Source organism: Bactrocera tryoni, unplaced genomic scaffold (genome assembly GCF_016617805.1).
Source record: "Bactrocera tryoni isolate S06 unplaced genomic scaffold, CSIRO_BtryS06_freeze2 scaffold_25, whole genome shotgun sequence".
Classification (NCBI taxonomy): domain Eukaryota; kingdom Metazoa; phylum Arthropoda; class Insecta; order Diptera; family Tephritidae; genus Bactrocera; species Bactrocera tryoni.
Window position 1 is genome coordinate 8,570,512 of NW_024395977.1, and position 124,245 is coordinate 8,694,756.

Genomic DNA, 124,245 nt, shown 5'->3' on the forward strand with positions numbered 1-124,245 from the left:
CGTGTGTATGTTACTAAACTTCTCTTAAACGACTGAACCGATTTTGATGAAATTTTTTATGTGGTTCAAGCAGATTCAATTTGGTCCAACACGACATAACTGGCATCGTAAAGCCTGCTACATGAATATTTGTAAGAGGACATAACAATGGCCGGCATGTACACAAAACAACACAGCTGCTCATTTTGTAAAACCTTTCACTTCAATGAAATTTTAATATTTTGTTCAAAGTGAAAGTTTTTAAGCAAAAAATAAGTAATAGAAAAATTTATTTGTTTTAAATTATCAATTGTTATTACAAATGATATAACAGAACTATTTTATGCTTCTCTTTGTGAAATAACGTCAGGTTTGTTAGAGCTTTGAATAATTTTATATTTTACATATTAATGGCATCCTCTCCTCACTCATATCCTCTCTACTGTCGTCGGCAAATTTAAAAATATTTTTAAAATACCGGGAGGGACAAATGAGAGCCTGCTGTCGTGTAGTCGTGCAGCTGTCTAAATAACTGGGTCCATAAGAACGTGTGTATTTTAATATTTGAGAAATGTCGCTTGAAGTCTGTTGCTTTCTATGTGACATGAGTTGTTGGGAGCGAAAGTGACTCAAGAGAAATTTAGAAAAATATTTCGTAGTTTTGTGTTATAATCGTGTGCCAATTAAAATATATCAAAAATAATTAGTGTACGAAGAGTTTTGAAGTGTGCAGAAAAAACTATACATTTTGCGAATTTAGCGCGGAATCTAAGTGAGTATATTTCGTATTATAATATATATTTCTTATTATAAGTAACTCATATTCGTTGTGTATATTTAAGTTTCTTATTTTTACAGAAAAATGCCACGTGAAAAAGCAAGAAATATTGGTCGACGTTAATAGTTATTTAATAAATCAGTCGAAGAACAATCGGAGGATAATATAAATTTAATAAATCAAGTTGCACGTACACGTGCAAATGAAAATTCAGGGCAACGCACTCAACGTCTTTGTGCTAATACCATAAGGGGTAAGATTTTAAAGGCAAAAAAAGGATATATTTGTGTTTTTTTTGCGGCGACATCGTAACATATTTTTATTAAAATTAATGACATATTATTATAAAACTTTTGAAGTATATTAAAAAAAAGTTCAATGAAAAATATTCTTAAATAAGCCTGTGACGGTGAATCTTCAGATGCGCCTTGAAAAAAGTGGTTTCTTATAACTCGTTACCGGATCATCTGAAACAAAAAAATTGTATGCGTTTTAAATGTGATATATTTCTCGAAGTAATCTGAAAGAGTTTTTTTCTATTTTTTGCAGAAAAAAAGGAAGTAAAAAGCGCGATTTTAGCTCACAAAATCGCGGTTAATTTGTTAATTCAATTTCAATAGAAATTGTTTTTGCGGAAAATTCGTAAATTCAATTCATGCTTCCAAATGACGTCATTTGGAGCAACAAAAATTATTTATCATAACGATGGAGATTTTTACAAATTTATTTTATGGGAAAAGAGGAGCAACAATCACATACTCGGTGCGCTTACAACCATATAGAGTAGATGGAGGAACGAGAAATTTTGGACATTTTGGAAACGTTACAACTTATAGATTACTATTTTTTTAAGTCAATAATTTGTTTGTCTCATAAATATACTAATTTGAACTATGAACTTCTACGCATATTGGTTGATGATTCGTGCTAATGAAGGCAACAGCATTCTCCGATGCAGACATCAGTACATTGTGGATATGTATGTAAAAAGTGAGAGTGAGAGATTATGATATATAAAATTTAATCAAGCAAAAGTTCGTACTGAATAGTACATTAATTTGCGTGATGTCATAATCGGTAACGTAGATGCAAAAATGAGATCAACAACATCGGTACTGCATATATCCTCCCATCATCATACATATGTTGATAGTCCGCGTCATATGCAAGAATACATTCAAGGAAAAAATTTAAAAGGTCATAAAAAAAACTGACTCATAAAAACGCCAAACCCTTTGAGGGTTTAACTATACTGACCTAGTACCATCACCCTGACTTGGAATTTCTCACCCCCCAGATTAGCTGTTGTACTGTGAAATTTAAAAGGTCATAAAAAAAACTGACACATACGAACGCCAAACCCTTTGAGGGTTTTACTATACTGACCTAGTACCATCACCCTGACTTGGAATTTCTCACCCCCAGATTAGCTGTTGTACTGTGTAATGAGGTTAGATATTGCAATAACTTTTTAATAATAATGATTTCCGATCCTCTGGTTAACGTTTTCCATATCAACTCAATTTGTTAAATTTAGCCTCGTAGGTCGAGTTAGTGTCATATATCACTCATATCTCATATAAAGGTGTTATTAATATAACATAATTTTGCTGACGCGAACTAAAATGTAACAATAAAACTAAGTCTAGGTTTGTCGCATTCAATATAAGCCAACGATATACCAAATTTGAGTTCAATTTATTTATTACTAGCTGATCCGCCAGCCGTTGTCCTGCCTGAAATTATGTGTTTTGAAATGAAAAGAAAGTTGAATTTATATTGTGTTGAAAATCTTTTATTTTCGATTATTCCAAATATTTTCAATTTTAACGAAGCTTGATAAACAATATTTTTTGGTTTCTGTTTCGGTGCGTAAATCTACAGAGCAGATGGTTTTCCAACTCGTGAGCACGCCACGTATATCCGTCCTTGTTAAAAACATAGCATTTCCAAATTTATGCCACACACTTCTAGCGACTATCCTTGTGTCCTATTGATTCTCATCTCAAATGCAATTTTCACTTGAAACGGAATGCGTTGGAACTGATATGGAAAATTGTGGAACTCTTTGAAAACTGAAAAGGTTAGAATTGAAATGGCAAATCGTTGGAGCTCAGAGGAATTCGTAGAGTCAAGCATTCTGCCCCATTCTATAAGATGCTACGTTACAATCAGTCGGGTTGCATTACACAGTTTCGGTGCTTGAAGATTGCGAAACATAATAACGACAGATCCAACTTTGAGACGCAAATAATGCGGTGTCATACCAAGCCTCTCCAAAGCACTTAGAAATTCCACTTGATAATTCGCGGCTTCGTCTCATTGTCAAGACGATCGATCGATTTGTATGAGCGCAAGTCTCCCGGAATTTGACTTTAAATCTTCCAGTTTAAGTCAACAACATCGGTATTTTTGGCAGCTAACATTGCGCGTGCACTTAAGGAATCGTACTTACGATAATTTGGCCAATGTCCGAACATTCGTGATGAGTTCATCTTTCGTGAATTGATAAACGACAGATGGAATTGATATCGAACCACCGGAATTGATCCATTTCCAATTTTTAGACGCGGATTTGAAGCCTGATTTTTTATAGCGAAAAGTGTGCGTACTTCATTTTCATTCCAGTGATTAACATGTTCCAGCAATTGTAATTGCTGGCTTACTTCTCCAAAATTTGCACACACCGTACCAATCACAGTACGCAATGGCTCAAATAAAGTTGAACCGCGTAAATTAATCAATAGCAACCAAAGGTAGAAACAATCGTCGTAATGCATTAGTTGATAACAAACCTGGATGTTAATCTACTGGTTTGAATTGCTTTCTGCGCAACTATTTCTTTGACGATGGATTCCAGGTATAATATCAAGGTATTTCGGAATAGAGCAATGTTCACGCAAACGGCTCACTGACGAAAGTTGGGAAAAAACTCGTCAATGTTAATTTTGTTGCTGGCGGTGTTTCCACTGGCTGTACTGTATTCTCTGGGTTAAAAACACACTCTCCAAATTAACTGCGAGACGCACAACAGCCGGAAAACGTTCATGAATTGCAAAAGTAAATATCCTACAAAGCGCTTTATTGCAGTTCACGTATCGACCGTATCGTTCAATAACCGCCATGTTGCTTCCTTTGGTGACGTAATTTCAAACGTATTTTATCGATTACACCAAACTGCAATACTCAATATTGATATGAGTTTTGAATGTGAATTACACAATAATGGCGAATATGATACGATCCATGTGTTGTCAACTTCAATATTCATTCTTCTAAATTGAATGCTGAATGTTCTGCCATTGTCGTCTGGTGAGCCACGCATATACAGTGGATATTAATCATTTCAAGTTTGAGTTTCCGAAAGAAAAGCACTTGGATAGTGTTTCGTGCTTTTATTGTCAAACATACAACCCGAAGTGGGATTGTGGTGTCCGCAAAGTCCATGAACCATATTGGTTTTCATCATTTGGTATAATACTGTATCTTTCTCTGCATCAGGAATTTCCGCAGAAATGAGTTCATCAGTTTGATCTGGTGTAACCACCATCCAAAGAAGAATGTGTGCGTGCGGCTAACGCAAATATTTAAACCTACGGATATTATAATTGTGTTTTTTTAACTTTTGTGAATATTTTGTGTCTTCAAGATAATATTTGAAAAAAGGGTGAGTAAAACAAATACTAATTCAATATGAAAAAATATACATTTAGTGCATATATGTATGAGCCGGGAAAAAAAGGCTTTTAATCTTAGTGCATCTAAATTTATGAAAATTTGTGAAAAAGATGTAAATTATTGTAGCCCGGTCGTATTTTATTATATTATGTTAAGTTATTTAAAATGAATTTTGATGCTGCCAAATTTTTATTTCTTAATCAGATGGATTCACCGGCGCTTTTTGATGACACCTATTTGGAGGAATGCCCGGCAACTTCTTCGACTCCCGTAAAAGGTACATGTAAAATCGTCATTTTAGTTTTCAATTCATTTTTACGCATTTGTTATTGCAGAACAATTGACATTTAAACGGAAGAAATTCAACATTTCTGGTTGCTACAACCCAGAGGCAAGCTTCTCAAAACAATAAGGAAACAATTTGGCTGTGGAAGGAAATGGTAATCCAATATATTGTTAAAATGCATAGAATTATATTTATATATTATTTTTTGTATCTATATAAGAATTTATAGAAATAATTTTTATATTATTAAAAAAATGTCAAATGACGAAGGAAATGAATTTAATGTAAATTTAAATAAAATTATTTTATTATTAAAATTAATAAAAAATATATACATATTTTATTAAAAAAACTTTATAATTTTGAGTTTCGAACTTTAGGTTGAAGGAATGACAAGCGAGTGGTTTACCCACTAGGCTATTGTAGAATGCACCGTCACGCTTTCCTGAGAGCAGTTCTGATGAATTATCCCAAATTTAAAAAAAGTGGGAGAAAGAAGGATATAGTTTTATTACAGCAGAAAATATGTGAGCGAGAAGGTGATACAAGATCACATGTATACAAAAGTTTTGGGAGTTTTTTTGATTCGCCCTTAAGAACGTGATAGGAAAAAGGGACAATTAAACCGGCACGCGTTACCGTCATGTCACTAGGTAACGTGACCGTCACTGTTCTAACTGGGAAGCTCATATGCACATATATATATGTATATGTATGTATGTGCAATTTGACATATTTCATGATAAATTCCATTAAATCTGTTGGAATTTATAATAAAGTCATATTTCCATTATTACCTAAATAAATATACATACATACATATACTTATATTGGGCATTAGAGGTTTTGATAACGTTTTGAAAACCAAGCCGACGCACATAAGTATTCGCATATGGATGTAATTATGTGTACATATACTAAACAGATTTTTAAAAACCATACCCGTAATGATAACATTTTTTTTGATAAAATCCCGTTTTGATAAAATCTTAAAAGTCATATGCATATAATCATGTGTATATGTAAACAGATTTTAAAAACCGTACGCATAAAGTTCACATATTCACATACATATGTATGTATGTATGTAATTTTATGTTCATGTAAACAAATTTGAAAGAATCATTCGCATAATGTTTGTAAATTTGTCTACACACAACTTTATGTGTAAATATATATACCCATTGTTTCATACAAAAACTCCGTTGTCACGGACAACCAATGGCCGAACTTCACGTTTTGTCAAAAAGTCAATGTGCTGTTGGTAGAAAATCCGAGCTGTACCGAAAAAAATCAAACGATTGTCACCGCTTCCCTTGCCGCTGTACAGCTTCGCCCTCAAACCAGCGTAAATATGTATGTTTGTGTGTAAGCTTGCATACATAACGACGCAGCTGCGTAAAAATATTTCAGAATTACAGAATATTTTTCACATTCCTTGACAAATACAGTCAATCCCGGTTATGTGCCACAATCAAAGATACAGAATTTTGTGGTTTGTTAAAAATAAAAATATAATATAGTACATAAGCGACCGCGGATACTTAAACGAGTCGTACTTAAAACAATAATTTCTATGTATTTTAAAAAACAAACCGTGAGATGCAGCAAGATATAATATAGGCTGTTAAGAGTGATGAGGGAGAGATTTCATTTTCATTTAAGCGGAGTACTACTTAGCCGGGATGGACTGTACACATGAATCAGAGAAATATTGAATATTTTCTTTTAAACATTTCTTGAATTGAAAATCGAAAAATAAACTATGTTGTCTATTTTATTCTAATATATTTTAATACTTATTTTTACGGGGTTGTCACTTTTTCCTTCTCATACATTTCAGAAATATATTCAATTTATGATTTTTAGCTTTTGAAATCGTCGCGAAAAGACGCTTGTAGGCAAGGCATGCTAGGGGAGATGTAATGGCGTCTGCTTTTATGAATGAATCGAATATGCTTTTTGAAAGTACGTTTGCGTTCATGAATGAAAATTTTGTTGTAATTTACTATAAATTTTGACGTCGGCAATTTGGCTGCCATATTGGTTTCTGATGCTTTTTCAAACGATTGTTGCTTTTGTAGAACAATATTTGTAATTTTTGCAGGTGACATATCCACATGTGAACGCATGTAAGTACATATGTATGTATGTTTTGTATGCATTGTTTGTGTGGGAATGTCATACGCACATATTTACATGTGTACTCAAGAATGATAGAAACAAGATTGCGCAATGCGCATGTTTGCTTTCAGTCAGCTGTTCTTGCTGACGTCACGGTTGACTTATTATTCGGTCGCGCCTTTGAATGTGAAAGAAATTTGGAATTTGAAATGGGTAATTATAGCATTTTGATTACAATAATTTTACTTTTATAACCAAACACTCTTGCAGGTTTAAGTTCGCGGAGTCTAACGAAGTTGCTACCTAGGGCTTTTCTCACGTTAACCAGATTAACTCCTGCAGAGGCTAATGAACGGCAGAAAAGGATGGAGTCTCGTTTAAACCACTGTTTCTTATCCTAATTGTAATAATAATCTTAATTAACAATTTATTCCATTTATTTATACTCATGTATGTTTGTTATATTTTTGCAGGCAATATTTTTCAACGTGTGCCAGTTGATCTATTCTGACCCAATTGAAAGAAATGATGACTTGAAGATTCTCAACAACGACAAGCTTGAAAATTTGGCAAGGTACATCTGCCACAAACTTGGTAAAGACAACCCCGAAATTTGCGCCAATTCAGAAAATTGTTCGTCTTATACTTGGGTGGATCACCTATCTGAAGGAGGACTCTCAAAACCAACAGATATGTTGATGGAGCATATGAGAGGCTTGCAAGCAGTATTTGACGACTTAAATGGTACTGATTTGCATATGTACATATATGTACAAATTACGTCCAGAAGCACTTAGATTTAAGTAATTTTGTAAATTGTAGCACCAAAGTAAAATAATTGTTTTTCAGAGTTAGAATGTATTTTAGGATTCGTTCCTTAAATAAAAACTTAATTGAAAATATGTACAGCAAATAAAGAAAATTAAATAAGAAATAAATTGCTAGTTGGTCACAAAATATTCAATATTTTTATTTGCATAAATGTGTATAGTTGAAACCAACACAGCAAAGAGACAAAATTAAATAATATAACGAAAATACCATGAAATGAATATGGAGGTAAATGTTTATTTTAAAATATTCACTTATATTGATATCTTTTATTAATATTCACTTATATTTAAGTTAACTTTTGATAATATTCATGTTTTTGTATGCCTGCAATACAAAATTGATTCTTATTGCAAAGAAAAACAAGCAACTGAAAATCAGCTGATTGTACGTTGGTCAACCGTGACGTAGATGCGCAGAACGAACAAAATTTGAACTCGTCATTGCGCAATCTTGTTTCTATCATTCTTGATGTGTACTCATATTGTAAGTATGTGTGTATGATGGTTTTTGAGACTATTGTTGTTTTTCAGAAGAATGTTTGTATTTTTTGATTTACATGCGTACGCATACCTATATTATTTGTGTGAGAATGTCATACATATGTGAGAGAAGCGCGCGCTTTTTATATTACTGATAAATGACAATATCGTGATTTGAAATTGATTTGTACTTGCATACATACATACATACATATGTATGTATGTATCTGCAGGATAGATGCGTATGTTTTAAATGATAAGAGGTGTGATTTACATATATTCTTATTGTAATATATTATGTTTTTAGGATATAAAGATAATATTACATATATAGAGCATATATATGTACATGCATACGAAATCATATAATATTATCAAAGATAAGAAATATTTAAAAAGTAGCTTTTATTTGCACATTAACTACAAATATTACCATGAAAATATCATAATTTAATAATAGTGTTATCAATTTTGCATGAATTCACAAAAATTCGCAAAATGATATTCATATCAATTGATATGATTGCATGTAAACGTATAAAAATATAAGCAAAAGAGCAACATACGTCTGTAATAGCAATGTATAAGTATTTCTGAGCATAATTTTCATTCAATGCTCAGGTCTGTTTACTCATCTCTGTTAAAATTTCTCCTTCTCAGCCAAAAGTGGTGAAATCCACGAATAGGATTTTGTTAGCTCTTGACAGTTCACACGCCTGTCCGCAATTGAACCTTCTCTATATTAAACGTTCTCTGGTACATATCCCTCGCCATTCTGCTTTTGTTTTCTACATACTTAAATAATTTTCTAACACTGTAAACTCTGGAAATTGTAGATATAAGCTTAATATTTTTTGAATTTGTTTAAATATGAATTTTGTTAGGAGAAGTCATGAAAGCATATAGCAGAAGATACACTCTTATATAATGCAGTGATTATTTTTTCGTCTGAGAAAAAACCGTAATTTGACTAACATTATTTTAATCAATTGCCTTTTTATTCGATTTGAAATATTGTAAAACTGAGAACGTAAATTGTTTACTCCGTGCTATATCGTAAACAAGGAAACTAAAAGAAAAACTATTATGTTCTACACACTATGTTGTGAGAGCATGACAAAAAATGTTTGTAGACATTAACGAATGACAATTTAAAGGTTGATAATTTTGCTGCATCGCTCTCAGAATTTAACATATTAGGGGTATTCTCTTGCTCTTGCAAAACCCTTGCACGGCGCACGAATTGCAGATATTTCCTCTTGGTGCACCGGCACAACAACAAACACACGCAGAAAATTATTTGCAATGGCTGTGAAATATGTCAGACCAAAACCCATGTTTATTCTCGTGCAGTGACACGTAAAAAAATAATTGCAACCCTGTGCTAGCTGTAATTTTACTTAAATACATATTTTGACGTTAAATTGTTGAGGAAGGTAAATTTGAATTAGATTTTATAATTTCTTTTTAAATTATAAAGATTTGTTACAGTTTTTTGTTAAGAATGAATGCAGAAGGTGCGCCAATTCACAATAATCATGCACAATAGTCATATACAATAGACTGACCGAATTAGCCGTTCATATAACACTAGATTCTACAATTGGTGCTCTCGTGCCTTTGTATATTTCGGTATAGGATTTTTGCAATCTGCAATCTTGCAAGAGCAAGAGAATCCCCCTATTAAAGTTAGAGGGTTATGTCTTGCAGATGCAGATGTACCTATTGTAACCATATGCACCATACTATACAACCATACAAAGTGGTAACCATTCTTGCTTAGCCTCGCCTTTTTAATATTTGATTATTTATTTCTAATATACACATGTACATATCTTAACGTATTTCGCCGTCAACATATTACTCGTACTATGACCTTGCAAATTACATCGATTATCTTTAACGTAAACAAATAAGTATGCAACTTTTAGATCAAGTTGAATTTCTTGCTCTGCATGAGAACGATTTTAATACCATTCTGCGGCCGACGATGGCAAAGCAATGGATGGAAAGGAAGGCAGCCATTTCATCATTGGAGTATTTTAAGTATTTAAATCAGGTAAGCATAATATAATGGTTGTCAAAAAAGTCTTGCGGTATTTTCGCTAGTTGGCGCTGAAAGCGCGTAGTTCTAGTTTTATTCGTCGCATCGGGTCATGCTATACCTTTTTGGAAAGCTCATTTCACGCGCTAACACGTGTTCGATTGATTGTCGTTTCTCCTAAGTCGTTCGTCAGTTATATATTTTACAGTACTACTACGATAAAGGCAAAAATGCATCTCAAGCCATTTCCACCGCACAACGATGGTTTCAACGTTTTCGTTCTGGTGTAGAGGTGGTCGAAGATGAACCACGCTCCGGAAGGCCTGTCGTCGAAAATTGCGATAAAATCGCTGAATTGGTCGAAAGAGACCGGCATAGTAGCAGCCGTAGCATCGGTCAAGAGCTGGGCATGAGTCATCAAAAATTCATTTCTATTTCAATAAAAAAAAAATCAATAAAAATACCGCAAGATTTCTTTGACAACCCATTATAAAAAATTGTTATATAATATTACTATAACATATGTATAATATTACTTATTTGTTTTTTAAATTAAATAAAGAACATATCCATATGAATGGATAGAGTAATTTTTGGGAAAAAAGGAATTTCAGCGAATTTCCTTATTTGCATACATTTCGTCGTAATTTTTAGCAAATACACATGATGTTCACTACGAGTATGAAATGTAATTTTTAAAATAAAGATTTCTTCGGTAAAAAAGCTGTTAAAAGTGTAATATGTGGATTTATTTAAAAGTTTATAGTTTAATTTAATTAATTTGAAGTGAAAAATGCGAGTAATAAGTAAGTCGAATATCTCGAAAACTAAGCGTTTGCGGTACCCATAACTGCATATATTTTTTAATCAGGAGGACTTCCTGTTTCCAACGGTACCTTCAAATCGCGGCGCCAAAGAAATCGGAATTGTGCCGAAATAATACATAGGTGCCTATCACATGTTCAATATTTATTGTGATATTTGGATTGTGATCCATTTCGGTCATTGATGTATCGCAAGTGAATGCAATACATTCAGTACTTATGTATCTGATCAGTATTTATTTGAAAAGCTTCGTCTGTTTGGAAGAAATATGTCAAGAAACCTTTTGCTTCTTTATTTGTTAATTTCTTATACGGTTAAAATTTCGAAATAAAACTGAAAAAAAGTTTTTACGATTTTGGAGAAAAAGTAAAAAAAGCTTTGAAGGAAAATACTTATATTAACCATTATGACCAAATCTTAGAAAGGGCTAAGATTTTAACATAAAGAACAAATTTTTAATCAAAAGATTTTATCAGTACTTTGTTTCGTCGTGTCGATAATGTCCGAGCAAAATGTATCCGCCCTGCAAGACTGGTAGCTGTTAGCAAACTTGTAAGCGACTTGTTATTGTTCACTTTTGCATTCGTTAAAATATTTGTTACTTTTGTTCAGAGAGTGGGAAAAAAGTAACACATAGTTATTAAATGTTCAATGGTTATCTCGCTCTAACCAATGGCAAATATCGCATGCTGCCTTGTTCTAACAAAATACATACATTTGTTAGCAAATCTCTTCACAGTATGTTCCGGGTAACAAATTCACTTGTTAGCGCATAGCTTACCTATGTGTTATGGATAACAAAAAGTATTTGTTACCCGAATATCTGTTAGTGTTATTATTTTCTTTAGCAGGTTGTTACCTATAACATATAAACATGTTAGTAGGAATAAGCAGTAACAAGATTATTTTTTACCCATTTGTTACTTCTAGCAAATGCAATTCTTTTAAATAAAATTAAGTTTTTTTTATTATTTCGCTTTATTTAATAATAAAATCAAAATAATCAAATATTTACTTAAACTAATAGCGAGCTCCACGTAATGCTCGTCCTCCAAGTCACCGGTGATGCGGCTAATTGAATGGTGCGTCTTTGTTATACGCATCAAAATGCTCCAAATGATTTCTGTAATATTAAACATTTTAATTACACAAACGACATTCAATTCACAATGCTTACCTTTTCCTCCTTGTTAAGTTTTTTCGTTTACTCTATATAAAAGAAATTAATAACATACTAGCTGACCCGGCGAACTTCGCACCGCCTAATTATTGGAGGCATATTTAGTAAGTCACAAAAACACGACACAATACTTTTTTAATTTTATTGAAATTTGCTGCTTTCAGATTTTTAGGAATATTAAAGAATTATAGTATAGATGCACAGAAAAGAGACGTTAATATTTCAAGTGACATTTTACCATAGACAGTTTTTTTTGAGTGAATACTGACAAATATTTACACTATAACTATCAAACTACATCTGTCTTTTTTTTTTGACGATGGCCATGGTTAGGAAAAGAAGAAGAACTACATCTGTCATCGAGAAAATAAAGAATTCAAACAACTATAATATAGTGAAGCTATATATCCCTCAACTCCTTAAAATGCATTGTCCGTTTTGTAAAAAGTGGATGGAACGGCAGAAAAAAAATAATAACTGTCCAGATTGTATTAAATTATTATTAAGATGCGACGAATGCTACATCATAATCGCTGTTACCTTCAGATTTTGTACCAAGTGTGATAAGAATGTAGAACGAATAATACGCGTGAACAGGGCAAAAGTACAAAAAAATATATTAAAGCAAAAGCTGCTATCTAAACCAAAACACGTTTCTACAATGCCATCTTCATCATCTGAGGAGACATTCTGTGAATTAAATTTATCGGCCGAAGACATACAGGACATTCAAGTTATTGAAGACAGCCAAAAGCCCAACATCAAGAATGTTCTGGTAGATATTGATGTTACTGAAGACAGCCAGCAGCTCAACATTGATAATGTTCTGATCGAATCAGATTTGTCCGAGTCGCCTAGTACTTCCACCATATTATCATGTCCTGGCGAGCCAAGTGGTTCCCAAGTAGATGGGGCCAAGTTGATGGAAATAAAGAGTTACTAATACATATTACATATTATATACATATTAAATCATTTCTTTATATTTATACACTTCATATACAAAAATTTAAAATTTTCTTGGATGTGCTCGTTTCTGGACTGTGAACATGATAAACAAATCTTTGCTTAAATTAAATACAACACAGTTATGATCATATACAGTTAATTTATATGGTGCTTTCTGGTAGACAATATTTTTAGTTTTTTTTTGCGGTGCGTAAATAAATAAGGATGTTGGTTTTCCGACACGCGAACACGCAACGTATAATTGTCCATGTGCGAAACAGGGAAACTCTAAGTTTATTCCGCAAACTTGCAACGATTGGCCTTGCGATTTATTTATGGTCATCGCAAACGCCAGACGCACGGGAAATTGCAACATCTTAAAATCAAATGGCAAATCCGTTGGAATCATAGGTATTCGTGGGATTAAGACATCCTCTCCTTTGTATTTTCCTTTGATTATTTTAGCTTCGATGATGTTATTCATGAGTTTCTTCACAACCAATCTCGTTCCATTGCAAAGTCGAGGTTGATTAATATTACGCAGCATGATGACAACTGACCCCACTTTTAATTTCAAATTATATGGTGGTAGTCCAGGCAAGTCCAATGAATTTAAAAATTCTGTAGGATAGTTGACTACGTCATCGTGGTTTGTGGCCGTGTCAACTGATTTGTACGTAAACAACTCTCCTGGAAGGAAATTCTGAATGGTAGCATTGAGATCATCGACATCTTTGTTTTTTGCTGCCAGTATTGCTCGTTCACTTAGCCAATCGTGGTTATTATATTGTTGTTTAATGTCCGGAAAAACACGCTGAATAAGCTCCTTTTTCGATTCTGTGAAGTGACAGAGATCTGTGGGAAAAGTCATTAATCCGGTCGAGCTGTCAACAGCGACCTTACCATTGCCAATATCCAGCAACTGCTTCGAAAACACAGTCGCAGTTTGATCTTGTTGCAAAAACACTCGCATGTTAGTAGTTAATTGTAGTGTCTTTACGTGCCGCCACAAATTCGATGATTTTAGACATGCGTTTATTTCGTCAGCAACAGTCGATCGAGGAATTACTGGAAGAGTCTGACGAAAATCACCTGACAACAGTATCATAGCTCCACCAAAAATGTTTTGGTTATCCCGTAAATCTTTTAACGTCCTATCTAGTGCCTCCAGCGACCTCTTGTGGGCCATTGTGCATTCGTCCCATATTAGCAATTTGCATACTTGGAGAGTCTTCGCCATAGCGCTATTTTTGGCAATGTTGCAAACTGGCGTTTCGTTGATATGCATGTTTAATGGTAATTTTAAGGCCAGTTCGTCCGCCTTCTAATAAAGTTGCTGCTATTCCAGATGAAGCCAACACCTCATTTTGCGATCGGATCTTTGCTAATAGCAATGAAATTAGGAACGTTTTCCCAGTACCCCCAGGAGAATCAAGAAAGTAAATCCCCCCAGACCCACTGTTTACAGCTTGTGTTAAACGATCGTACGCAATCCTTTGTTCTTCGTTCAATTGCGGAACAGTTGTGCGAACTGCTTCGGTCATAGCTTGAGTATCGTACTGGAGTTCTCTTTGCAACTCATGGTTTAATGCATCTTGCATAGCACGATTGGGTGCTGTCAGGCCCAAACACGACAATACTTTATTTGCCATCAACAAACACATATCTTCTATTATGATCAATGTGTCATTGTAAATCTCTGCCGTTTTCCAATGTAGGATTCAAAGTTTCACAACGCACGCGATGCAACACATCCTCAGACATGTCATCCCTATATTTCATCCACAAATCATTCGGATTTGAGGGGAAACATGTCGATATTATAATCGCAAACAGTGTGCGAATTTGATGCGGCGATGAAGATATCACGGAATCCTTGAGCGTATCATCCCAATGCGAATCGTTTTCAAGCAACCGTAATAATTAACACGCCTCGCGGTAAGTTGTACACAGATGTCCATCAACTGTTCGCAATTGTTGAAAAGATGTCGGACCAGGAACATTCACCAATAACAATCTAAGATAATAACATTCATAGTTATTAGGATGCACTGTATATATACGGCCAATAGCATCTGTGGCAAATACATTTTCATATCCTTCAAGTGGTGTTCCGTGTTTACGACGCTGAGAAGACTTTGATGATGCGTTCCATGTGTAGTAGCGCGGCATATCAGCATACAGCAAAGTGTGAGCGAATTGATCAGTTGCACAAATTGAGAAGAAACCTGCCAATGTGGTCACAGGTGGACGTGCCGCTCTATCCACAGCGTTGTTTGGGTTGAAATACACTCGTTGTCCATTTTCTAAATGAACTGCCAAATTCAATACAATGGGATGTCTTTCATGAATTGCAAACGAAAATATGCGCCAAATAGCCTCATTGCTGCTTACATAACGACCCATCTGATAGTGAGACACTTCATCATTTGTGTTTGTTACTGCGAACATGGCCATGTCGCTACCTTTGTTAACATATTTACATATGTACTTTATGGATTTCACAGAGTTACAAAATTCCACGTTGATGTGAGCTTCAAAAGTTTTGGACAATGTGGGCGAGAACGGCACAATCCAACGATTGTCTACATGAAAATCTTGTCCTTTTATCTTGACATCTACAGATCGTGCACCGTCCTCAACTGATCGCCGACGATACAATGGGGAACCATCGATTCCCGAGATGGTTTCAGCAAGCAAGTTTCCCGGGTGCCGTTTGGAGCACTTGCCGTCGATCATACAGGGTGAGCTGTTGTTGAAAACTCCGCAAGGTCCATGTATCATGTGTTTAGTTACTATCGTATGCAATTTTGGGTCAACCGTTTCATCAGGAATTTCGGCTGAAATAATGGAATCAATTTCTTCTGGCTTTATTTTGTCAACCAACCAGGCTAATATATGAGCATGTGGCAAACCACGCTTTTGCCACTCAACAGAGTACATCCAACAACGTACTTGGCCATACACACGATGCTTTATAATGAAATTCATTAAAGATTTTAATTTTTGCTTGTAAACTCTGGCTGTGATGTCATGCCTATCAAGTGGTGTTTGGTTGTGTAGCAGTTCTTTTTTTATTTCAATCCATTGTGGGTTACAGGTGAATGTAATAAATAGGTCTGGACGGCCATACTTTCGAACATAAGACATCGCATCTTGAGCGTACTCGTGCATGTGGCGCGGGCTTCCGATGTAAGTGGCCGGTAAAATTGTCATTCTTCCTACATTATTTACATTGCCGTCAGCATTGATTGCATCGCGAAGATGAATGTACTCTTCAGATCGAAGCTCCTGGTGGTTAAGACGGATGTATGTCAATTTTGTGTGTAAATTTTGACGTACATGTCCACTGCATACTGATGAAAGAGCCGTTGACACATCAAAATGTGATTTACTTCACCTTCACGGATCATGAGTCTGTATGCATAATAATTCATGGCACTGACATTTATATATTGAACATATAAAATATTTTATTTTCTATAATCTAATTACCTGTTGTTGGATTAACCATTTTGATATTAAAATGGTACCCATCTTCTCCCTGCCAGAAAATTAATGGGTATTGTAAAGCATCATAAGTTCTATGCGTTTCATATACACGTTTCAATTCATTGTTCCGGCGACGAAGTACAATATCTCTTGATTGCAAATTCTCTCCAACAACGACAATAGCCACTTCATCTATTGTCGGTAAATTAAACCTCTTTGCATGCTCTCCAGCAGGTGTTTTGTCGGCTCTTATTACAATATTATGGCTGTCTGATGGCATCCGATCCAGTGCCATTTTGAACATCTTCACTAATTCATTATTCTTGTGAAGAAATGTTTGCAGTTGTTGGACAATGGTTCGCTTGACGGTTGGATTATGACCACAACTTGTATCAACTTCCACATCTTGATTGCCCATAAAATAAATTTGCAAAAATTTATGATCTGCATCTGGCACTGGCAGCATTGCCCCTAGTAGGTGATGAATTTGGCCTTGTATCTGTATTTGTTTAAGAACTGGTTAAATTAATTGTGATACAAATACAAATTAGAATTTCACTAAAACAATTATGTTATACTACCTTGAACCCGTCTTGTACTATTTGCGTTGCACCAAACGATGTCATTTGGAAGCAATTATTATATTTTTGGATATTAGCCAAGAAGTGTTTAGACTCACTTTCCATCCCATTAACTAATGAGTGTAACGGTTCAGGTGGTGGAACCAATTGAGGCAATTGTACATTGCCACCAGCACAACATAATCCTGCAGGTTCACTACTGTACTTTAATGCTTTACAATGTTGACAAATGATTGACATTTCTCCAATCGTCACAGATTTGTCGGCACTATAATCAAATTCCGGATCGTAGGAAAATGCTCCTCGTTCGAGGTTTACAGGAGCATTGCGTCTGCGGAATCGATTAAATTCGTTATCCCGTGCTCGCTGCTGTTGTGATCGATGTGCACGAACTTGTTCCATTCTCCCCCTATCCACTGATAGTTATTTACTTTTGAACGTAATTCTCCCATACTTGTACGACTGTTATCATTATCAGCATCTCGCTGGTCATTAATGCGGTTGGAGCGTAAAGTAGCTCGTTGCACATTTACACGACTTCGACGACCTATGTCAGGTCGTTTTCTTTTCCTCGGCATTGTAAGCAGCGAGAAGAAAATCACTTTTAGCAGTATTTCAATATTTCTCCAATTAAATGTTTCTTTTTTTTAACATGAGATGACAAAACCAAGGATGTTAAAGTAGGAGCGCAGCAAAAAGTCTCTAAATTTATGGACAAAACAATGTAACGTTCGGATACACGTGCTTTTTCCATGAGATGACAAAACAATGGAACGTTCGGATACACTTATTACTTACTTATTACTTTCTTATTTCTCCAATTAAATGTTTCTTTTTTTTTAACATGAGATGACAAAACCAAGGATGTTAAAGTAGGAGCGCGGCAAAAAGTCTCTAAATGTATGTACAAAACAATGGAACGTTCGGATACACTTATTACTTTCTTATTTCTCCAATTAAATGTTTCTTTTTTTTAACATGAGATGACAAAACCAAGGATGTTAAAGTAGGAGCGCAGCAAAAAGTCTCTAAATTTATGGACAAAACAATGTAACGTTCGGATACACGTGCTTTTTACATGAGATGACAAAACAATGGAACGTTCGGATACACTTATTACAGGGCATCTCGACAGGATAGAATTTATAGAATACTAACTCTTATTGCCATTGTCAAATCTGTATGTGGGCATTTGCTATCATGATATAATCATTTGCGCAAAAGCGTAGGGTAGGTAGGTTCGAGATGATGTAGCGTATGCTTTCAGCTCTTGAAAAATTTATTTTATCATTTGCGAAATGTCGTCGGTTGGTAGCTGATGTAGGGCACGTTTTGAGCTCTTGAACTCCTTAAATCTTTTGTGTGGAACATAAAAAAAGGATAAATATCCTTTTTTTACAAATGTATTTCTGGGAAAAATAAGAATTTATATTTTTGGACTACTATATAATAATTGTGGCATAACTTTTATATACCAATTAAAATAATAAATTTAAAATGAGAAATGATATTTTGATTTATGCTTGTATAAGTTTATTAAATTTAAGACTTCCTAACCCAATTTGCATAATATTTCTATAAATTAACAATATTATACTAAATATTAAATGTTATTTTGAAAATGTACTTTATTTTTATAATATAACACAACCGTCTTAACTCGCTCTTCTAATTTTCATATTACCGAAATTAAAATGCCGTCGGCATATGTGGAAATGGAATATGTTGCCTCTTCGAAATTTTCATATAAATGAAAACTGCGCTGTTAAACTGCTGAAGAGACAGCTTCTAGCTTACCATATATGGCAAACTATGTAGTATTCTATATCTAGTAAGCAATGAGCATTGTGGAGTCTGCACAGGCAGAGATGCCCCCGTTATTATAATAAAAGTATTTTTGAGAGTTGGTAACACTGTAAGGTTGGCACCATCAAACATGTCAACACATTAATTATATTTATATATTTTGAAATTTTAAATTGAAATTTAAATACACGATGTTATGAGCAAAGTTGATATTATGTTGTCGATTCAAAAGTCTTGTTTTAATGCGTTCTTCAATTCGAGTGGAACTGAGAGTACAAATACCGTCAAATGTTTGACAGCAAGTAAGTGGTCAACTTTTATATGGGAAAATTGTCGTTTTACTCTATCTTAATCGTAATTTTTCCTTATTTGCTCACCGTTTAGACCTACCCTGGACTACGACAAACATTTTAAAACCAAAGTCAGCTCAATCGGCCCAGCCGTTCTCGAGTTTTAATCAGACTAACGAACAACAATTCATTTTTATTTATATAGATAGATAAATAGATGTTTAGAATGTCGATAGTTTTTCTCTATCTTACTTACGTATTCTCCCATTCAATTGAAAATTCCAGAAAATCAAACAGTGTTAGTGAACAGCTGAAAATTTTTCAATGTGTTTATGCGATCTGTTACCTCCGTCTTGCAGGGCGTGAGCTGAGTTTCAAAATATTCGGATATTTTCTGATGTAGATCGCAATCCATCAATATCGCATAATGCACTTTCAATAAATATATCGCGGTCAGTGTACATACATATATTGAGCGTGAAGGAATCCCCACTAAGATAACCGATTTCAATAATTTTATACTTTATCTTGAAATGCCTGTTTGTTTGGTTAATATAGCGTTAAAACTTTATGAGAAATGTGAAATAAACCAGCGGTCACGGTCACTTTTTAATGTATGAATGATGTCAAAAAATCCTTAATTCATACGTTAACTACAACTGAACCTTACCAGAGACTTCTGTTTAAAGTTATGTGTGTTTCTAAGAAAAATGTAAAAAAAACAATAATTCTAAATTATCCATGAAATTCTATACAAAAAATCAGGATATCACAAACGAATCTCATGTAGTATTAATTGCATTGACCCTATAATTTATATACCATACAAAATAATTTATTTCCTTTGTCAAAAAAGTTTTTACTATAAAATAAAAAAAATATATACAGTGGCTCACAGCTTATTTGACCCACCTTACATTTTCAAAAATAAATTATTGAATTTATCCTTCGATTTGGGTTTCAAACTTATTATTGCGAGAGAAATACGGTACAAATTATAAAACAAAAATTATCAATTCCAATTTTTAGGTAAACAAAGTGGTTATAATCGAAAAGTCAACCATGTGCATGCATTAGATAGTGCCTCATTTTATTAAAAATTCAAACAGAAAAATCCTTTTACATTGCGTGTTCCATAACGCAAAACGATGACTGCCAAGTTTTGCGAATCTTTCGATGACTTCTTCGGCGGTGATTTCGATGTCATGATGCCTATGAAGCAACGCTTATCCAACTAGTCTTTCTTGAAGCATGGTCGTCCTAAGCCATGTTTTGATGGGGCGAAGATAAGAGAAAGAACGTTCAGAGCTCGCGTTTGTTACGGGAAGTGTGCAGAATACTCGGAGAAAGGTGTGGATTGTTGGGAATATGTCGACATCACATTTTCTTAATGTTTCCAGTGCAGAAGTCAGAATTTCGCTGCCTTCAATTTTTTGTTGCTGCTGCCAGTGACATTGCCAGTAGCTTAATTCACCTTTGAATTTCAATTTTTGGGACAGAGGTATGTAGACAGAGACCCTGTAGTAATCTTCGCAAGTTTTCACGTCGTAATTTTCGCGTTTCGTTTGTCGACCACATGTCCTCGGTTTCGCTTGGTCAACATCGAGTTTTTCCGTCATTTTCTTGGCTTCTGAATAAATCAATCGGAATATTTCATCAACTTTTCCCCTATTTTTTTCCAACGTGGCAAGAAACGTCCCAATCATTTTTGATGCCTTCGCCAAATAAATTTCTTCCTTTTGAAGAACTACGCTGAGCGAATGGGCGAGCGATAGAATGTCGCTGGGACAGAAGAGCCCGACGATAAATTCGAACTTGCACAAAGCCGATATGAGAATTGTTGCTTTGCCTGCTGTTTCTCTGTTCTTCCACTCACTGGTTTTTGACGGAGCTTCGATGATCAACGGTAACTTCGAAACAAATTGAATGGCAACATCGAGCTTCTCTACCCATCTTGTTTCACACAACTGGACAATTTTTTCACCAAGTATCTTTGCTAATACAGTCACACGTTTTGAAAATGAGTTCTTGAAGAATTTGTCGACTTCTCGTATGGCACTGGCAATGTTTTCGATTAATCGCACTTTCACTGACTTTGAAATACTGTCGTTGAGTTTGTGCAAGAAACACGGAGTCATGACAGCATTTTTTGCTTCTTTCTGAATTACGTTGTCTGCTCCGATATCTGACAGCATGGCCGCACATCCATCAGTCCCTATCGAAGCGCATTTCTCCATTCGGAGATTCATTTTCTTCATGTTTCTAAGAACAATCCCCTCGATGGCAGATCCACTTAGAGACAATTTTTCATCGGATCGGTCATTTTTTCCAGCAGTCCTGTAAGGCATTAATCCATCTTTATCCTCGTTTTCTTCTGATTCGGTGCCCTCCGCGAGAGTATTCTTCGAAAGTTGACCGAATGCGTCCAAAAAAGATACAAAGTCTTCTCGTATGCATGCTTCGCCGGAAGAAAATTCGACGTATCTGAGTACAACGCTAATCGTAACGAGAAACATTATTATTCTGTAAATTTCTGTTTATAGGTCGCTCTTGAAGATCTGCTCCCAAAGTGATGCTCCAGAGTTGTGTCACCTGAATCTAAGCAAAGCCCTGAAATTCCCTTCGTTTTGCACGGGTGTTTTATTTTTTCGAATATCTCCGTCATCCCTATGCCAACGAAGGGGGATGTTCTGCTTTCCGCAAAAAATTACCGTTTTCACAATGGGAATGAGTCGTTTTCTGTTCTCTTGCGTTTTTGTGAGAATGAATTTCTAACACACTCTTGATCCCAACCAAATTTTTGAAATCAGTCCAACGGCTGCCTGACAAGTACCCCAAGCGGAGTATTTCATCGATAACCTTCTTGATTTCGAGGCATAAACCATATACAATATTTGCAGAATAGCCCTTTTCCCACCACCTCTCGACGAAAATGGGAAAGTGTAATTTTTTGGAGGAGTCCAAGGATTTTCAAGCAAAATTTTTTGCACGTGATCGTCAATTTTTTGTCCCACCTAATTACCAACATCATTGGAAATGTTTACAGCAATGGTAGAAACTTGCGCAATGTCGGAGTTTTTAGACGAAGACGGTGTTTCGCTGCCCGAAGGCACGAGGAACCTCGTTTTCTTCTCGATGTACTGTCACAAAATCTTCATCTAGTTTTCTTTATTTCGCAGGTGCAAAGTAGGCCGAGATGGACTTTTGATGTCCTCATTTGAGTGAAGGCTGACATCACCGCCATCATAGAAATGCGATGGACGGGACAAGAACTGAGACGAGTAGGTCCTTGTGGCATTTACTACAGTGGCCATATAAAGAAGCGCAAGTTTGGTGTGGGATTCGTGGTGGGAGAGAGACTCCGTCGCCGAGTATGAACGTCTAGCCACAATCCGCATCAAAGCGAGGTTTTTCAACATATCGCTTATTTGCGCCCACGCCCCAATAGAAGAGAAGGACGATGTGACCAAAGATGCCTTTTATGAGTGCTTGGAGCGCACTTATGAGAGTTGCCCCCGCCACGATGACAAAATCGTGCTTGGCGACTTTAACGCCAGGGTGGGCAAAGAAGGTATCTTTGATACTACTTTCGGTGAATTCAGCCTTCACGAGGTAACATCCCCAAATGGGTGGAGGCTGATTGACTTCGCCGGGGCCCGAAATATGGTTATCTGTGGTACTAGATTCCAGCATAAGAAGATTCATGAAGCTATCTGGCTGTCTCCGGATCGAAAAACTACCAACCAGATCGATCATGTTGCGATAGATGGAAGACACGTCTCCAGTGTTGTAGATGTGCGTACGCTCCGAGGTCCTAACATCAACTCGGACCACTATCTTGTTGCAGCCAAGACTCGCACCCGCCTCTGTGCAGCAAAAAACGCACGCCAACAAACACAAGGAAGGTTCGACGTCGAGAAGCTGCAATCACAACAGACAGCAAAACGATTTTCTACTCGGCTTGCACTCCTGCTCTCTGAGAGCACTCGTCAACATCTCGGTATAAGAGAACTGTGGAACGGCATTTAAAACTCCTTACATACAAATGCAACCGAAACCATTCGGAAAGTGCAAAAGAACAGCTGGTACGACAAGGAGTGCCGTGTCGCAGCGGAGAGAAAACAGACCGCCTACCTCGCAACGTTACGATCGACCACAACACGAGCGGAATGGGATAGATACCGAGAGTTGAAGAGGGAAGCCAGACGCATTTGCAGACAGAAAAAGAAATAGGCCGAAACGCGTGAGTACGAAGAGCTTGATGAGCTGGCCGACAGGGGTAATGCTTCTATTCTAATTATACGAAAAAATGCGACGGCTTACAGAAGGTTTCACGACCGGAGCATACTCTTGTAGAACCCCAAAAGTGATCTAGTGGCCGATGCCCAGAGCATACTTAAATTATGGAGGGAACACTTCTCCACCCTGCTGAATGGCAACGAACACACAACGCCAGGAGAAGGCGAACCCGATTCCCTAATCGACGACGATGGAGAAGACGTTGCATTGCCCGACCATGAAGAAGTTCGAATAGCAATTACCCGCCTGAAGAACAACAAAGCGGCAAGGGCCGATGGATTGCTGGCCGAGGCATTCCAACACGGCGGCGAAAAACTGATAAGGAGCATGCATTCTTTGTAAAATATGGTCGGACGAAAGCATGCTCAACGATTGGAATTTAAGTGTGCTATGCCCAATCCATAAAGCAGGTGACCCCACAATCTGCGCCAACTGCCGTGGGATTAGCCTCCTCAACATCGCATATAAGGTTCTATCGAGCGTATTGTGTGAAAGATTAAAGTCCGCCATCAACAAACTGATTGGACCTTATCAGTATGGCTTTAGACCTGGAAAATCAACAACCGACCAGATTTTCACTACTCGCCAAATCTTGGAAAAGATCCGTGAAAGAAGAATCGACACACACCACCTCTTCGACGATTTCAAAGCTACTTTCGACATCACGAAAAGGAGCTGTCTTTATGCCGCGATGTCTGAATTTAGTATCCCCGCAAAACTAATACGGCAGTGTAAGCTGACGTTGAGCAACACCAAAAGCTCCGTCAGAATCGGGAAGGACTTCTCCGAGCCCTTCGATACCAAACGAGGTTTCAGACAAGGTATGATATTGATATCATCGGCCTCAACACCCGCGCCGTTAGTTCTGCTTTCTCCAGGCTGGACAAGGAAGCACAGAAAATGGGTGTGGCAGTGAACGAGGGCAAGACGAAATACCTCCTGTCATCAAACAAACAGTCGTCGGAGGTAACAGATTGCACAAGTACATTCAAACATTTTCAGCTGTTCTCTTTACAGTCGGAGGTAACAGCTGTTCACTAACACTTTTGCATTTTCTGGAATTTTCAATTGAATGAGAGAATACGCTAACAAAAGAATTTGTTACCCGTAACATACTGTGAAGAGATTTGCTAACAAATGTATGTATTCTGCTAGAACAAGGCAGGGGAAACGGTCAAAATTCTAAAATTAAAATTCTGAAGTCGAAATTCCGGAATCAAAATTCTGGGTCGACAAAATTCTGGAAATCGGAATTCCGCAATTCCTTCGCGTTTTTTGGCTGCATTTCAAAATTCTGGTTTTTCATAATTCCGGAATTTACGTTTTCCAGAATTAATTCTGGAAATTTTTTCCCCAAAATTTGAGCCAAATCGTGTATCTTATATAAATTTGCTTATACATACATAATAATATAACATAAACAAAACATAATCTCCAAAATAATTCCAAAATTCAAACATGTTTATCGGAAATACAAAAAACAACATTATTAACAAATAAAGATCAAATAGATACTACATTAATGGATCATGAGAATGTTCATTTTTTTTTTTTTCGTATAACATGTTCCCAGCCATCGAATTGTGTGACAATACGCACGGTACATTTGTTTTTAATTCGTTCAGAACAAGTCCAGTTAAATGTTTTCTTATTTTTTCGTTCTAAATACATAGAGGAAGTAGCCGTCGACGTTTAACATGTCTTTTCCTTTATTTTGACTTCACCACAGTTATATTTTCCATCATTTCACAAAAATATTTAGCACGTTTTTATTAATGAAATTGCAGTAACACATTGCTTAGTCAGTACATATATGTATATGTAGGTACATAGTAAACTAAATCATTATGGTAGTACAAAAAAGTAAATGAAGAACAACAAACAAAGCAATAACAATAACAAATACAATCATGCAATTGTAAAAAACTACTTACTAGGCAATAAAACATATGATTACAGAATGGCAAAATTCTGCGCACTTGTTTTGTTATCAACACGCATTTTTAATCATTAATTACAGAATTTTGCCATTCAGAATTTTGCAATTTAGAATTTCGTTATCCAGAATTTTCAGAATATTGACTTCCATAACTTTGATTTCCGGTGTTCCGACTTCCGGAATTATGAATGCAGAATTTCCAAAAAAAGCAGAATTTTGACCCCAACCCACAAGGCAGCATGCGATATTTGCTATTGGTTAGAGCGAGATAACCATTGAACATTAAATAACTATGTATGTGTTACTTTTTTCCCACTCTCTGAACAAAAGAATCAAATATTTTAACGAATGCAAAAGTGAAAAATAACAAGTCGCTTACACGTTTGCTAACAGCTACCCGTGTTGCAGGGTTGTAACTAAAATAAAGTAATTAAAATAAAGCTTTATTTACAACAAATATTAAAAAAATTAATATACAGAAACGGGTAATTGTTCAGCAGAGCGGCTTTTCCGAAAAAGTGCACCAATTTTCACGGGAAATGTCTTAAAAAATTCGTTGTTAATTCCGATTCACGAATATGTATGGCGCGTTATCTATTTTTATGTTTTTTTTTAATAAAAACAAAAAGATACATATAATATGATTTTGCGCGATATTTACGCTATAAATGGCATCACTGTCCGAAATTCAATTGGGTACTAGTGACAAGAATGATGGAATACAAGATTACGACACTAGTTTACAGTTAGTTTTTTTCGGTTTAGCTCTTGACAATTCTTACAAAAACAAATACATTGTTCAACAATTTTGTGACGTAACAGTTTTGCGTTGAGAAGAACAAGCATAGAAATGCATACAAATTGTAAACAGAAAAGTAAACACTTTTTGAAATTCCCAAAATAATATTAATTCATTCGTCTTTGCAGGAAAAATTTCAGTGGAATGTTTAGAATATTGTTGCAAGAAAATATGTATATAATTAGTTTTAGGCACATCCACAATAAATAGAGTAGCATGTGTGGAAATTGTTCAAATGAAGAAATGCAGTGTAAGTGTACTGTTGTATTTATTTAAATGGGTTGGGTGTACTTTAGTATATCATTTTCACTGCTTATTCCTCTTAAATGCGTACACGGTTTTTTTTTAATTTATATAGCAAGGATAGCCAATGAATTAAACTTTGGTTTAAATGTAAATTTATTGTTAAATGTTAATTTGTTTTTTAGATATAAGTAAGCAAAAAACGCACATTTTCACATTTGCTCAAACAATGACTCTCTTCTTTTGAAGTTTTTGTTGCACTGCTTGCAAAAAATTTAACCAATTTAACACACATACATTCTTTGAAATATATTTAATTGAACTAATGATAAATTATGAATTTTAAGTTGCAATTTTATGTACAATTTAATAAATAAAACAGCTTTCAATTACGTGTTATACTGTTCCTTGAAATGTAAGCAAAATTACTGAATATGAACTGTCAAACGACGAAGAAAATAAGCACAAAAGGAAGACAGTAATAACCCAACGAATCAAAATGGTAGGTCTTATATACATTTGGGTTACTTTACATAGGACTCGTTTCGGATCGAAGGTTGAAAGTATTAACAAAATACGTCCATATAACGAAAATTTGGAATAAAAAATCGCGCGATTTTTTATTCCAAATTTTCGCCTGCGCCGCTTGTTTCAATGTAATATATTATACTGAAAATATAATGAAAATTTTGAATAAAAAATCGCGCAAATTTTTATTCCAAATTTTCGTTATATGGACGTAATATATTGCCCACTTTTCAGGGTCTTGTATAAATGGTTGGTTGGGTAGGTATAGGTATTACCGATACATATACAATTTTTAATTTTCAGTGTTTTTATTATTTAAATAAAGTGGATTTCCACTTTAATTCATTGAAATAATAAAAATAATAAACATAGAGTCACTCTATGCGTAAAAATACATACATTTTATAATAATTACTGAAAATTGTATGGAAAAACTGCGATTTTACACCATTTTCAGGAGGCTGCCCTAGAGCCCCTCGTGGTCGTAGGGGGGGAGGGGTGCTATTATTCAAAAGCTCCATTCATTACCTTTCAAATGAGGGGGGTAGCAAGCCCCCAGCCCCCTCCCCCTTTGCGCAAAACCTCTTCAAAATGATATACTAAACTAAACATTCCCCATTTAAATTTCTAAGCATAAATATATTAATCTTTTAAAATGAAATGTGCAGTGGCTTGTTGTAATAATTATTATGCAATTAAAGGATCGAAAACGAGTTTTTTCAGTTTTCCGGCCGATTTAAAAGTTGCCAAAAAATGGATGTTATTTTGCAAAAGAAATGATATATTTAATACTAAATTAATAATTTCACAATTCTTTTATCATAATTTCATACATCTGATACATCTGAACTTATAATATATGTATATATTTATATACAACACAAGAAACGTCTTCTCCATTTGAATCACAACTTAATAGACAATTTTATTATCAATAGGCCGATATATTTCTTTAGAAATGATTCAAATCTTTTCACTCAACAATATTCAATCGCTTCACTAAAACTTTTCATTAAAATCGAAAGAATAAATAATATTTTGCGAATTTACAAAAGTGTTTACTTTTCTGTTTACAATTTGCAAGCCAATTGACAGTTTTTCACTCTTGTTCTTCTCAACACGGAATTATGACGTTTCGTAATGGCGGTCGTCTAAATCTTGTTTCTATCATTCTTGTACTAGTGTGGCGAATGTAACACCACATTTATTATAAAATTACTGATTATTTATTAAGATAACTCAAAAGACTTCTTCACTTGTTGGCGTCTGTACAAGAAGTGACGCTTCTTAAAACTAAAAGCTTAGAATTCAGTTGAAACTGTAAATTTCCAAGAAGAATATAAAGAGAATGAAATAATAGAATAACTGACAAACAGTGCTGCCAGATGTGGTACGACTTGTCTGTGTGCCCACAGTACTCCCCCTCAAATAAAGTCCTGCTGGACTTATTTAAGGTTAAGTTCTTTTACTAGATCCTAGTCCGGGTGCTTGGTGCAGTTAGGCTGGTTGATGTATGTAGCGAATTCATTTGCTTGGTGAGAGTACGGCTGTGCGGCGTACTGTTGTCACTGGCCAATTGGTATGGTTAAGTAGTTGTTGCGAATTTATTTGCTCGGTGAGAGTACGGCTGTGCGGCGTACTGTTGTCACTGGCCAATTGGTATGATTAAGTAGTAGTTGGGCAGTTCTCGGTTAGGGCTATGACGGTTGCATAGGAGCCTACACGTGCGAGACTGGGTTAGGGTCTACAAGCGACCGATTGGATATTTGTGCAGTTCTCGGTTAGGGCTATGACGGTTGCATAGGAGCCCAAACATGCGAGACTGAGTTGAGCGCCTTAACTCCGTAGGTTCCGACTTTGCTACCGTTTGCAGCTTGCAGTCGAAAAGAAGTTACTATTTTTAGTTTACGAGAAAGCGGAGTTGCCGAAATCCGTGCCATTGTCGACGAGGAAATTCGTACTCTATGTGCGGTCGTAAATGAATAGTTGGCGATGGGTTACCATTGTTGGTAGTGCGAAATGTAGGGTGCCGAAGCGTAACGTGGCGGCCGGTTGGCAACCTGGGCGGGGGCTGATTGTGGCGTTGTGCACTTGATAGTGTTGCATGTAGCGTGGAGGCGGCGACTGATGCAAAGTGCGTTGAGCCGGATTCACTGCAGATGAAGCGATACATTGTGGACTCTAAATGATGTCGATCATATGTACCGTTGACATGTGCTGCAGTGTTTGTAGCGTCATTTTTGGTTGTGCGTGTTGCATGATGACGGCTTGTAGTGCCTGCGACAATTGGTATGTGGTCGGAGGTTGTGATATTGGTTGATGATGAGGTCAGAAGTTGGGTAGTTCGTACATCAAGATATGGAGGAACTGTTGCTAGCAAGATGATGATGATGATTGCTGTTGGTAGATAAGCGGTACTGTACTTATGTGCGCTGCTCCAGCGACAGGTCCTGCGATTGAAGTTGCATTTGTACGAGCTGATTTTGCTGTTGTTGTTGTTGATGGTTGTGGCCATACAAATTGCTGGCGCTAACGTAGTAGGTTGTGGTACCATCGCCGGCGGCTGGCGCCTGGGTGATGGCAGGCGCTTCGATAATGGCTTGGGAGAGGCCCGTAAGATCGGTGCTGGACGCCCATTGGATATCTTGTCCGCTGCCGAGGCCGTAGACGTACAGGTGGCGTATTGCGTTGGTCGTTTGCGCCAGTTACAGTTGCGCGGCCTCGTAGGCGCAACTGGGCGGCTAGGTGATGTAGTGTTGTTACACTGTAGTTGTTCCAGTTACGGTGTGCTGTTCAATTGTAAGGGTCACCAATTATGTGGCGACTTATGCACCACATTTATTATAAAATTACTGATTATTTATTAAGATAACTCAAAAGACTTCTTCACTTGTTGGCGTCTGTACAAGAAGTGACGCTTCTTAAAACTAAAAGCTTAGAATTCAGTTGAAACTGTAAATTTCCAAGAAGAATATAAAGAGAATGAAATAATAGAATAACTGACAAACAGTGCTGCCAGATGTGGTACGACTTGTCTGTGTGCCCACACTAGTGATACACGCAGCGTTCGGTTTCGATATTAGAGACTAAACAAGAATAGATAAAAATGAGAGACACTTAATAGAAAAATAATAATAATTGGAAAAATAAAAAGAAATTGAAATTCGAGCGCTCGAAAAAAAATAACCCTGGTGGGTCCAACACCCCGGCGTTCATAATTCTTCTGTGTCCAACTTCTTCTTCTTTCTTTCTACTATGTATTTCTCATTTTTATCAATTCTCGTTCAGTCGCGAATATCGAGAGTATCGATAATTCGAAAACGATCAGTTCATAAACCCATTCGAATTTACAGCAGTGATGCCATAATTTCGAACATACCTTGCCATTTTTGTTGAAGTGAAGTGATCGTGAAATTTTTCATATTTTTATAAAAATAACATAAAAACCAATTTCTCTTGTTAAATTACTAAACAGCATCAATAATTACGTGTATATAATTGATAGAAAATATATTTTTTATATCTAAAGACGTGTAAAGTGCAAAAGTGAATTTTTGATTTCGGGAAATACGATATTTTTCTATTAAAACAAAGAAAAAATTGTTTTTAAAAGCACGCGCCTAACATATTCGTAAAGTAGAACTAAAAACGAGTATTCTAAGACGTTTCCCGTGAAAATTGGTGCACGTTTTCGGAAAAGCCGCTCTGCTGAACATTTACCCAGAAACGTTATAGTGAAGTGTTACTAAGTGAAAAAGCTATTCACAATATACAAATTATTAATGTCAAAGTTCTTAATTGTTCAACTTTAAATGCAAATATCGTTAAAACTTTAAGTCAGCGGCAACTATATATATATATTTTCGTGATCTGGAGCACGTCACCTTTCCAGTGACACCCCTTTTATCCCCAAAATCAAGGGATGCTATTCTAAATTTTACCCCCGCCTTTTTTACTAACTGCTGGTTGACGGGACCCTGATTGTTTTTTGTTGCCAACTCAGAAAAAAGATCTGGGTATGCTGCCAGCTGACAAGCGAGAGAGCAAGAAAAGAGATTTTGGTCAATTTATCTATTGCAAATTCTTGATCGTGTTACTCCAGCTTAAGGAAGGTTTTCTTTTCACTGCAGTTTTTTTTGTTTTTCCATTTTAAATTTAATTACACTATGCAGCTAGATAACAAGGTATTATTTTGAATATATAGTATTACTCGGTGTAAATAGAACTTCATTTAGGACAAGCAATCTGGCAATGAACCAAAATCGTCTAAGGATGTTCCAGTTCGGATAATCTTGGTGTTTCTTTTAATAACTACTGTTACTGCTGTGTTATTAGAATTTGGGATTCCGGATAACAGATTATGGAAAACTGAAAAAATCGTTGAAGTACAGCCCTCGGAAGCATCTGAAATTAATTATTACAAGTTTGCAATATATCCTCCTTTCAAGCCCTCAGAGAAACATCTTCATCATGTAATAGAAATATTAGGACAAATGGGATATAAACAAACCTCTATGAATAATGAAAATTGGAGTTTACTCTGGGCACATGAATACCCTTTTCTCAAAATGGGAACAAGGATAAGAAATATTTTATCACGTCAAATTGTTAATCATTTTCCTGGTATAGGATTCATTACAAGCAAGGTTGATCTATCCACTGCTGCATTTCCATTCATGCCTAAAGCTTTTCGTTTGCCAGAACAGCAAGCAGAATTTTTAAAATTTGCAATGGATAATCCCGATTCCATATTTGTGGAGAAAAACAATAAACACAGATCCATTAAAATTCGACCTTTGAATTCTATAAACTTGAACGCGTCTGACTGTTTCATACAAGAATATGTTCAAAAACCTTTTTTGGTAGATGGACACAAATTCGATGTAGGAGTTTATATAGTACTAACCTCGATTGAACCATTAATAGTATATATGTATGAAGGAGACATTTTGTTCCGTTACTGTCCGGAAAAATATTATCCATTCGATGCGGAAAATATTAATAAATACGTCATTGGAAATGACTATTTACCAACGTGGGAAGTTCCTTCTTTGATCAAATATTTTGAAAGATTTGGAGGAAGTATGCGCTCTTCTTTCGATGCATACGTACGAGATCAATTTTTAGACCCATCTGTAATTTGGGAGCAAGTTGAAGAAATTGTACGTCAGACCATATTATCAAAAAAAAACAACATTTTAAAAGCAATGCAACCCTTTAAAACTGGAAAGTATTTCGAACTCCTACGATTTGATTTAATTGTTGATGATAATTTACAAGTTTACCTCATGGAGGTTAACATGTCTCCTAATCTTTCATCGGCACATTTCAAACCTAATGCATTGTTATACCAACAAGTTTTATACAATGTTTTAAATTTAGTTGGTGTTGGATCACCTCTACGAATTGATAAAAGGTAATTTCTTTCTTAAAGTTTGTATGAATATTTACATTTAAAGATGAATGTATGTTGAAATGTTTATTTCTATCTATTTAGGATTTTTGATGATGAAAAAATAACATCGGATAAAAGTATTGCGGTAAATCTGAATGATTGTGCTAAATATGCCTGTCATAAGTCCTGTAATAAATCTGAATGTGATCTCTGTTTATCCTGCTTGAAAGCTTCGGAAGTTAATATATTAAAAAAGGCACATTATGAACATTTACATAAAATGGAAATGAAGAGAATATTTCCAAAAGCAATGGTAAGTTAAAGATGAATATGAACCGGTTCAAATGCAGAATGCTATGATTGGCCGGTACGCAATAGTATACATACTTGCATACATATGTAAATGTGTACGTAAATTATGGGCACGATTCCGATTACTTTGGCGATCGGGTAAAAAAGCGAATTTCGGTATAAATGCGGTATGTACGGATATGTGATCTTCGCCAGAGGAGGAATATGAAAATAATAATGTTGCTAACAAGTATATTTCTTTTTAAATTTCCTGATTAAAAAATCAAAAAATTTTATTATTAAGAGGGTATTCTGGTCTAGAAGGGCACGATTCCGATTACTTTGGCGGAGGGGTAAAAAAAACCGAATTTCCGTATAAATGGGTTATGTACGGATAGGGAAGCTTCTCCAGAGGAGGAATATCCAAAAATAATGTAAAAATTACTAATATTTTTTAAAATATTCACGATTAAAAGTTCAAAAATTTGCACTAAGAAAACATGCTATTTCTCTATGTTTCACAAAATTTTTTCACATTTTTTACTTTGTGTATTTAAATACACACTCCAAGCTTTAAAATAAGTTTACATTTCACTGGTATTTTGCTATATTTTACCTAAATTTATTAATTTAAAAATCACTTAGCACACTCATCGTTAAAAAGGTTAGATTGTTTACAATTATGAGGAAAACGAGCCTTACCACATCTGAAAAAGTAAATATGTAGGATTTTTAACAATTTTTCTTTGTTTGTTTTATCGCGTGATTCTTTTTTCTATATTAACTATACAAAAATACTTTCTACATATGTATATGTGTAATACGTAATTTATGTGACTGAAGTACTTTCGCGAAGTACTCCTTTCTGCGTTGGAGGCCGAGCGAATACCCGGGGTGACTGAAGTACTTTCGCGTAGTACTCCTTTCTGCGTTGGCGGCCTTCGGCCGCGCTCTAAAAAAATAACTCTGGCCGAGCGAATACCCGGGGTGACTGAAGTACTTTCGCGTAGTACTCCTTTCTGCGTTAAAAATAAAAAAAAATATATTGACTTTTTGTTATAAAGTGGTTATATTCTTTGGTTGTTATGCACTCATGTTCAAACAAAATTTAAGTTTGTAACCTTACACTTTATTACGTAACATTATTATATAATATTACTTATACATATGTATATATGATATTACTAATGCATGTATATAATATTACTTATTTGCTTAATAAATTTAAAAAAGAAAATATCCATATGCATGAATAGAGGAATTTTTGCGAAAAAGAGGAATTTCAGCGAATTGCCTTGTCATCACATGGCAGCGCTCCATTTCTTCGTAATTTTTGGTAAACAAATGAGGTTCAAACGAGTGTAAAATGTAATTTTTAAAATAAAGATTTTTTTAATAAAAAACCTGCTAAAAGTGTAAAATATGGATTTATTTAAAAGATTATAGTGTAATTTAATTAATATGAGAAAAATGTGAATAAAGTGGGTTTAACGTGGTGAAACAGCTTCTTGAATTGTTCGAATTTTGCGAATTTTTGAACTTTAGGGTCGAATATCTCGTAAACTAAGCGTTTGCGGTACCTATAACCCTGTATATTTTTTAATCAGGAGGACTTCCTCTTTCCAACGATACCTTCAAATCGCGGCGCCAAAGAAATCGGCATTGTGCCTCTAGAAGCATGAATTTCAGGTAATTTTTAAAGTGTCGGTAAAAAAAGGCAATTAATACTTTTACCATCCATTTTTTATTAGTTATTTGTTAATTTTGGAAGAGTACAGAAAAAAAAATAAAAACTAAAAAAAGTAAAAAATTTCAAAAATTATGAGCTGACGAAGTGGGGGGGTCTCTGAAAATTTCCACGTGACCATTAACATGATTTCAACCCTCCTAGTTATCTGAAACCAAAAAAAAAAAGATTATAATCTAAAATAATGTCGCAATGGCCGAAACTGCGGAAAAGTGGGAAAATTTTTTTTTCACAAAATGGCGACTGCCTAAAAAAAAAAATTTTTTGGATCACTCTTTCTGAATATTTCGAATTTTTTGAAAATAATAAAAATAAAAATTTGGGGATGGGGCTAGTTCCAACCATAGACAAGCCTATAAAGGAGACCCTAAAAATTTCAAGTAAATCGGTCCAGTAGAACCTGAGAAATCGTGGGTATCGTTCCGAAAAAGTCAGTTTTGAGAAAAACGAATTAAAGTTTAGGAGACAATTCTAGTGAACACGGACGCCACGTCACAAAATCGGCTGTATCTCCAAAAATAAGTCGAATTTTGAAAAATCCTTCCAAGGTCATATTTTTGAAAGTCTATACTTTCAAGATATGCAAAAAAAATCGATTTTTTCAAAATTCTAGACAAGAATACCCCCTTAACAAAGTATTTCACAATGTTTCACTAAATTTTTTCAAATTTTTAACTTTGTATATTTAATTATACACTCTAAACATTGAAATGAGTTCGCATTTCACTTTTATTTTGTTATATTTTATCTAAATTTATTAACTTGAAAATCACTTAGCACGCTCATTTTTGAAAAGGTTAGATTGTTTACAAATATGAGGAAAACGAGCGTTGCCACATCTTAAACACGAAATATGTAGGATTTTCAACGATTTTTCTTTGTTTGTATTTTCGCTTTTTTCTTTTGATTGATTGAAGATGAGGAATGCACCGTGACCTTTGGTCTATTGTGCCCTCTCCTAACTTACATAGACTCACCTAGCCCCAGCGCATTGATGAAGTTCAATAGACTTCCGGGCGCTAATGAGGCTATGCGATCCCTATCCGGAAACATTGATCCAAGGGCCTTTGTCCTGCGTCTACAGAGTTCTGTGCAGTCGATCAGCAGATGCTCCGGGGTTTCAGGCTCCAAGTCGCAGAACCGGCAGTTAACGCAAGAGGATAGGCCCATGTTTAACAGATGCCTATTCAACTTGCAGTGGCCGGTATACCATGCGACCAGTGGCCTGAGTTTGTTCCTGGGGAGGTTTATTACAACCTTGAACCTACTCAAGTTGTATCCTCCGTGTTTGCTGCTAATGCTCTTCCCTGCCCACTCCTTCTTCCTCGCGGAGTAGCTCCTTTATGGTATGTGGACCTACCTCAATAAAGGGTTCGAGTCCCACCATCTTGGTGGAAGCTGCGTAGCGGGCTAGCTCGTCCGCCAGTTCATTACCGGCTATACCTCTGTGACCAGGCACCCAAATTAGGTGTACCTGGTTACGTTCTGCAAGGCTGTTCAGCCTTTCCCTGCCCTCCTGCACTAATAGCGGTTTGATTTCGTAAGAGGAGATCGCTTTTAGCGCCGCTTGACTATCGCTAAGAATGGCTGTTCTCTCTTTGCGATAGTTGCGATGGAGGTTTATTTCTATACACCGACTTATGGCAAAAACTTCTGCCTGGAAAATACTGGGGAACTCGCCCATGGGTATGGAGAGCTTAGTGCGTGGGCCCGCGATCCCTGCATCGATTGCCTCCGACATTTTCGAGCCATCAGTGTACCACCTCAGCGTGCTATTCCTCAACATCAGCTCGAGATTGGAGTCATTCCACTCCTCTTTGCTGCCGAGGGTGACCTTAAACTTCTTGAAGTTAACTGTTTTGGTAGTGCTGTCCCTCGGAAGGAGGACTGATGGTACATCGCCACTTATCTTTTCCATCCTCTGGGACGAGATTACCCTGCCTTTGCCCCACCCCTCTGCCGTTATTTGCAGAATTGTGTGCTTGGCTACGTGACCAATAACCAAATGAAGCGGAGTAAGTTCCAGCAGAACCTCCAGTGTTGGCGTTGGACAAGTGCGCATTGCGCCCCTCATGCAGACACAGGCTAGCCGCTACAGCTTCGATAGTTGGTCTTTACCGAAGTCTGCGACGCTATTGAGGCCCAGGCCACCGCCCCGTATGTGATTATTGGTCGCACTATCATGGTGTACAACCACCTAACGATCCTTGGCTTACAGTCCCAGGACTTTCCCGCCAGCCGATTGCACACCATTAAAGCTTTTGTTGCTTTGACCAAGTTATATGCTGCTTCCACCGCAGAGTAGCATCAAACCTAGGTATTTGACACTGCTGGTCATCCCTATCTCTCTGCCCCCAAGTGTGAGATTCCTGAGGCCGGGTAGTAACCTGCGTCTCGTAAATGGGTCTACGGTCATCTGGGAGGAATTGATATTTAATTCAACCTCCGTGGACCACCTCTTCGTCAGGTTTAGACCTCGTTGTATTAGGTCACAGAGAGTGTCTTCGTATTTACCTTTTGCTATAATTACAATGTCGTCCGCATACCCTTGGCAGCGGATCCCATTGTTCGTTAGCAGTACTAACAGGTCGTCTACGACCAGACTCCATAGCAGGGGTGATAACACCCCTCCCTGTGGGCAGCCTCTTGTTGTGCCAAGACGAATCCTCCTATCACCTACTGTGGTCTCAGCAACTCTGGTGCGCAGTACGGCGTCAATCCATCTACGCACCGGTGCTGCCACATTCCTTTTCTCCAGTGCCTTGGCTACACTTTTATGAGACGTGTTATCAAAGGCACCTTCGAAGTCCAAGAACACGCAAAGCATCACCTCTCCATGCTCCAGTGAACTCTCTATCTCAGAGTTTTTTCTTTTTGAACTATACAAAATTCTGTAACATTTTTAAAGCTGTAATTGATTATGTAAAGTACTCGTTTAAAAGTTGGCAGCCTTTTGCCGCGCTCTAAAATATTACCCTAATAGAGCCAATACCCGCGGTGACTGAAGCTTATTATATTTACATAAGAAGATATTATATTATCAAATATAATTTATATACTCTTGTTTTAATTAGAACTAATAGCCCGGACAGACGACAGCGCTAATATGCATTAGCGGGTTTAATTTACATTTATTTGCTCATTTGACCCATGTTAATGCAAGTTTGTAATGTACAAGAATTTCGTGCATTTAGCTGAATTTACCAAATTTGAGTAGGCAACACTGCTCAAAAATGGCCGATTTTTGCTAATTTTTGACGGATGTCGCTTGAAGTCTGCTACCTCCTTTGCGTTTACAGCATCAGAGGTAAGCAGGTTTATATATTATAACTGATTTTACCAAATTTGAGTAGGCAACACTGCTCAAAAATGGCCGATTTTTGCTAATTTTTGACCGATGTCGCTTGAAGTCTGCTGCATCAGAGGTAAGAAGTTTTATATTGCTAATTAAATTATGTGCAAGTAACAAAAACAAATTTTAATATTTTTAGATGGCAGAAAAGAAACAACGCACAGTTTCTATTAATAATGTATCTTATTCATTTTTATTTCACTTTTTTTTTTAATAAATAAACAAATTTCACCATCAGCTGTCTAAATGCACAAGTCTGCCATCTGTCACCATAAAATTTCAAAACACATTAGCGTTGCTTAAGGCGCATTAATTTTGCTCGTCTGTCAGGGCTGTTAGATTGCTAAATAAGGAAAGAGGAATTGTAGCGAAAAAGAGAAATTTTAGCGATTTGCTCATATTTGCTTATTATCAGCGCAGCGCTCCATTTCCTCATAAGTGTTAGCACATAAATGATGCTCAGACGAGTGTAAAAAGTAAATTTTAAAATATAGATTTCTTTCTTATAAAACCTGCAAACTGAACTGCGAAATATTATTGAACTGTTATTTAACCAAAAACTTGGGCGTCTGCTGCTATATCCGGCAATCCGAATCAACATACGCCAACACAATCGCTTGCGACATAGGTAAGAGCCAGGTACCGCTGCTGGCCGCAGTGGCTGGGCAACGCACTTATGCGACAGCAGAATGTTGCAATGTAAACAAAGTGAATTGCATCGTTCTTCCATTCATAAACGAAAAGTGTATTCTTATGACATAAACGAAAAATGCAATTTTTATGTGTTAACTACTCCCCCAAGCTCCTGACTTGCTTAGCACTGGATCGTGGCTGATGATGTCGCCACTTCCCCTGGCAATATGATTAACACTCGCGTAGATTTACATATCTTGTACCGTTGATTGTGGCTGAAGAGAGGAAGGATACGACATGTGTCCCGTTTGTAGTAATCTCCGGACCTAACATTCGCAGTGCTCTCGTTGATAATAATAATGCCGTCATCGACTTGTGTTATATGCTTTAGGTGGTTTGGCTGAGTGCGGCATAGGGCTGTGTCCCCGGCGCGCAATGCTCATACGCAGGTGTCTTGCGCTGCCAATTTACAGATGGCGGTATAGGTTGTCGTTAAGCATTCATTTACCGCTAGTACGACATCGTTGCATTCAGTATGGTATCATCATGATTTCAAATCATTATGGTCAAAAATAGTGGGATCTATTATATCCGCCTTAGCTAGTGTAATTGTGAGTATCAAGTTCAATATTTGATTTATTAATATTATATTTCTTGCTAATAGTGTTTCATACAAATGCAGTGCGTCAACAAATTAATTTTTTAGCTTTAATTATTTCGTTTACCGTGTCCGTAAGTTTTTTAATTTCTGTCGGTGTTTGTTTATTAGAAAATACCTTATTATTGTTTGCATCAATTAAATTTGTTTCGGACCACCTTAATTTTTAAAATCAGAGGCATCAAGCGTGCCTGCTATTACCTTGAGTGTTGAGCCGAAGAAGTCTAAACTTCCTGCCATTCTGTGGTGCACTTTTAAGGTTGGTACGCAGCACGGTAGAGGAGGAGTAAGGTCACTATCAGCTGATGTTATGTAAACAAAGGCACAGCTGAGAGGTGCCACTGTAGAAACGTCAAGTGTAGTCCGGGGTTGAGTTTCTATTGGAATCCAAGATGGCCGACTTTTAACCGGAAAATGGTTGCATTGTGTTGTTTTCTTAAAATTTATGGATAAGTTGTCCCAAAAGTATTGGTTATATATAAAAGTTTAATATATTTTCAAAAGAAAATCGTTTTATTTTAATATATATTCCTAAGGATGAGAACAATATGAGCTATGATTATACTCATTCACAGCCATATTTACATTTTTGCAAGGCAATTTGTTTGAGTTTATTTCATGGTTAAATGCTTTACGATGGCTTATTTAGTTATTTGAATCTGGAAGAAGTGTGCAAATTTCCCTTGAGACGATAAATAACAGATCGGGTTGGGATTTTATTGCAATAAAAGTACGGAATAACTAAACATGGCCTCGTTAATACTGCTGCGTAATGGGTCAGGTGCTGTTCCAATTTTATGATTTAAGAGATGTAAAAGCGATACGCGATGCTGTAAAGTACTCAAATGTATTTATGAACTTAGTTGGTCGTGAATTCGAGACAAAATTTTAAATTCAATGTCGTGCTTGTGGAAGGTGCATGTCGCATTGCTAGGTAAGCTAAAATTAAACTTTATTTCAAAAGATTTACCATGTATTTTTTTTTTATAGAATCAGCAAAGAAGCTGGTGTAGAACGTTTGATTATTTGTCTGCTTTAAACGCTGGTCCCAAACCAATGAGCTTTGTGTTTGAGGGTGGAAGTAACTTTTTGAAGAGCAAATACTCCGGTGAGCACATTCGGATGTTGTACGAGCTATTGTCAATTGCGCTTAGGATACCGATACTGCTGGTCAGCTTTATCAAGTTGTTGTGTAGGTTTTGAGCAAAATTGAATTTACATACTTTCTAATATGCTAAACACCCACCTTGCAGACCAATGCGTTACCAGTTGAGCGAATTAATTGACTGGTTTCATCGTGTTATGCGCAAAAATGAAAAATGGTGGGATACCGTCGTTAAGACATGCGTTGCGATCCTACCTTCTTATTGAAAGCCAAGTTCACTGAGCGTATCTGTCCTGGACAACCTATTGGTGAGCTACATACGGAACGTATCGATCGCGAATGTATTACCGATGTCGTTCCCTCCGACATACCGTGGTTGAAGAATTTTGGTATACAATTGACCTCCATGGAAGAGCAAGTACCATGGGAATTGTGACCATATCGTGCTGCGCAATATTATGATGCCGAATTGGGAGAGTGGGGGGAACCAGCTCAACCAAAACCGATAGAACATCGGGAAGAACTACGCAAATAATAAACAACACTCATCAAATGAAAGTTGGCAGTGTTGGTGACCAAGCAGCGATTTGAAAAAGAAACATTTGCATCTACGCGAATTACAATTCGTCTTTACATCTAGTGAATTATGGTCGATTATGAATGGTGTGGAAGTTGATATTTAAACTTAAAAAAACAAATAAATGTAATTTGGCTAATAATGAACCGCTATTAAAAATTAAGGAATTTGAGTTGTGTTTTTAATTGGGCCAAACAAGTTATTATCGATTTGAATAATTTCAAACTGGATTATATTTCGAAAAATCATTTATTTTTTTAAATACTATGCCAGTATTGCTACTGAGCATGGCAAAATAGTGTTGCGTAAGCTAATTTAAACTACTTTTTACTACTATATAGATATTGCAAATTCAAAAAATAATTTCTTTAAGAATCCTTTTTATTTAAAAACTTAGCTTAGAACTAAAAAATAAAGTGGTAAATCTGTTAGGATAATCAAACACTCCATTTGGGAACGAGTAGGTTCCTGATCTGACATATAAAACGTGTATGTAGTGATTACAAAAATTTATACTTAAAATTCAGAAAACATGGCTATTATAATTATCTCTTGATTTATCTTACAGTAAAAAATTGTGTTTTACTGTTCAGACGAATTATTATGATATGTAATACCAAATTTTTCTACAATAGTTATCTCTTTTGGTACACTCATTATCAAAAATAATTTTCAATTTGTCCATGAATAAATTAACTACAACGCTTAAAAATATATATGTAGCATATTTATTTATATCAAGACATAATTAAATCTTTTGATAACAGCATTAAACTTCATTCTATAACAAAAATTTGAAAATAGTATTTATACATGTACAAATATAGTACTATAAATTTAAAATTTTATATTATAGCATTTTCGCTTTCTGCAACCCGTTTTGACCTCTCGCCACCCTTATTCACCAGAGGTGGCCATGATGTTTTATTTTGAACGTACACTTGAGGGGTAGGTTAAGGACTGTGAATGGCTCTTTTTTCTATTGTGAATGGGACTTTCCCTACTCCTCTATACCCTGGTACGCAGCTCTCAAGTAATTGCTCAAGAAAAAAAAATACATTATTTCTCAAGTAACTTTGACAGCTGGTTACGCATTGTGAATGATCTACATTAGAAGAACAAGAGAAAATAAACAAAGAAAACAAGCTTTGTGCGTAATATGTATGTGTGTATGTGTATGGTAACTTAAATATTTTCATTGAGATTTAAGAAATGTTGTTGATGATTGGTAGGTTTTATACAACATTTCAAAATGGAATATACTTCATAATAATGATTTCAACTAATTTAGGATGAATTTGACGATTACTTCGAATTTCCTTCAAGAAACAATTGTTGATTTGATGTTTCTTCGCAAAACCAGGTTTGCCATATTCACATTTTACTGAAAAAAAGCATTTCAAATTAGTACTAGATTTCTTAAGAGCTGCGTACTAGCACAAGTAAATTTATCGCAGGAAAGTTTCTTGACCGTTTCTTAAGCGTTTTTATAAGAAGTTTTTACGTTTCTTGAGAGCTGCGTACTAAGCTTTAGTACAGACAATAATTTCTAATATGTATGTATGTTCTGTTTCCATGTCTAGCAGTTTTTGCATGTGTGACTGAGGTTAATTTTACCGTTTCCACTGTTATGTTAACAAGGTCTGTTAAATTGGTTGAGTGTCTTTGGCCCCTATTATGAGTTGCATTCGATCTTCGACAACGATCGAAAATGCTGGTCGAACGAATTTGCATTTGGTATTACGACGCTCATTCGATGAAGATTGGCGTTATTGTGAATTGCAATCATTTTGAATGTTCACGATAGTATACATCTGTCAGATGGTGTAAAAACTAAAAGCGTTTTGTTTACGAAGTGTGGAAGTAAAACTAACTAATATTTTATAAATAAAGAAAATATAAATAAAAGTTAAAATAAAATATGACTACGACTGAGTTGTGGTTTGGCGATTCTTCAGAGGAGGATGAAAGCTTACTGGAATTGGCTAGAAATAGAAAGAAGCTAAGGGACGCTTCCAACCCTTTGGAATTAGATTCCGCTACGTAAGTACAATGCTATTTGTTAGCAGTTTCTACATGTTCAACATTTAGGAAATTTTATTTGTAGATTTATAGAAAACTTCCGTTTGTCGAAAGAGGCGTTTGTTGATTTGCTGTCCGCTACAGAGGAGATGCTGCAGCGATGCACACGAGCGAAATCTATTCCCAATATACTAAAATTGGCAACAACTTTACGATTTTGTGCTCAGGGATCGTATCAACTTAGTATAGGGAATGAAAACATGCTTGGACTTGCACAGCCCACGGTGTCTGTGGTACTATCTGAGGTACTCGATGCCCTGGAGAATTTCATTTGCCAAAGATGGATAAAATTCAATTATACCGAGGCTGAAATGCAACAAGCAAAATCTCATTTTTATAGCAATACCAGATTTCCTGGGGTAATCGGTTGTGTTGATGGTACACACATCAAAATTGTGGCTCCCAAAAAGGAGTTGCAGCATTTATATTACAACAGAAAAGGATTCTTTAGCATTAATGCTATGATTGTAAGTATGCAAACAAGTTTATCGTAAATTTGTTGTTGAGCATTTTTGGCTTTTATATTAATTACAGGTTTGTGATCATACAATGATCATACGGTATATAAATGCAAAGAATCCGGGGGCAACGCATGATTCGATGATTTTCAACATGTCAGCATTGAAAGCATATCTAGAACAGCAAGTCGAAAATGGTCTTCGCAATACTTGGCTACTTGGTACATATATGTTTGTCTAAAAAAGCAAAATGTTATATTTTTTAGAATAATTTTTTTTCTGTATAGGAGACGCTGGATACGCTCTAAAAACATATTTGATGACACCTTTTAGAAATTCTGAAGAAGGATCTCCAGAAAGCAGATACAATACACAACATTCGAGAGCAAGAAATATAGTAGAGCGCACTATTGAAGTGTTGAAAAATAGATTCAGATGTTTGTTACAAGCAAGAGCTCTCCACTATTCTCCAAAAAAGGCGACACAAATTATTAATGTTTGTGCAGCTTTACACAACATTTGCATATTTTATAAAGTCGAAATTTCTCCTGAAGAATTTCCTAATGAGGCAAACGACAGTCATGGTGGAGTCATTGAAGTTGAATCTGATAACGACTCGGAAGCAGCAGCAATTAGAAATCGTATATCAAGAACGTTTTAGATATAATTAAAAAAAATTAATTAGAAGGCTTATTTATTCAAAATATTTATTATGGAATTCATTGTTCATGTTTATCTACGTAATAAAAAATACTCTTTGACAAAAAATATCACATAATTCATTTACCTATTTTACTTAGAAGTATATACAGTCTTAAGATACTAATAAAAACCGAAAAATATCACATAATTCATTTACCTATTCTACTTAGAAGTATATACAGTCTTAAGATACTAATAAAAACCGAAAAATATCACATAATTCATTTACCTATTATACTTAGAAGTATATACAGTTTTGAAACATCAATATAAAAACAAAAAACATTAATTCAGTCTCTTTAAGGCACTTAAACTTAGATCTAAATATAAAAGTTAAGAATTATTTAAAGATTTTTTTTAGCTCTAAAATTGCAAGTTTTAACTGCAGTTTTGATTTGCGATCTTGCTGGATTTTTAAAACTTCTTCTTTGTAAACCCGCAATTTTTCCTTTTTCAGCTGTAGCATTACCTCTGTTGCGTTTTTATCCAGTTCATACTGTTTCTTTAGGTATTCCACTTTTTCTTCAGCACATTTTCGTATGACCCCTAAAGTGGGGACCATTTCTTTGTAGTACTGTTTCTGGGCATTTGTCTGGGAGTCCAGTAACCTCAGCCTCTCTGCCTTGTTGCATTTTTTAATTGGCCGCGTTTTGCGTGCTGGAGGCTCGTAAGCCTCAGAATGAAACTCCACTTCACTTTCTTCAGCCTGAGGATGTGGGGTGGGATTTGTTGGAGCTGGAAGTTGTGGTTCAACATCGCCACTTATATCCAGACCAAATTCGGCTCCCGGCGGGTTTATGCAGGCATCAAACTCAAGTAAGCCAATAATACTCTCTTCAGTATTAGAAAATCCCTGCAGCCTGTTAGTACCTCCGCCTGTTGCTCTGTACTCCGCTTTGTTTTGCGACAGTTTTTTCTTTGTCTTTGACTTCATATCAGCCCATACCTACAATGTCCAAATAAAAATGTATTTCCACAAAAAACACAGAACAACTTTATGTACCTTCATCCACTTTGCCGCTGGTCTAGTTGGTGGACCCAAACAGTTCAGCTCCAAAGCAAATCCCTCCCATTTTGTTGCCGCCTGAACTTTGGTGCAAATCCCTCTTGCAAATTGTGGATTTTCTTCCATTAAAGCTACCAGTTTTTCCAACTGCTGTTTAGTGCTCACGACTTTCGACCTGCATAAAATTAACAAAAATAGTATAAATTAATTATTTGTTACCATAAAGCAATAAATAAACGCAAAAAACCTACATTTTCACAAATTTCCATTCACTACGCTACGCTGTCGATAGGTAAATTCTGTTCGACAGCCATTTCGATGCTCAACGAAAATTTCGACAGAGTTGCATAGCTCATAATACGAATTTGACATTCGATTTTCGATAGCCAGCGAATAGCGAAGATCGAATGCAACTCATAATAGGGGCCTTTAATAATCTGCTTATTTCCATACCAATACCTTTCCGTCAATTACCGAGATATAGCTGGAGTGGGAGTAGTCAATAATCCGACCATGTACTACCCCTAATACTAATAGAATTAAATAAAAGAAACGAGGAATGAAAATCGTTGTGCGCTTAAACTATTAAAGTACTATTTTCAATCTCAAATTTTTACTTGAAAGCAACCACTATTTAAGGTTGTCCTTATGGACCACCCTCTCTCTAATGAAAACAGACGTTCCCAGGCCTGCTTGAATTGTTTCTTCTGTGCAGAGGCTAGTTAACTTATTTCTTAATCTATATTCTTTACAAAAACTGTTTCGCCTACCTCAAATACCCTGTTTTGACTATTCGGGTTGGATCTTTTAATGTTATCGTGCTGGGCTTTCGCAATTTTATTTTTGATGGCTTGCCTATGCTCGCTGGACGCTGCTTGCATTATGTTGATGGGTGTTTGGTGTGTGACCGAATAGTATCAACTCGACTGTATCGTCAGAAATTTTTTATAGGCAAAACGTTCTGGTTACGTCTGCGAGTGCGCTGTGAAAGCGTTCCACTTGGCCATTTGAGCAACTGTGTAGGGGTGGTGTGTTCATAATGTCGACGTCGTACCCTTTTTTATCAGGGCCCTAATAGTTTTGTAGCTGAACTAAAAGTAGCTTCGTTAAACGCAGTAAATTGTCTTGGTCTGTGGGAATAAATTCAACAGCTGAATAATGGGCGGTTTTACATCCGTTATTGTGCGAGATGCCAGTGGTTGTACTTTGGCGAATTTTGAGATTTGTCAATGCAAGTAAGAAAAATTTTTTTGTCAGTTAAAAGGATATCAATGTGCAGTATTTCTACAGCGTATGATGGAATTAATGTCTCCTCAAGCATTTGTTTTTCGGGGTGCCTATCGTAATAATTTTGCGTTTACTACGCCTGTGTTAATAGTGGTTTTTAGAACACTTGCGTTGTGTTTATCAATGAATGACTTCCATGGTTTGATTTTTGCATTCGTGTTTCTATGTGATACGGCAATTAAGGAGCTGGTAATCAGTGAAAAAATTTTTTTTTCTTGCTTCATTGAGGTAACAATAGCTAACAATCATTCGTGGCGTAGTGTGTCTCTCTTTTCTTTAGGGTGCGTGAAACCATGGAAATGGGTATGCCCCCTTGGGACAGAACTTCACCAATACCATCTGCGTCAGTAGTTAAATCAAAGGGCTGCCTTTGAATATTCCTCATTCTTTTGAAAGCATTACGTTGAGTTTCGTCAAACTCAATCGAGAACTTTTTGGAAATATGCTTGCTCACTGCATATTTTTCTCCTTTGAGAATGTTGGTTAAGGGTCTTGCTATTGTTGCGAAGTCCTTAATAAACACCTTATAGTAAATAGCTAAACCTAAAAACGACCGCAGGCTGAACAAATTTTTTGGCTAAGTTTATTCTTGTATCGCCCTGGTCATTTAGGGGTCAGTTTAAACGCAGTTTTTGGTCACTAAAAAGCCCAAGAATTCGATGCTTTCTTTAAAGAACTTAGTTTTATCATGTGCTACTCTCATGTTTGCATCGGCCAAGCATTTTAAAACTATCAATATGTTGCACATGGTCAGTGTAGTTTTTAGAAAAGATTATTACGTCAATACATAAACATAACATACATATTTCAGGATGTCATCGTTGGCTCTTTAAAACTTGCTTCCCGCGTTTTTCAAGCCAAAAGGCATACTCGTATTTCTCGCTGTTCACTGCGAATTGCGTTTTCTCGCGGTCTTGTTCCTTTAGATAAATTTGGTGATACCCGTAGTCGTAAAAAATTTTGCCTTTCCTAAGTTTGCTCGGACCATTGGATATGGGCCGGCTATAGTTCATTCATTTAGTTTCCGAAAGTCGATTACCAACTGTTTATTTCGGTTTCCATTGCTGTCAAGGCCTTTTTTGTCAACAACCCATACAGGGCTGTTGTATGAGGTCTTTGATGGTCTAAAATGATACCAACTTTAAGTAACTGTTTGATTTCGTTGTACCATGCTTTTGAATTCCTTTGTGATGGATGTCATCCACATCTGTGAAGTTTACACTGTCACAGTAATGATACTGTAATTGCTCGAATTTGTCATTGTAATTAATAGTGTTGTTACGTAAGTTCAATGTTATTTCTGCTTGTGTTAAGCATTCGATTTCTATAATTGCATCAAATAAGTTAAGTATGTCTAGCACGAAGATTGAGGAGATTTGGCCACGAATTTTCATAAGGCACTTACTAGTTACTTTGCTCGAACTGTGTATCGAGTTTACGGTGAAAGGGCTTTCGACGGGAATTACTTCTTGGGGCTCCTTTGTAGGATTAATGTAATTTTTTGCTGCCCCGGTGTCAGTTAATATTTTTATATTTTTCCCATCCAGCTGTAGCTTGATATACTTATGGCAGCCTTGAGCATTCTCTAGAAATGTAGTGAGCCATTGTTGTTGTTGTAACGGATTATCAATCCCCGTTAGGATGGTAAGGGTTATCCATGTTGTCGTCGACGTCTGTTGACTGCAATATTAAGCTCAAGTCTATACTCCTTCGTCCAGTTCGTAAATATGGTCGCTGTGGATTTGGTGGGGGAAAGTGTTAGGTTCCGTGCAGTGAGGAACCGAGAAAGGTCGGAGAGGTAGCCGTTTACCTTTGAACATATGCCATCGATTCCATTGCCCGACGTCAATATCGTGCAATCATCAGCGTACGAGGTTATGGAAACTCCCTCTGGTGGCTGTGGTAGTTTCGAGATGTAGACACCACCCTGCGGAACCCCCTATTTAATTCTTCTCAGTTTAGATGTTTCACCTAGAAATAGCACGGATGTTTGTCGACCGCTCAGGTAGTTCATGGTCCACCTCTTCAGTCCTGGAGGAAGCGTCGTTTTCTCGATGTCCAGCAGTAGCGTTGTGTGGTTGACTGTGTCAAAAGCTTTCGACAAGTCCAACGTGACGAAGATCGTTCTCTCACAGGGTGGACATGAACTATCTGAGCGTTTGTGACGCTAAGTGCTGTGGTGGTGGTGTGCACTTTTCGGAATCCGTACTGGTGGCGGGCTAGGTTAGGGTGGTGAGTGAAGATCGGGAGTAGCAAGGCCGCAAGTGTCTTCACTACTGGGGAGAGGAGAGTTTACGGACGATAGCGATAATCGCCTTTGTCGCTTGATTCACTATTGTCTTCGATTTCGATTACTGCAGCTTCCGCAGACTGTTCATATTCTTGCAAATCTCGGGCGCTCTGAACAACATTGTTCAAATAATTTTTTTTCTTCCAAAAATATTTAAATTTTCTTCAGTTTTAGTAAGGCAACATTGACATTGTTGTGTAAATCAGCAGTTTTCTATGTCGCTGTCGCCTTTAAAATGTTCAAGAGACTGGCTTCAAGACATTAACAGACAATGAAATTTCTCTATCGTCCAGTCGTGTCCTGCAATCAAGGATGAAATGATATAAGACTCACTGTTCTTTCATTCGCTTTCCATGATTATCAAGATAATGAACTATGAACGGCTGGTATCAAAAAGGGCGGAATGTCAAAAATAAACCTGTGAAAAGTAGCTGATTAAATCACAGCGGAATGACGGAAAGACACAAATAATTTGGAAAACGTGTAATTAATTTTTTTGGTACTAATTGTAATAAATGCGAAATATTTGCAACGTTAATCATAAAATCATGATATTTTATTATGAGTTGTATTGTTTCTTTGTTATAGTTTTATATACTCTTGCAACATGTTGCTATACAGTCTAAAAGTTTGGTCACCCAACGGTTGTACGTATCACCTAAGGCTAATCGACATATATATAGGGTTATCTATATATAAATGATCAGGATGAAGAGACGAGTTGAAATCTGGGTGACTGTCTGTTTGTAGGTCCGTCACTCATCGTATATTGACACTGTTAAGAACTACTAAACACGCAATAAATCAGTAACAAAATATGCCAGAAACACTAAATTTTACACTCGTTATTGTATGAGAGGGCTTTATGGGAATCGTTGTATAAATTTGACCACGAGCCTGGCATCTCCCGCTTTTTGTTGAAATTACATATCTCGGGATCCGTCCGACCGATTTCATCAAAATCTAGTTTGTGGCATTCTTCTCATATTCCTATGTCACAGTGTGTACACGGCCAAAATCGGACTACAACCACGTCTACTCATTTGATTATTTCACTTTCCAGTACACAAATCAGGAAGTAATTGATATAACGGGATAAAACTTTGCACTAATAATATACTGTATGTAGATTAGAATAGAATAGAATTTAATTGAGGTATGCACTGCGACCTTGGGTCTATTGTGCCCTCTCCTAACTCACAGGGACTCACCAAGCCCCAGCAAATCGATAAATTCTAGTATTTTGCTGGGAGCAAGTGAGTTGATGTGATCCCTATCCGGAAACATGGTTCCAAGGACCTTAGACCTTCGTCTGCAGACTGGGATACAGTCGATTAGTAGGTGCTCCGGGGTTTCAGGTTATTATCCCGTCAAGTCTCCATATAACTTAATTTCAAACTCCATCTGATTCTCACAGTTTCCAGTGTGTAAATCAAAAAGAAATCGGTGTTTTTGGATAAAACCTTGCCCGAATAGTGCACTTGAGATGTGCCACCTTATGACCAACAATTTTCAAAATCGGATCAAATAATGGGTTGTCAAAAAAGTCTTGCGGTATTTTTTATTGAATTTTTTTTTTTTATTATTGAAATAAAAATGAATTTTTGATGACTCATGCCCAGCTCTTGACCGATGCTACGGCTGCTACGGCTGCTACTATGCCGGTCTCTTTCAACCAATTCAGCGATTTTTACGCAATTTTCGACGACAGGCCTTCCGGAGCATGGCGCATCTTCGACCACCTCTACACCAGAACGAAAACGCTGATACCATCGTCGTGCGGTGGAAATGGAAACTGTATCGGGTCCATAAACTGCACAAATTTTACCTCTATCGTAGTAGTACTGTAAAATATGCCGCATTTTCTCTTTATTTTGCTCTATATTTGCGACGCTATAACTCAAGAACGCCTTAAAAGAAACGACAATCAATCAAACACGTGTTAGCGCGTGAAATGAGCTTTCCAAAAAGGTATAGCATGACCCGATGCGACGAATAAAACTAGAACTACGCGCTTTCAGCGCCAACTAGCGAAAATACCGAAAGACTTTTTTGACAACCTATTATTTTCAAACTCTCAAATAACGAATACTTGAACCCCTGTTCTTATTGGGAACGTTTTATCGAAAATAACGGCCAATCTGGATATTTGGAGACAACCCTTTTCTTATAAAAGTGGATGGATTTAATCGGATGTATACTTCCCTTAGCCCACAGTACCTATAGAAAAATTTTAGAAGTTCCAGTTTATTTTATATATGTACATATATCGGCATATATTTTAATTATCTTAATAAAATTCAGAGAGTTTTTTTAATAACGGTGCATCTTTGTGCCTAAAATAGAAAACTTGCTCTGGATCCCATGAAACTAATACCAGGATTTTAAAACATCTTTAATTTTAATCTTAAATATTCAAAACATTTCGTATTTTCTTCTGTTTATTTTTAGAATAAAGTACTTTTCTATGTAACATTATTTAGATATACAATTCTTTTTCTTCTTCTTATTCTTCTTCTTCTTAATTGGCGTAGAAACCGCTTACGCGATTATAGCCGAGTTAACAACAGCGCGCCAGTCGTTTCTTGTTTTCGCTACGTGGCGCCAATTGGATATTCCAAGCGAAGCCAGGTCCTTCTCCACTTTGTCCTTCCAACGGAGTGGAGGTCTTCCTCTTCCTCTGCTTCCCCCGGCGGGTACTGCGTCGAATACTTTCAGAGCTGGAGTGTTTTCACCCATCCGGACAACATGACCTAGCCAGCGTAGCCGCTGTCTTTTAATTCGCTGAACTATGTCAATGTCGTCGTATATCTCGTACAGCTTATCGTTCCATCGAATGCGATATTCGCCGTGGCTAATGCGCAAAGGACCATAAATTTCGCAGAATTTTTCTCTCGAAAATTCGTAACGTCGACTCATCGCTTATACTTAAATTATGGAGGAAACACTTCTCCAGCCTGCTGAATGGCAGTGAATGCACAACGCCAGGAGAAGGCGAACCCGATTCTCCAATCGATGACGATGGAGCAGACGTTCCATTGCCCGACCGTGAAGAAGTTCGAATAGCAATCGCCCGCCTGAAGAACAACAAAGCGGCAGGGGCCGACGGATTGCCGGCCGAGCTATTCAAACACGGCGGCGAAGAACTGATAAGGAGCATGCATCAGCTTCTTTGTAAAATATGGTCGGACGAAAGCATGCCCAACGATTGGAATTTAAGTGTGCTATGCCCAATCCATAAAAAAGGAGACCCCACAATCTGCGCCAGCTACCGTGGGATTAGTCTCCTCAACATCGCATATAAGGTTCTATCGAGCGTATTGTGTGAAAGATTAAAGCCCACCGTCAACAAACTGATTGGACCTTATTACTGTGGCTTCAGACCTGGAAAATCAACAACCGACCTGATATTCACCATGCGCCAAATCTTCGAAAAGACCCGTGAAAGAAGAATCGACACACACCACCTCTTCGTCGATTTCATAGCTGCTTTCGACAGCACGAAAAGGAGCTGCCTTTATGGCGCGATATCTGAATTTGGTATCCCCGCAAAACTAATACGGCTGTGTAAACTGACGTTGAGCAAACGAAAAGCTCCGTCAGGATCGGGAAGGACCTCTCCGAACCGTTCGATACCAAACGAGGTTTCAGACAAGGCGACTCCCTATCGTGCGACTTTTCAACCTGCTTCTGGAGAAAATAGTTCGAGCTGCAGAACTAAATAGAGAAGGTACCATCTTCTATAAGAGTGTACAGCTGCTGGCGTATGCCGATGATATTGAAATCCGCCGTTAGTTCTGCTTTCTTCAGGCTGGACAAGGAAGCACAGAAAATGGGTCTGGCAGTGAACGAGGGCAAAACGAAATATCTCCTGTGGTCAAACAAACAGTCGTCGCACTCGCGACTTGGCTCTCACGTCACTGTTGACAGTCATAACTTTGAAGTTGTAGATAATTTCGTCTATTTAGGAACCAGCATTAACACCACAAACAATGTCAGCCTGGAAATCCAACGCAGGATTGCTCTTGCCAACAGGTGCTACTTCGGACTGAGTAGGCAATTAAAAAGTAAAGTCCTCTCTCGACGAACAAAAGCTAAACTCTATAAGTCGCTCATAACACCCGTCCTGCTATATGGTGCAGAGGCTTGGGCGATGACAGCAACCGATACTTCTCCCTCCATAATTTAAGTATGCTCTGGGCATCGGTCACTAGATCACCTTTGGGGGTTCTACAAGAGTATGCTCCGGTCTTGAAACCTTCTGTAAGCCGCCGCATTTTTTCGTAGAATTTTCGAGCATTACCCCTGTATGGTTATACATTTCTGCTTGATTTACATTGGGTACATTCTGGCAACCCTTCTCGTGTTAAGCTATGAAATTTCCTGCTCTTGCAAGTTTGTTTAATTTAAAATATATGAATGAAGTGATCTGTTAAGATAAGTATCACTGTTATATTGTACTATTAAAGCAATTGAAATTTACTTTAATTGTGTGTTGGCTAATTTTAATTTATTCCGCCGAGTAATATTCAATTTGTGTTTGTTACTACATTTTTAAATAGTGCAATCGTTAGTGTTAATTTATATTGCTCTTTGTTCACAGCCGTTTTCGTGTGTCAGTGCATCTCAAACTGCTCGCTACAATGGTTGTTAACTTTGATAACCAATTATTTTTATTGCATTTGTTACAAATATTTTTGTCATTGCTCTTTTTACTTTTAATATTTACATTTTTTATATTATTATTTAATATTGCTTTTTATCATTATGACTTGTAATTTCGCTAACTGTTATGTGAAAGGCGAGTCAGAACGCTAGCTATGTGATGGGCTTGTCCATCTTAAATGTGCTGGACTGACAAGCAGGATATTGGATTATATTCTTGCTTAAAATGCAGACCAACAGAAATTGAATTATTTAAAGTTTTTAGGGAGGCGCGCAATAATTTAAAGGTGATTGGCCGTGAGCTTGAAACCCTTACCCAAAAATTTAGGCATTATGAAACGTGTTTCAATCATTTAAATGTCTAAATGATCAAGAAAAGAATCTAAAATCCTCCTCTAAACGTAAACGTTCGTCTGATGAAGAGACCACTGCATCTTCCTTAAAAAGAATGCCCTCACCCAAAATTGACTTCATTAATCTTTCTTCCCCTTCTTCTCAAGTAAAGAAGGTTTCGTCTGCTCAGAATACAGACAAAACTGTTACTAAACATGGTAAGCGAAGGATCCGCCTCCAACTAACTGTTAGTCAGGTAATAAAAATTTAGTTGTAATACCGCGGGAAAAGGCAATTTTTATCTTAAGTCTTGCTGCGGATACCTTCTTCTTCTTAATTGGCGAAGACACCGCTTACGCGATTATAGCCGAGTTAACAACAGCGCGCCAGTCGTTTCTTCTTTTCGCTACGTGGCGCCAATTGGATATTCCAAGCGTAGCCAGGTCCTTCTCCACCTGGTCCTTCCAACGGAGTGGAGGTCTTCCTCTATCTCTGTTCCCCCGGCGGGTACAGCGTCGAATACTTTCAGAGCTGGAGTGTTTTCGTCCATTTGGACAACATGACCTAGCCAGCGTAGCCGCTGTCTTTTAATTCGCTGAACTATGTCAATGTCATCGTATATCTCGTACAGCTCATCGTTCCATCGAATGCGATATTCACCGTGGCCAACGCGCAAAGGACCATAAATCTTTCGCAGAACTTTTCTCTCGAAAACTCGCAACGTCGACTCATCAGTTGTTGACATCGTCCAAGCCTCTGCACCATATCGCAGGACGGGAATTATGAGTGACTTATAGAGTGTGGTTTTTGTTTGTCGAGAGAGGACTTTGCTTCTCAATTGCCTACTCAGTCCGAAGTAGCACCTGTTGGCAAGAGTTATCCTGCGTTGGATTTCTAGGCTGACATTGTTGGTGGTGTTTACGCTGGTTCAAAGATAGACGAAATTATCTACAACTTCAATATTATGACTGTCAACAGTGACGTGAGTGCCAAGTCGCGAGTGCGACGACTGTTTGTTTGATGACAGGAGATATTTCGTCTTGCCCTCGTTCACTGCTCTGCTTCCTTGTCCAGTCTGGAAAAAGCAGAACTAACGGCGCGGGTGTTGAGGCCGATGATATCAATATCATCGGCATACGCCAGCAGCTGTACACTCTTATAAAAGATGGTACCTTCTCTATTTAGTTCTGCAGCTCGAACTATTTGCTCCAGAAGGAGGTTGAAGAAATCGCATGATAGGGAATCACCTTGTCTGAAACCTCGTTTGGTATCGAACGGCTCGGAGAGGTCCTTCCCGATTCTGACGGAGCTTTTCGTGTTACTCAACGTCAGTTTACACAGCCGTATTAGTTTTGCGGGGATACCAAATTCAGATATCGCGGCATAAAGGCAGCTCCTTTTCGTGCTGTCGAAAGCAGCTTTGAAATCGACGAAGAGGTGGTGTGTGTCGATTCTTCTTTCACGGGTCTTTTCCAAGATTTGGCGCATTGTGAATATCTGGTCGGTTGTTGATTTTCCAGGTCTGAAGCCACAGTAATAAGGTCCAATCAGTTTGTTGACGGTGGGCTTTAATCTTTCACACAATACGCTCGATAGAACCTTATATGCGATGTTGAGGAGACTAATCCCACGGTAGTTGGCGCAGATTGTGGGGTCTCCTTTTTTATGGATTGGGCATAGCACACTTAAATTCCAATCGTTGGGCATGCTTTCGTCCGACCATATTTTACAAAGAAGCTGATGCATGCTCCTTATCAGTTCTTCGCCGCCGTGTTTGAATAGCTCTTGTTGTTTTTCAGGCGGGCAATTGCTATTCGAACTTCTTCATGGTCGGGTAATGGAACGTCTGCTCCATCGTCATCGATTGGGGAATCGGGTTCGCCTTCTCCTGGTGTTGTGCATTCACTGCCATTCAGCAGGTTGGAGAAGTGTTCCCTCCATAATCTAAGTATGCTCTGGGCATCGGTGACTAGATCACCTTTGGGGGTTCCACAAGAGTATGCTCCGGTCTTGAAACCTTCTGTACCCCCGCGCCTTTTTTTTTGTAGAATTTTCGAACATTACCCCTGTCGGCCAGCTTATCAAGCTCTTCGTACTCACGCATTTCGGCCTCCTTCTTTTTCTGTCTACAAATGCGTCTCGCTTCCCTCTTCAACTCTCGGTATCTATCCCATCCCGCACGTGTTGTGGTCGATCGTAACATTGCGAGGTAGGCAACCTGTTTTCTCTCCGCTGCGAGACGACACTCCTCGTCATACCAGCTGTTCTTTTGCACTTTCCGAAAACCAATAGTTTCGGTTGCAGCTGTACGTAAGGAGTTTGAAATGCCGTCCCACAGTTCCTTTATACCGAGTTGTTGACGAGTGCTCTCAGAGAGCAGGAGTGCAAGCCGAGTAGAGAATCGTTCGGCTGTCTGTTATGATTGCAGCTTTTCGACGTCGAACCTTCCTTGTGTTTGTTGGCGTGCGTTTTTTGCTGCACAGAGGCGGGTGCGAATCTTAGCTGCAACAAGATAGTGGTCCGAGTCGATGTTAGGACCTCGGAGCGCACGCACATCTAAAACACTGGAGACGTGTCTTCCGTCTATCACAACATGATCGATCTGGTTGGTAGTTTTTCGATCCGGAGACAGCCAGGTAGCTTGATGAATCTTCGTATGCTGGAATCTAGTACTACAGATAACCATATTTCGAGCCCCGGCGAAGTCGATCAGCCTCAATACATTTGGGGATGTGTCATCGTGGAGGCTGAATTTACCGACCGTAGTGCCAAAGATACCTTCTTTACCCACCCTGGCGTTAAAATCGCCAAGCACGATTTTGACATCGTGGCGGGGGCAGCTCTCATAAGTGCGCTCCAAGCACTCATAAAAGACATCTTTGGTCACATCGTCCTTCTCTTCCGTTGGGGTGTGGGTGCAAATCAGCGATATGTTGAAGAACCTCGCTTTGATGCGGATTGTGGCTAGACGTTCATTCACCGGAGTGAATGATAGTACTCGGCGACGAAGTCTCTCTCCCACCACGAATCCCACACCAAGCTTGCGCTCCTTTATATGGCCACTGTAGTAAATGCCACAAGGATCTACTCGTCTTTGTCCTTGTCCCGTCCATCGCATTTCTTGGACGGCGGTGATGTCAGCCTTTATTTTCACGAGGACGTCAACCAGTTGGGCAGCGGCACCTTCCCATTTAAGGGACCGGACATTCCAGGTGCATGCCCTTAAATCGTAGTCCTTATTTCGTTTGCCGTGGTCGTCATCAAAAGGGGGGTCTCTCATCCGAGGCTGGTTGTTACTGTTCATTGGGGGTGTTTTTTTTACGTGGCGGGTCCCAAACCCAGCGCACAACCCTATGTAGGGGATATTTCGCCTTCTCACTTTAGCTCGCCTTCAAACGGATGTTCTTAGGCTACCCAGAGGATACTTGGTCAAAGACCGGAAGTAGTGAGCTGCTTGAGGCATATGTAAAAGAATCGTTTCTGGCCACTCCCAAGTGAATGGCGATCAGAGAACTTTCCTCACTTGCGTGAACTTCTACACATGACTCCATCCTGCGGATACCACAATCGAATATATAAAGAGTTATATTTCGTCGAAATTAAAAATGGACGATACATGTATCCAAAACTGTAATTTCAAATACGACAGGGATATTTCGTCTTTTAAGATCGACATATCCGCTGACAATTTTCCATTGCTATTTGACAACTTATTCTGGCCATCCGGGGTCTTTGTGCGCGAATTCGAGCGTAAACGTGATAAACCCCCTGTAGTTGTCCCTAAAATGCCAAGAAAACCCGTTGATACAAAAAACTGATTAACAATAATTCGCTGAGTATTTGTTATCAAAATGTTAGAGGTCTTAATACAAAACTTACTGTATTTAAATAGCATTATTTGTAATTTTAAAATCATTCCTTTCACAAAAACTTGGCTAAAGTCCCACATTTTTGATAATGAAATATTCAATAGCGAATTTGAAATCTGTGGATAAGACCGTCTGAGCAGAATAGGAGGTGGTGTCTTGTTTGCTGGTCAGTCTTCGATTCCATCTGATGAAGTCGATGATCCGCATCCTGGCTTAATAGAATTTAAGTGCATTTGAATTTACCCTAATAGTGGTCATATCTACTTAATTTTATCTTATATACCGCCTCAATCGTACTTATCTGTATATGTGCTGCATGCTTCTTAAACAAATAACGTTTTCTCCATTTTCTCCATCTACTGATTCCATGATTATTGTAGGAGATTTCAATTTACCGTGTGTATAACGAAAATCTATTGATTATGTCATTCCTGTTAGTGCTTGCTTATGTTTTAACGAGTTCTTAGATGTATTGTCGAAGTTGGGTCTTAACCAAATTAATTTAATTTTTGTTTGATAAGTTCTTAGATCTGGTTTACGTTGATAACATTTCAATATTCTTTGTGGTCCGATGTCTAAATCATAGCCAACTTAGTTCATAACAATACACAAAACCTTTGTTCTCGGTTCAACTTTGCGAAAACTAATTTTAAGAAGATTTATTATGAACTTTCTAAAGTAACTTGGCCATATTACAGTGAATTTAGTTCTTCCCATTTTAATGAAACTATTTTAAATTTATTTGAAAAATATTTTACGAAATGTGTTGTTACTCGAAGAATGAAAAATACAAAATAGAAAATGTGGTACTTTTAAACTTAAAAAAAAAAATGGTTTAGTTGTTGAATAATCAAAATATTCTAAATTGCGTCGACAATTTGCTGAACTTAACAAAATATGTTATAAAAATTATATAAACAAGGTAAAAAATAATATTATAATTACGTAATCCAAAATTGTTCTATGGTTTCGTCAACTCCAAACGCATGATTTCTAATTTTCCGTCCGCGATGAAATGTAAGTTTACTATATCTAATGACAATCACACAATTTCTAAAATGCTTGCTGAATTCTTTAGGTCCAATTACTCTACTACTATGTCAATGTCGTCTTATATCTCGTACAGCTTATCGTTCCATCGAATGCGATATTCGCCGTGGCCAACGCGCAAAGGACCATAAATCTTTCGCAGAACCTTTCTCTCGAAAACTCGCAACGTCGACTCATCAGTTGTTGTCATCGTCCAGTCCTCTGCACCATATGGTAGGACGGGAATTATGAGTGACTTATAGAGTTTAGTTTTTGTTCGTCGGGAGAGGACTTTGCTTCTCAATTGCCTACTCAGTTCGAAGTAGCACCTGTTGGCAAGAGTTATCCTGCGTTGGATTTCCAGGCTGACATTGTTGGTGGTGTTTACGCTGGTTCCCAAATATACGAAACTATCTACAACTTTAAAGTTATGACTGTCAACAGTGACGTGGGAGCCAAGTCGCGAGTGCGACAACTGTTTGTTTGATGACAGAAGATATTTCGTCTTGCCCTCCTTCACTGCTTTGCTTCCTTGTCCAGTCTGGAGAAAGCAGAACTAACGGTGCGGGTGTTGAGGCTGATGATGTCAATATCATCGACATACGCCAGCAGCTGTACACTCTTATAAAAGATGGTACCTTCTCTATTTAGTTCTGCAGCGCGAATTATTTTCTTCAGCAGCAGGTTGAAGAAGTCGCACGATAGGGAGTCGCCCTGTCTGAAACCTCGTTTGGTATCGAACGGCTCAGAGAGGTCCTTCGCGATCCTGACGGAGCTTTTGGTGTTACTCAACGTCAGTTTACACAGTCGTATTAGTTTTGCGGGGATACCAAATTCAGACATCGCGGCATAAAGGCAGCTCCTTTTCGTGCTGTCGAAAGCAGCTTTGAAATCGACGAAGAGGTGGTGTGTGTCGATTCTTCTTTCACGGGTCTTTTTCAAGATTTGTCGCATGGTGAATATCTGGTCGGTTGTTGTTTTGCCAGGTCTAAAGCCACACTGATACGGTCCAATCAGTTTGTTGACGGTGGGCTTTAATATTTCACACAATACGCTCGATAGAACCTTATATGCGATGTTGAGGAGGCTAATCCCACGGTAGTTGGCGCAGATTGTGGGGTCTCCCTTTATGTTGATTAGGCATAGCACACTTAAATTCCAATCGTTGGGCATGCTTTCGTCCGACCATATTTTGCAAAGAAGCCGATACATGCTCCTTATTAGTTTTTCGCCGCCGTGTCACAGCCATCGGCCCCCGCTCCTTTGTTGTTCTTCGGACGGGTAATTGCTATTCGAACTTCTTCATGGTCGGGCAATGGAACGTCTGCTCCATCGTCATCGATTGGGGAATCGGGTTCGCCTTCTCCTGGCGTTGTGCGTTCACTGCCATTCAGCAGGCTGGAGAAGTGTTCCCTCCATAATTTAAGTATGCTCTGGGCATCTGTCACTAGATCACCTTTGGGGGTTCTACATGAGTATGCGGCCTTGAAACCTTCAGTTAGCCGCCGCATCTTTTCGTAGAATTTTCGAGTATTTCCTCTGTCTTTCAGCTTATCAAGCTCTTCATACTCACGCATTTCGGTCTCTTTCTTTTTCTGTCTGCAAATGCGTCCCGATTTCCTCTTCAACGCTCGGTATCTATCCCATCCCGCACGTGTTGTATTCGATCGTAACGTTGCGAGGTAGGCAGCCTGTTTTCTCTCCGCTGCGACACGGCACTCCTCGTCGTACCAGTTGTTCTTTTGCATTTTTCGAAAACCAATGGTTTCGGTTGCAGCTGTACGTAAGTAGCTTGAAATGCCGTCCCACAGTTCCCTTATACCGAGTTGTTGACGAGTGCTCTCAGAGAGCAGGAGTGCAAGTCGAGTAGAAAATCGTTCGGCTATCTGTTGTGATTGCAGCTTCTCGACGTCGAACCTTCCTTGTGTTTGTTGGCGTGCGTTTTTTGCTACACAGAGGCGGGTGCGAATCTTGGCTGCAACAAGATAGTGGTCCGAGTTGATGTTAGGACCTCGGAGCGCACGCACATCTAAAACACTGGAGACGTGTCTTCCGTCTATCACAACATGACCGATCTGGTTGGTGGTTTTTCGATCCGGAGACAGCCAGGTGGCTTGATGAATCTTCTTATGTTGGAATCTAGTACTACAGATAACCATATTTCGGGACCCGGCGAAGTCGATCAGCCTCAATCCATTTGGGGATGTTTCATCGTGGAGGCTGAATTTACCGACCGTAGTGCCAAAGATACCTTCTTTGCCCACCATGGCGTTAAAATCGCCAAGCCCGATTTTGACATCGTGGCGGGGAAGCGCTCAGAAGTGTGCTCTAAGCGCTCATAGAAGGCATCTTTGAACACATCGTCCTTCTCTTCCGTCGGGGCGTGGGCGCAAATCAGCGATATGTTCAATAACCTCGCTTTGATGCGGATTGTGGCTAGACGTTAATTCACCGGAGTGAATGATAGTACTCGGCGACGGAGTCTCTCTCCCACCACGAATCCCACACCAAACATGCGCTCCTTTATATGGCCACTGTAGTAAATGTCACAAGGACCTACTCGTCGCACCTTCCCAACTAAGGGTCCGGACATTCCAGGTGCATGCCCTAATACGGTAGTCCTTATTTCGTTTGCCATGGTCGTCATCAAAGGGGGGTTTACTTATCCGAGGCTTGTTGCGTTTTTTCATTAGGGTTTTTTTCTTACGTGGTGGGTCCCAAACCCAGCGCACAACCCTATGTAGGGGATGTTGCGCTTTTTCACTTTAGCTCGCCTTTAAACGGATGTTTTTAGGCTACCCAGAGGATACGTGGTCAAAGACCGGAAGTCGTGAGCTGCTTGGGCCATATGTAAAAGAATCGTTTCTGATCACTTCTAAGTGAATGGTGATCAAAGAACTTTCCTCACTTGCGTGAACTTCTACACATGACCCCATCCTCCACGGTTTTTAAATTAAGAAGAAGAATTACTTTACAAAATCTCCAAAAAAATTTCCGCCAGCACAAGTTACGCCCGTTTTCTGTAATTAATGCACCCACCATTTCCGAAGCAGACGTTTTATATCAGTAAAAGAACAATCATTTAATTATGGCCCAGATATGTTTCCCTCATGCTTTCTTAAAAAATGTGCCAAATATATATACCAACCCTTAGCAAAACTATTTAATTCAACTCTTTCAGTCGTGGTGTTAGTGTCAATAACCACCTCTTTTCGCTTTTTTATATTAAAATCCACGCCATCTACCGACAGTCGCGTGAATTATCATGAATGTTTGTACCTTTTTTGACAAGGTGTGACCGGTTAGCGGCATATTCGATGAATAACAGTTCATTTGTTTTGATTTGAAAATTGCGCTAACGTACATTCTAGGCTTATTTCCTTCTATAGGGAAAAAGTCATTTATAATTCCTTTACATAAGAGTGGATTTAGATCATCTATTGAAAACGATAGGGGAACAGCAATACCTAAACTTTTTGAACCAATTATAACAGACGACATAACCTTTCGGATTTCTCCACAAATTTCTTGTTCTCAGCACGGTTTTCGTAAACCGAAATCTACAGAAACTAATTTGCTTGAATTTATATCACATGTATCAACGGGCTTTAGGGAGAATAAGCATACTGATGTTATATACACAGATTTTAGTAAAGCTTATGATAAAGTAAGCCATTCAGTTCTTTTGAATAAACTTCATCTTCTTGGTTTTCAGCCAATATTTTTTAAATGTGTTGCTTCTTATCTTAGTAATAGAATTCAACAAATCATATTTAACGATACTTTTTCTGACATAATCAATGTTCCTTCAGGCGTTCCTCAATTTTGGTTCAATTCTGTTCTTGTTATTCATTAATGACATATCTGCTATTAAGTATTCAAGAGTTTTATTATATGCTGACGATGTAAAACTTTTAAATCCTATACTTCAAAAAGCGAACGATGTCAGTTGCAAACAGACTTAAATAACCTAGTTTCTTCGGGTGTTAGAAATGACATGCCATTGAACCTTAAAAAATGTAAAACGATGTGCTTTTCACGCAGATCTGTAGACCCTACTTCATATGTAATACAAAAATTTAGGTTGGAGCAAGTATGCAGTTTTGTTAATCGGGGAGTAACTATGGACCCCAAGCTCAATTTTAATCTTGACGCATCTTCCACGGTTTTTAAAACTAAAGGCACTCTTAGTTTTGTTAAACGTTGGTCTAAAGAATTTAGAGATCCGCTTACCACAAAAATTCTTTTTACATCTCTGGTGAGGCCTATATTAGAGTATGCTTCTGTGGTTTGAATCCCTAGTTACCAAGTCCATTCGGATAAGTTAGAGTCCGTTCAAAAACAATTTTTACTTTTTGCCTTAAATCATTTGCATTGGGATTCCAGGTTAAATCTTCTCCCTTATACTAACCGTTTAAAACTTATAAATCTCCCTACATACACTCGCTTTACTTTTAAAATTTTCTAGAACCAATTTTGAGTTAAACGAACTTTAAAAATAATAAACTTATTTTAATCTAGTTTTTATGCTGAGCAGCTTAAGATCGCAACGCTTAAAACTCTTTTACCTTCTATGGCTCGGCTAATTCCGCTCGTTTGCGGATTGCGCACCTCGCGGCGGTTGGGCAGGAGGAGAGTAATCGTTGGGTACTATTATTATTACAGTGCGAATGTAAATAAACTATAAATTTTTATTAAAATTGTCATATTTTCATTTTGAGTGAACATTACAACTTTGATCTTATTAAAGTTTGAAAAGTTGTGTATCTGTACTTATGAGTATATTTGGGCTTGTCATAAGGATTTTTTTATTCTATATTAGTCTCAATATACAATTAATATCACACTGTGTGTTAACTTGGACTAACAGAACTAATCTATGCTAACTTCGTTAGTATTCCAATACTATGTAAATATAATTTAGATTATCACTAATAGCTTTAATTTGATAGTTAAATTGTTCGTTAATATTTTTCTGATCATCTATTTGTTCAATTGCAATATTGCCGTTAACTGTGTTTGCTTCTAATATCCACTCTATTTTGTGACGATCTTCGTCATCCATGATACCATAAATATATTTAGATCATGTCCCTAGAATTAATCTTCTTTTCTAAATTTTATAAAGTGAGGATTTGGATTCGAGCTGTCATCATTGAAATTGTACAAATTATGATGAGGTATAACATAGTGAACGTAAAATAAAAAAATTCTCGACGATAAATTGCCATGGAGTGTTGATTAGTAAAGAACTTCAAGAAATTGCTAATTCCGATAATAAGTAGTAAAAGTTTCACATAGTCTCATAATGTTCAGAGTTGTAATTGCGTAGACTTATTTTAGTATGCAATCCAATAACAAATTTTTTACACTAGCATAAAAATTTATGATTTTACGATGCTTTATGACACGTTAAGAGTTGACCAATTGTTGATATCACATAGTATAAAACAAAGTCGCTTTCTCTTACGCTATATCCCTATGTGTGCTTAAATCTTTAAAACGCAATGGATCTTGATGCGGTTATTTAATAGTTAGCGTGATTGAAGGGGAAGATTTATATGTATAATAACAATTAAATCGTGAAGAAATACTATTTTTTAGGTTTCTAATGTGATGTCGTAAATAATTAAATTTTCCCCGCTTACATTCCAAACGCAGGCTGAACCCTACGAGATTTATAAAATAATGTAGTAAGTATTGTACACAATGAATATCTGATAATCCGACCGTGTACTACCCCTAATATTAATAGAATTAAATAAAAGAAACGAGGAATGAAAATCGTTGTGCGCTTAAACTATTAAAGTACTATTTTCAATCTCAAATTTTTACTTGAAAGCAACCACTATTTAAGGTTGTCCTTATGGACCACCCTCTCTCTAATGAAAACAGACGTTCCCAGGCCTGCATGAATTGTTTCTTCTGTGCAGAGGCTAGTTAACTTATTTCTTAATCTATATTCTTTACAAAAACTGTTTCGCCTACCTCAAATACCCTGTTTTGACTATTCGGGTTGGATCTTTTAATGTTATCGTGCTGGGCTTTCGCAATTTTATTTTTGATGGCTTGCCTATGCTCGCTGGACGCTGCTTGCATTATGTTGATGGGTGTTTGGTCTGTGACCGAATAGTATCAACTCGACTGTATCGTCAGAAATTTTTATAGGCAAAACGTTCTGGTTACGTCTGCGAGTGCGCTGTGAAAGCGTTCCACTTGGCCATTTGAGCAACTGTGTAGGGGTGGTGTGTTCATAATGTCGACGTCGTACCCTTTTTATCAGGGCCCTAATAGTTTTGTAGCTGAACTAAAAGTAGCTTCGTTAAACGCAGTAAATTGTCTTGGTCTGTGGGAATAAATTCAACAGCTGAATAATGGGCGGTTTTACATCCGTTATTGTGCGAGATGCCAGTGGTTGTACTTTGGCGAATTTTGAGATTTGTCAATGCAAGTAAGACAAATTTTTTTGTCAGTTAAAAGGATATCAATGTGCAGTATTTCTACAGCGTATGATGGAATTAATGTCTCCTCAAGCATTTGTTTTTCGGTGTGCCTATCGGAATAATTTTACGTTTACTATGTCTGTGTTAATAGTGGCCTTATTGTTTCGAATAGGGTGTTTGTGTCTATGAAATTTATAAGGTGACGAATTTTCGGCCAAAGAGTATGATAACTCGTTTCAATGGGAATTTTGCTTTGCCTAGTTTTTAGAACACTTGCGTTGTCTTCATCAATGAATGACTTCCATGGTTTGATTTTTGCATTGGTGTTTCTATGCGAGACGGCAAAAGTAAGGAGCTGGTAATCAGTGAAAATATTTATTTCTCTTGCTTCATAGAGGTCACAATAGCTAACAATCATTCGTGGCGTAGTGTGTCTCTCTTTTCTTTTGGGTGCGTGAAACCATGGAAATGGGTATGCCTCCTTTGGACAGAACTTCACCAATGCCATCTATGTAGGCGACAGTAGTTAAATCAAAGGACTGCCTGAAATCTGGGTACATAAGTATGACAACTTCTGATGACAGGATATTCCTCAATCTTTTGAAAGCATTACGTTGAGTTTCGTCAAACTCAATCGAGAACTTTTTGGAAATAGAATTTTGAGAACGTTGGTTAAGGGTCTTGCTATTGTTGCGAAGTCCTTAATAAACACTTTATAGTAACTAGCTAAACCTAGAAACGACCGCAGGCTGAACAAATTTTTTGGCTAAGTTTATTCTTGTATCGCCCTGGTCATTTAGGGGTCAGTTTAAACGCAGTTTTTGGTCACTAAAAAGCCCAAGAATTCGATGCTTTCTTTAAATAACTTAGTTTTATCGTGTGCTACTCTCATGTTTGCATCGGCCAAGCATTTTAAAACTATCAATATGTTGCACATGGTCAGTGTCGTTTTTAGAAAAGATTAATTATTACGTCAATACATAAACATAACATACATATTTCAGGATGTCATCGTTGGCTCTTTAAATCTTGCTTCCACGTTTTTCAAGCCAAAAGGCATACTCGTATTTCTCGCTATTCACTGCGAATTGCGTTTTCTCGCGGTCTTGTTCCGTTAGATAAATTTGGTGATACCCGTAGTCGTAAAAAATGTTGCCTTTCCTAAGTTCGCTAGTACCATTGGATATGGGCCGGCTATAGTTCATTCATTTAGTTTCCTAAAGTCGATTATCAACTGTTTATTTCGGTTTCCATTGCTGTCAAGGCCTTTTTTGTCAACAACCCATACAGGGCTGTTGTATGGGGACTTTGATGGTCTAAAATGATACCAACTTTAAGTAACTGTTTGATTTCGTTGTACCATGCTTTTGAATTCCTTTGTGATGGATGTCATCCACATCTGTGAAGTTTACACTGTCACAGTAATGATACTGTAATTGCTCGGATTTGTCATTGTAATTAATAGTGTTGTTACGTAAGTTCAATGATATTTCTGCTTGTATTAACCAGTCGATTTCTATAATTGCATCAAATGAGTTAAGTATGTCTAGCACGAAGATTGGGGAGATTTGGCCACGAATTTTCATAAGGCACTTACTAGTTACTTTGCTCGAACTGTGTATCGAGTTTACGGTGAAAGGGCTTTCGACGGGAATTACTTCTTGGGGCTCCTTTGTAGGATTAATGTAATTTTTTGCCGCCCCGGTGTCAGTTAATAGTTTTATATTTTTCCCATCCAGCTGTAGCTTGATATATGTACATATGGCAGCCTTGAGCTTTCTCTAAAAATGCAGTGAGCAATTGTTGTTGTTGTTGTTGTTGTAACGGATTATCAAACCCCGTTAGGATGGTAAGGGTTATCCATGTGGTCGTAGACGTCATCTAGCAGGAGGCCCAGGAAACGTGCTGTTTCGACGGGGTCGGACCAAAGGGAAAGGGGTGTTAGATGAGTAGGGTTGGCAGGGCATGCAAAGAGGTGGCCAGTGACATACAGAGACTCGTTGCGTGCAGGACATATATTGGATATGTCGGGGTCTATTCTGGATAAGTAGGAGTTTAACCTGCTACAATATCCAGAACGAATGGGGAGTGAAGGAGCCTAGACTATCAAAAGTTATACCTAAAATCTTAGGATTATTGACAGTCGCAATTTTGACGCCATTGACTGCAATATTAAGCTCAAGTCAATACTCCTTCGTCCAGTTCGTAAATATGGTCGCTGTGGATTTGGTGGGGGAAAGTGTTAGGTTCCGTGCAGTGAGGAAACGAGAAAGGTCGGAGAGGTAGCCGTTTACCTTTGAATATATGCCATCGATTCCATTGCCCGACGTCAATATCGTGCAATCATCAGCGTACGAGGTTATGGAAACTCCCTCTGAAGGCTGTGGGAGTTTCGAGATGTAGACACCACTCTGCGGAACCCCCTGTTTAATTCTTCTCAGTTTAGATGTTTCACCTAGAAATAGTACGGATGCTTGTCGACCGCTCAGGTAGTTCATGGTCCACCTCTTCAGTCAGTTTAGTTTTCTCGATGTCCTGCAGTAGCGTTGTGTGGTTGACTGTGTCAAAAGCTTTCGACAAGTCCAACGTGACGAAGATCGTTCTCTCACAGGGTGGACATGAACTATCTGAGCGTTTGTGACGCTAAGTGCTGTGGTGGTGGTGTGCACTTTTCGGAATCCGTACTGGTGGCGGGCTAGGTTAGGGTGGTGAGTGAAGATCGGGAGTAGCAAGGCCGCAAGTGTCTTCACTACTGGGGAGAGGAGAGTTTACGGACGATAGCGATAATCGCCTTTGTCGCTTGATTCACTATTGTCTTCGATTTCGATTACAGCAGCTTCCGCAGACTGTTCATATTCTTGCAAATCTGGGGCGCTCTGAACAACATGGTTCAAATAATTTTTTTTTCTTCCAAAAATATTTAAATTTTCTTCAGTTTTAGTAAGGCAACATTGACATTGTTGTGTAAATCAGCAGTTTTCTATGTCGCTGTCGCCTTTAAAATGTTCAAGAGACTGGCTTCAAGACATTAACAGACAATGAAATTTCTCTATCGTCCAGTCGTGTCCTGCAATCAAGGATGAAATGATATAAGACTCACTGTTCTTTCATTCGCTTTCCATGATTATCAAGATAACGAACTATGAACGGCTGGTATCAAAAAGGGCGGAATGTCAAAAATAAACCTGTGAAAAGTAGCTGATTAAATCACAGCGGAATGACGGAAAGACACAAATAATTTGGAAAACGTGTAATTAATTTTTTTGGTACTAATTGTAATAAATGCGAAATATTTGCAACGTTAATCATAAAATCATGATATTTTATTATGTGTTGTATTGTTTCTTTGTTATAGTTTTATATACTATTGCAATATGTTGCTACAAAGTATAAAAGTTTTGTTCACCCAACGGTTGTACGTATCACCTAAGGCTAATCGACATATATATATGGTTATCTATATATAAATGATCAGGATGAAGAGACGAGTTGAAATCTGGGTGACTGTCTGTTTGTACGTCCGTCACTCATCGTATATTGACATTGTTAAGAACTACTAAAAGCGCAATAAATCAGTAACAAAATATGCCAGAAACACTGAATTTTACACTCGTTATTGTATGAGAGGGCTTTATGGGAACCGTTGTATAAATTGGACCATGAGCGTGGCATCTCCCGCTTTTTGTTGAAATTACATATCTCGGGATCCGTCCGACCGATTTCATCAAAATTTAGTTTGTGGCATTCTTCTCATATTCCTATGTCACATTGTGTACACGGCCAAAATCGGACTACAACCACGTCTACTCATTTGATTATTTCACTTTCCAGTACACAAATCAGGAAGTAATTGATATAACGGGATAAAACTTTGCACTAATAATATACTGTAGAATAGAATAGAATAGAATTTAATTGAGGTATGCACTGCGACCTTGGGTCTATTGTGCCCTCTCCTAACTCACAGGGACTCACCAAGCCCCAGCAAATTGATAAATTCTAGTATTTTGCTGGGAGCAAGTGAGTTGATGTGATCTCTATCCGGAAACATGGTTCCAAGGACCTTAGACCTTCGTCTGCAGACTGGGATACAGTCGATTAGTAGGTGCTCCGGGGTTTCAGGTTCCCTGTCGCAGAACCGGCAGTTAGGGCAAGGGGCAAGTCCTAGGTTGAATAGGTGCTTTTTCAACTTGCAGTGGCCGGTATAGAAAGCGACCAAGAGCCTGAGTTTAATCCTTGGGAGGTTGATTATCGATCTAAACCTTTTAAGGTTGTACCCCCTATTAGCAACTTGGCATGCCGCATACCATGCGCCCGTTGCCAATGACCTTCTCTACCCACCCTCTCTTCCTTACGGAGCAGCTCCTTTATAGTGTGGGGGCCCACCCCAGTGAAAGTATACAGTATGCTAACTTAGACCAAAAATTGCCCAAATCCAACCAAAACTGTCAGTCAGTTGTTTCAGTATCAATAGTTGACTTTTACCCGAAAATGTATGGGATATACAATCGAAATTCAGAGAGAATTCCTTCCTGTCAATAGTAACCATCTATATTAAAAATTGGTTGAGTCGGGTCAATACTTCCTTGCCAACTGTCACAACTGTAAATACTTTCGAACTTTCGGGTGACTTTTTACTGCATATATCGAAAAATATATGAGAATATCTCAATGAAAATGCAAGAGCGTGTTTTACATAATAGTTTATCTTTTTGCATAAAATAGATACAATTTGGCAAAAACTTAGCCTAGCCCCATATAAGATATATCAAGATTTTCGAACATCCATATGATTGGTGATTGTATGTGAGGTACCTTAGTGAAACTCAGGAAACATTTTTCAGTATGTGGCGTGATAAGATAGTTCTGTTGTATATTTTGAATCTTTTAGTTCTGGTTCAGTATTTATTTATGGAAAAAGAACATTATTGAAGTTTTGCACTGCGACTTATAGTATGTGCTCTCTTCTCTATCACATATGGTCACAAAGACCCAGCACTGATAAATTTCAGGAACTTGTTGGGCGCAATGAAGGTGATGTCGTCCCTGTCTTAGATGAAGCCAAGAGCCTTTAATCCTATTCTACAAATTCACTATCTCCCCACCAATTTTAAGCCAAATCGGTTCAGCCGTTCTTGAATTATAAATGGTGTAACTAATACGACTTTCTTTTATATACTATAAAAAGAAAAAAACAACAAACACATGCGGGGGCTGTAGCATATGAAAATTTTCATTAGCTCTGCTCTGCTACCGCTCCCAACTTTTTGCTACCGTAACGCCAGAGCATAGCGCAGCATTTTATTTTTTGCTCACGCTACAGCTATAGTTTTTTATCTAACAAAACTCGGAGCAGAGTAGAGCACATACTTTTACATTGTTATGCTAAGGTTCTGCTGTGGCTCCCGACAAAGTGAGAGCGGTAGCGATAGCATAGCAATAATTCCAGAAATTTTGCTGCTACGGAGTAGTAAATGAAAACCCTGGTTAAAACCTCTTCAAAATATCGTGTATTTGTACACTATTAATCTGTATTTAAAATTTGTCGCTGATATTGATCGAATAAAATATGTTTTCCTTCTATTTTTTTAGGTTAATCCAGACTACTTCAACCCACAAGTGGAAATACAGAATCTTTCAACACGAGATGGGTGGCTCACTCGATGGTTCTATAAAAAATGTAAAGATAACCGGAGTTGGTGTTAGTTAAGAGATTTCAGCTAGTCATTAGAAAATTTTATTCCGTTTTAAAATACTAAAGTTTAGCTAGAATACATTTGTCGAATATTTTGCAGTTATTTATTAGCATTTTTTACACAACTTATTAAACATGATTTACATGCCTCACAAAGTTTGATGTACATCAAGTATTATCTTCTTTATAAAAATGAAACGCTATTTTGTTATGTACTCGAAGAAATTAATCAATTACTCTTTGTAAGATAAATTTAAAAATTGAAAAAAATTAAGATATTATTTTTTGTCGAAACATTTCAAAAACTAACCAAATAAAAATGCATCTAAAGCGTAAATCAGATAAAACTTGGGTTACCATCCCCACCACAAAGATTATAATCGCAGTATAGTAATAGTGAAAATGCTTTGTGTTGGTATTATTAATAATCTCTGATATTTATTCAAGGGATTCAGCGTGCGAATCCGCAGAAAAAAATTAGTTTTATAATAATATTTTATTTTTTACAAATGTTAGTTTCTGCCCTTATTTTGATTTTATATTGCTACCCCGCTATTTCATCCAGCTAACGACAGATTGATACATATAAAACTAAATGACAGCTTCAGTACAAGGCCTTGATATTCTGTGAAGGTTGGTCTTGTATCTATATGGGCATTACTCTATCAACGTCACGTCAAAAGAGTTTTTCAGCCTTATTGTAAATGTCATGTAAATAAATTAATACAATAACATGTACATCATTTTCGAAAAATTCATATTAAGAATTTTTTGTGAATGAAACTTTCCCAATCTGTCAATCATGTTTTGATTTTGATTTGGTCACATTGAAAAACTTATTAATTTATTATGCTTTTATTTAGAAAATTTAAATTTTTCTTCATTTTCCAGCAAATACTTTTAAGTTTTGAGGTCGAAGTTTGTAACACCCAGAAAAAAACGTCGGAAGTCCTATAGAATAAATATATACATATAGTACACATATGTCGGAATCCCATTGTCTTCGGTAGACATGTTTGCAACGTAGCGAGTTTCGGTTTCACACTTACACTTCACAATATTTTCTCTCTTCACACTATTAACTCTTGAACACGACTTCACTAGATCAAGTCCTCAACTCGACTGACTCTACGTCGTTTTCTTCCTTTTGAATTTACCACCGAACCACGCTCGACGATAGCGACGCCACGCTGTCGTCCCGCTAAAACGGTACTCCTTGAAGAGACGACATGCAGACAACCACACTCGACGGTGGCGACGCCACGTTGTCGCCCCGCTAAAGCGGTACTTCCCAAAGCGACAACATGCAGACAACCAATCACAGTACAATCAACGGCTGATGCAATTATGAGGAACTTAGTCTTCTAATGAAATTTCCTAAACTGTATACACATACACTAACACACGCATACCAATATCCACACACTATTAGGGTCCCGATGAAGGGGGTGTCCAAAAAGGGTGCTGGTGTTTGAACCAGTATAGGGGACTGCGTTTTCTTGGACCGACCAGCGGTCGTAGTATCGAGTTTTTAAGCCCACGGAACGATTCGGTGCAGGGCCACATCAGTTGACTCACGGCCGTTACGGGGACATCGCTCCGTCCGGCGGCCAATAGAGTAACTTGTTCTAGTCAATTGGCTGGGGGTGTGGGCTGTACCACTGCGATAGCGCCTTAATCGACCGCTTGGGTGGTCGGTGCTACTGATCGGGTCGGCACTGGAGGCGCATCCTCCGGCGCGTACAAACGCACGCCCCCGAACTTTGGGCGCTCTAGCTAAGATCTAAGCTACCGGGGGGGGTCGGTAGGTCGCAGATAGCCGAACGGCCTGTAGTAGCAGGTTAGTTGCGAAATAAGTCAAAACGAATAAGCAATCCCCGACGAGGAGCGGCAGGAGTGAAGGATGCGACATAAAAGCTAGCAAATCCGCTGAAGCTCCTGTGACTGTGGCGAATCGTCACCGTCACACAGAAATATGTGTCCCCTCATCATGTTTGGGCATGATGACAGAAAAGTAAAATCCAGGCGCGACGGACCCATAATGGGCGGCTTCCTGGTCAGCGTCTGTTCACCATGTTAGGTGCGGCTGATATTACAACTTGACCGGTACACAGCGCGGCGCACTGGGAGTCCTTGGTTATCTTAACAGCGATGTCTTCCACTGGTAGGATGAAAAAGGTGATGTGAGCTTGCTCTGCCGAGGTGTCAGATGCGTGGTGTATCAGTAAACAGCCACTTCGGTCCCTGGTCAGGGAGTGTGCATTGGGCGCAGGGGTAGTATCCTGCGTTGCCCCGGGCGAGCGCCGGTCCGTCCGTGTTTTCCGGGACTGGTAAAGCGAAGGACAGGCCTCAGGGAACTGGGGTAGGAGCATGGTTTCCAAGGGTACACCCGTTCCTGTCTATTTCGGCCCGCCCCCCTACACACGATGCGCTGTAAAAAACAAACGAATGGAGAATTTTTTAAACAAAGATAACACAAACAAAAGCAGCAGTGTACAAGACTGCTTGACGAGCTACGGTATTCAAAGCCCTGTCGGTAAGATACCAGAAGCGGAACAATCTAGGATAACGCCGAGTAGTTCTTGCGTCGAAGCTGATCCCTTTAGACTAGCACCAAGATTGATGCGATCACCTAAACAGGGGCTCACCGTGGAAAGGCCTGAAAGAGCGAGATCGTCACCACCAGCGCTGCAAGACAGCATGCCTCGAGAGGAACTTACGCAATCAAAAGGGGACATTATGTCTCAGCTGGGAGGTGTGATCAAGAAGCTAACTGAAGCAATGAAACTGCCTCAACGCTTGATCAACAATCAGATACGTGATCTGTTAAATTCTGTGACGAAGCTCCACGAACGCGCCCAAAGCGAGTTCAACAACGCAATCAAGGCAACCAGACGAAATGTACTTTTAAGACACGCAGGAGTGGATTCAACGCCAAAAAGGCCCCGCGAGGATGAGCAACTAGCGCGCAAAACTCTACCGAAGAAAAGAGCAATTCAAGAAGGAATGCAAAAGAGGCCCACTACTAGCAAGAGGAATGAAGGCGACATTCCTACAAAAGAAAGGAGAGAGGATGGAAAAGAAAACGATTGGATTCAGGTGATGCGCAAAACGTCAAACACAAAGAAGAAGGCTGTTCATGTCCCACGTCCGAGACCGGACGCGATTATAATTTCACGCTCCGGAAACATGTCGTACAGCGACATACTTAGAGCTGTCAAGAAGGAGGATGCCCTTAAAGAACTTGGAGAGGACGTGTCGCGCATCAGAAATACGGCAAAAGGCGAGATACTCTTGGAAATGAAAAAAGCGCAAATGACAAACACGGGTACATATGAGAGGGAGATATGTAAGGTGTTAGGTGACCAGGCACAGATAAGAGCCTTAACCCATGAGGTATCGGTAGAGATCCGTGACCTAGATGAGGTAACAACAAAGGAAGACATCGTAATTGCAATTCGATCGCAAATTAATGAGCTAAGCTCCTTCAGGGAAAGCTCAATTAAAAGCATGAGACAGGCATACGCGGGTACGCAGACGGCGGTGATCAGCATTCCGGTGTCGGACGCAAAAAAATTAATTGATGCACGTAAAATTAAGATTGGATGGGTTATATGCAGAATAAGGGAGAAGCCGAACCTTAGAAAGTGTTTCAGATGCCTGGAATACGGACATCTGGCGAGGGCATGTACCAGGGAGGATGATAGAAGCAAGTGTTGTGCAAAATGTGGTGAAACGGGGCACTTCGCAAAAGAATGCGACAAAAAACCGTCCTGTGCGTCATGCAAATCAGAAGGAAAAAAGGATACGGATCACCGAATGGGAAGTTGGAAATGTCCCCTCTACCAAGCGGCATGTAAAAAGGCGACATGAGAGTTGTACAAATCAACCTAAATCATTGCGAAGCGGCCCAAGAGTTACTGAAACAGACAATCTACGAGAAGAAGATAGATGTGGCGATAGTCTGTTAGCAGTATAAAAACATAAGTGCTGGTACCTGGATTACCGACAAAGAAAGCAAAGCTGCCATATGGGCCTGTGGGGAAAACGCCTTCCAGGACAAGCCGCTCTTAGGGAAATCATACTACACGCGAGCAAAAATAGGCGGAATCTACTTACTACTACTACACCAAATGTGATAGCAGGCGACTTTAACGCGTGGGCAATCGAATGGGGTAGTAGCAAGACAAACAGGCGGGGTAATGCTCTGCTCAAAACGTTCGCCTTACTAGATGCTGTGCTGCTTAATACGGGAGGTAGAAATGCCTTCGAGAAGAATGGCCGCGGATCTATCATAGATATTACGTTCGCAAGCAACTCACTGGCTCGATCTGCACGTTGGAAAGTGTGCGACTTCTACACACATAGCGATCATCTTGCCATTATGCTTGAAATCGGCAAGAAGCCGCGAAACCAAAGCAGTGTAAAAAAGCCGCGGAAAAAAGGATAGAAGGTGGAAACGCTAGATGAGAACATCTTCGACCTCATGTTGGATGAAAAAATGGGTAGCTCGACCGACTTAGATCGACAAGCTGAAATGCTGGTAAGTCACGTAAATAAAGCTTGCGACGCGGCCATGTGTAGAAAAAGGCAAAACACACCCCGAAGGTCCGCATACTGGTGCAACGAGGAGATTAGTGCACTAAGAAGCGAGTGTCATAGAGCGAGACGCCTCTCCCAAAGAAGCTTAGGTACGCCAGAATACACAGGACTGCGCGAATATTTTAAAAGAAAGCGAAATGAGTTCAAAAAGGCTATCAAAAGAAGTAAGACCTTAAGCTTCAAAGAACTTTGCGAGAAGGTAGATGAAAATCCGTGGGGAGATGCCTATAAAATAGTAATGGCAAAGGTCAAGGGGGGTAAAAACCAGGCACCAACCTGTGCTACACTGCTAGAAAAGGTGGTGAAAACGCTTTTCCCATCGCAAGAGCAACATACGAGCAGAAGAATACCATCCGTAGTCGAAGTTTTGTCAATCGACGAGGAGGAGGTAGTAGAAGTGGCGGAAAGATTCGGCAATACAAAGGCGCCAGGACTTGATGGCATCCCAAACAAGGCGCTTAAGATTGGAGTTAAACACAGCAAGAAGGCCTTCGCTGAAATTTTTTCTAGGTGTCTAAACGAAGGCGTTTTTCCAAGAGTATGGAAGAAACAGCACCTGGTTCTCCTCCAGAAGCCATACAAACCGGCGGGTGAGCCGGGTGCATATAGACCACTTTGTATGATCGATACGATGGCCAAAATATTAGAGAAGCTGATCTGCAAACGTCTGGAACGTCACCTAGATGGAGAGCTGCCTGGCTTGTTTGAAAACCAATTTTGTTTCCGAAGACATCGATCCACCATGGACGCAGTCGGAAAATTGACGGACATTGCGGCCAAGGCCATAGAGGGAACCAGGTGGATGCATGGCGAAAAAAAATATTGCGCAGTTGTCTCACTTGACGTCAAAAATGCTTTTAATTCTGCATCATGGCCTCATATAATTAGGGCTTTGGAGGCAAGAAACACTCCGGGATATCTACTAAGGATAATCAGTAGCTATTTGTCTGATAGACTACTACTGTATGACACCGATGCCGGCCCAAAGAGCTACGTGGTGACAGGTGGAGTACCGCAGGGCTCCGTTTTGGGTCCGTTACTTTGGAATGTTCTATACGACGGGGTGCTACGCCTACCGCTGCCAAAAGAGGCTCAAATAATTGGCTATGCGGACGACATTGCTGTGACGATAGTTGCTAAGGAGCTCTCCCAAATCTAAAACCTCTGCAATGCGACCACAGCAAAAATTAAGGACTGGCGCACGGAAACTAAGCGCAGCTGGCCGGAGAAAAGACGGAAGCGGTGCTTATTACGAGCAGGAAAAAGCTAGAAACATCGATGGATACAACATTACAACTCAAAACTCCCTGAGATACCTTGGAGTCATAATTGATACGAGATTGAACTACAAAGCGCATGTTGAAAAAGCCTGTAGCAAGGCAGCTACTGTTACAGCGGCCCTGTCAAGAATAATGGCTAACACTGGTGGCCCTAGTCAAAGTAGGAGAGCCCTACTAGCTAAAGTAAGTCAGTCAACACTGATGTATGCGGCCCCTATTTGGGGGAATGCACTGCACCAAAAAACAAATGCCAACAAGGCAAAGGCAGTGACTAGGCTATGCGCCATGTGGCCAGTGCATTCAGAACGGTCTCACATGAAGCGGCCAGTATCATATCTGGTCTTATGCCTCCGGGCTTAATGGCCTCAGAATTACGTAGAGTCTACCTAAAATCTAAAGCTATGAATAGGCGTCTAACAGATGATGTAAGGTGGATAGAGGTGTATCTTCAGCGGGCAATATGAATCGTGCATGCTACCTGTCTAAGGCAGTATCTTTTAGATTCCTCCTCCGACACAAAAAAAAAAAAACACTATTAGGGTGCGCCGACACGGCCATCCTGACCAATACACGACCTCGTGCTATTTTACCAAAGATGCTTTGTTACCAATTAACCAACTTATAAAGTTTATTCAATTATAACTTCTAAACTATCATTATATTATCATTAAACATTCAGGTTTCACATTATGTTATCTGATGCGCCACACGCCATGATCAAAACAATTGTTTTGCACTTGTGCTTGCATTATAATTGCAGATTCCATTATTATTACAATTTTCATTATTAGCTCTGAAGTCACCTGTACTGTCTCTTTGAACTTTCAACTTTCTTTATTACTGTCTCTTTCAACAGTGTCTTTCTAAACTTCTTCATTACCGTCTCTTTCAACAGTGTCTTTTTCAATTTCTTCATTACTGTCTCTTTCAACAGTGTCTTTTTCAACTTCTTCATTACTGTCTCGTACCAATTCTCTTTCATTAGGGCTAAGCCTATATGGTCTTCTTTAAACAATTTTTCTTGGGTTTACTAATTTAATTTTCATTTCACCCGGAATAGCTCTACTAAAAGATTTTGAATATTTTTCCAATAAATTTTGTAATTTATCTCTATCTTTCCCAACAAGGTACGTATTTAATTCACAAAATTTCTCATCATTTGAACAATAAGCTTCCAGTTTTTGATATAATAATTTCCAATTTTCCTGGTGATATTATAACATTAAACCCAGGGGGCAGTACTTCTCAACCAATAATAATATCATTTTTCAAATATTCATTGTCCAAAACATGAAACAAAACTTCAATATGGTGTGGACTAAATTTTACGTTGCTAAGTATCTGTAATGTGCTACATATGCCGTCACTACCAATACCCTTTAACATCACAACATTGTTAATTCTCTTACCAACTAATTTGATACTTATCTTTTGTTTTATTAATGAACATTCCGCTCCAGAGTCGAAGGTGATTTCAAAAATTTTGTCTATGTGGTTCAGGCATCCTTTAGGTACTGCAACGTTGCACTGTTCCACTCGCTTTTTATAGAACACTTTTATTAAGCTTTTTCTGTGATAATACACGCATTTTTTTTTTGTTTTTTTTTTCTTATTTTTATTGAACCACTTTATTTCCTCTTTGTTTTACTTAACCTACTCACTTCTCACATATTTTATCACTTTGTACACCTTCGCCGTAAGCGCTTTCTTTTTCACTTTGCATGAACTTTAAAATATTATTTACCGCAGCACTTTGCACAACTCTTTCATAGTTAATGATCGAAGCAGTTATACTCTATCGCCCGTCTGTCCGTCCAACCACACACTTCTCACAAATGCAACTCTGATAAAAGTAACTGCGCACATTATCTTCTTCTAAGTACTTTTCAATGCACAACAACACCAACAACCCTATTTGCACGAGTGCATCCCAAGACAGCTCCGGCATTTTCTCAACTCGGCCCACTTACTTGCAACAAGCCATCCTGCAACGCTTCTATCTGCTTCGCGTATCCATCCACATTTCATGCTTTGTCTGGGCCGAATTTGAGCAGTTGCACAGACCTGCTCCGCCCCGCATCAGTCACAGTCAGATCCATGGCCCGCACAATCAATTTTCCACTCTGCAACTCCATCATGGTACACCATGGTCCATCCAATGTTTGAGGCAGATTGGCAGATCCCACTTCTGATGCCGGAATCCCATTGTCTTCGGTAGACATGTTTGCAGCGTAGCGAGTTTCGGTTTCACACTTACACTTCACAATATGTTCTCTCTTCACACTATTAACTCTTGAACACGACTTCCCTAGATCAAGTCCTAGATCAAGTCCTCAACTGTGCCTTTATTTCCATCATCACTTTCATCTTTCTGTTGTCTATCCTGCTAGTTTCACATTGAAAGAATGTAGGGTAGAAGGTCCTACGTCTTGCCGGTCTTTGTTTTTGATCGTTTTGCACAGTTTTTTTATCTTACCAGACCAGTGAAGTAATAGCTACACCGGCGGCACACTAGCTAGCATACCCTTACATATTACAATAACATTGCATGAAAATTGAAGATGACGGTATTTTATGTAATATTTTTTTTTTGCAATTAAATGCGAGCTTCAATACACGAGGAATATGGCGAAAACATTACCAGTAGGACTGCTAGACAGCGGCTTTTGGAAAGCAAGCTTCCAAAAGTTACACCCAATAATCGAAAGGCGATTATTTCCTCTTTTTTTCTCTTTTTGGAATTACGTAGTTCCGAATGACAAATCTAAATTCAACTTATACGGACCTGATGAAAAAACTTATGTGCGATACCCCAAAGTATTAAATGAAGAGGTTAAGTTCGGCGGTCGAAGTGTTATGGTGTGGTATTGATTTACGAAGCATGGTGTTGGTCCTATAGTGCAGATAAAGGGCAAACTAGATTCCGTAGAATATCAGAACTTGCTTGAAAATCATCTCGTACCGTGTTTGGAAGACTTACCGTTATTTCGTCTGTGATTCAGTGGCTTCAAAATCAAGCAATTTTATTGCTGAATCGGCCTGTCTTTTGCTGCTATTAATTTTTTTTATAATTATTGAATTGTTTTCTTTGAACACTGTTTACTAAATGTTAATACTTCAATTCCCCCTGGTATTTTTATTTTTTTTTTTTAATTTTCCGTTAATTTTGGTGCACATGGGAGGGTATGCTAATTAGTGTGCCACCCTTGTATATAAATTATTGGCATAAAAATCAAACAGCTTGAATGGACACACATTGGATAAAAGTTGACAATGACTGGTTACTCCTTCCCAATCTGAAATCGATTTCCATGTTGGCCCTATACTGTTGAGGAATCACGTAACTTCCTCCAAACTGCATGCATTTCTCCCTTGTTTTCTATTTGAGATCACTTTCCTACATCAGAATAGGAAAATGTTGACCAACTAAACCTTAGTTCATTTAAAAAAATCGTTAGAACAAATTTCTAGTTTCGCATAAAAAAATACAACTAAAAATTTTCGAATATTCAGTATTTATGGCTAGAAAAAAAAATCAAGAAATTTTTCCAACGGAAGTGGCATTCATGCCTTACAAAAAGACAGGTGTGGGCTAAAACTCCCCGCTCCTATTCCGTTTAATATACATATCTTCTAAATCACTCAAGTTATATGTAATAACAAAATTCGTTTAAGGCAAATCTTTTTGCCATTCTCACCACTCTGTAATAATGGGTAGATTCGGGTTATTATCCCGTCAAGTCTCCATATAACTTAATTTTAAATTCCTCTGATTCTTACAGTTTCCAGTGTACAAATCAAAAAGAAATCGGTGTGTTTGAATAAAACTTTGCCCGAATAGTGCACTTGAGATGTGCCGCCTTATGACCAACAATTTTCAAAATCGGATCAAATATTTTCAAACTCTCAAATAACGAATACTTGAACCCTGTTCTTAATGGGAACGTTTTATCGAAAATAACGGCCAATCTGGAAATTCGGAAATTTTTATAAAAGTATGCCTGTATGTCAAAAATGGATTTAATCGGATGTATACTTCCCTTAGCCCACAGTACCTATAGAAAAATTTTAGAAGTTCCACTTGATTTTATATATGTATATCGGCATATATTTTAATTATCTTAATAAAATTCAGAGAGTTTTTTTTAATAACGGTGCATCTTTGTGCCTAAAATAGAAAACTTGCTCTGGATCCCATGAAACTAATACCAGGATTTTAAAACATCTTTAATTTTAATCTTAAATATTCAAAACATATTGTATTTTCTTCTGTTTATTTCTAGAATAAAGTACTTTTCTATGTAACATCATTTAGATAGAAATTACCTAGATGGAAAGGCTCATGGAGGAACAGCAGTGTTGGTTAGAAAACGGTTAAATCACTACACGTCAGAATCTTATGCTACAGCGCAATTACAAGCTACAACAATAACTATAAAAAATCGCTGCGGGGACTTAAATCTGACAGCCATATACTGTCCACCTCGGTTTAAAATTACTGACATCCAATTCAAAGACTTTTTTGGAACACTAGGCCATAGATTTATAGCAGGTGGAGATTACAATGCAAAGCACACGTATTGGGGCTCACGGCTAATTAATCCGAAAGGACGACAGCTGTATCACACTATTATAAATAGGCACAATAACCTTAACGTAATATCTCCTGGTAAGCCGACATATTGGCCTAGTGATCGTAAAAAAATACCAGATTTAATTGATTTTGCTGTAATCAAAAATATAGATAAATCGCTTATAACAGCTGATACATGTACTGATCTATCTTCTGATCATTCTCCTGTACTAATAAAGTTATTTGAACAACCCATATTCGTTAATCCAAAAGTGGGTTTAACTTCTTATAAAACGAATTGGCTAAAATATAAAAAATACGTCAGTAGCCACATTAATATTGAGTACAAAATAAATACAGGAAGTGATATTGACGAAAGTATAAGAGAAGTTAATGATATAATAACCAGCGCAGCTGTCTTAGCAACACCAAACAAAAGATATAATCCGCTTGGCTCCAGAAAATTGCAGATAAATCGCTCCCCCTCCACCCAGCTTCAATTGAAAGCTGCGGTACGTAAATTAAAAAAAGCGCTCAAAGGTGAGGAAGAATTGAACACCGAAATGTATATAAAGAAGCTGTGTCCAAATTCAAACAAGCAAAATTCCCTTTGGAAAGCCCAAAAGTCCATGAAGCCATCAACTGACTCCAACATGCCAATACGAGACTTAGGTGGAAATTGGCTCGAAGTGACGAGGAAAAGGCTAATTGTTTTGCAAATCACCTAGAAAAGGTATTTCAACCCAATTTGCCAAAGAATAACTTTAAGCTGTCAAGCTTACCCAACGCTCGAGTGTCTTAAGACTACACCTTCTGAAATCATTGGTATCATGAAAGAACTTAAACCAAAAAAGTCACCAGGACACGATAATATTACCCCAAAAATGCTAATTGAGTTACCAAGTATTGCCGTAGAAGTGCTCTCTTTGCTCTTCAGTCGCAGATTATCTTGATAGATAAACCTGGGAAAGACTTAACACAGCCGTCTTCATACATACCAATCAGTCTTCTACCCTGCCTTTCTAAAATATTTGAAAAAGTGTTACTATCAAAGATGTCTCCTTTCCTCCACGAAAATAATATAATACCAACGTACCAATTCGGGTTTCGTGAAAAACATAGCACGATAGAGCAAGTAAATAGAATTACTAACGAAATAAGAAAAGCATTTGAGCACAGAGAGTACTGTTCAGCTTTATTTCTAGACGTGGCTCAGGCATTTGATAAGGTGTGGCATGAAGGCCTTTTGTATAAGATTAAAAACATTCTACCTTTAGAATTGTATAAAACATTGGAGTCTTATTTAAAAAATAGACAATTTATGGTAAAAGTGGGAGATTTCATATCTGACGAACGACAGATAAGGGCTGGTGTACCCCAGGGCAGTGTTTTAGGCCCAACTCTATACATCATATATACTTCAGATCTTCCTACAGCTAATAATATATTGACCTCAACTTTTGCGGATGACACAGCTTTAGTGAGCCGTAATAAATGCCACAGAATAGCATCAAGAATATTAGCCGAGCACTTAAGGTCTGTGGAAGAATGGCTAGCCAACTGGCGTATAAATGTGAATGAACAAAAATGCAAGCATGTTACGTTTTCACTAAGACCTAAAATGTGTCCGGCAGTAAAAATGAACAATATTTTAGTACCCCAAGCCAACGAAGTAACTTATCTTGGTATTCATCTAGATAGAAGACTTACATGGAGAAAACATATATCTAGTAAAATAACTTGCATGAAGATAAGAGCTGCAAATTTAAATTGGCTTTTAAATAAAAACTCCAAACTTAGCCTAGACAACAAAGTGCTTTTATATAATGCGGTCATAAAGCCGATTTGGATGTATGGCATTCAACTGTGGGGTGCGACCTGTGCAACTAATATTGATATAATACAAAGGTTCCAATCAAAAATGCTTGGAACAATCACGTATTCACCATGGTACATGCGTAATGAAAATATCCATAAAGACCTAGGTATTTCTATGGTAAAGAAAGAAGTAGAAGACAGCAGAATTAAATATATATCTAACCTCCGAGATCACCCAAACCCTTTGGCTAATGCTTTGGTACATTCCTGCGATCAAACACGCCTTAAAAGAAGAGATATGCCTGCGTACTAAGGAGCAACGTATCACCAAAACATCTCAAACACTTGCTTGAGCTTGTCTAGTTTTTAAATAGATTTAAGAGTTTATAACTTATTGTTAGGCTTTTAAAATAAATAGCAGATTCAATAAATAATAAGATATTGCAAAAAAAAGAAAAAAAAATTAGATATAGTTACATAATAGTCCTATATACTTATTCTAATCGTACTCTTGGTTCTAACTTAGTCTTACTCTTATATTTAATTACCTATGCTTACTCTTATTTAAACTACTCCCACTCACACTTTACATACTTTCTCCCACTCTACACCCACACGTTCGCCCCCACACTAAACATACATACAACATATTCCCGAACACACACTATTACCTCTACTCTCTCCTACACTCATTAATATTACTGAAATTTTTTTTTTTTTTTTAATCATTTATACAATAAAATATTTATTATATAAACTGTAAAATAGTTAAGCTTTTAGCTAATAAGAATTTTTTGTTAAGAGTCAGTTGAATAAAGACACTTGAAAGAAGTAAACGTTCAGCATCGTTTCTGGGGAGTCAATTGCGAACCTCACACGCACTGCAAATTTAAAATAAAAAGTTTTGGAAAAAAATTTAAAATAAAAAGTTTTGGAAAACAAATTTAAGTTAATAAAAGTTAAATTACATAAAGACATAACTTTCGAAAAGAACACGTGTTTTAAAATCAAATTTATTGAAATTAACGTGACTCGAAAAGAGGAAAGCTGAAGAACATATTTTCGGAAAGAAAATTTAAGAAAAATAAATGAAAGCAATGAAAACGACAAAATATTTCCATTAAAACTTTTGTTGTATTGAAATCCAAAAGATATTAAAAAAATTCTTTTTCGATATAATTGTAAGAAAAGCAAAAAACTGTAATCAAGAAGCCGTTTCAAAAAACAGTAAATAATCCGTTTTAGAGCGAAATCATTCTACGAGTATTTGAATAATTTCTGGCACTCAAAGAGAGCTTACGGCAGAACAGAAAAAAAAGTAACCAAATCAAAATTAATCAATAAAAAACAACGAATAAAAAGCAGGAACAACAAGAGAGGTATTGAAGTTATTACACGACAACGAAGGCAGTAAGAAAAAAGGACACTGCAAAAACAAATCAGAGCAGTACAACGCTTGCATGGAGATGTATAGTTAGAGCACAAGAGAACAGCACATTTTTTCCCCTCTCGTCAAGAACTCAAGGTTACCTTTGGCCGAATGATCAACGCTGCAGCAAATCTTGGAAAGAAAAGCAATTGGAAGTCAAGAGAAAGTTGGTCACACTTATGTACATACATATAGGTGTATATGGATACGTATGTATACAATTTGCATTAAGAGCAATACAAACACACCTTTGTGTACATACCTGTTAAAGCTCGTAGTTTTAAAAAAGTAAAATGTATCCATTTATTTGGCATTTTATTTAATTTAGTTTAGCAAATATGGATAGTTTAAACATTAACGTAAAATTTGAGCTCATTTCCACCAACTTAAATTGCATTCCTCCATATGACGGAAACAGAGATGCACTATTAAATTTTGTACAGCGTATAGATTACATGTGTCCAATGTTAGACAGTTTTACTGATGAAGAATATAAAATTCTGTTAGTTGGTCAGCTTAAAGATAAAATTATTGGAAGTGCTAGAAGATCCATTTTAATTAATGGAAATTCACTTACATGGCCAGAAATAAGAAAAGTCCTTATAGATAATCATGGCGAAAAGAATTCAGTTGATGAACTCATTGACAAAATTAGAATTTGTAGATGTACTTCCACAATTGAAACTTTTTATAATTCCCTTAATACTTTATTATGTCGGTTAAATAACGCATCAACTTTTTGTGGCAACAGCTCTTCTAGTATAAGTAGTGAAAGCAATGCTAGGATTGCTTTAAACTCATTTAAATATGGTTTTCCCGAGCCTGTCAAAAGCATTATTGTAAGCAGAAATCCAAAAACTTTATAAGACGTATATGAAATTATAAAATCAAATGGTTACTTGAACTATAAACATCACCAAACAGCTCATGGAAAGAATAACTGTGAACATAATGTTAATAACATGAATTTTTCTTCTCATAGGCAACATAATAATTATAACAGAGAAGCTAATATGAGCAATTAAGTTAATCAACGGAATAGTCAGCTTTTTAATTACAGTAGTGCGTTTCTGTAAGGAATCGACAATATACTCGATTATAGTGACGTCATTTCGATTCGATCCAAATTAGTCGATTGATCGAGAACGAGTGTTTCTGTAAGCATAAGTCGACAAAATATGAAACAGTGAGAGAAATGGAACGCCAATCGACAAGAAATCTATCGAATCGGACTGACATCTTCATGTTTGAGAAACTATTATTGAGAAAAGTAAGCATTATAGAAATGTGTGCACAAATATTTAATTCTTATTAATAAATAAAAATTGAATGTGTCTCAGCTATGAGTTTATTGGTAATAACGCTCGCCATACGGCATGACAGAAGGAATATGTTGCGAATACAAAGGCGAACTTTAAGGGACTCGACAGATCCATTCAGCATTCCCGAGCCGCGTTTTCTTGAGTTATTCCGCTTCAGCAGAACTGCAGTACGGGTACTCCTTGTGGAAATCGAGCCTTTTATGGACACAGCAGTAAGAAGTACATTTATTCCAAACTCCTCTAGGTTGTGTGTAGCGCTGCATTACTATGCTACAGGATCATTTCTTAGGGACGTAGGTCAGGATTTTGTTTGCCTTATAAGTAAGACCATGGTAAGCCGCATAGTGCATCAAATTACAGAGATTTTGCAAAATCATATGGCGCAACGTTACATCATTTTTCCAACTACCTTAGAGCAACAGAATATTGTGAAGCAACGGCAAGTGAAGTGTTATAATCTTGAAGATTAATGGTTATTTATAGCTGCCTTATGTTTATGTTCACTTCCAGGTTCTTCACTGCTACTGGATTTCCTGGCATCTTAGGAGCGATTGACTGCACTCACGTCAAAATTAAGAAGCCACCACTTGCAGTAGAACACCGCTACATTAATCGAAAAGGATATTTTTCCAAAAATGTGCAATTAGTGTGCGACTTTGATTTAAATATCCTGGCGTGCTTTGCAAGATATGGGGGAAGTACGCACTACGCCTACATATAGGAAAGCAGTACACTAAAGTCCCATATGCTGAATGAGTACACTGCGAATGGGTCCACAGGATGGTTGCTTGGAGACTCTGGATATCCGTTGCAGCCGTGGCTAATGACTCCATTCAGAAATGTTGAGAGTATTAGTCAGCAAAGATACAACGATTCTCACGCACGAGCTCGAAATTGTGTAGAACGCCTTAATGGAGTTTTAAAAAAATTATTTGGGTGCCTTTCCCAAGACCGTGGCCTAATGGTGAACCCCTCATTTGCAGGATCAATAATTAATGCATGCTGTACGCTATATAATATTCGAAAGAGATATAATTTTCCGCTTCCTGAAGTTGATCCACTTGAAATTTCTCCGCATGGAGACAATGGTGCATTAGATAACATTTTAAATGAAGGAAGAGCTATACGAAATACTATTTTAAGAAACCACTTTTGTAGTTAATTCACATACAGTGGTGTTCAGAAAAATATGAGGAACACTTCAAATGATACTGTTTGCAAATTGGTGTATGTTTAAATGACTTAAGCATCTCCCCGCATGTATACACCACTCTGCCTGCCATTCAACAACCAACTTTATATACTTATCATACATTTTTATTGTTAAATGTGAAGTGTCAAAATTCATATTTTTAATTAAAGTAAATTGTATTGAAAAATATAAAAGTATTTTTTCTTGCCCCCGTGTAAACAGTGTACATACGCCTACTCCTTATGCAACAGTCGCTAGAAGAAAAGGAATATTTATCAGATTTAAAGAACGTACAAATTTTATCGCAAATTGTTACCTCCCGTCATGGTTTCCAACAGAGCTTTCAGGGTATCGTGTATTCCGTTTAAAACACCCATGTGCTCCTTGTGCTGTCTCTCCAAAATCTCTTTCAGCTGCGCAAGATGATTTTCTATGAGACTGGTCGCCTCTTCCACACAGCTTTGGTTTGTGCGCTGTTTGGGTTGCTGTTTGTTTGGCACAACCTCAAGCACCTGACCCATTGCAACCTCTTCAAGTGCCTCCACTTCGAAGATGCCCAAACTGTCCGCGTTTGCCTAGAATTCCGAACGGATCACTAAATAGCTTAGTTTTTAGTTTTGTAATATGTTACTTACGTCCAACCCAATGTTGGCAGTAGCATCACCCTCATTCTCAATCGTAACATCGACCATTTCAGCAGTTGTCTGCAATATACACCAATTTTATTATCACATTTATAATCACAACTTTCAATTTTGACAGACGTTACTCACCTACAAACCAGTTTCGCTGGAAAAAAACTCCAAAATTTCCCGGTCCATGGCATCCAACGGTTTTGGACCGTCCTGCAACGGCAGGTTTCCAGTTCGTCTGGCGAACGCTCTGTGGGCATTGTGCAGCTTCTTGACTGCCGATTTCCAGTCTATCCAACACTAAAAAAAACCAACACACATATGTAAATTGTAATGCTATACACAAGAATATTTTAGTTTTACCTTTTTCCACTGATTAGGGGACTTGTGGGACCCTCCCTACGCATTTAATTCAGCAACAAAGGCTGCCCAAACCTCTTCGTGCTCCTTCCTTGCATTTGGTTTCTGAAATTGGCCCCTTCCAACGCTGCGGTGCTCCTGCATTAAGTGCAGTAACCGCCTCTTTTGGCCATTTGTAGCACGCCCCGACGTATTTCTCTGTAAAGAAAATGCATCAAATCTTTTAGCTATTCATATATAATATATTAACAAAAATATACTTACATTTGCTTTAAATTCAACGAATTCCATTTTGAATTTAACGAAAAATTTGTTTGTCATCAACTCAAATGGAAGTGAGAAAACCAATCGACAGTATTTCATTCAATTTGGTTACAGAAACACATTCAATCAAGCATTCCTACGGAAATGGAATGGAACATATCAGCTGACTATCGATTGAATCGAGTAATTATTTTACAGAAACACATTGAGTGAGAGTGACGTCAAATCGAGAATTTGAGTCGAGAACATCGATCGAAATGGGTTACAGAAACGCACTACAGTAATAGAGCAAACGATACATTTACCGTGCGATTCTGTAACTTGAGACAGTCTCAAGTCTCTAAATTTGAGATTTTAAGTTAGAGACAATTTTTGAGACTTGAGATGATATTGCTATTCTGTAAGTGACAGTCACAAAATCTATTACATTTCATTATTCAGAGATGTTTTTACACTTGAATGAAAATAAATATGTCGATAACAAATATTAAATTTTCTATAACAAGTCAAAAAACATAATTATCAATGAAAATAAAAATATATGTTGACTTTGTTTCATAATATTTACAAAATTTATGTAAAATTTATTTATTTTTAACCTTTTCGTGTTTGAGTTGCTTACAAAATATATAGAAACGACAATCGATTAATATCTATGATGATCTTTATTCAGTATATTCAAAATGGCAGACAAGAGTTCTTTTTAGTTTTGTGACCTGCTAACTACCAGGTCTCAATATTTTGAGACTAACGCTAGAGACTGTTTAGTGAATAGTAACTAGTCTCAAATTGAGACTTTGCCTCAAAATGTCTCACATAGAGACTAGAGACTGGTTACAGAATCCCGCTATTAGTCAACAGCATAGACAACAGAACAACAACAATAACATTAATAACAATCAGCGACAAAATAACTCAAACAGTGCAACTTTAAACTCTTCTACTCAACCCAGTTTTAATAGCAACGACAGCAATCAAACATACAGAACTAATCGCAGCTCGAGTAGTTTTTTTAATCAGAATAATAATAACAATAATGAACGACTGTTAAATAACAGAAGTAATAATCGTTTTCGCAGTGAAACAGTTGTAGAGCCTATGGAAATAGGAGTCAATGAAAACGAACAAAATTTTCAATTAGAGGGCCAAGGAAGTTACCCTATATAATAGTTGAAATAAACGTGAGAAAACTTAAGTTCATAATAGATTCAGGTGCAGAATTTAGTATCATAAACCCAAATATTTGTAATCCCAAATGGAGAATAAAATCACGTTCTATTACTTTAAAAGTTATAAATCGAACTGTTACTACAGACGTACAGTATAGCTTTCCATTGTTTAAAGAATTTCATAAACCAAATTTTAATGCTAATTTCCTAGAATTTAAATTTCATAACTACTTTGATGGTCTAATACAGTGTTTACAGTGTTGTGGGCGCTGCAGGTATCAAGGGGGGCGGTAAGAGACCCAGAAAGAAAATTGGGGCGTTGTGTAGAGGCTTGGGGGTTATTTGTAATTTTATTTAGCTAGTAGGCCTCTTAGACAACGACTACATGAGCTCTCGACTCTCAACAACAACTTGTGAACATCAACTAATAACGGGATTCTGTAACCAGTCTCTAGTCTCTATTTGAGACATTTTGAGGCAAAGTCTCAATTTGAGACTAGTTACTATTCACTAAACAGTCTCTAGCGTTAGTCTCAAAATATTGAGACCTGGTAGTTAGCAGGTCACAAAACTAAAAAGAACTCTTGTCTGCCATTTTGAATATACTGAATAGAGATCATCATAGATATTAATCGATTGTCGTTTCTTTATATTTTGTAAGCAACTCAAACACGAAAAGGTTAAAATAAATCAATTTTACATAAATTTCGTAAATATTATGAAACAAAGTCAACATATATTTTTATTTTCATTGATAATTATGTTTTTGACTATGTTATAGAAAATTTAATATTTGTTATCGACATATTTATTTTCATTCAAGTGTAAAAACATCTCTGAATAATGAAATGTAATAGATTTTGTGACTGTCACTTACAGAATAGCAATATCATCTCAAGTCTCAAAAATTGTCTCTAACTTAAAATCTCAAATTTAGAGACTTGAGACTGTCTCAAGTTACAGAATCGCACGGTAATATGAATTAAAAGATTGCTCAAACTCGGTTCTATATTTCTCTCCGCGTAGTTCATATATCTCTCTCCTATTTTATTGAATATAGAAAAAATTAAAATTATGTCAATCGGTCGCTCCGTTTCATAACGGGGCGTCTCGACAGGATAGAATTTATAGAATACTAACTGTCAAAAGTATTGCTATTGCCATTGCCAAATCTGTATGTGGGCATTTGCTATCATAATATAATCATTTGCGCAAAGGTGTAGGGTAGGCAGTAGGGTGGTCCTTATTTTTCGACTTTTTAAAACTTAACCGGGCACCCCGTAATATGATTGTCTACCCTAAAATAAGAAATAAGAATTTTTAAAATTTATTTTTTGAATAGTTTTAGAGGTCGCTACCTTAAGTCGAACTTTGAAAAAAGCAGTTTTATAGACATTATAACTATGAAGTTATATAATTAGTTTCAGATTTTTTTGTAACGCATTTTAAATTTTTCGCCATTATTTTTACATGGTTGTACATTGCATTTCATTTGAAACTTTCAAACCTTTTAACCTTTCTTTTTCAGTACTCTCAGTTCGAATTTAGTAAATATACAGAACACACGTGCTTTTCCTTTTCCAAACCATACGTTCTGTTTCAACTTGTTATGGCGTCAAGAAGTAGTGGCGGTAGTTTATTAACTAAAAATAAAACCAACGTTTGGTTAATCGGTCAGTCAATACCAAATCTAAATCAATCGAAATTACCTTCTATTGGTGAGGTGTTACGTTTATTTTTTTACTACAAAAGTGAAGAAAAAAGAACCGTTCGAGATTCTGCTACTGTGGCTGCTGGTGAAGTCATGAATTTATGGGAAAAAGCTAGTTACCAACAAGATCGAAAAAACATGTTATCAGTGAAATAGAATACTTCATAGAGTGGAAGAATCTAAAAAAAAATAAGGAGAACAAGAAAAAACGTTCGAAAGCAATAGAGAAAAAAGAGCGAAATTGGCAACAAAAATTAGAAGATTTGTTTGATATTGCTCATTCTGAAGCTTTAAATATTTTGACTGTAGAAGAGGATAAGCAGTTTTTATCAGCACAACGACAGAAAGATCGCCCTGGTTTAATATGTTCAATAGACAAAAAAAGTTTGAGAAAAAGTGAGGAACTGAAAAAGAAAGAAGAACGCCTCAAAAAGTTACGTGAAAGAGAAAACAGATGTATTTCAGCTTTGACAGAAAAATGTGTACTTTCTTCCTCAACTACCAGCGAAGAAACTAGTGCATCTGATTTCGAAGTTTCATTAGGACCTTCAAAAGTGCAACCGCCAAAAAACGAGCTCGAAAAGAAGTAATAAATAGCCACTTAGCTGCTAGCCTTGATGTCACAAAATTAACTGACAGAAAAGCTGCTGTGGTTATAGCATCTACATTGAAAAGTGCTGGATGTCACCGTCAGAGTTTAATGTTAATAGATCTTCAATACGTCGAAATCGTTTAAAAAATCGAAAAGCAATTGCACAATCTCTTAAAACGAGTTTCAACCTGATGTACCATTAACGATTCATTGGGATGGCAAGTTAATTGAAGACATAAGTGGTCACGAAACTGTAGATCGTCTACCAATTTTAGTGTCGGGACTTGGAGTAGATCAGCTTTTAGCGGTTCCAAAATTGAATTGTGGAACAGGAAAGCTTGTGCATCAGCTGTTTACGAATCAATAACTTCATGGGGTTTAAGCGATAAAATAAAATGTTTATGTTTTGACACTACAGCTGTAAACACCGGTCTGATAAATGGAGCTTGTGTTCTTCTGGAACAGAAAATGAAGAAAGATATGCTTTGGCTGGCCTGTCGCCACCATGTAGGGGAAATTATGTTACAAGCTGCCTTTGATCAAGCTCTAGGTCCATCTAGTGGGCCTGATATTCTATTGTTTAAAAGGTTTAAAAAATTGGGAAAAAATTTACCAAAATGATTATAAAACAGTAATTCATGATACCACGTCCTTCAAGATTATAGAAAATATTACTGAGAACAGGATTTCTTTTGCACAAAACCAACTCCAAATATATCAACCTCGAGATGACTATAAAGAGTTGCTGAATCTTACGATCATTTACTTGGGAGGAGTTCCTGAAAAAGGAGTATCATTTAGGAGGCCTGCTGGCCTTCATCGCGCTAGGTGGATGGCTAAAGCCATGTACTGCTTGAAAATTTTCCTTTTTCGACATCAATTTAAGCTTTCAAAGAAAGAAGAAAAAGCAATCAAAGATATATGTATTTTTACAATCATGATATATGTAAAAAACTGGTTTCAAGCTGCTATCGGATATTCAGCAACAAGAAACGACTTACAATTATTAAAAGACCTTGACTCCTTTAAAAATATAAACCCAGTTATAGCCAAAATTACTATGAAAAAAATACTGGGCCATTTATGGTACTTATCAGAAGAGTTGGTGTCTTTTGCATTTTTCGACGACGAACTATCAGCTCAAGATAAGAAAAAGATGGTAAATGCACTAAAAAACAAAGGTGTAGCGAATTGTCCAAAAGAAAAAGCATTGATGTCGAACACATCAGTGAAAAAAGCATAGAATATTTTGTGACTAGCAACTCTTTACGATTTTTTTCATATACTGGGCATTTCATCACATTTTTTGAGTAAAGACGTTGAAACTTGGAAAGATGATTCTGATTTTAAGGCTGCAAAAGCAATCGTCCATTCTATGCGGGTAGTGAATGATATTGCTGAGCGTGGTGTTGCCTTAATGGAGGAATATAATAAATTGATAACAAACGATGAAGAGCAAAAGCAGTATTTGCTTTTGTTGATAAAAGACTACAGACAGAAATATCCTGATTCAAAAAAATCAACACTTCTATCCTGATTTTACACAATTTCAGTATTAAAACATACTCTTATTTGTATTGTTTACTTAAATTTTGCATGTAAATGTTTTATATCAATAAAAACAAGTTAGTGATTAATACAGTGATTTTATTGTTTTAAATTAAAATTAAAACATTGGTAGCGACCTCTAAATATTATTTTAAAAATTAAATAAAAATACTGAGAGTGTTTCTTAGCATAGAAAAGCAATTGAGATGGTGCCCTGACAAAAATTCCAGAATAAATTTTTTTGACACATATAAGGACCACCCTAGTAGGCAGGTTCGAGCTGATGTGGCGAATGCTTTGAGCTCTTGAATAATTTTTTTTATCACTTGCGAAATGACGTCGGGTAGGTAGCTGATGTAACGCACGTTTTCAGCTTTTGAACTCCTTAAATCTTTTATGTGGAAAATAAAAAAAGGATATTTATCCTTTCTTACAAATGTATTTCTGGGGGAAATAAAAAAGGATAAAGATCCTATTTTTTTACAAATGTTTTTCTGGGAAAAATAAGATAATAAGAAAAAGAGAAAGATCCTTTTTACAAATGTATTTCTGGGAAAAATAAGATAATACGAAAAGGAGAAAGATCCTTTTTTTACAAATGTATTTCTAGGAAAAATAAGAATTCATATTTTTGGACTACTATATAATAATTGTGCTTAAGCATTCCTATATAAACAATGTAATATTTATTTTATTTTCATTTGTGGTTTTGCGCGCAATAGATGTGCAGTACTTACATACGCCTCCTTAACACTACTCGCGAAGTTGAACGTATTTCTCAAAGCAAAACAATGTCGGAAGTAAAAAAGAAGAGACGGCAATACTGTGCGGAATACATTAATTTCGGACTCATTGAAAATCCCACAAACCCATCCTCGCCTTTGTGTCTTCTATATCTAAAAACATTTTCGAATGAAGCAATGAAGCCCTCAAGACTGCAAGATCATTTGAATAAAATGCATCCAGATAAGAGAGACAAGAATGTAGCACATTTTCAAGACCTAGAGAAGAAGCATAATACTCAGCCAAGTGTAGCAAAACTATTTTCAGCGGCTGCTAAGCAAGATGACGACGGACTTCGAGCTTCGTACAATATCTCTTTGTTAATTGCTCAAAAAGGCAAACCACATAACATCGGAGAAGAGTTAATATTGCCAGTAATAAATGAAGTAATAACTACCGTGCTTCATAAACCGGCCGCAGATATTATCCGAAAAATTCCTTTGAGTAATAATTCTGTGACACGACGAATTGATGAAATGGCTGAAAACATTGAAGAATCATTGTACGATCACCTGAGGTCAAGTCAATTTTCAATTCAGCTGGATGAGTCCACTTCACTAATGAAGCATTGTTGTTGTCTTACGAGAGTTTTATTAAAGATGAGAAAATATGTGAAGAATTATTATTTGATAGAAATTTAGAGACCGATACAAAAGGCGAAACCATAAAGAAATTCCTTTGAAAAATATTTGCCCCTATTGCGGTTTTCAACCCGACTTGGTCGAATTGAAATTAAGGCAACTCAACTTCAGATCAACCAAACTCTTTTTCGGTATTGCGAGCTTCAACTAAGTTCAGTCGAAGTATGATTGGCGTTGCCAACCTAAGAAAGGGAAATTTGACAGATAGTGAAACAGCTAAAATTTTGTAAACGATATATTTAAACAATTGAATTCAGTTGTCGCTCGCGAAAAAGTGAATAAACATATATAATAAACAATAAATAAAAAATGGATATAAGTTTTGATTTATATTACAATGACGAAATTACTGGGGGCAAAATTGATGTGCTCGTATACGAAAAAACCTTCGTGATCACTCAAATCCATTGGAGCTTCCAAATGCAAAGTAAGCCACAGTTTTTTCACAATTGAATTGCTTTTTAATAATGTTTGTTGCAGATTCATAAGTTATTTTCGATTAAATAAAGAAGCATTTTGTTTTTTACTGAATGAGATGAAGGAACATTTCCACAAACGTGTGCGAGGAACGCCCAATGGATTAAAATTCAAATGACTGAGGAGGAGCAAAACGATTCAAAAGTTTCATTTTATTCAAAAAGTGCTTTCCCGAGAGTAGTTGGTTGCATTGACGGGACTCATGTTCGCATAATTTCACCAAGAAAAGTAGTGAAACATCTTTGTCTTAACAGAAAGGGCTACTACAGTTTAAACGTGATGATTGTATGTATAAAATCTGAGTTATATTAGAAACAAAATGGTACAAAAGTACACTCAAAGGCCCGGAATATTGTATAGCGGACAATTGGTATACTCAATGTTTGTTGCGCATTGCACAATATTTGCCAACACTTTCAAGTGGAATCTCCGGAAGAAATACCATCGACTTCAAATACTACAATGACCAATGATGTTTTGGACAAAGAAAGGGAAGAAGAGGATACGGCTCGAATAATTCGCAATAACATTATGACTTCCCTCTAAATAATTAAAATATTAAATTGCATTTATTATTTCTAATGTGCTATTTATTCAGGCATATGTATATTTAAATAAATTCACTAAATAACAATATCACTTTATTTTTTAAAGAAAACTTAAACTATGGTACACAAATATAAAATATCACTTCATTCCAGAATAATTAAAAATAAAATAAAAAAATATTACTTTGTGTCTTAAATAACAAAAAAAAATTATAATCTTTGCGAAGATTTTAATTTAGCAATTTGAATTTATTGTTTCCAAATTGTGGCTTTCCTCTTCCTACTTCTGGAAACTTCTCCATTAACTCCACCAATTTTTCGAATTGCTTTTTTGTTGCAACTTTATTTTTTCTAAAAATTTATAAAAAACAAAATTTATAGTAATTAAAATTAATTTAACATTAATTAAAATAGTTATTTTACCCGTCCTCCATTTTTGTTTAATATTTTTTTGTATTTCACTGCACGAATGTTGAACTTCAACTGCTATTAAGCAGTTGAAGTTTATTTATATACTAGTCCACCCCACTTGTACAGAGTTGAAAACCGCAATACCAAGAAAAGTAGAAGTTCGAAGTTGAAGTTGGCAATACCGAATTTTTAAACTTCGACTGAAATGCAGTTGGGTTGAAAACCGCAATAGGGGCATATTATTTCAGTTGCTACGGATGGCGTTCCGGCTATGACAGGGTGCCATAAAGGCTTCATAGCATAATTAAAAAATAAAATTCCAGATGTCCTTGGTGTACATTGCGTTATTCATAGACAACATTAAGTTGCTAGAAACTTAAGTGAAAAACTTTTTCAATCACTGCAATATGTCATCAAAGCAGTCAATAAAATCCGCAACAGCTCTTTGAATGATAGATTATTTCATCAGCTTTGTGTTACTAATGACGAGGATTTCAACCGTTTGTTGTTTCATACTGAAGTTCATTGGCTATCAAGAGGCAATTGTCTGACTCGATTTTACAACCTGTTTGACTCTGTTATAGAGTTCATGGAAACTAAACATACAGAATTTGAAGACAAGCTCATAACATCAAAGAATGATATAGCTTACATGACAGACCTGTATAAATTGTTCAACGACATGAATCTCCAACTGCAAGGCCATAAAATAAATTTAATTAAAACAAAAAACGTCGTTGCTGCTTTCGCAGCCAAACTGCTTCTACACAAAAAGAATCTGGGCAGACGTGAGTTTCAAAATTTTCTGAAATTATCAGTATCATGCAGTAACGACGAATTGTTTGTCTACTGCCAACATTTGGAAAAGCTCCACCTATTGCGCTTAGGTTTCAAGTTGCTGGTTATAGTAAAAGTTTCGTTTAGAATTCTCCGTTAATATACATATTTATATAGGTCACAATAATTAATTTGAAGTTATAGTGGTTTTTACATAGGTGAAAAAATGGGGAGCGCTAAAAAAATATTTATTCTCAAAGTGGGCGGTAGACAAAATAAGTTTGGGAACCACTGGTCTAATAGGTAACAATATATTGCTTAATTTGAGTTGTAAAATCGACTACGAGAATAGAGTTTTAATAACAAAAGATGCAACATTCCCAATTTATTTTTGCGAAGAAGAAGAATTAACAGTAGAGGATTATCAAAAAAATAAACATTTGGAAATATTTATTAATGCAGAAAAAGAAATAGTAGAACATTCGTCACTTAGTATGTTTCCTAATCATTTAAATTCCAAAGATCAAGAAGTTTTAAAGGCTGTTATAAATAAGTTTAAAGATATTTTTTATAATGATGGTGAAAACTTACCTTTCAGTAGTGAAATTCGTCATCGAATAAATACAAAAACTGACACTCCTATATATAGTAAACTGTATAGGTACCCTGTCAAACATCGGGCAGAAGTGGACAGGCAAATACAGGAAATGCTAGCGCGGAATGTTATATCTCCGAGTTGTAGTCCTTACAATTCCCCATTATGGGTTGTGCCCAAAAAACCAGATAACAGTGGTAAGCAAAAATGGCGAATTGTAATTGACTACAGAAAACTAAATGAACAAACAATAGACGACAAGTTCCCACTTCCAAATAAAGAAGATTTATTTGATAAGTTGGGAAAATGCTGTTATTTCAGCACAATTGATCTTGCTAAGGGATTCCACCAGATTGAGGTGCACCCCGACGATAAGGCTAAGATAGCTTTTTCAACTGCAAGTGGCCATTACGAATTTAATCGTATGCCATTTGGCCTTAAAACAGCCCCTGCAACATTTCAACGATTAATAAATCATGTATTAAGAGATCATATAAATAAAATTTGCGTTGTATACCTAGATGATATTTTGATATTTTCCACAAGTTTTCAGGAACACACAGAGTCCATTAAAAAAATATTTAGCACTTTAGGAGATACAAATTTAAAGATACAAATAGATATGTAAATGTCATTTTGCTGCATTGACCACAAAATTTTTAGGACACCTTGTAACAGGTGAAGGTATTAAACCTAATCCCTCAAAAATTGAAGCAATAAACAGAATGCAACCACCTTCAAACATAAAGGAAATCAAAAGATTTTTAGGAATCACCGGTTATTACCGCAAATTTATGCGAGACTATGCGAAAGTTGCATTCCCCATGGTTCGTCTTTTAAAGCAAAATGCTGTATTGGATTATAGAAGCCAAGAATTCCTAAATTCATTTGAAACGTTAAAAAAACTTATTAATAGGGACCATTTTTACAAGCCCCATATTTTAATAAAAACTTCATCTTTACAACTGCTGCTTCACAATTCGCAATTGGGTCAGTTTTAAGCCAACAAAGCCAACCAATTTGCTTCGAATCTCGAATGTTGTCTGACCATGAAATTCGCTACTCAACCATAGAAAAAGAAGCACTTGCTGTTGTGTGGTCAGTGAAACATTTTCACACATATCTGTACGGTCGCAAATTTCTATTTCCACTGACCACTGACTGACCACCGACCATTAGTTTGGCTACATAATTTTAGAGAACCAAATATGAAACTACAAAGGTGGAAAATCCTACTTAATGAGTACGACTTTGATATATCGCATATTAAAGGCAAAGATAACACAGTCGCTGATGTTCTAAGTAGATACTGTGTAAAAAATGAAGTTAAACATTTAGGAAATCTGAATATTTTAAATAGCAAATTACGTGAAGAAAACTAAGTTAATAGAGAAAGTGATGAACGAGTTGACATTATGTGAACAGCTGCAACAATACATAGCGCATTTGAAGATAATTTGGTTTATAACAGAAAAAGCAAGCTTAGGTTATGGAGAGAAAGAAAAATGTGTAGTAAAAATTGTAAACAAAAAGTTTCAAAATCACGTAGAAATTACTTCTGAATCCGATCTTTGCAATATTATGCAAGGTATATTAATAGACAAAGGCATCCTATGTATCTATTGCGAAAATGATGATCTTTTTATCACGTTTCAAAGTGTTTTTGTTCGTAATTTCGGTAACAGATCTTTGACATTGTATCGATCAAATATAACAGCCCTATTCTCATGCCCTCACAAAAGTCACCAACCTCACTACAGTGATGTTTCTCACTATAGTGAGGGTTACCTTATTCTGGCGAAAATTCAAAAGCTCAAATGCTCACTATTCTCACAAATATCTGTGACGTGTGAAAGCAGCCATCTGTGTTTGTTTTGTTTTGCATATTTGACATTTTTTAAAATATTGAGAATTGAGTGTTATTAGCATGGAGGAACTATTATTTGTATATGCGGCAATTGTTGAGGAGGAGGAATCGGGGGGTAGAAGAAAAATTTTAAAGGGTTTGCGAGACAAAAGCGATCCCTTTACTATGCAAGACACTGCATTTATTAACACATTTCGATTCCCAAAATCGCTATGTAAATTGCTGATTAGTGAATTGGTGCCGCATGATGTGCAGAAGTCAAATATTCCTTTTGATCTGCGTTTCCTGACGAGTTTATATTTTTACGGGCATGGCTCTTATCAAAAATGCGTTGGTAATAATTATATGCTCTCTATGAGCCAATCCTCAGTGTCAAGAGCTCTGCACTTTATTTCAAAACTGATTGGGGATGTTAAGGAAGTGAAATTTATTTCCCTTCAAGCGCGCAGGATGTCAGATGCAAAGAAGGGGTAAGATAAATAAATAAAAATAAATATAAATTAATAAAAATAAATATAAATAAATAAATAAATTTTTTCTTAAAGATTTTACACGAAATTTGGGATCAAGGGCACAATCGGCGCAATCGATTGTACCCATATTGGGTTTGTTTCACCCTCAAGCACAGACGCCACTACTCCTCTCTCACATTTTATGAACCGGAAAGAATTTTACAGCCTTAATGTAGAAGCAGTACGTAATGTTCTATATTATACAAACTATTTACCAATCTTTCTATTAATACATATGTATATATTTGCATTTTTGGCAGGTTTGTGATCATCGACTTCTGTTCACCGCTGTCAACGCGAGATATCCCGGGTCTTGCCATGATTCTGGTATTTGGACCACATCCCCAACACGTATGCACCTCACAAATACCTATAACACGCAAAGTGATTCGTGGTTGTTAGGCGACCAAGGATATCCATTGGAGCCATGGCTGTTAACGCCAGTCGCTGAACCTTCAAACGCAAGAGAAGTGCGTTACAATAAGTTGCACGCCAAAGCACGTAATACCATTGAGAGAGCCTTTGGTGTTTTGAAGTCACGATTCCGGTGCCTCTCAAAACACCGCATTCTTCATTACAGCCCTGAAGAAGCGTCTTTGATTATTTACGGGTGTACAATTCTTCACAACATTTTACTGAAGCATGGTGTGGCTGCAGACCTTGGCTTGGAAGAAGTTTTAGAAGAATCACAAGACACCGAAATTGTTTTCGAAAACCCCAATTTTAGGGAGGGTGCTAGAGTAAGAGAACGTTACAGTATGTCTTTATAATATACATATGTATGTATATATTTCCAGTGGCGTTATGTACTATAAATATATATATATAAATATATATACATATATGTAAGTTACTGTCTGTCTCTGTACATTTTACTTCCTCTAAGAATGAATAAAAAGACATCTACATATGTTTAAATAATTCATTTTATTTTATTTAATTTTTTTATTTTTTTACATTTTTATTTAATTTTTTACATTTTTATTATTATTTATCCAATTTTTGGAACAACTTAGACATAACCTCAGACAGCGAGGCTAGTGCCTGTGTCATTTGAGCCAGCACCCCTGCCATCTGCACATTTTGCTCTACAATTTTTCTTTGTAGAGCAATTCCCTCCTCCTCTCGCTTTTCTCTGTCCTCCATTTTTTTTAGCACTGTTCCAAGCATCTTCGCTGCAGTCAATTTTTCGGGAGGGATATAAGAAGACGATGGCATAGGAGAAGATAATATGGGAGGAGATAAGGAAGAAGATGGAGGTGATGGTGAAGAAGAAAAATGAGGTGAAGGCGAGGAAGAAAAATTTATTGATAAAGCAGGAAAAGCTGGAGCAGGCGATGTGACTGCTAGTGAAGATGCTGGAACAGGCGATGCGACTGTTGGTGTTGGCGCTGGAGCAGGCGATGCGACTGCTAGTGAGGGTGCTGGAGCAGGCGAGGAAGCTAGAGCTTGTGTATTTATATACAACGGCAAAACCTGTAAGTATAAAACGGACCAATTATTGCCTCATGTAATAAAAAAATATATAGTCCGACAAATATTAAATTAAAATATTACCTGATGACCCAAAGTCGCAACACCCGGCAATCCATCCACCGCTGCTGCCCCAAATGTTGTTATGGCTTGCTCCTCGAATGGAGTCATTCCACTTATCGGAGGGCCTCCACCAGTCGCTTGCGCATGGGTCTTCAGTTTGCGCGCTCGCGATCGCAACTGGTGTTTTCAATGCATTAATGACTATGGAAATATATGTATGTATTTTAATAATGTGACACAAACACAAGCATTTATTATCTTACCTCCTTCCACTTGGCTGCCGACCGAGTTGGGCCTCTTAAGGCATTTAAATTATCTGCTAACTCCGACCAAAGTATTTGCAGCCCTTGAGGGTTGGTCAGAGTTAGCTTCCCCCGTTGCAACTCAGGATGCTGCTTGCAAAACATTACCTAATGTTGCAGCTGCTCCTGAGTTGTCCTCTCCGTTTTTGCACGCCTAGGAATATAGGAAATTATTGTATATATATATATTTAAAATTTGGAAAATTACTTACATATGCTGATTATTCATTTGTGTGTCCATTTTTGTTTGCTTATTTTTATTAAAACAGCTGTTTGACAGCAAAAAGCTTTTTACCTCACGTGGTGACTTTTTAAAGCTTTTTTCTTATGAGGTTTGAGCAAGAATAGCCTCACAACATATGCCTCACAAGAAATCTCTCAAATGTTTCCTCTCAACTCAGTTGAGAGGTTTTTTCAGAATAGGGCTGTAAAGCTAATTGAAATTACTGACAAGAACGATATATTGACTATCATTGAAAATGAGCATCTTCGCAATAACCACCTAGGCATACAAGAAGTATTTTTAGAGTTGAAGAATAAATAGTTTTACCCGAAGCTTTATAAAACAATAACACTTTATATTAACAATTGTTCAATTTGCACTATAGCTAAGCACGACAGAAATCCCCTAAAACTTTTCTACCAAATTACAGAAACCCCTACACACCTTAATGACATAGTCCATATAGACATTTGATACCCTTGTAGGAATAAAATGGATCTCACCACCATAGATAAATTCTCAAAGTATGCAACATTTCATAAATTAAATGATAGAAATTGGATTGCAATAATAGCAGCTTTAAAAGAACGTATTTTATTTTTAGGGAAAATGAATAAACTTATCTTCGATAACGATCGTTGTATATTACACAGCGCTGTTAATTATTTTTAAGTGAACAAAATATTGATGCTGATATTGTCACTGGCGAAGCGAATGTATTGGCGAGTCGAATGTTTTAGGCGAAAATTCGCCATGTTCATATTGTGACTGGCGAATGAACACATTCGCTCAACTTTTTTGTTGGCATACTAAAATAATTGAGAAATGTCACACGAGTTCATCCGAAATTGACATATTTGACGTATTATTGTTATTGTTTTGGAATTATATTATTCGCTTATTCGTTATTGTGTGTTTTGAAATTTTACCGTGATTTTAAAAAAGGGAATAAAAATGTTTACCAACGTAGATTTATATTTTGAAGACAGTTATGTTGAAAGGACAACAGCGAAGTTACTTAGGCAGCGACGGTTCATCAGGGATCACTCTAATCCCATGGAACTTTCTTCAGTGTTGTAAGTATCTATTACTATAAAAGTGCATAAACAAATATCACGTCACATAAGTTTTTATTAACAGATTTAAAGAAAACTTTCGGTTAAGTAAAGATGCATTTATGTATGTGCTAGACAGCATAAAGGAAAAATATCCGATTAACCTATCGTCGTCAATATCGCCGAAGTTGAAATTGTGCTGCGTTCTCAGATTTTTGGCTCATGGGAGCTATCAGCAAACAGTGGGAAATGATTTCCAACTAGGTATTGCGCAGCCCACTGTTTCGTTGATTTTTAAAGAAATGCTTCCAATATTGGAATCCACTCTGTGCAGTGTCTGGATAAAAACAGACATAACTGAAGAGCAGAAACGAACAACAAGAAGGAAATTTTTCACCAGATCAGGAATTCCAAATGTGGTTGGTTGCGTTGATGGAACCCATGTTGCAATTATTGCTCCATGTGAGAACAAGCATTTATATATGAATAGAAAAGGATTTTACAGCATAAATGCGATGATTGTAAGTAGTAACTAAATAAATAAATTATTACTTATTATTATTTCGTCTTAAAAAATTAATTTTTATCAGGCGTGCGATCAGGATATGGTTATACGGTGTGTTGATGCATGATATGGAGGATCTAGCCACGACTCATTTGTGTGGAACAATAGCGCATTAAAAACATATCTGGAGCAAACATACCAAAGAGGAGATCATAATTCGGTTTACTTAGGTAACTACAATTTATATGTGTATGTACATACAAAAATACTAAAATTAAATATATTATAGGTGATTCTGGATATCCACTACACGAGTATCTATGGACGCCTTTCCGAAACGCTTTGCCAGGAACAGTGGAATCAAATTTTAATAAGAAAAATGCAAAGGCAAGGAACGTAGTTGAACGGACAATTAGAGTGCTGAAATGCCGATTTCGTTGTATACTAGGTGAACGTAAACTACGATATCCTCCTAGTAAAGCAACTGTTATTGTAAATGTTTGTTGTGCTTTACACAATATTTGCAAACAATATAATGTAAATGATCCTGAAGAAGAAACTTTTGTTGATGTGGTAGTACCACTGGAACCAGTTGAAGGAAACTTCAGTGGAACAGCAGCAGATCATCGCCTAAAATATATGTAAAATATATGTACATATATGTAACATAACTACAATAAAATAACTGAAATTAATTTGAAATGCAGTTTTTTTATTTTGAGTATTTAATTTTTTTTAATTCCAATTCTTTTAGTTTTATTTCAATTTTTTCTTTATGTCGCCTATTTTTTTCTTTAATTTCTTCCTTCTTTCTTTCTTCTTTAATTTTATATAGCGCCAAGTTTTCTTTTTTTAATTCATAAATTTTTCTAGTGTATCTGGAGATTTCATTACAAGCCGAATTAATATTTTCTATAATATCGACAAGGCTTTCTTGCGTTTCAGCTTGTTTCTCCAAAGCCTTCATACGCAAATTTTCGCGGTCCTCCACTCGGCTTGTAGGTGCCTGCCTAGACGAAATGCTAATATTTAGAGGCTGTTCAGGCTGCACCTCGACATCTTCCAGATGTTCTTCTTCGAAATTGTCATATGCAGGTGCAGATGCTGGTGCAGGTGCAGGTGCAGGTGTAGTGCTACCAAATGCGGCTCCGCTTGGATTTACTGCCTGCTGCAAGCTGAGCAGCTCGTCCACGGCTCCAAAGGCGTTAAACTCCGTTGGTTGTATGGTCCTCCACCTGTGGCTGCAATCTCCTTTCGGTTATCGGCAATTTTCTTCTTTAATTTTAGTTTATAGTCCAACCAAACCTAAGAAATACACAAATTAATACAGATATGTACATATATGCAATCAAAATTGTTTATTTTTACCTTATTCCATTCGCTGCCACTACGTATTGGAGGACCGACATTGTTTAGCTCTGAAGCAATTGCTTCCCACAGCTCCATCCTATTTTTTTTTGTTGAGCCAAACGGCGCCATCCCTCTGGCTAACTCAGGATTTTCTTCCATAAGCTTTACCAACACCTCAAATTGCTTCTGTGTAGTTCGTTTTATTCTGAAAATAATTAAATTTGTAATGAATTAAATACAATAAATAAATTTTTAAAATTTTACTAACGTTTTCTCCATTTCTAACTAGTTTCTCGAATCAAATAAACGTTCGCCAATTTTTGACAGTTGAGGCGAAGCGAATGTTATAAATTCGCAAGTGGCAATACCAAATATTCATTTTCGCTAGTTCTTACGCCACTTCGTGGCGAATTTACTATGCGCTCGCTACTCGCAATTCGCAATAGCGAAATTCGCCTAAAATTTCATTCGCTTCGCCAGTGACAATACCAGCCTGAGTCTCACGTAACTACGCCGTACCTAAAGACAGGTAATTCTGACATTGAAAGATTACACGGTACACTTACGGGGCATCTCGACAGGATAAAATCTATGTCTTGCGAACTGTCAAATCTATTGCTATTGCCATTGCCAAATCTGTATGTGGGCATTTCTTATCATAAGATAATCATTTGCGCAAAGGCGCATGCTTCGAGCTCTTGAAAAATTTATTTTATCATTTGCGAAGGTAGCATTTGGGTAGGTAGCTGATGTAGCCCATGTTTTGAGCCCTTGAACTGTTTAAATCTTTTATGTGGAAAATAAAAAAAGGATAAAGATCCTTTTGTTTACAAATGTATTTCTGGGAAAAATGAAATAATAACAAAGATAAAGATCTTTTTTTTTTACAAATGTATATTTCTGGGAAAAATAAGATAATAAGAAAAAGATCCTTTTTTTACAAACGTATTTCTGGGAAAAATAAGAATTCATATTTTTGGACTACTATGTCATAATTGTGGCATACATTTTATATACCAATAAAAATAATAAATTTAAAATGAGCAATGATATTTTGATTTTCGCTAGTATAAGTTTATTAAATTTAAGATTTCGCTTATTCCCAAACCAATTTGCATAATTTTTCTGTAAATTAACAATATTAAACTAAATAATAATTTTTTGAAAAAATATTATTTTGAAAATGTACTTTATTTTTATAATATAACACAACCGTCTTAATACTCGCTCTTCTAATATTCATATTACCGAAATGAAAATGCCGTCGGCATATGTGCAAATGGGATATGTTGCATCTTCGAAATTTTCATAGAAATGAAAACTGCGCTGTCAAACTGCTGAAGTGACAGCTTATAGCTTACGATATATGGCATACGAATTAGTTTGCGATATATTGTAAGATATAATCAATGTGGAGTTTCCACAGGCAATAGGCACGGCAATACAGTTCGCAAGACATAGATTTTATCCTGTCGAGATGCTCCGTTAATGAGCATCTAAGGGTATTAGAAGCAGACACTAGTCATAAAACGAAAGACTTAAGCTGAGATCACACGATTGGTCAAATGTACCGATTTTTGACAAAATTTTTCTGTACAAATTTGTACAAAATAAATTTTGTGTACCGATACAATTTTCAGTGTTCACACGACTGGCGTACTTGAGCCAGAATTTTTCTGTACTGATTTGTACACTTCAATAATATGACAAATATTTGTGCAACCCTGTCACATGGTTGGGCTTGTCATCTTAAATAAAGTAGATAGCTGATAAGCTTTGAATACATAATTACATATATTTGAACGTAATTTTATAATTTTTAAATATAATGATTTCTTCATCAAGAAAAAAGAAAATAGTGGCAATTATGTGTATTTGTGTACACTTAATTAATAAAAAGAAACAAATAAAAGAAAAACCGAAATTGAAGAAGCGAAGTGTTTGGGTGCTAGATTGGCTTCAGAGGAGAAATACTGACGGGGCGTATGCAAAAACTCTGCGCGAGTTTCGTGAAGTGAATAATCAAAAATATTTGTTTAAAAATTATCTTCGCATGAACGAAGCCACTTTTAATTATATTCTTGAATTAGTCTCCCCAAACCAAAAAAAAAGTCAACGCATATTCAATTACCGATTGTCACGTGCTAGGCGCGTTGTCGAAAATGCATTTGGCATTATGGCAAAGCGGTTTCAAATTTTATATCGACCAATTCAACTGAATGAGCATAAAACGACCCAAATAACACTGGCCTGCTGTGCCTTGCATAATTTTTTAATAAAAAAAAATGCCAGTTATTTGGAAGGTTTAACTACAGATAGGAATGATCAACAAGACAATTCAGTTCATGAGCAACAAGGAGCAGAGGAACGTCCAACGACATACATAACCAATGAAGCCAAAGAAATTCGTGAGGAGTTCGAACAATATTTTATGACAGCCGCTGGAGAAATACCATTTCAATATAGATGTTTATGTTAAATAAAATTAATGATTTAAATATGTCTGTAACTTTATTAATATAGAAGAAAAAACAATTCAATGAAATATCAATCATCATTTAATTCTGAAAGCGCATCTATAGTGCACTTCATAATATTAATTTCAAGTTTTTTTGCTGCTTTCTCATTTTTTGCATTCATTTCACGCATTTGCGACGCTATGTACATGCCGAAGGAATACCACTTGTCTTCTTTTTCTGCATACAACAAATCTGTTGCGCGTTTTAAAATATCTTCTGGCGAATTGGTTGCTGCATCAGCTGGCGATGATGTTGATGCGTTGGATTGCATGTTGATGGATTGAAAATGCGTGTTTGGTAAACTTTCACTATCAGGGCTTATATTTGAAACAGATGAAGTCGTTTTTTTTTGTCGTGGTTATGATAAAACTGCATTGCAGTCCAAAATTGCCAATGAGGTTGTGAACTTGACGCACTCTGACCAGACTTTGCCTGTAATTTGTTTTTTGTATTATTGTACGCTGTTTTCACATTCGCCCACTTGGCTTTGCACTCATCAACGCTACGGCCATGACAGTTCGCTGCAACTTCTCTCCATGCGTTCTCTCTCTTCTGTCGGTTTTTATAGTTTGATGAAGAATATTCCCACAGACAAGGATGTTTTTCTATTATTTCTATTTAATTAAAAACATCTTCCGAGGACCATGCCGTTGTAACTTGAAAACGCTTTCTCTTTTTATCTGGCGTTGGTGTTGGTTCTGCAGACATATTGGATATATTTTCGCATATATGCGTGTCAAATTATCAAAGATTTCATCTTCATCTGTATCCATATTCTGAAAAATAAAAGAACAATATTAATATATAAAATGTAAATAAATAAATATATATAAACATATCATAAATATTTATACTCACCAATAGATGTAGTGACTTGTTTAATAACGGACAAATGGAATAAAGAGCAGTGGTGCATCAATTGTTTTTGCAGATATCAGTGCTGCCAAGTTTAAAAATTATTTATTATTATTAGTTTAATAATCATAGAGTTGCCAAACAGTAAATAATGAAATTCCAGCCAGGTGTAAAGTATTCATAGGATAATAAAAATAAAAAAAAACATAATTTTGGCTTTATTTGAATTGATTGGTCACTGTGATTGGTCATGTAGTGGCAGATAAAATTATCGGTACATTTGTCCATTTTTTGTATTTACTTGATTTGTACAACAGTTCACATGATTGGTACAACAGAGCCGTATTTTATCGGTCTATCTGCACAAAAATTTTGTTAATTTGCCTTATGCCAAATATTTTCTGGCTGTCACACGATCTGTACATATAAATGACAAAAAATTGGTACATTTGACCAATCGTGTGATTTCAGCTATAGGATAATAAAAATAAAAAAAAACATAATTTTGGCTTTATTTGAATTGATTGGTCACTGTGATTGGTCATGTAGTGGCAGATAAAATTATCGGTACATTTGTCCATTTTTTGTATTTACTTGATTTGTACAACAGTTCACATGATTGGTACAACAGAGCCGTATTTTATCGGTCTATCTGCACAAAAATTTTGTTAATTTGCCTTATGCCAAATATTTTCTGGCTGTCACACGATCTGTACATATAAATGACAAAAAATTGGTACATTTGACCAATCGTGTGATTTCAGCTTTAGAGGATAAACTTTTTGAAATTTTTAACGCATATAATAGAACAATTCATTCTACCACAAAAAAGCGACCAATTGATTTTATAATAAAAAACTTTGACAAAGAAGAGATAAATGAATTATGTAAAGAGTTTGAACAACAAAAAATTCAAAGAGTAAATAAAGTGAATAAAAGTAGAAAGGCTGAACCAAATCAATTAGAAAACATTGTATTTAATAGGCAAATTGCGAAAACTAAACCTAAATTTAAGAAACTTAAAAAGAATTATCGCCAAGGTAATTATGTTGTGGATTCTTCGAATAATAGAAAAATAAAATATTACAAAAGTCAATTTAAACGAAAATATAATTCGAACAATGAAAATGTTAACTAATTTTATTGTAATTTCATTTAATTTAAATTTAAAAATTTTCAATAACTGTAATAAAATTAAATACCTTGTAAACTAAATATTTCCGAGGACACAAATAACTTAAGGGTGGAGGAGTTACATAACAGCCCTATATACTTTACCTATACTTATTCTAATCGTACATTTATATATTTACATCTTATATTCAATTACCTATGCTGACTCTTATTTAAACTACTCCCACTCACACTTTACATACTTTCTCCCACTCTACACCCACAAGTTCGCCCCCACACTAAACATACATACATACAACATATTCCCGAACACACACTACTACCTCTACTCTCTCCTACACTCATTAATATTACTGTAAAATAGTTAAGCTTTTAGCTAATAAGAATTTTTGTAAAGAGTCAGTTGAATAAGGACACTTGAAAGAAGTAAACGTTCAACATCATTTCTCTATATATATATATATACATATATAATACAATTCTCTTTCTTTCTTAGTTATGGTTATACATTTCTGCTTGATTTACATTGAGTACATTCTGGCAACCTTTCTCGTGTTAAGCTATGAAATTACCTGCTCTTGCAAATTTGTTTAATTTAAAATATATGAATTAAGTGATCTGTTAAGATAAGTATCAATGTTATATTGTACTATTAAAGAAATTGAAACTTACTTTAATTGCGTGTTGGCTAATTTTAATTTATTCCACCGAGTAATTTTAAATTTGTTTTTGTTGCTACATTTGTAAATAGTGCAATCGTTAGTGTTAATTTATATTGCTCTTTGTTCACAGCCGTTTTCGTGTGTCAGTGCATCTCAAACTGCTCGCTACAATGGTTGTTAACTTTGATAACCAATTATTTTTATTGCATTTGTTTGTTACAAATATTTTTGTTATTGCTCTTTTTACTTTTAGTATTTAAATTTTTTATATTATTATTTAATATTGTTTTTTATCATTATGACTTGCAACTTCGCTAACTGTTATGTGAAAGGCGAGTCAGAACGCTAGCTATGGGATGGGCTCGTCCATCTTAAATGTGCTGGACTGACAAGCAGGGTATTCTTGATAGTAAGGGCTTGCGCTGGTCTTGCTTAAAATGCAGACCAACAGAAATTGAATTATTTAAAGTCTTTAGGGAGGCGCGCAATAATTTCAAAGAGATTGGCCGTGAGCTTGAAACCCTTACTGAAAAATTTAGGCATTATGAAACGTGTTTCAATCATTTAAATGCCTAAATGATCAAGAAAAGAATCCAAAATCCTCCTCTAAACGTAAACGTTCGTCTGATGAAGAGACCACTGCATCTTCCTTAAAAAGAATGTCCTCATCCAAAATTGACTTCATTAATCTTTCTTCCTCTTGTTCAGAATACAGACAAAACTGTTACTGAAGCGAAGGATCCGCCTCCAACTAACTGTTAGTCAGGTAATAAAAATTTAGTTGCAATACCGCGGGAAAAAGGCAATTTTTATCTTAAGTCTTGCTGCGGATACCACAATCGAATATATAAAGAGTTATATTTCGTCGAAATTAAAAACGGACGATACATGTATCCAAAACTGTAATTTCAAATACGACAGGGATATTTCGTCATTAAGATCGACATATCCGCTGACAATTTTCCATTGGTATTTGACAACTTATTCTGGCCATCTGGGGACTTTGTGCGCGAATTCGAGCGTAAACGTGATAAACCCCCTGTAGTTGTCCCTAAAATGCCAAGAAAACCCGTTGATACAAAAAACTGATTAACAATAATTCGCTGAGTATTTATTATCAAAATGCTAGAGGTCTTAATACAAAACCACATTTTTGATAATGAAATATTCAATAGGGAATTTGAAATTTGTAGATAAGACCGTCTGAGCAGAATAGGAAGTGGTGTCTTGTTTGCTGGTCATTCTTCGATTCCATCTGAAGAAATCGATGATCCGCATCCTGGCTTAATAGAATTTAAGTGCATTTGAATTTACCCTAATAGTGGTCATATCTACTTAACTTTATCTTATATACCGCCTCAATCGTAATTATCTGTATATGTGCTTCATGCTTCTTAAACAAATAATGTTTTCTCCATTTTCTCCATCTACTGATTCCATGATTGTTGTGGGAGATTTCAATTTACCGTGTGTATGATGAAAATCTATTGATGATTATGTCATTCCTGCTAGTGCTCGCTTATGCTTGAACGAGTTCTTAGATGAATTGTCGGAGTTGGGTCTTAACCAAATTAATTTAATATTTTTCATAAGTTCTTAGATCTGGTTTACGTTGGTGACATTTCAATATTCTTTATTGTCCGATGTGATCCTTTGGTTCTGCCAGAGGACACGTATTATCTTGCTTTGGAAATTAATATCGAAATCATAGCCAACTTAGTTCATAACAATACACAAGACCTTTGTTCTCGGTTCAACTTTGCGAAAACTAATTTTAAGAAGATTTATTATAAACTTTCTAAAGTAACTTGGCCAGATTACAGTGAATTTAGTGCTTCCCATTTTAATGAAACTATTTTAAATTTATTTGAAAAATATTTTACGAAATGTGTTGTTACTCGAAGAATGAAAAATACAAAATAGAAAATGTGGTACTTTTAAACTTAAAAAAAAAAATGGTTTAGTTGTTGAATAATCAAAATATTCTAAGTTGCGTCGACAATTTGCTGAACTTAACAAAATATGTTATAATAATTATATAAACAAGGTAAAAAATAATATTATACGTAATCCAAAATTGTTCTATGGTTTCGTCAACTCCAAACGCATGATTTCTAATTTTCCGTCCGCGATGAAATGTAAGTTTACTATATCTAATGACAATCACACAATTTCTAAAATGCTTGCTGAATTCTTTAGGTCCAATTACTCTACTACTATGTCAATGTCGTCGTATATCTCGTACAGCTCATCGTTCCATCGAATGCGATATTCGCCGTGGCCAACGCGCAAAGAACTATAAATCTTTCGCAGAACCTTTCTCTCGAAAACTCGCAACGTCGACTCATCAGTTGTTGTCATCGTCCAGTTCTCTGCACCATATAATAGGACGGGAATTATGAGTGACTTATAGAGTTTGGTTTTTGTTCGTCGAGAGAGGACTTTGCTTCTCAATTGCCTACTCAGTTCGAAGTAGCACCTGTTGGCAAGAGTTATCCTGCGTTGGATTTCCAGGCTGACATTGTTGGTGGTGTTTACGCTGGTTCCCAAATATACGAAACTATCTACAACTTCAAAGTTATGACTGTCAATAGTGACGTGGGAGCCAAGTCGCGAGTGCGACGACTGTTTGTTTGATGACAGGAGATATTTCGTCTTGCCCTCGTTCACTGCTTTGCTTCCTTGTCCAGTCTGGTGAAAGCAGAACTAACGGTGCGGGTGTTGAGGCTGATGATATCAATATCATCGGCATACGCCAGCAGCTGTACACTCTTATAAAAGATGGTACCTTCTCTATTTAGTTCTGAAGCGCGAATTATTTTCTTCAGCAGCAGGTTGAAGAAGTCGCACGATAGGGAGTCGCCCTGTCTGAAACCTCGTTTGTTATCGAACGGCTCAGAGAGGTTCTTCGCGATCCAGACGGAGCTTTTGGTGTTGCTCAACGTCAGTTTACACAGTCGTATTAGTTTTGCGGGGATACCAAATTCAGACATCGCGGCATAAAGGCAGCTCCTTTTCGTGCTGTCGAAAGCAGCTTTAAAATCGACGAAGAGGTGGTGTGTGTCGATTCTCCTTTCACGGGTCTTTTTTCCAAGATTTAGCGCATGGTGAAAATCTGGTCGGTTGTTGATTTTCCGGGTCTAAAGCCACACTGATAAGGTCCAATCAGATTGTTTACGGTGAGCTTTAATCTTTCACACAATACTCTCGATAGAACCTTATACGCGATGTTGAGGAGGCTAATCCAACGGTAGTTGACGCAGATTGTGGGGTCTCCCTTTTTGTGGATTGGGCATAGCACACTTAAATTCCAATCGTTAGGCATGCTTTCGTCCGACCATGTTTTGCAAAGAAGCCGATACATGCTCCTTATTAGTTCTTCGGCGCCGTGTCACAGCCATCGGCCCCCGCTCCTTTGTTGTTCTTCGGACGGGTAATTCCTATTCGAACTTCTTCATGGGCAATGGAACGTCTGCTCCATCGTCATCGATTGGGGAATCGGGTTCGCCTTCTCCTGGCGTTGTGCGTTCACTGCCATTCAGCAGGCTGGAGAAGTGTTCCCTCCATAATTTAAGTATGCTCTGGGCATCTGTCACTAGATCACCTTTGGGGGTTCTACATGAGTATGCGGTCTTGAAACCTTCAGTTAGCCGCCGCATCTTTCCATAGAATTTTCGAGCATTTCCCCTGTCGGCTAGCATATTAAGCTCTTCATACTCACGCATTTCCGTCTCTTTCTTTTTCTGTCTGCAAATGCGTCTCGATTCCCTCTTCAGCTCTCGGTATCTATCCCGTTTCGCACGTGTTGTGGTCGAACGTAATGTTGCGAGGTAGGCAGCTTGTTTTCTCTCCGCTGCGACACGGCACTCCTCGTCGTACCAGCTGTTCTTTTGCATTATTCGAAAACCCATGGTTTCGGTTGCAGCTGTACGTAAGGAGTTTGAAATGCCGTCCCACAGTTCCCTTATACCGAGTTGTTGACGAGTGCTCTCAGAAAGCAGGAGTGCAAGTCGAGTAGAAAATCGCTCGGCTATCTGTTGTGATTGCAGCTTCTCGACGTCGAACCTTCCTTGTGTTTGTTGACGTGAGTTTTTTGCTGCACAGAGGCGGGTGCGGGTCTTGGCTGCAGCAAGATAGTGGTCCGAGTCGATGTTAGGACCTCGGAGCGCACGCACATCTAACTAAAACACTGGAGACGTGTCTTCGTCTATCACAACATGATCGATCTGGTTGGTAGTTTTTCGATCCGGAGACAGCCAGGTGGCTTGATGAATCTTCTAATGCTGGAAAACCGATAACCATATCTCGGGCCCTGCGAAGTCGATCAGCCTCAACCCATTTGGGGATGTTTCCCCGTGAAGGCTGAATTGACCGACCGTAGTGCCAAAGATACCTTCTTTACCCACCCTGGCGTTAAAATCGCCAAGCACGATTTTGACATCGTGGCGGGGCAGCGCTCATAGGTGTGCTCCAAGCGCTCATAGAAGGCATCCTTGGTCACATCGTCCTTCTCTTCCGTCGGGGCGTGGGCGCAAATCAGCGATATGTTGAATAACTTCGTTTTGATGCGGATTGTGGCTAGACGTTAATTCACCGGAGTGAATGATAGTACTCGGCGACGGAGTCTATCTCCCACCACGAATCCCACACCAAACTTGCGCTCCTTTATATGGCCACTGTAGTAAATGTCACAAGGACCTACTCGTCTCAGTCCTTGTCCCGTCCATCGCATTTCTTAGACGGCTGTGATATCAGCCTTAACTCTAACGAGAACATCAACCAGCTGGGCAGCAGCACCTTCCCAACTAAGGGACCGGACAGTCCAGGTGCATGCCCTAATATCGTAGTCTTTATTTCGTTTGCCATGGTCGTCATCAAAAGGGGGTTCACTCATCCGAGGCTTGTTGCGTTTTTTCATTGGGGGGTTTTTCTTACGTGGCGGGTCCTAAACCCAGCGCACAAACCTATGTAAGGGATGTTGCGCCTTCTCACTTTAGCTCGCCTTCAAACGGATGTTCTTCGGCTACCCAGAGGATACGTGGTCAAAGACCGGAAGTCGTGAGCTACTTGAGCCATATGTAAAATAATCGTTTCTGGCCACTCCCAAGTGAATGGTGATCAGAGAACTTTCCTCACTTGCGTGAACTTCTACACATGACCCCATCCTCCACGGTTTTTTAAATTAAGAAGAAAAATTACTATACAAAATCTCCAAAAAATTTTCCGCCAGCACAAGTTATCCCGGTTTTCTGTAATTAATGCACCCACCATTTCCGAAGCTGACGTTTGATATCAGTTAAAAGAACAATCATTTAATTATGGCCCAGATTTGACTCCCTCGTGCTTTATGTGCCAAATATATATACCAACCCTTGGCAAAACTATTTAATTGAACTGTTAAGGCTTATTTCCATCTATAGGGAAAAAGTCATTTATAATTCCTTTACATAAGAGTGGATTAAGGTCATCTATTGAAAACGATAGGGAAATAGCAATACCTAAACTTTTTGAAGCAATTATAAAAAACTAAGATTTCTCCACAAATTTCTTGTTCTCAGCACGGTTTTCGTAAACGGAAATCTACGGAAACTAATTTGCTTGAATTTATATCACATGTATCAACGGGCTTTAGGGAGAATAAGCATACTAATGTTATATACACAGATTTTAGTAATAAAGTAAACCATTCAGTTCTTTTGAATAAACTTCATCTTCTTGGTTTTCAACCAATATTTTTAAAATGTGTTGCTTCTTATCTTAGTAATAGAATTCAACAAATACTTTTTCTGACATAATCAATATTAATTCAGGCGTTCCTTAAGGTAGCCATCTTGGTTCAATTCTGTTCTTGTTATTTATTAATGACATATAATCTGCTATTAAGTATTCAAGAGTTTTATTATATGCTGACGATGTACAACTTTTTAAATCATATATAGTACTTCCAAAAGCGAAAGATGTCAGTTGCAAACAGACTTAAATAACCTAGTTTCTTCGGGTGTTAGAAACGACATGCCATTGAACCTTAAAAAATGTAAAACGATGTGATTTTCACGCAGATCTGTAGAACCTACTTAATATGTAATACAAAAATTTAGGTTGGAGCAAGTATGCAGTTTTGTTAATCGGGGAGTAACTATGGAGCCCAAGCTCAATTTTAATCTTCACGCATCTTCCACGGTTTTTAAAACTAAAAGCGCTCTTAGTTTTGTTAAACGTTGGTCTAAAGAATTTAGAGATCCGCTTACCACAAAAATTCTTTTTACATCTCTGGTGAGGTCTTTTTGCCTTAAATCATTTGCATTGGGATTCCAGGTTAAATCTTCTTAAAACTTATAAATCTCCATACACTCACTAGTCGTAGGAAAATGCTAGGAATAATATTTCTTGTAAAACTCATGAATGGATCAGTTTGTAGCCCATCTCTCTTATCTGATATTAATTTTAACATTCCCGCTCGCTCTACCAGGCAGTTTCGACCTTTACTTTTAAAATTTTCTAGAACCAATTTTGAGTTAAACGAACTTTAAAAATAATAAACTTATTTTAATCTAGTTTTTATGCTGAGCAGCTTAAGATCGCAACACTTAAAACTCGTTTACCTTCTATGGCTCTGCTAATTCCGCTCGTTTGCGGATTGCGCACCTCGCGGCGGTTGGGCGGGAGGAGAGTAATCGTTGGGTACCATTATTATTACAGTGTGGATGTAAATAAACTATAAATTTTTATTAAAATTGTCATATTTTCATTTTGAGTGAACATTACAACTTTGATGTTATTAAAGTTTGAAAAGTTGTGTATCTGTACTTATGAGTATATTTGGGCTTGTCATTAGGATTTTTTTATTCTATATTAGTCTCAATATACAATTAATATCACACTGTGTGTTAACTTGGACTAACAGAACTAATCTATGCTAACTTCGTTAGTATTCCAATACTATGTAAATATAATTTAGATTATCACTAATAGCTTTAATTTGATAGTTAAATTGTTCGTTAATATTTTTCTGATCATCTATTTGTTCAATTGCAATATTGCCGTTAACTGTGTTTGCTTCTAATATCCACTCTATTTTGTGACGATCTTCGTCATCCATGATACCATAAATATATTTAGATCATGTCCCTAGAATTAATCTTCTTTTCTAAATTTTATAAAGTGAGGATTTGGATTCGAGCTGTCATCATTGAAATTGTACAAATTATGATGAGGTATAACATAGTGAACGTAAAATAAAAAATTCTCGACGATAAATTGCCATGGAGTGTTGATTAGTAAAGAACTTCAAGAAATTGCTAATTCCGATAATAAGTAGTAAAAGTTTCACATAGTCTCATAATGTTCAGAGTTGTAATTGCGTAGACTTATTTTAGTATGCAATCCAACAACAAATTTTTTACACTAGCATAAAAATTTATGATTTTACGATGCTTTATGACACGTTAAGAGTTGACCAATTGTTGATATCACATAGTATAAAACAAAGTCGCTTTCTCTCACCCTATATCCCTATGTATGCTTAAATCTTTAAAATGCAGCGGATCTTGATGCGGTAATAGTTAGCGTGATTGAAGAGGAAGGTTTATATGTATAATAACAATTAAATCGTGAAGAAATACTATCTTTTTAGGTTTCTAATGTGATGTCGTAAATAATTAAATTTTTTCCGCTTACATTCCAAACGCAGGCTGAACCCTACGAGATTTATAAAATAATGTACTAAGTATTGTACACAATGAAAAGCTCTACAAAAAACTCCGCGATGTTATACTCGTATGTATGTCTATCTCTTATGGATATCCCACAATAAAATTTTTTTGTCATTTACTTTTTACGATAAATTACAATTAAAATCATATTTTAAGTGGAGGTATTTCTGTTAAAAAAAGAACTGAATAAAATAGGTAGTATAATGATTTATGTACCACCTTTTCTCTTTTATATGCCACCTTTTCCGCACTCACCGTGTATGTATCCAATTTGAATATAAAAAAAAAAACCGTTTACACTTTAATTATTGATTTAACTTTTGAATTTATTTCCAAAAAAGGGTATAAAAATGTTTTATTTCTGAACAAGATGTTCGCAAAAAAAAAAAAGTAAAACTTTCGCCAAAGGAATCTTTCTTCACAAAAAAGTACAAAATATTTTTAATTTAAAGATGCTGTTCGAAAAAAGGTAAACTTTAGCCAAAGTAATCGTGTGGATCGGACCGATGTCGTAGCGCCAGAGTGTTTTTCGATCATGTTGTCTCTCCTTTTGTTACTTTGGTTCGGCGAAAGTTATAGGTGTTGGTGTGTGCTGTTATCTTGAGTGATGAGTGTGTGATGTCATTGTGTGGGTGTTAGAGCGTGGTGTAGAATGTGAGTAACAAATGATGATGTGGTGAGTGTGGGGAATGTGGCGTACCAATGTTGCGTATATACATAGATGTGTGGGATGGTGTTGACGAGCAGAAGTGGGAAGGCTGATACTCATTTAGCCATCCTGGCCCCCTTAGACAAATATTTAGCTTGTCGCTTATACGGGTTGAACGGCGGGTTTGTGGCCTAGTACGGCGCCGCCGTGTTGCGTTCTGGTGGTGTCGTGGACGCCAGTCCTGCTGAAGGGTTATTGGACTTCGCGGTTGCTGTCGTTTGTAACGTCTTTTACCCCCGCGGTTGCGGTCTGGGGGCTGGTGATGCGGTGTAGCATAGTATGGTGTGGAAGCATACACATTTGGCACAAATAGCCGGACGTACACTCCTGTGCCAGGACAAATACCGACCTGCCCTATACTACTTAAGGAGGTAGTAGAGACTCTTTTTCCAAGGCAACAAACGCGAACAGTGGGAAAGCTACCTCCAGAAAGCTTAGAGCCTCCAGTTATTCTCCGGTTATATCCCAAATATTTTACGGATTTCTTCAATAAGTGCCTGAGGGATGGAGTTTTCCCGAATAAATGGAAAATACAGCGTTTTGTTCTGCTACCCAAACCAAACAAGCCGCCAGGAGACCCAAGTTCGTACATGCCCCTCTGTATGAACGATACTATGGGTAAAATCCTCGAACCGATAATAAGTTGTCAGCTAGAAAAACACCTTGAAGAAGTAAAGGGCTTATCTGAGAAGCATTACGGCTTTCGCAGAAGACGCTCGATAGTTGACGCTATCAAAAAAGTTACCGAAATTGCAGACAAAGCCATCGAAGGAACCATGTACGGCTCCAAAAAATATTGTGCCGTTGTCACGCTAGATATTAAAAATGCATTCAACTCCGCTAGTTGGGCTCATATAATGAAAGCACGGTCCTTAAAACGCCGTTCCTTCTTCGTATCATAAGAAGCTACCTCTCGAACCGAGTACTGCTATATGATACGGATGAAGGGGTAAAGCGTTATGAAGTTACTGGTGGAGTACCACAAGGATCAGTGCTAGGTCCACTCCTATGGAACATCCTCTATGATGGAACCCTTCGACTTCCAACACCGAAGGAAGTGGAAATAATAGGGTATGCGGATGACATAGCGGTGACAATCGTGGCAAAAGAGCTGCACCAAATCGAGGACTTATGCAGCAATATTGAACAAAAAATAAAGAGCGAAGCTTCAACTGGCAGGACAGAAAACTGAAGCAGTGCTCATATCTAGCAGGAAGAAAGTGGAAGTCGTCACCTTGGATATTGACGGGCATAAAATAACGTCACAGTCATTCCTAAAATACTTAGGCGTAATAATTGACACGAGAATGAACTACAAGACAAACATAGAGAAAGCTGGCGAAAAAGCGGCGCGAGTTAACACGGCTTTGAGTAGAATAATACAACTAATACAGGCGGGACAAGTCAGAGTCGATGGCTATTATTGGCAAAAGTTACTCAGTTAATAGTCATGTATGCAGCACCAGTGTGGGCTAATGCGTTAAAGCAAAAAACGTATGCGAAACCAGTGAGGTCTTTATTTTAACTAAGTGCACTTAGAGTTGCCAGCGCCCACCGTACCGTGTCTCACGAAGCCGCAGGAGTGACTTCAGACATAATGCCACCTGAAATAATGGCTCGTGAGTTAAAGAGAGTGTACAGTAAAAGCAAAAGTAACGGCAAGCCTCTAACAGCTAGAGAGCGCGAGGAAGAAAGACAGCAGAGTCTAAAAGAATGGCAATCTATGTGGGATTCAGCGCCCAAAGGACGATGGACGCACAGGTTGATTGAAAATGTGGAAACCTGGGTTAGCAAAAAGCATGGCGACGTTGATTTTTACTTGACGCAGTTATTAAGTGGTCATAGCGGTTTTAGGGAATACCTCCACATATATGGCCATGAGGAGGAAGAAATATTCTCATCTTGTGGTTATGGAAAAGATAATGCCGAACATATCTTTTTCCATTGCACAAAATATGAGGAAGTTAAGACGATTTTAGAAACGCAAATTTCTGAAAGAATAATGCCAGATAACATAGTGCCACACATGCTACGGTCAAAGCAGGTGTGGAACTATGTTAAGCACTTGGCCGCTAAGGTTATTCAAGAGCAGCGAAGACTAGAGCGACTGCGATATTGCCAGGCAAACAGCCAAAACCAGTTCGAAAATCCCTGAGACGTTAAAGTCAATAGGCTTAGCTTGCTCTGCGATGTAATACTTATTCGGTAGCTCCGCAGGGCAATTCATCAAAGCTATGTGTCGTTATTGAAATGTTTTTTTATTGGGTTAAAGTCCCACACTACTGTTGTAAGGGCAACAGTGTCTTTTGATGATTTTTTACATCTCGTCATAAAAAAAAACACTCCTGTGTCGTGTAGGTAGGTGACAGCCAACTCAGGCAATGGCCATGGGCCCGTGCAATCTGCTGGCGTTGCTGAAATGGCATCCCTTTAAATAATGCCGCAGTGTGGCAACCTGTGAGAGCGACAACACAGAGGATGTCGGATGCGAGGTGGCTCATTCGGTAGCGACGTCGGAGTTGCTCGGGTTGCACTGCGTGCAGCGGTTGACGGCGTTGTTGCCGTGATGATTCGCGGCGCTGGTGTTGGGACAGCCGCAGAGCGTAGAACAAGGACAGCCCAACGGATGGTTGGCATTGGTGCTGTTGCCGATATCCAAATTTATCTACAGAAGAGGTTATTGTAATTATATATTTGTGAACTAATGTTACCACGTGGTGTGGCATGAGTGGGTCGTCATGTGGATCGACCCTTTATGTTATTTTGTTGGTTTTAGTAAATTATTATTTGTGGTTTATGTTTCGGTTTTTTCGGCTGTTGGCAAAAAGCACCGGCCTGGTTAGTGTTCCAGTTTACGTGCGGAGATCGACTACGCGAATATGACCGTCGGAGCTGTAGCAAAGCTTCTCTATGCGGCCAAGCCGCTATTCGGTAGGGGGGAGATAATCGTCATTGATGAAGACACAATCTCCAAGCTGAGGCGCTTTTTCTAGTGTTTTCCACCTGTACCTTCTGTGGAAGTCCTTTAAATAATCTTCTTTCCATCGGCGACTGAATTCATGATGGAAAATTTTAATTCCTTCCCATCTGTTTAATAAGGAGAGCGTCTCCACGGCTCTGGTGTGGCCAGAATGGGCGCTCCTTTAAGAAAATGGCCGGGAGTCAGGGCAGTGAAGTCTGAGGGATCTTGCAAGAGGCCGTAAGTTGAAAACGGCCTCAATTCTAGTTAACAATGTCGTGAATTCTTCATAATTGAATTTATGGCTTCTTGAAATGAGCTTTAAAGCTTTTTACAGCTGATTCCCATAAACCGTCCATATGAGGAGCGCTTGGGGGATGAACTGCCAATTGATACCTTGCGGAGCGTATTTTTGGACAATGTCAAGTGAGACTTGTTTTATGAAATCTACAAACTGTTTTTCTGCAGCTCTTTGTGCTCCGATAAATGAAATGAAAATGCACTTCTTTATTTAGGGCTTAAGTCGGGGTATATAAGTTAACATAAGCTGCCCTTTGTCAACAAAAAAGTCCGCGCGTGGCCTGAGTCAGCGAATCCACATTCTCACGCTGGCAGCTAGCAGTTAACACAAGCAGCACTTTGTCAACAACAAAGTCCGCGCGTGGCCTGAGTCAACGAATTCACATTCCCACGCTGACGGGTAAGGCACAGCGGTAGCGGCAAACTGCCAACGCAAGCGTCGGTGTCGTATCCGCTGCAATAGCTCTACAACTACTACTAACAACGAATTGCGGGACACAGCAACTAAGACAAGGTGCAGGGACTTATTTAAGACATTAGCTTTAGAATGTAAGGTCAGTTTGTAACAGAGAACTCATCAGACAGCATGATCTGGTTAATAAAGTGATAATAATAAAGAAACAAGACCATAAAGTTCGATAAAAAATAATAAAAACTATTCGGAAATAAAAAGCTCAATAAAAAATAGTAAAAAACCTATTCGGGAATAATTGTACGGACCCATCAAGGAGGAGACGTCACAAAAAAAGGAATCACCAAAGGCCAGACCAAAGGGGATCGAAAATTTCTACAAAAAATTAAACAATAGAATTAAGATTCAAAAATATGTTAGTAGAGTGCAAAAAATATAGTATGTTGAATTGCTCTAATAAAAAAAGTAGCTAAAAAAGAAAACTTGTGTTAAATATAACTGTAAATCTTTGCACGAGTTTTTGAGAAATAAATTTTGCGCAGGCTAGCTTATTGGTATCGGTTTTACTTCAAGCTCATGAGTGATCAGGACCTGGACAAAATATTTGAGAGCCTTAACGGAATAGAAGTTAGTAAGAGACAGTGCAACAATAGGGATAATACAGAAAATTGGTGGACAGAATATAGAGTGGCAGACAAAAGACAAGAAATGGCGCTGGAACCAGACCAATTAAGGGCATTAGTGGAAAGTGCAGTTTGTAGTGCACTTGCCACTCAAAGAGAAAATTTCGAACAAAAGCTTGCAAGTATTAATCAACGACTAAATGACGTTAAAATCGACACACCGAACATAGAAACATATAGGGAAACAGAAATTGTACTCGGGATTAGATGTGAGGAGCCCCTCGATATTGTAAAGTCTTTACCGGACTTCGACGGTAAGCAGGAGAATTATGTATCGTGGCGGCAGGCGGCACACACCGCCTACAAAGTTTTTGAAGGCTATGAGGGTAGCAGCAAACATTATCAGGCTGTTGCCATCATTAAGAATAAAGTTAAAGGCCCGGCCGACATGGTTCTGGCCTCATTTAATACCGTTCTAAATTTTAAGGCCATAATTAATCGACTCGATTTTAGTTATTCCGACAAACGACCAATTTACTTGATCGAGCAGGAGATGTCAACTCTCCGCCAAGGAAGTTTGTCACTACTACAATATTACGACGAGGTAGAGAAAAAGTTAACCCTTTTAACTAACAAAACGATAATGACTTACGAAAAATCAATTGCTGCATCACTAAACGAAAAATACAGAATGGATACATTATGCGAAAGATCTACCTTCGGCTCTAGCGTTAGCACAGGAGGTGGAATCTAACCATGAGCGATACCAGTTCGCAAGCACATATGCCAGGAGCCTGGAAGACAAAGCCCAAAGGATAAATATAGAGCAATCTAGGCTAAAAGGTACAAGTAGTAGATATCAGACAAATGGCACGTATCTTGCGAAAAATCCCCATTTTAACAGAACGCGGAACTTCAACAGCAGGACTCCGCCGAAACTAGAGCCAGTACAGCCAATGGTCGTTGATACCTCGCAACGCTTCAGAGAACCTACAGCACAACAGAAAAATAGTGGATACTCATCTCGATATCCTAATAATCAAAATCAAAAATTCGGACAGACAGTGAAGAGACCAAGTAATGGTTCTGCAAAATTCACAGGACCAAAACAACAACGGGTTAACTACCTGCCAAACGTAAATTCTACTTCTAATCAAGAAGATACGACGTATCATGAGGTAGCAAACTCAGAGGCCTCATCAATTGAAGACGACCTTACTGAACCTAACCAGTTAAATTTTTTAGACAGGACTCCTTGCTACCGATCATTGAAAGAACAATTGCAGGGAGAAAACTAAAATTATTGATTGATACGGGGGCATCAAAGAACTATATAAAGCCTCTAAAAGTGCTTTTTAGACTTCAGAAAATTAAAAGAAAAAACAATCAATGACAAATATCCCATCCCCAATGTAACCGCAATACTATCAAATCTAGGAAAGGCCAAGTATTTCACAACACTCGACCTAAAATCGGGCTTCCACCAAATAACTCTCGCAGAATCCGATAGGGAAAAGACCGCTTTCTCGGTAGGCAA

The 124,245-nt window shown here is 37.3% G+C and overlaps 6 protein-coding genes and 1 pseudogene across 6 annotated transcripts; 5 read left to right on the forward strand and 2 right to left on the reverse strand.

Annotated features, from left to right (window-relative positions):
• Window positions 1–31,205: 31,205 nt before the first annotated feature.
• On the forward strand, window positions 31,206–71,123 carry LOC120780313 (probable tubulin polyglutamylase ttll-15). Its single transcript, XM_040112605.1, has 4 exons — window positions 31,206–31,316; window positions 31,368–32,548; window positions 32,630–32,840; window positions 70,647–71,123. Exons 1-4 carry the CDS (start codon window positions 31,299–31,301, stop codon window positions 70,758–70,760), a joined length of 1,524 nt encoding a protein of 507 aa, XP_039968539.1. The 5' UTR covers window positions 31,206–31,298; the 3' UTR covers window positions 70,761–71,123.
• Window positions 38,208–41,032, forward strand: LOC120780316 (annotated as a pseudogene).
• On the forward strand, window positions 42,420–44,186 carry LOC120780314 (putative nuclease HARBI1). Its single transcript, XM_040112607.1, has 4 exons — window positions 42,420–42,933; window positions 42,998–43,439; window positions 43,507–43,651; window positions 43,718–44,186. The coding sequence occupies exons 1-4, from the start codon at window positions 42,812–42,814 to the stop codon at window positions 44,089–44,091; spliced, it is 1,083 nt and encodes a 360-aa protein (XP_039968541.1). The 5' UTR covers window positions 42,420–42,811; the 3' UTR covers window positions 44,092–44,186.
• LOC120780315 lies at window positions 44,452–47,327 on the reverse strand. The gene is made up of 3 exons (XM_040112608.1): window positions 45,390–47,327; window positions 45,136–45,313; window positions 44,452–45,078 (listed from the first exon to the last, which is right to left on the reverse strand). Coding segments are annotated over exons 1-3 (786 nt in total). The 5' UTR covers window positions 45,392–47,327; the 3' UTR covers window positions 44,452–44,472.
• A 1,996-nt stretch (window positions 71,124–73,119) lies between the features above and the next one.
• LOC120780445 lies at window positions 73,120–80,472 on the forward strand. The gene is made up of 2 exons (XM_040112719.1): window positions 73,120–74,077; window positions 80,414–80,472. Exons 1-2 carry the CDS (start codon window positions 73,120–73,122, stop codon window positions 80,470–80,472), a joined length of 1,017 nt encoding a protein of 338 aa, XP_039968653.1.
• A 5,236-nt stretch (window positions 80,473–85,708) lies between these two features.
• Window positions 85,709–87,112, forward strand: LOC120780658 (putative nuclease HARBI1). The gene is made up of 2 exons (XM_040112919.1): window positions 85,709–86,212; window positions 86,284–87,112. Exons 1-2 carry the CDS (start codon window positions 85,794–85,796, stop codon window positions 86,492–86,494), a joined length of 630 nt encoding a protein of 209 aa, XP_039968853.1. The 5' UTR covers window positions 85,709–85,793; the 3' UTR covers window positions 86,495–87,112.
• A 34-nt stretch (window positions 87,113–87,146) lies between these two features.
• Window positions 87,147–88,347, reverse strand: LOC120780657. Its single transcript, XM_040112918.1, has 6 exons — window positions 88,222–88,347; window positions 87,961–88,155; window positions 87,739–87,897; window positions 87,601–87,669; window positions 87,282–87,540; window positions 87,147–87,219 (listed from the first exon to the last, which is right to left on the reverse strand). The coding sequence occupies exons 4-6, from the start codon at window positions 87,655–87,657 to the stop codon at window positions 87,206–87,208; spliced, it is 330 nt and encodes a 109-aa protein (XP_039968852.1). The 5' UTR covers window positions 87,658–87,669; window positions 87,739–87,897; window positions 87,961–88,155; window positions 88,222–88,347; the 3' UTR covers window positions 87,147–87,205.
• Window positions 88,348–124,245: the final 35,898 nt, after the last annotated feature.

What these genes read in the sequence shown, in the direction of transcription:
- LOC120780313 (XM_040112605.1), top strand. An exon ending in CCTCTACGAATTGATAAAAG is followed by an intron (nt 32,549 to 32,629) that starts GTAATTTCTTTC and finishes CTATCTATTTAG; the next exon opens with GATTTTTGATGATGAAAAAA. An exon ending in GAATATTTCCAAAAGCAATG is followed by an intron (nt 32,841 to 70,646) that starts GTAAGTTAAAGA and finishes CTATTTTTTTAG; the next exon opens with GTTAATCCAGACTACTTCAA.
- LOC120780314 (XM_040112607.1), top strand. Translation starts at nt 42,812, where the DNA reads ATGACTACGACTGAGTTGTGGTTTGGCGATTCTTCAGAGGAGGATGAA. An exon ending in TTGGAATTAGATTCCGCTAC is followed by an intron (nt 42,934 to 42,997) that starts GTAAGTACAATG and finishes TTTTATTTGTAG; the next exon opens with ATTTATAGAAAACTTCCGTT. An exon ending in TTAGCATTAATGCTATGATT is followed by an intron (nt 43,440 to 43,506) that starts GTAAGTATGCAA and finishes TATTAATTACAG; the next exon opens with GTTTGTGATCATACAATGAT.
- LOC120780315 (XM_040112608.1), bottom strand. An exon ending in CAGCGGCAAAGTGGATGAAG is followed by an intron (nt 45,079 to 45,135) that starts GTACATAAAGTT and finishes TGGACATTGTAG; the next exon opens with GTATGGGCTGATATGAAGTC.
- LOC120780445 (XM_040112719.1), top strand. Translation starts at nt 73,120, where the DNA reads ATGGTTTCCAAGGGTACACCCGTTCCTGTCTATTTCGGCCCGCCCCCC. An exon ending in AGCGCAAATGACAAACACGG is followed by an intron (nt 74,078 to 80,413) that starts GTACATATGAGA and finishes TGATTCTTACAG; the next exon opens with TTTCCAGTGTACAAATCAAA.
- LOC120780658 (XM_040112919.1), top strand. Translation starts at nt 85,794, where the DNA reads ATGAGTTTATTGGTAATAACGCTCGCCATACGGCATGACAGAAGGAAT. An exon ending in CAGAATATTGTGAAGCAACG is followed by an intron (nt 86,213 to 86,283) that starts GCAAGTGAAGTG and finishes GTTCACTTCCAG; the next exon opens with GTTCTTCACTGCTACTGGAT.
- LOC120780657 (XM_040112918.1), bottom strand. Translation starts at nt 87,657, where the DNA reads ATGGTCGATGTTACGATTGAGAATGAGGGTGATGCTACTGCCAACATT. An exon ending in CTGCCAACATTGGGTTGGAC is followed by an intron (nt 87,541 to 87,600) that starts GTAAGTAACATA and finishes TCGGAATTCTAG; the next exon opens with GCAAACGCGGACAGTTTGGG.